At 39.0% G+C, this 144,179-nt stretch overlaps 2 protein-coding genes and 1 pseudogene across 3 annotated transcripts; 2 read left to right on the top strand and 1 right to left on the bottom strand.

Annotated features, from left to right (window-relative positions):
• The first annotated feature begins 14,875 nt into the window (after positions 1-14,875).
• On the top strand, positions 14,876-18,917 carry YAE1 (YAE1 maturation factor of ABCE1). 2 transcript variants are annotated; one of them, XM_063115138.1, is made up of 4 exons: positions 14,876-15,029; positions 15,703-15,824; positions 17,592-17,637; positions 18,345-18,475. In XM_063115138.1, exons 1-4 carry the CDS (start codon positions 14,901-14,903, stop codon positions 18,372-18,374), a joined length of 327 nt encoding a protein of 108 aa, XP_062971208.1. In that variant the 5' UTR covers positions 14,876-14,900; the 3' UTR covers positions 18,375-18,475. The 2 variants fall into 2 exon arrangements, with proteins under 2 accessions (XP_062971208.1, XP_062971206.1); XM_063115136.1 differs by lacking the exon at positions 17,592-17,637 and having other exon boundaries at positions 18,345-18,917.
• A 38,865-nt stretch (positions 18,918-57,782) lies between these two features.
• On the top strand, positions 57,783-137,100 carry RALA (RAS like proto-oncogene A). Its single transcript, XM_063114338.1, has 5 exons — positions 57,783-58,016; positions 120,406-120,557; positions 122,760-122,968; positions 130,669-130,843; positions 136,921-137,100. Exons 2-5 carry the CDS (start codon positions 120,444-120,446, stop codon positions 137,041-137,043), a joined length of 621 nt encoding a protein of 206 aa, XP_062970408.1. The 5' UTR covers positions 57,783-58,016; positions 120,406-120,443; the 3' UTR covers positions 137,044-137,100.
• On the bottom strand, positions 73,866-74,771 carry LOC134391222 (large ribosomal subunit protein uL18-like; annotated as a pseudogene).
• Positions 137,101-144,179: the final 7,079 nt, after the last annotated feature.

Raw genomic sequence — 144,179 nt, 5'->3', positions numbered from 1 at the left:
AAAAATTGAAACAGAAGCCATTCTCACAAACTCATTCCATGAGGCCACATCACCCTGATACTAAAACCAGAGAAAGATACAACAAATAAAAGTCAAGTACAGGCCAATATCTTTGATGAATATAGATGCAAAAATACTCAATAAAATATTTGCAAATAGAATACAGTAACACATCAGAAAGATTATACACCATGATCAAGTGAGATTCATCCAAGGAATGCATGGATGGCTCAATATATGCAAGTCAATATATGTGATACACCACATCAACAAAATCAAGGATAAAAACCATATAATTATCTCAATAGATGCAGAAAAAACATTTAACAAAATTCAACATCCCTTCATGATAAAGACTCTCAGCAAATTAGGTACAGAAGGAAAGTATCTCAATACAATAAAAGCCATATATGAGAAACCCACCACCAATATGGCCCTGAAAGTTTTTCCTTAGGAACAGGAACAAGACAAGGATGCCCACTCTTACCTCTCCTATTTAACATAGAATTGGAAGTAGCAGCCAGAGCAATTAGACAAAGAAATAAAGAGCAAGCGGGCTGGGAAAGATGAAGTCAAACTGTCCCTGTTTGCAGATGACATAATAATATACACAGAAAAGCCTAAAGATGCTACTAAAAAACTCAAAGAGCTGATAAATGATTTTAGTAAAGTTGCATGATACAAAAACAACACACAAAAATTGGTAGCATTTTTATACCCCAATAATGAATTGGCAGAAAGAGAAATCAAAGAAGAAAACCGAGGTCCGAGCCTGTGGCGCACTCAGGAGAGTGCGGCGCTGGGAGCACAGTGACGCTCCCGCCGCGGGTTCGGATCCTATATAGGAATGGCTGGTGCACTCACTGGCTGAGTACTGGTCACAAAAAAGACAAAAAAAAAAAAAAAAAAGAAGCAAACCCATGTACAATAGTCACCAAAACAATAAAATACCTAGGAATAAACTTAACCAAGGAGGTGAAAGATCTCTATAATGAGAACTACTAATCACTACTGAAAGAAATTAAAGAGGATACAAAAAGAAAGATATTCCATACTCTGGGATTGGAAGAATAAACATTGTAAAAATGTCCATCCTACCCAAAGCAATCTACAGATTCAGTGCAATGCCCATCAAAATGTCAATGATATTCTTTACAGAAATAGAAAAAGCAATCCTAACATTCATATGGAACAACAAAAGACTCTGAACAGTCAAAGAAATCCTGAGCAAAAATTATACCACAAAGCTATAGCAACCAAAACAGCATGGTACTGAGGTAAAAATAGACATTCAGACCAATGTAACAGAATAGAGAACCCAGAAATCAACCCACGTACTTATAGTAGCCAACTGATCTTTGACAGAGGCAACAAGAACATACATTGGGAAAAAACTGCTTCTTCAATAAATGGTGCTGGGAAAACAGGACATCCATAGGTAGAAGAATGAAACTAGATCCTCACCTCTCACCATATACCAAGATCAACTCAAAATTAAAGACTTACATATAAGACCTTAAACTATAAATCTCTTAAAACAAAATATAGGAGAAACACTTCAGGAAGCAGGACTAGGCAAACATTTATGAATAAGACCCCAAAAGCACAGGCAACAAAAGAAAAAATAAACTAATAGTATTATATCAAACTAAAAAGCTTCTGCACAGCAGAAGAAAGTTAACAGAGTGAAAGGACAACCTACAGAATGGGAGAAAGTGTTTGCAAATTTTGCATCCAATAAGGGATTAATATCCAGAATATACAAAGAACACAAACAACTTAACAGTAAGAAAACATGTAACCCATTTTAAAAATGGGCAAAGGAGCTGAATAGGCATTTCTTGAAGGAAGATACACAAATGGCCAACAGACACACGAATAAATGCTCAATGTCACTCAGCATCAGGGAAATGCAAATCAAAACCACAAGTGAGATATCATCTCACCCCAGTTAGACTGGCTATTATCAAAAAGACAGAGAATAACAAATGCTGGCAAGGATGCAGAGAAAGGAGAATGCTCCCACATTGTTGATGGGACTGTAAGTTAGTGCAGCCTTTATGGAAAATGGTATGGTGTTGAAAGATACCTGCATTCTCATGTTTATCCAGCTCTACTTACAATAGCCAGGAGTTGGAACCAACCTGAATGGTCATCATCAGATGACTGGATAAGAAAAAATGTATATATACATGATGTAATACTACTCTGTCATTAAAAAAAAAAAAAGCATGAAATACTGCCATTCACAGCAACATGGAAGAACTTAGAGACAATTATGATAAGTTAAATTAGCCAGGCACTGAAAGAGAAATACCGCGTGTCCTCACTCGTAAGTGAGAGCTAAAAAAGTAAACCAAAAAAAAAGAAAGAAAGAAAAAGATACAACGATCACAATAATTTGTTGAACTTTCAAAAAGAGAGAACAGAACTGATACCAACAAAGGTGAGAAAGGGGGATGCCGAGGGGAGTTACTGAGAAACTGGCAAAGGGTCACAAAAAATGATTACAATGTGTAAGGTTGAATATGTTAATTATTCTGATTTGAGCATCATGAATTGTGCACACAGGTATTGATATTCAACACTGTACCCCACAGATATGTACAGTCAATTATGTTTCAATCCAAAAAAAAATATGTTCACAAAAATAAGTAAATAAATAAAATGAAAAGAGAATAAGTGTGAAGGTTGTCTCTTGCTTCACACATTCTCACCATGTGGTACCCTGCATTGCCACAGGACTCTGCACCAAGACGGCGGCCCTCACCAGATGTTTTCCCTGAACCTTGAACTACCCAGCCTCCAAACTGTAAGAAACAAATTTCATTAAATTACCCAGTTTCAGAAATTAAGTGATACAGAGAAATTTGAGAATCATCAGCAAGAATACCTTGGAAATTGCCTCCAACTCTTCACCCCCATATTAAATGGAATAGTGGGGTTGGAAGTCAGATTATAGTGAGTTGAAAAGTGAGAAGTGCAGAAGTGACTCGGAAGGGTAGTTGTAAATATGAGGCATATAGCAAAATAGCTAGAAGAGAGCCTGGAGCTGAGAAAGGATTTAGACATAATTGTCCATCAAGAGGCCATTAGAAAGATGAGTCGGGCTTCCTACCTAACATTTCTACTTCATACTTTCTAATATTCAACAAACATACTATACTGGACTAATAGATTTCCTCTTAGCTTCGATGGCTATCTTATAACTGGGGTCTTCTACGGGCACAATACTTTAAAATAAAGGAAGCAACTCTCCCCGGAATCTACCTACGATCCTTATTCTAAGGCCCTCTCTTTAAAAGATATATTTCAAATACTCTCCCATCTATTTTCACCACTAGCAATAATTTTATTTTTCTCATATATATTGCATAGCCTTAGAGCAAACATGCTATAGGCAATTAAAAGACAGCACCCAAGGACTTAGTCATTGAATACTGCTAAGGACATATGAAAGTTTAGAAGGGACAAGGAAAAGTGGGAAAACTACTTCACCTGGCATATGGAAATCAGTTCTGTTGGACTGAATGATTAAAGCCAGCACACTAGAAACCTTGAAGAGGATTCTAGAAAATGTCTTTGCCCTCTTTAGAGTTTATTATATCACCTACAAAAGAGCAGTTTGCAAAAGGCACAAATATACTGCGGAAGACTGCGATAAAGAATGCAACTTAGCAGGAGATGGGAAATAGAAGGACATAAAAAAGAACTGTTGAAGCCTTTGAAAGAAAAGACAGGGATGAATGATAAGCAGAAGAATAGGAAGAAAATACAGCAAATCTTAAGGGTTGACTTCATCATAAAATATTTATATAAGAGATACTGAGCTGCAAGATAAGTTGACTAAATACTCTGGAGAAAATTCACATTGCCACACCAAAATTTATGCAGGGGATGTCATTGTTATCTGCAGTTCATTTTTTTTTTTTAAAGGAGGGAGAATGCTGTTTTGGAAACAATAGAATCACACACTTGAAAGGACCTTGAAAGATCATCTGCTTCTTAAAGACATAGTTAGAGTCAGCCTCCAACTGTTCGTGCCTACAGGATCTGCCTCAGATTTCTAGCTGAGGCCACACTCTCCCAGGGCATCCCCCAGCCAACAATTGAACAAGGCAAGGATGGCAAGACCTGGCCACGTGTGCCTAATACAGGACTCCTCTTTCTCTTCGCTCCAGAGCTCCATTTTATGTTGGCCCAGATGTTGTCAGAGCTACACAGCAATGTGAGGCTCTCTCTGCCCCATCCTGCTTCCTCCTCCCTTTCCAATCACAGGAATCAGATCAGCATCACTTTCTGGAGGCATTATGCTCCTCACCACTCAATAAACCTCACGCACTCCTAACTGTTGTCTCCACATCTGTCTCCTGATGGATGTGGCTAATGCAAAGAACATATCTGCAATACATTTATCTGACAAAGGACTTACATCCAGAATGTATAAAGAACCTTTAAAACACAGTAAGAAGACAACCCAATTTTTTTTCCAATGGGCAAAGATTTCATTTAAAAAGATATACAAATGGCAAATACATGAAAATTGTTCAATATCATGTGTCATCTGAAAAGTGTAAATTATAACCATAGTAAGATACCACTACACCCATCAGAATAGCTACTATTAAAAAGACTGACAATTTTAAGTGAGGTCGGTGATGCAGAGCAACTGACACTCATACATTGCTAGTGGGAATGTAAAATGGTACAATCACTTTGGAAAACGGTTTGATAGTTTTTTATAAGGTTAAATTTATACTTACCATATGACCCAGCAATTCTACTTCTAGATATTACCCAAGAGAAATGAAAATGTGTACACAAAATGACAAGTACCAGAATGTCAATAGCAGCTTATTCAAAATAACCAAAAACTAGATACTATCCAAATGTCCAACAATAAGTGAATTTGTCCAAATTATCCATACAATGAAAATAGTACTTAGCAATTGTATTAGTCAGGGTTCTCCAGAGAAACTGAATCAATAGGATATGTTATAATTATATGAGAGGGATTTATTAGGGGAATTAGCTCACGTGGCCATGAAAGGCCCACAAAAGGCTGTCTATAAACTGGATGCCAGTAGCATGGCTCAGTCCAAGTCCAAAGGCCTCAAAACCAGGGAAGCTGGTGGTGGTCTTGGTGTAAGTTCTAGAACCCAAAAGCTGAAGAGTCTCGAGCTCTGATGTCCACAGACAGGAGAGAAGAGCGTATCCCAGCTCCAGCAGAAAGAGAGAGCTTCACCTCTTTCCTCTGGCTTTTGTTCTCTCTGGACCCCCAGCGGATTGGATGGTTCCTGCCCACATTGAGGATGGGTATTTCCCACCCAGGCCACTCAGACTATCATACTAATCTCTGTTGGAAACACCCTCACAGACAAACCTAAAAAGATTGCTTTACCAGGTTTCTCAGCATTCCTTCATCTAACCAAGTTGACACCTAGAATTAACCTTCACCGCAATTTAAAAAAAAAAAAAATCTACTGGTACATGCAACCACATGAATGAATCTCAGAAATATCATGTTGAGTTGAAGAAGCCAAATACATAAAAGAACATATGATTCCTTCTATGAAGTTCTAAAACTGGCAAAAATAATCTATAGTGATAGAAGTCGGATCAGGGGTTGCCAGGGTGAGAGACTGACTGCAAAGGAGTATGAGGGAGTTTTCTGGGTGATGGAAATTTTCTATACCTTGACTAGGTGGTGGTTACACAGGTGTAAATATTTATCAAAACTCATCATACTATATACACAAAATGTATGCGTGTTACTGCATGATTTTAAAAATGTGTTCCTGACGCATACTATAGTAAATAAGTACTAAACAAATATATTAAAAAATACTATATTTAATAGTATTTGTTGGTATTGCAAGTGGAATATTTATCTCATTTATATTTCTAGATAGTTATTACTTGAAAAGAAAAAGGCCTTTGGTCCGTTTACTTTTCTTATATTTAGAGATCTTTTCAAATTCCCTTATTCTGTTGGTTTTAACCAAAGTCTTTTGGGTTTTCTAGGCATACAGTCATATAATCAGCAAAAAGAAATAACTTCATCTCTTGCTATCCAGCATTATACAGGTTACTTTGTTTCCATCTCTTATTGCATTCACTAGTCTCCAAAAGAATATTAAATAATAATGGTGATCACCAGATGCCCTCTCTTTTCTGTACTTTAAAGGAAGTATCTTAACATCTGAGTGTTTAAAATACTACTTGCTGTTGGGTTTTTGGTAAAGTAAGAATTTGTAGTTTCTATTTCATTTTATTTACAGAAAGATTTTAAAATTTTTCAAATGACTTTTTAACACTTGTTAATATCTTTTTCCCTTTAAATTGATGTAATGAAACATGCTCACAGATGTCCTAATATTTCAAAAGTTTGCTTTCCTGGAATAAAACCTCTTGAATTATTCTTCTGATGAGGCACTGGACTCTCTTTTGAATATATATTTATAAGCTAACTTAAACTTCGGTTTATTTTTGATATTATCTTCATCAGCTTACAGTAAGGCTAACCTCACAAAATGATTTAGGGAATTTCCAACTTTCTCTCTGCCCTAAAATAATGAAAATAATATTTAATTTCCCATCATTATTTAAAGATTAAAAAGGACTTCAGGGCTTAACTGTGAAACTCTCCAGTCTCCATACTATTTTTTATAGCAGATATTTTGTAAGAACCCAAATGCCCCAAGAGATCACACTGAGGAATGTAAGAACCCAAATGCCCCAAAGGATCACACCCTGATCCAATCAGCCTTCCCTAAAAGCCCTATATATATGTGTGTGTGCTGCCTAATAAACGAGCTCTCTCCAGTGGATCGTCAACTGGTGTCGACTCGTCCTTTCATTTGGTGCCGAAACCCAGGATGGAGTTTCTCTCGAGCTGCGACACTTTTCGGATCGCAGCGGCAACACTTTCCGAGCCGCCCCTAGGGGCTCCCTCGAGATGTAACACTTTTCAAATCTCAGCGGCAGCACTTTTTGAGTCGCCCCTCGGGAACTCCATCCCGCCAGGACCGGCCTCCCTTCCACCACTCACCACTGACGGTCCACCCTCGTCCATTCTTTTCGGCGCTGGCTCCTTCCACTCACCACCGGCTCATCATTAGGTAAGCCCCCTTTCCTAAAGGGCACCAGCCCTTTTTCAGGCTACCATACAGAGTCTAGATTGTCTGGTAGCCCCTAACACCCATACCCCACCCCACCACGGTCTTCACGACCACCATAAATTCCCAAACTATAACAGGTTCCAAAGCCCCGGTAAACTTTTACTTTCATTTTTGGAGGTTAAAAGCCCCATTCTGTTCTCTCCTTCACCCTCCTGTCCACCACTCTCTTCTCTCCACTTCCCAGGTCTGGGACCCAACCAGAAAATCCTGGCGCTAGGTTCCTTCAGGCACCGGGCTTTTGCCCTAGAGAAGTGGAGGTCTGAGTGACGACCCACACCTCCCTTCTCTCCTCCTGGTTCGTACCTGAACCTGCTGGGACTGACGTGACCTACTGGGGACACCCTCTAGGATCCCGCCTTTCCCAACCGGCCGAAGGATCTGTCTTATCATTAATCTCTGTCCGATTTCTGTCTAAATTCCCATTAAGAGACCAGAATGGGCACTTCCTCCTCCTCCCTAGGGGACTCTCCACTTCAATGCCTTCTGAAAAACCTCACCAACCTTTCCCTCAGGCCAGATATTAAGCCCAAACTCCTCACCAAATTCTGCACACAAGATTGGCCTTATTATCCTTTAGATAATCAAAACACATGGCCCCCTGAGGGCACATTAGATCCTAACATTCTACGAGACCTCTTTAACTACTGCCAGCGCCTAAAAAAGTGGAAGGAGATCCCCTACATCAAGGCTTTTCGCCTCTTGGCTCAGAACCCTGCCCTCTGCTCCTCCTATGCTCCCTCTCAAGTCCTTTTAGCCTGTAAACCATCTTCACAGTCACCCCTCAATTCTTCCACCTTTGAGCCTGCTGATGAACCCCCACCCTACTGACCTCCTCCTCCCCCAGTGCCTCCGGCGTCTGCTCCTCCTCCCCCGTAATCTGCGTCACCTTCTGCACCTCCTGTGCCATCCACTCCCCCGTCTTTACCCTCAGGTACTCCTGACCCACTAAGCCCCCCTTTCACCCATTCCTGAGGACCTCCCCCCGCCCCTTCAACAATCGCCCCACTACGTGAGGTAGCTGGGGCTGAAGGAGTAGTTAGGGTCCATGTTCCCTTTTCCCTAGCTGACCTTACAGAATTAGAAAAAAGACTAGGCTCTTTCTCTACCGACCCTACCACCTACATTAAAGAATTCCAATGGATCCTGCAGGCCTACAGCCTCACACATCATGACATCTTCATGCTCCTAGCCAATACCCTCCTCCCCAAGGAATACCGCAGTGTCTGGGATACAGCCCAAACCCATGCCACTGACACCCATCGTACCAATCCGAATCACCCGCCAGGCCCCCAAGCAGTCCCAGAACAGGAACCTAATTGGGATTATAACACAGCCCAGGGAATCCAGGCTCGAGACCGTTTTGCCTCTTGCTTAATAATTGGCCTCAAAAAATCAGCTCGCAAGGTCGTCAATTTCCAAAAATTCAAGAAATCGTCCAAAAAAAGGAGGAAACTCCCTCCGAGTTCCTCAATAGATTCAGAAGACGGCTGGCATGTCCTTATGACCTATTTCCTGGCCCAATCCTACCCCGACATTAAAACTAAACTTAAAAAATTAGAGCAGGGTCCTGCAACCCCTCAGACCGAAATCCTGTCAGTGGCCTTCAAGGTTTTTCATAATCGGGAGGAGGAAAAAGAACGTCAAAAACAAAAGGCCGACCACGCCAACTTCCAGATGTTGGCCCGGCTTATCAAACCCCCTGGGCGCCCTCCCACAGCCTCCACCTCTAAGCCTCCACCTGGAGCCTGCTTTAAATGTGGGAGGGAAGGACATTGGGCCAAGGCTTGCCCCACCCCCAGGCCACCCACCACTCCTTGTCCAAAATGCAAAAAGAAGGGACATTGGGGATCTGATTGCCCCCTCGCCCGAAGGGGTGAGGGACCAACTGCCCCACAGTCCCCCAAACCGTGGACACCACTTATGGTGGGCCTCTCTGAGGAGGACTGATGGAGCCTTGGGCCCTTCCCGACCATCTCTATAACAAAGCAGGAGCTCAGGGTATCCATGGTTGTGGATGGCCACCCAATATCTTTCCTCCTGGACAATGGAGCCATCTTTTTGGTCTTAAGGGAATATAAAGGCCCCACCACCTCCAGCAGCTCTCCTATAGTCAGGGTAGGAGGCAAACAAATCTTTCCCCCAAAAACCCCTGTTTTAACCTGCTGCCTTCAAGGCACTCAATCCGTTTTCTCCCATTCCTTTCTAGTCATGCCACAATGCCCCGTCCCCTTGTTGGGTTGGGACATTCTATCACGGCTTCAAGTCTCCATTACTTTGCCCCTGTCCTCTTCCTCTTCCCCCGTTTCCTTCCTCCTAGCGCTAGTTCAAGCCCAAGATCCTACTAATTCCACCTCTCCAAAGAAGTCCTTACCCATGCTAATGCACCCTGTTAATCCCACAGTTTGGGACACTGCCAGCCCCGCTCTGGCCCAGTGTTCCCCTGTACACATAAAACTAAAAGACCCCTCCAAATATATTTGTCAGACTCAGTATCCATTAACCACAACAGCCCTCCTCGGGTTAAGCCCCATCATTCAGGACCTATTAAAAAAGGGGTATCTCTGTCCCACTCGCTCCCCTTTCAATACTCCCATACTCGCTGTAAAAAAACCTAATGGCGCCTTTCATCTCTATAACATGAGTAAGGGTCCTCCTGAAGAACCTTTGCTCTCCTCACCTCAGTGCCCTTTTCTCAAGCTTCGATAGGCCCTTCTAACAGCCCCTGCACTTCATCTCCCTGATCTAACTAAACCTTTTTTCCTCTATGTTCATGAAAATACGGGACAAGCTCTGGGCGTTCTAGGACAGAATTACAGCCCCTCCTTTGCCCCCGTAGCATACCTATCAAAACAATTGGACCCCACTGTACAAGGCTGGGCACCCTGTTTAAGAGCCCTGGCAGCAGGGCAGTTACTGCATAAGGAGGCATCCAAATTAACATTTGGGGCACCTCTCATCATTCTCTCACCACATCACCTTCTCCAATCCCTCCCACCTTCCAGAATCCTAACCCTCCTATCCTCGTTTCTGGAAAATCCTGCCCTATCCTTCAATACCCGCCCACCCCTAAACCTGGCTACCCTACTGCCTATACCAGATTCCCCCAACACCCCTTTGCACAGCTGTGTAGAAAGCCTTCAGAATTTCATACCTTACCGCTCTTCCATCACTGAGGGGCCCCTGTCTCACGCTGATCTCGCATGGTTCACAGATGGGTCCTCATTCAAGGAAGGAAACACTCATTACACAGGTTATGCCATAGTCTCCCTTGATTCGGTTATAGAAGCCCAACCTTTACCCAAAGGTACTACCAACCAGTAGGCCGAACTTATCGCTGCCATGCGAGCCTGCATTCTAGCTGAAGGAAAAACTCTTATACACTGACTCCAAATATGTCTTTCATATACTTCTCTCTCATGCCGCCATATGGAAAGAACGCGGTCTGCTTAACACCAAGGGTAACACAATCACCAACTCAGCTTTAATCTCCACATTAATTGAGGCATCCCATTTACCTTGTAAATTAGGAGTCATTCATTGCAGATCCCACCAGAGGGACGATTCCCCAATCACTTGCGGGAATTGTAAGGCTGACCTCACCGCACACAGCACGGCACCCACAGACACAAAACCAACTTCCCATTCTTCCATACGGCTCCCAAGGTTCACAGACACCCTCTCAGCCTCAACCGCCTAATGATGATAAGTCCTCTCTCTTTCGCTTGTTCCATGACCTGTTTCACTCTAGCCCCCAAGCTTTATCCCAGTTTTTACAAGCCTTCTTCTCAGTCACCCCATCTGACAAAGTCCTCTTACAAAAAATTTCCTCCTCATGCACAATCTGCCAGCGTACCAATCCTAACACCCCTCTCAAACCTGGGCCATACCCCTTCCACCAGGCCAGAGGTCTCACACCTGTGGCCAACTGGCAAGTCGATTTTACACACATGCCTTCCGTCCGGCACCTCAAATACCTCTTGGTGTTTGTTGATACCTTTTCAGGATGGGTAGAGGCATTCCCATGATCCAATAAAAAGGCCTCCTCCATAGCCCAGACTCTTCTTTCCCAAATCATCCCACGATTTGGGATGCCCACTTCCATTCAATCTGACAATGGACTTGAATTTACCGCCCAGGTAATACAGAAACTCTCCCAGTCACTCTCTCTCCCCTGGCACTTACATTGCCCTTACCAACCTCAGGCATCCAGAAAGGTAGAGAGAACCAACAGAACCTTAAAGAACATACTAACTAAATTGTCTCTGGAATTGCACCTTGATTGGGTCCGTCTTCTACCTCTCGCTCTACTCAAGACCAGAGCTCTCCCAAAAAGGCCCTCCAATCTTTCCCCTTTTGAAGTCATGTATGGTAGGCCCTTCCTACCCCCGGGGATCACAGCAACTGAAGGACCCATACCACCCACCATGGCCTTACCCTTGCTCTCCCACCTTTGCACCGAGCTATGGAAGTACCAGGACTGGCTACTTCCAGATCTGTCACTTTCCAAAAATAACCTTTCACTCAGCGCAGGCCAATTAGTATTCTACACTTCCCTGGAACCTAAAATCCCCCTAACCCCTAAGTGGGAAGGCACATGTCCTGTCATCCTTTGCACTCCAACTGCTGCTAAACTTGCCCTGCCAGGTAATCATGTTACTCCATGGATTCATATTTCCAGGCTGAAGCCTTACACTCAGGATCCACCCTCGGCCACCGAGAACTCCAATAACAAGCTGCAAAAGAACTTAACACACCATTCTTTTAAGTGTATCCCTCATCCTACCGACCCCTTTCAAACTCCGCCTATCCCGGACCTCAGCCTTACCCCCAACTCCAGAGACATGAACCTTCTCCTTGGCCTTCTCCTGTTCTTTTCATTTCACCCAGGGAGCTTTCAGGCCCCTCTGCTAGCTCCCCAGGGTCACCCATTTACACCTGGCAACAGATCATTTCTGAAACACTCATCTTTCTCTCTCTCTCCCGGAAATTGTTTTCTCTCATGCGACTGCTCCTGGCGGCCGTCCCCTTAAACGCTTCCCTTCCTCAACCATTTATAACCACACCTTCGCCCCACCAGCCTCTTTCTTCTGGTGCAATGGAACCTTCTCTACCTCCATCCTGCCTAATCTTACTGCCCCATGCCTTCTTGTCACCATCGTCCCTCAACTCACTCTGTACACCAGTTCAGAACTGTTCCATCTTCTTCATCCCCCCTCAAGGCAAAAAAGGGCCGCCTTCCTCCCGATCATGGTTGGTATTTCCCTAACAACATCAGCGGTCGGAGCCGGCCTGTCAGGAGGAGCCTTAGGACACAGTTTATGGGCGGTCGAAGACATAAGTGCTAGACTTGAAGGGGCTCTGACCTCCACTGCCGAATCTCTTTCCTCTCTACAGAGACAAATTACCTCTTTAGCTCAGGTCACCCTCCAAAACCGTAGAGCAGTAGACCTCCTCACCGCAGAAAAAGGAGGTACTTGCATCTTCCTTGGGGAAGAATGCTGTTATTATATCAACGAATCCGGTCTAGTAGAAACAAACATCATCAAACTCACCGACTTAGCTTCCAGCCTACGAACCACATCCAGTTCTGACCCCTTTTCTTCTTTTATCTTAAACCCTATCCTAACTTGGATTTGGCCCATTTTGGGACTTCTAATCATTATCCTCATAACCTGCCTTTTCTTGCCCTGCATCATTAGGTTTCTTCAAACCCAAGTGGGAAAAATCTCTAATCAGGACTTTAACCAGCTTTTGCTTAGAAACTACCAGCTTCTAGGTACCAATGAACCCCCCGCCTCATCTCGTGAGCACCTCAGCCGATGCTGAAGAGACACCACCTTACAGAGGAAACGCATTCCTACACGCCCTCGCCACTGACGCCTGGCTGCTCCCTCCAGTCTCCAACTACGAACAGTGGAACCAGTGCATATTCGACTTGTGGCTTCAAGGAACGTTTATGGACTTTTCCCCTTTTGAAATTACTTGTTTCTCCACCCTCCTTTGGGGTTTCATAATGGGTATTTATGTACCTTCCTCCCTTTGCCCCCCCACAATGCCCCAGTTCAGCAGGAAGTAGCTCGATGACTTCAACGTCCCCTTTCCTAAAACAAGAAAAAGGGAGGAATGTAAGAACCCAAATGCCCCAAGGGATCACACCCTGATCCAATCAGCCTTCCCTAAAAGCCCTATATATATGTGTGTGCACCGCCTAATAAACGAGCTCTCTCCAGTGGATCGTCAACTGGTGTCGACTCGTCCTTTCATATTTAATCTCCAATTTCTATATGGTTATTAGTCTCTTCATGTTTTATATTTCTTTGGTCAATTTTGCTAAAAAGTCATTTATATCTCCTCAGTCTTCAATGTGTTGCTCTTGAGTTTTAGTTATAATTTATAATATTTTAATTTTCTGCTGCATCAGTGGTTACCTCCTCTCTCGTCTGTATCTTGTTTAATTGTTGGGTTTTTTTTTTTTTTTCTGTTTTCTGTTTTCTAACATATCCAATTTGTCTGGAAGTTCTCCTTTTTTAAAATCAGGGTCATGGCTGGATTATCTATCTTACTGGTGTTGAAACAAAGGAATTGGATTTATTTATGGAAGTTGGAGGGGTTTCTATTTTATTCATTTCAATTGTTATCTTTGTTGCTTCCCTTACCACCATTGTGTTTCTAATTCATCTTAATACATTTTATACTTACCTGTGACATGCAAAACTCTCTCAGATTTAAACCTGTAACTTGTACCACCCATCCACTCCCATTCACAGACACACTCATATTCTTCTTTCTTTGCTTGTTTTTACCTTTGGTTCATGGCATTTAACATCTATAACCTTCTAACAAACTACATGGTTACTTATATATTGCTTATTGTTTATCCCCTTTCGATTCTACATCAATATGAGGTCCAAAGGAGCTGGGAACTTGTGTCTGTATTGTTCACTGATGTTCCCTAATAGCCTAAAACACAAGGTAGGTGTTGAAGAAAATAGGTTATAGTGGTCATTATCACATGACTTATTTTACCTACGCGAAGAGCAAAGCAGGAATACGCCTGGTGTCCGGTCATTCAAGAACGTCAACTCAACATGCACTGTGGTCAGAACGGTGCTGGTGCAGAGTGTGTATGAACAACACAAGTCCCCACCCTCACCAACCCCACAGTCTACTTTCAGGGCCTATGAGCAGGAAGGGAGGCAGTGAAGGATACCGTGAATCAATGACAAATGTATTGGTTTGACACATACACTCTATTTCCTATTGATCTCAAATATGTCGCAGTATCTAACTTCCACTGTATGGTCCCTGGCATCACGCTCCTAACAGTTCAAAAAGTCGGTTGTCAAGTCCCTGAACTGCACTGAGGAGGACTCTAAGAGACGGCGTCTCCGGGCAGGAATCGCCCATCAACGCAGCCACCGAGGCTGCGGCAGGGAGCGAAGGCCTGGCGCTGAGGGCCCGGCTGCCTTCCTAGAGGTCAAGGTCGTGCGGGCCGCGACGGAGGCAGTCGCCTCGCTCACAGCTAACGGCGCACGCGGACCTTCGTGTGCACTGAGGACGAAACTGCCACCACCAGCCACGGTCCCGGGGACACCCGGACACAGCGCCGCGCACGCGCAGCGTCCCCCAAGCCGCGAAGCCCCACCTTCGCCCCGCCCCTCGAGCCGGAAGGAGTTCCCGACGCTTCCGGTGGCTTGCGTCTCCCGGGTTGCCTCGGTGATGTCGTGGGTTCGAGCTGCTGCCTCAGTCCGGGGCCCTGGGAACGAGGGGGACGTGTTCGACGAGGAAGCGGACGAGTCGCTCCTGGTGCAGCGGGAATGGAGGAGTCAAATGCAGAGAAGAGTCAAAGTAGGTCCAGGGTGGTCCCAGCTGGCCCGGCGCGGCCCTCGTCACCCCTTGCCACCCGGTGCGGCCCGCGTCTTGCTGGCATTTCCCAGTGGGTCACTGGAAAGCGTGGGGAACGACAGGGCGCGTTCTTTGAGCGCCTGCGGGGCGCGTTAGAAGCTGGGGACTGACTAAATGAACTTCGTCCAGACTTTGAAGAGATTGCAGTTGGACGAGGATCACAGGGAGGGGTTGGGGAGGAACATACTTGAACTATCCTAATTAAGTCTGTTAAGGGACATGTACTCAGTTTACATGGGCTGCTTGAGTGGTGTGTGGGGAGCCTAAAGTCTGGAGTGGTGTTAATCAAGACGTATGGAAAAGGTGAATCTAAGAATGTGGTTAAGGGGCACTAGGAGAAAGAAATTATGGAATATGCTCGTATTAGGCTAGGTAAGGGAATATTAAAGTTGGCTTCTTTTTTAATTGTTAGGTAAATCAATAATAAACTTTTATGAGAAGCATCGTCTGCTTTGGTTCTGTGGCTGTGCTATACGATGTTCAAAAATACAGTAAAGGCCTTTTTCATCAGTTTTTTTTCTAAATTAGTTCTGTGCCTTCTAGAAAAGCCAACAACATATGGTTCACTTGGTGTTAGTCACAGCTGCAATTCTTCATTTATTTCACTTATTTTTAGGAAGGTTATAGAGATGGAATAGATGCTGGCAAAGCAGTTGCTCTTCAACAGGGCTTCAATCAAGGTTATAAGGAAGGTGCAGAAGTAATTATAAACTATGGACAACTCCGAGGAACACTGAGGTAATTTTAGAAACATAAAAGCAAGTCATTTTAACCTCAGTACTACTAGAGGATTTTTAGGGAAGTTCTGTGTAAAAATAAGATGTTTAAAATGGAGCGCTTTTCATGGTGTTAAATACACAATGCTGCAGAGCAGAGAATAATATTGCCTTCAAAAAGTCAAAAGTATTACCAGTTCATCCACTTTTATTGTGAGCCAGATGTTATCCTTTTTTGCAAAGAAATGGTAGGAAGATGTATGTTTTTTGCTACCTAAACTACCACCCATCTGTAGTTAAAAGATCTTCAGGTTTTGAATAAAGGTTTTAAAACATGGCAGAACACAATATGAGAGACCTTTAGACTAGAAGTACATGGTGAATATAGTTGGTAATACAAAGATGATTTCATTTACTTTAGTCCTGAACAATGAATACCTGTCAGGATGCCATAGCAGTAATGGCATGTATCATAGCCAAGTGGTCAAATGACACACTGGGCTAGGAGCATGACAGGCTTGTCCTCTTTCATGCTTTATACTTAAATTATCTTCTGTAGAGTAAAACATAAAATGCTTCAAAGAATCACTACTTTTTCAAAAGGGTAGAAGATAAAAGTTATCAAAACAAAAAAATTCGGTGGGTCCGAGTGCAGTGGTGCTTACAACTAATTGATCAAAACAAAAAAATTCATTGTGTTTGGGGTTTTACAAAATTCAACTGTCAGGAAGCAGAATTTATAGTGTTATCGTCAATAACAAACAGAGGCTCTCTAAAAGAAAACTGAGTATAATTGGGAATATAACATTGCAATGGGAATATGCATGGCATAGTAAACTAAGTCTGTATTCAGGAAAGTAAAGGAAGACAGTTTTAAAGGAAAAGTGGTGGAGGATTACATAATTGGGGATAGTTTTCCTTGGCTACAAGGATCAATAACAAGGGTGACACCAGTCCAAGTTTGGACAGACAGTTTCTGGCCACATGTCCTCACAAAAGCATTCTTTGTATAAGGTTGTGATGGCCTTTTTGATAATTTTTTTTATCAGGCATTCATGCATGAGAACGCTCCCTTCATGGCCTTCCCTGGCTGTTTGTCAGGTTTTTTGTGTTTTTCTTTTTACACAAACAATTCCCTTTGATTCTGGCAACTTTCACACTTCCCCCTTTTGATCAAAATCTTTCTCCGAAAGTGTCTCTGATCAGTCATCTTGTAGTTAGGTTTTAATGTGCCAAGGTGGATCTCCAGAGTTGCTGGCCTGGCCCCACATTGGACGCCATAGCAAACTATGTGTGTATTACCATTGCAGTGTTATATTTCCAGTTAAACTCATTTTTCTTTTAGAGAGCCGCTCTCTGTTCGTTATTTAGGTTAGCAATAGTCTACTGTGGTAGGAAAATGATCAAGTGTTCATCTTCACATCGTCAAGTCAAATTAACCTTTTATAAGCTTAGAAAGCTTATAATATATACTGCCGAATCTTTTATATCAGTTGATCCCATTTTTAAACATTACTTTTCATAATAACCATTGTTTTATGACATGATTATCTGAACAATCTGAAATTTCAAGAAAAAAAATTGTACATAGTAGAAAAGTAAAGAAAAATATTAAATCTATTAGGACTAGAAGAATTCTTATCTTTTTGAAGAAAATTGTTAGTAGCTCAGCAAACAATTTCTACGCTATAACAAACCTGGGAAAGAGAAATTTCTTCAAAACCTTTTTTCCCTCACCCTCAGTCTTGGTGGCAAGCAACCATTCATTGAGACTAACCTTAATTTCCAGGAGGGAGGACTCAGAGCTTAATTATGGATACGAACTAAATGGCGAGGTATGCGTCCGCTTAATTTATTTGCCAACCGTTAAATTTCCCTTAAAGCTGCAGTTGGGAATCTGCTCTAGTTTAGTGTTTCAGTAAAATATTTGCTTAGCCCAACAACCATGTTGTCAGTTACAAAAATGCTATATGTGAGGCTGGGGCTAGGCTAGTAAGTACTGAGCATCTTTTGAGTGCCGTGGCACTGTGGGAGATGCAGGATAAAATCCCTACCCACAGAGAATTTGTAGTTTAATTGAATTTAGGTAGCAAGCAGAATTTCTAAAACCAGACTTCTCAGGTAATTCTAATGTGCATCCAAGATTGGGAATGACTAGTGCAGAAGTTATTTGATGTCCTTAAAGAAAAATTACTCTTCTTTATCTTTGAAGTGTTTCCCTTTTTAACAGAAGTTACCTAGTCATAAGAAAAAACCTGAAGTCTGGAAAAGTAGATGTAAAACTATGAAGGAGGGGTTATAAATTATGAACAGTTTATATGATTAAGTCCAGTTGTTTAACTTGTATTGAAAGACAATATTCTTATTTGTTAAATCCTATTTTACCATCATTACTTTCCTGATTTTGACTTGCATTATTAACTTTGATCCATTTTTGTGTGATGTTATCTGGAAGAGAAACATGTTTAGCATCAAACATTCTAAAAAGCCTGTGATTGTTTAATTTGTTCTCTATTTAACTCTTGTTTATATTTTCGTTCAGTGCTTTGCTTTCCTGGTGTCACCTTCATGATAATCAAAGTTCAACTTTGATCAGTAAAATAAATAATCTTCTGGATGCAGTTGGCCAGTGTGAAGAGTATGTGCTCAAACATCTGAAATCAATCACTCCACAGCCCCATGCTGTAGATTTATTGGACTCCATTGAGGATATGGACCTTTGTCATGTAGTTCCAGCTGAGAAAAAGATTGAAACTAAAGATGAAAGACTCTGTGAAAATAATGCTGAGTTTAACAAAAACCACAGTAAGAGTCATAGTGGGGTAGATTCTTCATATTTAAAATGTTGTAGAACGCAGGAGCATGCACATTCTGAAAACCCAAGCCTCACTTGGATTTTAGAGCAGACAACCAGTTTAGTTAAACAGCTGGGAGTATCTGTAGATGTGTTACAGCACCTCAAACAACTATAAAAATTATCATCCTGATTCTAATGAAAATAATGTTCAGAACCTTTTTTGGAGCATTTTGTTGCCTAACAAGGTAACCAGGATTATCCTTCATGGAAGTTTAAAATGTCTTCAAAATTAACACTATTAAATATAATATAAGCCTTTTTTTCTTTGTCACTGGTAATTTTTGTGTAGTTTAAGATATCCTCAGAAATTCCAATTGTCATTGTCATTTTCAAATTCCTGATCGAAATCAAACGTCTTCACATTCATCAAAAGTGAACAAGGATTGAACGTATTTTGTAAGGAAGTAACCCTGCTTTCTGCTTTTATCACCATCAAGTGGTCAGAACCTAATTAGACCAGAGTTACCAAAAATAACCTAATGGCTAACATAAATATAGATAGACATGCAGATGTAGATATATATACAGAGATATGTAGATATATAGATATACTTTGAAATTAAGAGACTAGAAGTGTGAGAAACTGAAGCAATGTTTATACTGTTTAAATTATTAAAAGCAAAATACTAAGATTTGTTTTAGTTTTCTGTTAAAAGTAAGGACATCCAATTCCGTGAAAATACTCAAATATAAAGAAAAGTACCTACTTAGTTTTTCCAAGTAGTAAGGAGTTAGTAGTGTTGCCTAACAATGTGCCAGATTATTTCTGAACTGCAGTTTTGCTTTATATTCACATAGGAATAAAACACTGAAACCACTGACTCTATATTACCTTGAAGCGATATTCTTAGTCTAGCATAGACAAAAGTAGATTCACATTTTTGCTCTAGGACCTAAGCATGTCAAGATCAGGTTTTCATCACTGGTTTTTTTTTTTTTTTTTTGGCCTGAAACACAAATTTATATGAAGTGCCTGAATTCAGAGACACCAAAATAATTGTCCTTCATTGATAGCCTTAATTGCTATTTCACCAGTATTTGTATCTACCATCTACACTAGAAGATAGAGATACTGAAATAGTGAAGAGAATGTGACAAAATAGATCTTTCCAAGGTATTAAGAAAATGTACTACTGTCATCTTACAACCCTCATTAGAGTTCACAGAACATTAAGAAATTGAAACAATAGATTTGGAATCAGAAGGCCATAATTGTTTCAGGATTTACTAAAGCATGCTGAAGATACCAAAGTGACATTTGACAGCTGGTTAAAAAAAAAGTGCTATATCTCTCCAAATGTAAACACTGTTTCAGAGATTTGCTAATTTATCTTATATTTTTTTTTCCATATTTACTGATGTAGCCAAAATCTCAAATCCACATGAATATTATAAACAGTCTCTAAAGTCTTGTTGCTCTGCCCTGCATATTAGATATGAAATAGCCATCTCTAATGATGCATCTCAAGGTCACCCTGAGTAAGAATTTCATAAGTTTAGTAAATCTTGAGATTTTGTCTGGGCTTGCCCTGATAAGATTTCCTGAAGATAACATTCCTTGCTACCAGTGCATATAGTGTGTTTGTACAGAAGTTCATAGAAAATGAAGTCAAGAGAAATTAGCTCAGATGATAACTATTGGGTTGAAAACATCTCTTAAACTTTATTTGCTTTTTGAAAAGTACAGAATTTGCTGGACTGCAGAGGAATATTAATGGTATGCTCATTATACCTGTGTTCCATGTACTTGAGTCTCTGTACTAGAACCGACAATGGTGAAAGAGAAATCTTGCTTGCCTGTGTCTTTTGCCGTGCTTTGTATGTTGTAGGCCTTCCAGGTTGTCCCACGAAAAGACCCTAGATGAACATAAATAGGCAAGATTGCCCCCAGAGCTGGCATAGCCAGTTTCAAGGCCCAGGACCCAGACATTAGGCCAAGTGATGTGGCTTCCTTAGAAACAGAAATTTCATCTAAAATAGGTTAGTTATTCTTAGGTGCTGACATATTTGGAATTTTTAAATAAAGAGACAGGGCTGGCCAGTTAGTTAGCCCAGTTGGTTAGAGTGCAGCGTTGTAACACCAAGGTCAAGATTTTAGATACTCGTACTGAACTGCTCACAAAACGGGGAGGGGGCGGAAAGCCCACAATACTATGCTTTTCTGACTTTTCAGTTGCTAGAATTGCTGGCACCACAAAAATTTTTGTGATATAGGAACAGAGGAAGTGGGTAGCTGAATTCACTACCTGCATCCATATTTCATTCATGTCCTGTGCACTGCTTATTAACTGCTTTCATGGTAAGCCAAAATAAAAGCCTTGAGCCATGCCCAAGTTGTGCTTCTCACTGTCTTCAAACTAAGGTTAAAGCTTTGTGTTTCAGTCTAAGATATAGGGGGGAAAATATATATATATATATATATACACACACACATATGTATGTATATGTATGTATGGGGGAGAGGGAATGTGTATAGGCATAAATAGGAATAGATTCTTTAACTTTTAATGACTTTTTTAAAATATTCTTAATTTCAGACCAGTGGATGATAATATTATATGCTATGTCAGTAAACTACCAATCAGGCTTCTTGCCCTACTGAAATTCTCAAATCTCCATCATAAAGATAGCTCACCACCACAGTTGCTTTTCTTACTTCTGAACAAACATACTAGAAGAGGAGTCTGCTGTCACTGTCTCAAATTGCTTCCTCCCCACTCACTCTTCAGCTTGAAACAACTTTTGGCTAAGGTCACAGATAGCTAGTCAAACAACTGCCCACCACTGACTTGTTTTCTGTCCTACCATTTGTCTCCTATTTATCACTGAACATGGTGAACCATCCCCTACTTTTGCAGTCCCTTCTTCTTGCATTCTGCAGAGCACTTTTTCTTCTCGTCCTGCTTATTACTGTTCCCTGTCATTTTGCTTACTCTCCCTCCTCCGTCTACCCCTTAAGTGTAGGGATTCGCCAAAGGTTCATTCTTGGGTCTCTTTGTTTTTATATTCTAACAAGATGATCTCACCTACTCCCATGGTTTCAATTATACTCACTCTCCCAAAGCTAACATTTCAATCCCGATCCCTCTCCCAAGTTCCAGGCCTGTGTTTCCAATTGCCAATTTCTCATGCCTATCTCAGTGGCTTAGCATACACAGCGTGTCTAAACCTGACCTTATATTCTCTTCTCCCCCCCTTCCTGTCCCAATTTACTTTGCTTTTTGAATCTTCAGTCTGTTAATGTCATTTCTCTTCACCTAAAGCTAGAACTCGTCATCTCCTCTGCTTTTCCTTTGCCGTCATACCCTACTTCCAATTCTGTTTTTTTGTTTCTTCAAAACATTTTGAATCTGGCCTCCTTTTATTCTGATTCGAATAAAATAATAGCATTTACCAGTCATTAAAGATTATACTAATGAATAAATAATATTACAATATAATGTTAAAATTTTTAAAGCTGCAAAATTATATTTTTAGTACAGTGTCAGCTATTGAGAAAGAAAAGATATCAGTTGGTTAGAGCATAGTGCTGATAACACCAAGTTCCAGGGTTTGATCCCTGTTCCAGCCAGCCAGAAAATTTAAGAAAGATTTTTTAAAATTTTTTTAAAAAGGATAGAAACTACACAAAAGAAAAAAATGGATGGAAACTCACAAAAATGCTAGTTTCTAGCAAGAAGCCTGTTGCATAGTTTCTAATAGTAAAACAGTTGGAGGAAGAGGAGGAAAGTAATAATAGTAACATGTGTAGTGTTTACTATTCTAAAAACTTTACTAATTTCTTTAGTCCTCATCCCAATGTGGCAGAACTGTTATTGTCCCCATCTTATAGATGAGGAAACCAAGGCACCGAGAAGGCTGAGTCACTTGTCCAACTCAGAGCTACTAAATGGCCTAATTAAAATTTAAACCAAGGCACTTCTGGCTCCAAAGTTTGTGCTCAGGGTAGATGCTTACTAAGTAATAACACAGTGTGATTGTGTTTAGTAGTGGGGACTATGAATTATATTTTCCCCTTGCTGTTAATTTCAACTTTTCTGCATTTTTCAAGTTTTCCTCAGTCAGCAAATATTATTTTTACAATAAAGTGTATGTAATAACCAGGAGTTACAGGGAATTAAAAATTTACCAGAAATTTGTGTGCTAGACATCTAGAAAAATATCATTTTCGACTGGGAGGAGAGAATCTTTGTCATGAAGAAAGCATTTTAGAAACATGTGTTTAGCATGTACAAACACTAAATTTTCTTTGGACTCAGACTTTCTACTCTCCTCATGGGAGGATAATTTGTATCACTCATTTTGTGATAATGTGTCATTAGCTTTCATATATTCCTATTCAACTCAAAAAAAAGGGTGTTAAGCTCAACACTTAACAAATAAATGTTCTGCTACAGATCTGCCAAAAAGAGCCAAGAGTCCTCAGAATATGACAGACTCCATTTTCTTGCTATATAAATAGTCCAATCTTTCAAAAAAAAGGTCAATGAGAGACTATTCAGAAATACTTACAGATTCAATTCTGCAGAAGTTGAATCCTGGTGCTTTCATGTCTGTGTTCACAATTTACCATTAAGAGAGAAAGGCTCTGGACCTTTGGATCCTGTTTCTTTCCAAGGAGCTGTTGAATTAGTTCAAGGCCACTGGGTGGTGCTGGTGCACCCTGATATGTTAGTACTTATTTCTTTGTACAAAGAAATGTGCAAGTACATTTCCTTGGTATTGTGCTCTTAGACTTCAGAGTCCCAAGGACAAGAAGCTAATAATTATCCCTAAAGCAATGCCAAACAGATTGAGTTTGTAAGGCAGGAGGGTGGGGAAGGTTTTCTGGGTATGTCAGCAAACAAGAAATTAGACTGCTACTCGGTTTTTTTTAATTCTAGCCTGAGAATTTTTCTGAATCAAAATAACCAATAATAAGGAAACCTGTTTATAAGACAAAAGCAGCTTTTATTCTCTAATACTCTGAGGCCTAACAGTAAACACCTAGAACCCAAAGCATACAGTCTTCGATCAGAAGCCATGTAAAATTATAATTTCACTTGCATGCAGCATCTCTACTTGTCAGGCAGTACCGTACCTAAACTGTTTCAAACAACAATTTCAGTCTCTTGCTCTCTCGCTCTATCTCACAAATGCATACAAACACAACTTTTCAGGATTTAAAGGTAGGGAGAGACACCTTACTTTGTTAATCTACTCAGATGTATCAACCCTTCTTTAGTCAACAGATCTACAACCAGATAGGTTTTCTCACATCCGATGTAACTCATGCCAGCTAATAGGTAAGCCTGTTTCCTTTTGAATTACATAATCACCATTATCTATGTAATATGGCTTTGTTATTTATAAAAGAAGTATATGATTCTATATGGAATTTTTAAACATAAAACATAAATGATTTGTCAAATACCTTGTAATAATGAAATAATAGTGATTTGACAACATAGTACTGACAGCCCTTGCCAGTAAACCAAAACTGGACTGAAATAAGGGTATAATGTAAATAACCTAAAAATAAAATATCTTTCTTTTCCTTTTTTGAAGACATTGCAAAACACCTTTCTTCCAAAATCAGATCCTGAAACAACCAGGAACTCTCTAACTTGTAATCATAAATTAATTATACAGTGAAACATCAAATCATTTGCTTACTAAAAACTAACCATATATGTATACTTGTGGGGGGTTGGGGGCTGCTGGCTTTTAAGGGGACTTAACCATGAATTTTTAATCTATCAGCTGTACTAGAAATTACTGCTTTGGAGTTGATTATAGAGAAAAAACTCATTTTCTGCATTTAGATATTTAAATCCCAAGTGGAAACGAATTAAACATTTTTCATTTCCAGCCTCTTTGTTTTGCTATTCAGGATGCTGAATGATATATTATTAGTCTGTGATTTTAATGTTCTTATAGGCCTCTATGAAGTTCATGTGATGTCTGGAACCTGGCACAGTTTTCACTATGACCCACCACATTTGTCAGCTTAGAGAGCATTTTTATTTCCATCAGTGTGATGGAACAAAGGACAGCCTTCATGAAAGGTGGCAGTAGCACTGAGTCAGAGATGTGATCCATTTTCACTCAGCTGCTCAGAGGTCTTTGCCTCCGTCGTGTGAACATGATACTTCTGACCTCAACACAGATTGCTTTTGTCTTCAAGAAGGTAAACAAGGGACAACTTGAGAGAATCAGGCAAAGTAAGTTGACATTGGTGTTCTGTTGATGGGAAGAGTGAGTAGAGAAGCTCACAAAGAAATATGCTGAAGATTGGTATAGATTCTGATTTGGTATAGCAGAATATGTAACAAATCGAAGATATTTCTCTCCATTTACCTAGAAATCCCATTTCTAGGAATCTGATTGAAGGAAATAAACAGGTGATTAAAACATTTAGCAGAAAGATATCCATTGCCACATTCCATCTAGAGAAAAATTAGAAACAACCTAAATGACCAACAATAAAAAAAGTGGTTAATTATGATAACATCCACTCAAAGAAATGTTACGTTCCCACTACAAATTATCATTATGAGAACTATAGATGCAAGAAAAATGTTTAGGGTATATTTTTAAGTGAAAGTCACTATAAAATGTTAGGTACACATGTGGATACATTTTGTAAAAATGTATTTTGCACATAAAAACTGGATTATTTTAAAGATGACTGGTAAGGGGATCTTAACCATTGACTTGGTGTTGTCAGCACCATGCTCTCCCAAGTGAGCCAACCAGCCATCCCTATATAGGGATCTGAACCTGTGGCCTTGGTGTTATCAGCACCACACTCTCCCCAAGTCAGCCACAGGCCGGCCCTTGCATCTGTTTTAAAAGAGAAAGATCAGTTCATAACATTGGGACTATTATTAGCCCAGTTGAGTTATTTTTCATTAACTCCAGGGGAAAACCAATATTGTACATGTAAGTCATTTCTCCACAATACAGTTTATCCAATAAAGATACTCAGAGAGCACCTCAGAAAATTCAATGAGAAATGACTGATTTCTAACTTAAATGGATTTGAAAGAGAATATGATACTCTGTAATTTCTCCAGTTCTCCACATTGATTTGATTGTGGCAAGAATTTCAGTCATGTCTGCCATTATTTTGTATGAGGGGACTACAAAAAGTTTGTGGAAAAATAGAATTAAGTGATAAAAATAAGAACATAAAGTTTATTTTTCAATGTAGCTCTATCAAGTTCAAGACGCTTTTGTAGACAATGATACAGCCATTTAGTCCATCCCTAAAGAACTGAGAGTCCTGGGAATTCAACCATGTCAATGCAGTTTTTTTACATTATTAACTGAAGAAAAATGGGTGCCCTTTAAAGATTTTTAAGAGTAAGAAACATAAAGAAGTCAGAAGGAGCCAAATCAGGAAAATTGCCCTTGTTTGATGAGAGGAATGAGCAGGAGCATTGTCATGATGGAGAATGACTCTGATGAAGCTTTTCTGGGCATTATTCTGCCAAATCCTTGGCTAACTTTCTCAAAACACTCTCATAATAAGCAGATGTTACCATTCTTTGACCCTCCAGAAGATCAACAAGCAAAATGCTGTGAGCATCCCAAAAAACTGTTGCCATGACCTTTGCTCTTGACTGGTCCACTTATGCTTTGCCGGACCACTTCTACCTCTTGGCATCCACGGTTTTGATTGTGTTTTGTCTTCGGGATTGTACTGGTAAAGCCATCCTTCATTTCCTGTTACAGTTCTTTGAAGAAATGCTTCAGGATCTCAATCCCACTTTAAAATTTCCATTGAAAGCTCTGCTCTTATCTGCAACTGATCTGGGCAAAACATTTTAGGCATCTATCAAGTGGAAAGTTTGCTCAACTTTAATATTTTAGTCAGAATTGTGTAAGCTGGGTCAATTGAGATGTCTATGGTGTCAGCTCTTGTTTCTGTGGTTAATCACCAGTCCTCTTCAATTAGGGCATGAACAAGATTAAGTTTTTCCTTGCAAATTGGTGTGGATGGTCTGCTGCTGTGGGCTTCCTTGCAAGTTGGTATGAATGGTCTGCTGCTATGAGCTTCCTCTTCAGCGTCATCTCATCCCTTCTTAAAAGGAGTTATCCATTTATAAACTGCTGATTTCTTTTGGAGGCATTGTCCCCATAAACTTTTTTTTTTTCTTGGCAGCTGGTCTGTGCAGGGATCTGAACCCTTGATCTTCATGTTACGAGGCCATGGTCTAACCAACTGAGCTAACTGTCCAGCCCCCAATCTTTTTGTAAAGCATCAATGATTTCACCATTCTTCCATCCGAGCTTCACTATAAATTTGATGTTTGTTTTTTCTTCAATTTTAGCAGAATTCATGTTGCTCTGATAGGGGCTCTTTTTAAAGTGATGTCTTATCCTTCTTAGTGCCTCAAACTAGATCCTGTTCAGACATGTTATAACAAGTTAGTATGAGTTTGTTTTGGTACAAAAAATTTTTGAAATCCATAGGTAGTTTTTTCATAATACACATTTTTCATGACTTTTTGAAGACCTCCCATGCATGTTAATAAACGCTGTGCATAAGCCATCTATTTCCCAGGAGGTTTGAGCTTCTTAGTTTCCAAATCTGTAAAACAGAGGCAATGGTGGTGATGTCACTGTTTCTGTGAGGATTACATGTAATAACGTATGTAAAGTGCTTGCTTGGGCACCAAGTAAGCGCTCAGTAAGAGACAGCTGGTATCCTGTAGAGGCTAAGCATGGCAGCCCTAAAGCCAAATTGCCTGCTTTGAAGAGCCCCTCTATCACTTCCTGAGTCTGTTTTCTTCATCTTTCTAGGAACAGTGATTATCTCACAGCAACCCATTTGTAAATAGTAAATGAATCTATAAGTGTAGAATGCTTAGGACAGTGCTGGTACATAATCAGTGCTCACTAAACATTAGCTATTTTATCATATTTTCTCCTGAGCATCAGGCCTGCAATTTGGATAAACTACTGCAAGAGGTTTAACTGTCTTTAGACAACTTAAGCTATCATGAAACTCTGCCATGAGTCAGGCACGGGCAAGTTTCCCACAGGCATGTCTAAAGGTAATTAGCATTATTTCTTCCTCCATTATTATTTTAAAAGAAAAGGAGGAAGGGAGAGAAAAGAAGAAAATGTTTTAAACATTTGCAAATGTTAGCATAAAATTATACTTTAACGTGTGGTGATCAATGGGGTAGTTTTTAGAAACTGTGGGGACATTTTTGGTTGCCAGAATGCTGGAGGAGGTATACTACTAGCAGTAGTTGTGAGAAGATTCTGTAGGTCCTGCAATGCCTGGGTCAGTTGTGTACAACAAAGAATTGTCCTGCATCCCTCCCAGATGTCAAATGTCCCAGGAAACATTCATGTCAGTGAAAAATCTGTTTATAATTATCTAAGCCGAGGATCTAGAATCTGTTTATATTTTAAATATAAACACAGTATTTTTTGTTTTATCCTAATTTATTGCTTTTCCAGATTATAAAATAGTCTCCTTGTAAAATATTTAAATATTACAGAAACATTGTAGAAAATATATAGGAAAAAATAAATCTTCCATATTCCCACCTTTTATGGACTGATTTGTGTCTCCCCTCAAATTCATGCTGAAAAGCCCTAACCCCCAGTACCTCAGAATGTGATTGTATTTGGAGACAGGGCCTTTGAAGAGGTGATTAAAGTAATATGAGGCTGTTAGTGAGGAAATTTGGACACACAGATACTAGGGATGCTTGTGCACAGAGGAGAGACCATGTAAGGACACAGAGAAAGTGGTCATCCACAAGCTAAGGAGAGGCTCTCAGAAGAAACCACCCATGCTGAGAGCTTGATCTTGGACTTCCAGCCTCCAGAACTGTGAGAAAATAAATGCCTGTTGTTTAAGCTGCCCAGTCTGGGTATCTTGTAAAGGCAGCCCTAGCGAACTTATATACCACTCCTCCAGATTCTTCCAGATTCTTTTTCTGTGTATACTAGCAAAAGGCACAATTTCTTTTATAAAAATTCATTCTTTCAGCAGATACTTATTAAATACCCACATATTCAGGGTGATATATTGGTGAACAAAAAAGTTCCTACTGAAATGAGATCATGCTAAATATACAAAAAGCAACTTGCTCTTTTCACTTAAAAATATGTCCTAGGCACAGAAAGAGAAATACCACATGTTTTCAATTATTGGTGGGAGCTAAAAATTAATATATAAATTCACACACACACACACACAAAAACCGGGGGGGGGGGGGAGAAGATATAACAACCACAATTATTTGAAGTTGATACGACAAGCAAACAGAAAGGACATTGTTGGGGGGAAGGGGGGGAGGGAGAAGGGAAGGAGGTTTTGGTGATGGGGAGCAATAATCAGCCACAATGTATATCGACAAAATAAAATTTAAAAAAAAATATATATATGTCCTAGTTATCAGTCTATGCTAGTAATGATAACTGTCATTTACCAAAGATTTTGTATGTTCCAGGCACTGGGATAAATGCTTTGTTTACATTGTCTTAGGGTACCCCCTCCACCTCCAAGCCAGATGATATAACAGACTTGAAAGTCCTTTGGAAACTCTAAAGCTCAAGATAAATACAAAGGGGTTACCCCCAACAGTGGCACTTCATAGATTCACTACCAGCCTTCATGCCTGAAAGTAGCCTTAATAAGCAATGAATTCTATTCATTATGCGCATGAGGACACTGAGACCCAGCGAAAACCTGTCAGGGTTTGGGGCTGCAGTTGGCAAATTGATTCTGGTCAATGAAAGCCAAAAAATAATTTATTGCAGGATTTTGGGAAACCAAGGAAGAACCAAGCTCAGAGTTAGGACGGTGTAGCAGCAGCTCACCCAGCCACTGTCAGCTGCTGGAGCAACCTGAGTTCTCATGTCTGCTGTTTGGCTCTCAGCAACACCACTGCCACTGCAAATAATCTGTAGCTACTTCATTGTCTTTGTCCACTCCCTTCAGATTGTAAGTCCCAGCCAGAGTGTCCAATTAATTGTTCTGCCAGAGGCAGGGAGAGAGAATATTGGAAGGAAGAGCCCGGTCTCTCACCAATCCTCACACTACAGGGGAGGCGGGATCCACAAATCAAGGTAGGGGATTCGGATGCTTGGTATCCAAAAGGTCCACTACAAAGGGGAAAACATGGGACTCGGAATTCCTGACTTTCAGTTCAACATTTTTGGGGTTTATTTTTTGGCAGCTGACCTATACAGCGTTCCAAACCCATGACCCTAGTGTCATAAGGCTGTGCTGTAACCAACTGAGCGAACTGGTCAGCCCTAGTTCAATCTTTTTTCTACAGCTCCTTTCTTTACCATCTTTGTACCATTATATGTATGTGTGTATTTTACATATGTGTGTGTGTGTGTGTGTGTGTGTGTATATATACATATATATTTTTTGGGGGGGGGTACAGTTGAATATACACTGAAATTTCCAGGGATACGGCTACTATCTAAACCACGTCAGAGGTAGGGTCCAGGGGGCCTGATGGTCGGCCTCAACCCACCCAGTCCTCTTACCAGGTTCTTGACTCCACCACAAGAAAGAATTCAAGAGCAGAGTCACAATGAGAACAAGTTTAATATAATAGATAAGAAATACAGGTTCCACTGAGAGAGTGCAGCATAGCTTCTGAGACTGAGCAGGGCCCACACCAAGTTTAACACAAAAGCAAGTTCAGTACAGACATCAAGTCTAAGACAAAAGCAAGAATAACGTACTCAAAGTTCAGTACAAAGTGCAGGCTGGCTCAAGAGAATGAGCGGCTGCTGCTAAAAGTAAGTCTGATATGAAGTAAAATATACACACCTCAGCCAGCTAAGTGCCGGTTGCCTCCAGGAAAGTGAGCAACAACCCTGCCTTCCTCTGGGATTTGGCTTTTATAGTTTCTCTATCAAATGAATATTCGGCTAAGGCAGTGGTTCCCATTTGTAACATTTATTCTTGCACATGCTCAGTCGGTCTCCTCCTGGAGCATGTTCATTGGTGAGACCCTATCACATGCACCAGGCATATTCAAGAATATTCTGTGCTCTCTACTGAGCATGCCCAGCCACTGGATTTGCATAAGCCAGCCCCCCCGTGGTGTCATCGTCCCCATGTTGGTGCTGAAAATAGGTCTAACTGGCAGCAGTAGGTTCCCTCCAGGGGAGAGCCCAGAGGAGGGGGCCCTAGACCTCAGGGAGCGGCTAGAAACCCAGAAGCATGTCCTGAAACCTGAACCCAGGGAAAGTGAGCACCTCCTATATCATAAATAGAAAGGCTGTTGTTGTCTTGTACTATGTTGTATTTGGAATTTTACCAAGCACTGCACCTGGGATTGAGTCACCAGTACAAGGCACCTGCCATAGTCTGCCCAGCCCGTGTCAGACTCCTATATTGTGCCCTAGTGGAGTTGTGCACAAGCATTTACTTATCAAAATATATACTATTTTACTGTTGATTATTTTCCTTTTATTTCTTCTCTATATTACAACTAAGACCTTATAATATTTTAGAAATTATGTGTAAACTTCATTTAAAGGTAGGACAGGGAGCATTACAATATATTAGTTATGAAAAGGGTGTTGTGTGTAAAAACCATTGTTTTAAAGACAACAATAAAATTCAGAAAACAAAAACTTTTGTATGTATGTATCATTCTTACTGCTATTTATTTTTTTTAAATCACTATTTTGTGTTCTGGTTTTGTTCTCTTGGCTAATTGGCTCCAATTCATTCTTAGTCTCTGCTGGTTTCTAGGACTTAAGACCTCCAGACCCCTATAGTTATCGCTTAGAGGTGTTAAAATTCCATCAATCTTTCTTTTGTTCTAGCCTAAATTTAATTAACATGTTGCTGTGGACTTTTTAGTTCTGAAAAGCTAGTGTTACTTAGTCCTTCTCTGTGCATGTAGGGGGCTTGAAAGCTTGGTGGAGCTTGGAAGGAGGCAGAATGACAGTGACCCACACACTGCACAGCAGTGGCAGGGATCTCCACAGTATTTTCTCTCTAATAATGACTGTCCCCTCTCAAAGGGGAAGGCTTCCCCACTTATCAAGTGTATGGATATCTGATCAGCAATTGTTTACTGATTATATCCACTTACTTGGCTGACATTCTTTGACTATTCTGTTCACTTACTGCCTCAGTCATTTTCATGGTAGTTTTCTTAGTTATGTGTAACTTGTGTTTGTTTCTATTTTTATTTTTGTTTTGCTTTTGTTAAATCATTTTCCAAATTGAAAGTAATTTGACTATCACTGACTCATCATCTGAGGTTTAATTGGCTGTTTCTTTGATAGTTGCTGAATTTAAAAAGTTGTTTTTGCTCATCATTCTTTCATAATTTTTCCAGGTATTTTGTTTATTAAAACTTTTTTTTTTCCAAATGTGATAGTGGTACTATTTTTTTATTTTTTGCCTGTTTTATTCACAGCTATGACTATAGCACCTAGACTAGTGTCTGGTAATAATTTGGTGGTTAGTAAATGTCTGTTCAATGAATGGGTGAAGATTTTAAATCAAATCTTTTTTTTGAAATCTCCCAGCTCTTCATACTGGTTACAGTAAACACACAAACTGATTTTTTTCTTTTACTGAATGCTTATTATGCTTTTAATAAAAATAAAATAAATATTTCTTATTTAAAATAAGATGCTTATTATGCTTTTAATAATTTAATAATTAATTTAATAATTTATTATGCTTAAATAAATATTTCTTATTTAAAATAAAATACTCATTATGCTTTTAATAGAAATAAAACTACTACAAATATATTTTTAACATTTTCTTAAAGAATAAATTTTTTAAAAAATTAAATTGGTTCTTTCAGACTCAGACGGTCTGAGAATTGCTTTTTAAAATGTGAAGGACATTAGAAGGGGAATGAGATGGGGAGGGGGAGGGGGAATAATTGGATAAGGGGCATAAAGGATAAGTATGATTTGTAACAATTAATATGTTTATAAAAAATAAAAACTAAAAAAAAAATAGGCTGGCCAGCTGGCTCAGTTGGTTAGGGCAGCCTTGAAACACCAAGATCAAGGGTTCAGATCCCTGTACCAGCCAGCTGCCAATAAAAAAATGAAAAATAAAAAAATATTTTAGAAAAATGTGAAGGACTTCTATATTTAAATTTGTATTCTTCTTAACTGTTGCTAAGAAAAAGATAATCCATTTTCATCACTAACTCTGTTCGGAGCCTTTGTGTTTTCCACAATTAAAGGTAATTTACTTCAGGACCTAACATCCATTACAAAATACTCTCCAGTTTCCCAGGAGCCTATCAAGGGCAATTCCAGGAATAAGGCTACAGCAGTATCAAAGCAGCCGCAACCAGTCGGCATTTAGGGAACTGCAGCCTTATTTCAGGAAGCAATTCTTGGAGGCAGCAGACAGATGATAAGGTCACACATCACCACAAGAGACCAAGACTATGAGTCACAAAAAGTCCCTTTCCAAACCTTGGGACTTAGAAGAAGAAAACACGTGGCATGTGTCACAATAAGTTACGTACGTGTTATACTTTACAGTATGTGATTGCAGAAGAAGGAAAACTCAGAACACGAAATATAATTTCAGTACAGCCCGGCTCCATCAACATGAAAATCATGTGTGTATATAAATGAATTATTAGTGAATATATACTATATATTTAAATATTTAGTATACTAAGTATTTTTTAAGTCACTGCACTAAACATAATAAAACAAAATAATTCAGTTAATATTCCCAAAATAACCTTAATTTTAATCATTTTAATTACTGGAGATATTTTTATTTTATTTTATTTATTTTTTTAAATAATTTATTTTATTTATTGAATCAAAATCGATTATACATATTTTTGGGGTTGAACATTGAGATATGTTGATTAAATCACTATTACTAGCATATATATTTTACAAATCATAATTATTCTTTATGTCCCTTGTCCAACCTCTGCCCTTCCCTCACTCCCTCCCCCTCCCCCCCCAATTGCCTAGATTTCTTCTCTCCTTCTGAAAGAATAATGGTTACTCTGTTAACTTGTTACCTAGATGATCTGTCCAATACTGAGAGATGTGATCAGGTCCCCCAATATTATCATAGAGCAGATGCTTCTTCTGTCACTCTGAAATGGGCTTTGTGGAAAGAGACATCTTCTTCTTTGTCTCTGCTGGTGACTCTTCTTGTGTGAATGCACTCCAGTGGTTGGTGGACCATCTGCATGGTGGCTGTGCCGTCTAGCCGCTTTTGCAGCAGCCATGGTTATTGTGGTGACTGTGGCGGGCCACCCACGTGGGGGTGCTGTTTTTGGCATGCTCCTTGGCACTGGCGGTATGCCTGGTTGTGGGGTGTGTTTGGTCCCCTTCTCCTTGCCTTGGGTCCCCTGGCAAGCCCCAAGGTGCTGGCATGTTGTGCCTGGTTGTGGGAGAGAGGTCCAGTCCCCTTATCCATGTCCTAGGTCCCCAGGTGGGCTCCGAGGTGCTGGCATGTTGTGCCTGGCTGTGGGAGGGTGGTCCGGTCCCCGACTCCATACCCTGAGTCCCTGGGTGGGCCCCAAAGCACAGGCTCAGTGTGCCTGGTTGTGGGAGGGTGGTCTGGTCCCCTTCTCCATGCCCTGGGTCCCTGGGCAGGGCCCAAGGTGCTGGTGTGCTGTGCCTGGTTGTGGGAGAGAGGCCCAGTCCCCTTTTCCATGCCCCAGGTCCCCAGGTGGGCCCTGAAGCGCTGGCTCAGTGTGCCTGGTTGTGGGAGAGAGGTCCAGTCCCCAACTCCATACCCCGAGTCCCTGGGTGGGCCCCAAGGCACTGGCTCAGTGTGCCTGGTTGTGGGAGAGAGGTCCAGTCCCCTTCTCCATGCCACGACTCCCTGGGTGGGGCCCAAGGTGCTGGCATGTTGTGCCTGGTTGTGGGAGAGAGGTCCAGTCCCCTTCTCCATGCCCCAGCTCCCCAGGTGGGCTCTGAGGTGCTGGCATGTTGTGCCTAGTTGTGGGAGGGCAGTCCGGTCCCCGACTACTGGAGATATTTTTAAACCAATAATCATCATTTACACTAATCTCACAGAGTTATCATGAAATTAAATGATTTAAAAAATAATGATACTTATTGAGCGCTTAAAATATGTCGAGTACTGGCTAAAGGTTTTACATGGAATATGTTATTTTATTCTCATAAAGTGATGATATTATCCCTATTTTACAGATAAAGAGCTAGTAAGCATGAACCCATATCTGCCTGACTCCAAAGCTTACCTCTTAATTATTATGATCTTTAGCAATGAAGGCTTTTACACAAGAGTGCCCACACTGACTGGTTCCAATAGACTTAATAACAATACCTTATATGGGCTGCCCTTTTTTCCCCTTTTACTTTCCCACTCCTCTACCGTGTTTCCTGGGCTCACCTACTGTATAAGTTTGCTAGAACTGCCGTAACAAAATACCGCAGACTAGATGGCTTAAACAACAGGCATTTATTTTCTCACACTTCTAGAGGCTAGAAGTCCAAGATCAGGGTATTGGTTAGATTTGGTTGCTTCTGGGGCCTCTCTCCTTGTCCTGCAAATGGCCACATTCTCCCTGTGTCATCTCTTTGCATATGTGTCTGGTGTCTCTTTGTAAAGCCAAATGTCTGCTTACAAGGACACCAGTCAGATTGCATTAGGGTCCACCTTAAAGACCTCATTTTAACTTAATCACCTTTCTAAAGACCTAATCCCCAAATAGTTACATTTTGAGGTACTGGGGGTTAGTGTTTCAACATATAAATTTTGTTGGGGGGAACACAATTCAGCCTATAACACCTACCACTCACTTGAAACTTTGTTTCAGGGTTGGCTTTGGGAAGCACAAATGAAGACATAAAACGTGGAGGATACTGTTTGACACGTAGTACTAAATATTTCTTTACCACTTTTTATAGTGCTGGTCCCCTGATGATGAATACTCTTAGTTTTCGTTTATCTTAAAATGCCTTTATTTCCCTTTCATTCTTGAAGGATTTTTTAAAATAGATTTATTTTTCAGAGTTTAAGTTCACTGCAAAATTGAGCAGAAAGTACAGAGTTCCCATATACGTCCTGCCCCGACACATACACAGACTCCCCCATTATCAGCATCCCCCACCAGAGTGGTTAATTACAATTGCTGGGTTTACATTGACACATCATTGTCACCCAAGTCTGCAGTTTACATTAGGATTCACTCTTGGTGTTGTACATTCTATGGGTTTGTACAAATGTATGATGACAAGTACCCACCATCATAGCATCAGACAGAGTAGTTTCACTGCCCTAAAAATTCGCTGTGCTCTGCCTATTCATCCCTCCCTCCCCACTAACTCCTTGGAACCAGCGATCTTTTTACTGTCTCCATAGTTTTGCCTTTTCTAGAATGCCATATAGTTGGAATCATACAGTACTTAGCCTTTTCATATTGGCTTATTTCATTTAGTAATATGCATTTAAGTTTCCTTCATATCTTTTCATGGCTTGATAGTTCATTTCTTTTTAGCACTGAGTACTATGCCATTGTTTATGTACCACAGTTGTTTTATCCATTCACCTACTAAAGAACATCTTGCTTTCCTCCAATTTTTGGCAATTATGAACAAAACTGCTATAAACATCTGTTGCATGTTTCTATGCAGATGTGAGTTTTCAACTCCTTTGGGTAAATACCAAGGAGCACAATTGCTGGATCATATGGTGAGAGTATATTTAGTTTTGTAAGAAACTGCCGAACTGTCTTCCAAAATCTCTCGACCATTTTGCATTCTTTCCATCAATGAATGAAAGTTCCTGTGCACCACATTGTTGCCAGCATTTGGCATTGTGAGTGTTCTGGATTTTGGCTATTCTAATAGGTATGTAGTGGTATCTCATTGTTTTAATTTGCATGTCCCTAGGGATACTTTTGCTAGATGTAAAATTTTAGACACTTTTACTAGATATGAAATAGACATAAAATTCTAGGGTTTTTTCTTTCAGCATTTTAAATATGTCATTCATTGCCTTCTGGCTTCTGATAAGATGTCAGCTGTCATATGTGTCATTTTTGCTCTGTGTACAGGGTGCTGTTTTTCTCTGATTTAAAGATTTTATTGTTACTATTTTGGTTTTCAGTAGCTCGATTACAATTTGCCTGGGTATAGTTCTCTTTGTACTTATCCTGCTTAGAGACTGCCAAAATCTTGTATATTTCAACAATTTTGGAAACATTTTGGCCATTATTTCTTAAAAATTTTGGTCATTCCCTGTCCATTCTCCTTCTGGAACTCCAGTTACACATATTTAGGCCTCTTGATATTAACAAGTCGCTGGGGCTCTGCTCATTTTCTCCCAGGTTTTCTTTCACAGATTGGATAATTTCTATTGATTTATCTTCAAGGGTACTAATTTCTTCTGTTATCTTCAATCTACAGTTAAGCCTACCAAATGAATTTTTTATATAAAATATTTTAATATCTAGTTCTAGAATTTCCTTTTTTTTTTTTTTTTCTATTTCTCTGCCAAGGTTTCCTATGTGTTCATTCGTTAAAATTATATTTTCTTTTACATCCTTAAGTGTTGTTATAACGCTTGCCTTAAAACCTTCTCCACTAATTATAACATATGAAGCATACTGGGGTTCATACTGATTATCTTTTCCTTTGAGTATTGGTCACATTTTTCTGTGTCTTCTTATGTCTAGTAATTTTGGATTGTATCCTGGACATGGTGAACAAATGATACATTGTAGAAACAATGAACTCTATGTTCTTCTCAAGAACATTAACTTTTGTCTTAGTAGACAGTTAACTTGGCAGAAGTCAAACCTCAAACTCTGTCTCCTCTATGTTGGGCAGCAGCTAAAGTCTCTGTGCAGTTCTTATATGCACTGCTTGGATTCTGCCCTGTATGTGCATAGTGGAAGAGCTAGCCAGATTTTCAAGCAGAGTTTATTCTTATAAACTGGGGCTCCCTCTCTGTGCCTCTCTTCTTTCTGGAATATTCTGCTTCACATTCCAGCTGTGGTTGCTCCAAACTCTGACTCTGAATACTTAACCTGTAAGATTACGAGTTTCTGATCATTAGCCACTTTGTATGATCCTGACTGGAACCTACCCTCAGGTAAAGAGTCATAAAAAAAGGAAAACTCACACAATGTCTTTCCTTTCTCCCAAATGTTGATTCCCCTCCATTCTCTGCCTGCTGTGATCACTTTTCAATGCCTTTATACAGCTGTTTTTTGACATTTTGTCCAGAGTTTATAAGTGTGACTGTGGAATGGTTGATTAGATACATGCTACTTCACCATTAATGGAAGCAGAACCTCATCTTTTCTTTAACCAAAAAAAATTTGCCTCCTATCTGGACATTCAAATTATACTTATTTATCTATATCAACTCTTTTTCTCCCTATCAAAACATGTATAGGTTTTTTCTTTTCTTTTTTAACCTTTTAGAGATGAATGAACCTTTTGAAAAGAGGACTGCATCCCCTCATGTTTTGGTGATCTTAAGTTCTCTGCTGACAAGTAGCAGCGAGGTGAGCTTTTCTCCAGAACTCCGTACTAATAGGACTTTCACTTGTCCGGACTTACCCTTCAGTTCCATTCTTGTGGATGAGTTAATAGAAACATGACAGACTAGGAATTTTTTTTTTCCCCAAGGTTAAGGACATTCCTGGGAACATTTCCAAGCATTCCGTTCAATTATTCTCTTTTTATTGATGAGGACTTTATACAGAGTTTTTTCTGGTGGTTTGCACAGTAAGATTCTGAATAAAGGGAATTTGAGTTCACATCCAGTCACATAACCTGAAAGGAGAAAAGATCATCACCCTGGAACTTGTGCCAGAGCAGGTGGAGAACACTGCAGAGGGACCTGACCAGGCTACACAGTCAACTCTATTTAATGAACCTCTATGTGCCAGGGCTGGCAGGTTAGATCAATTGGTTGGAGTGAGATATTGTAACACCAAGGTCAAGGGTTTGGATCCCCAGACCAGCCAGAGGCAAAAACAAAAAACAAAAACCAGAAACCTTTATGTGCCAAACTATGCTGGCCCAGGGGAAAAGACATTGGAGTTCACTACAAATGACTGTTGAAAAACAGCTTTAGTAAGATATAATTTACATACCAAACTATAGTTTCTTTAAGAATGAATAACATCTGAAAGAATGAGTGAAGAGTTTCTAAACAGCTTCCTCAATAACTATGCTCTTGCAGATTTAGAGGAAAATGGTTCCCTCCCCTCCACTCCCAAATACAATTATTAGAGATCCTCTTGTACCTATTTAAAGCTGTCAGTGACATGGATGAGTTTCAAGCCTAGAATGATTGAGTTTACAGATGAAAAGAGTAGAGATTTAGTACTCAAGAAGCTTATTTGGAAACTGCCTTTCACCAAGCCCTCCTGAGATGAGAAGAGCCACACCTGTTTTTTTCTCATCACATCTGTATACAGCATGTTTCTTTCTCTAACTCAGGCAGCTAAGTTCCTGCTCCAATCAGTACATTTCTCCATTGGCTACACCTTTTTCTTGATGTCTGGCCTTAACAATTGAGCTAGAAAAGACAAAGGTAGTCACACATGGCTGAATTCTCCATCATCAAAATAAGGTTTCTTTCAGAGTTTTCAAAAAAAGAGTCATTTATCACTTGGAACATTTGGGAACTGACAAAATACAATTTTACCAGATCTAGCAATCTGTAAGTCACTTCCAACAATAGTTATTCCCCATGATGTAATATTTCCTTCTCCTGCACAACTTTCCGAACCTGCTTACCTCACAACCTGGCTCAGGCGCTGTCTTGTGAGCTCCCAGTGCGTGTTTGCATCATATTATTTACCACGTTGCATTGAAACTGCTTGCTTACTTACCTGCCATCCCCATTAGACAATCTGCTCCTTGAGTATATGCTCTATCTCAACTTTGTATCCTGGCCCTTCGGTCAGTACCTGGAATAACACAGATACTCAATACATGCTTGTCAAATAAACGAACGACTGTGCCCAAGACGTAACTATTCTAGGAACAGTGACTAACATGTTAAGTAAACAGGCCATGTGTATAAAAATTGTAATGAAAAGATTTTAGAAGCAAATATGATTCTACGCCTGTGAAATTGACTTTCTTTCTCTTTTAATTTGTGCTTCCAATGACAATTTGTACCTAGACTTTTTGCGGGGAGGAAGTGGGAAGCTGTCCAGTATGGGGCACTGAACCCTTGACCTTGGTGTTACAAGGCTGTGCTCTAACCAGCTGAGTAACCGGCCAGCACTGTACCTAGACTTTTTAAAGACATTTCTGTAATCATAACTGTGGCGTTTAACAAGTCAGAAATGCAAGTCTTGTCCCTAAAATGGAATCACTTTTGAACTGTGGCTTCTTCACGGTAAAAAGGATTCCTTCCAAAGTCTTCAGAAATGTAAACAAAAAATAAGATCTAGATACCCTTTCTGTAACTACTCATGATGTAGTAGTACGTGACCAAATATATTAGTTTCTCTCTCAAAATCTTGTCACTTATGAGAAAAGAGAGAGCTTGGAATGTATGACTGGGAACCGGTTCCATTTCCCCTGAGGTTAATTTTGGAGCGCTACCTTCTCTAAGCACTAGCGGGCCTCAGTCTATTGCATCTCACTTTTCCTCACAAAGGTGCCATTACTGGGTTATGTTTTGCTTTAGGCCATAAGCAAAAACATTGATGAGTTATGGTTTTGCTGGGGAAGAAATATACCTCTAAACACCCAGAAACCCCTTATCTGCTGTCATCGTGTCAGTGGGAAACCACTGTCAGCAGCAGCACCAAGATGCTGGGTTTGTGCTAGTGGTGGAAGTTGTGGGGTCAGTAGATATGGCCTGAACATGGAATTCTTTTCCTTCCTGGAAAGAACTTAACCTCCTCCCTCCACTTTCCAAAAGGTTGGCCTCTAAAAGGTGAGATGTTTCCTGTGATTCTTTGTCCTAGAGTAGTAGGCCCACCACTTGCCACTCAGTATCCCACAGAAAACCCTGAATTATCAGCATGTTCAGAGGAGAAAATCCAGTTTCCGGGTAGAAAGGGAAGCCCTCTAAAAAAGGGGGGCATGAAGTGAGACCAATAACATTTTTCTTTAGGAAGAAATGTTGATAGAAGAAACAAGTGGACTCGTGAATGTTGGCGAGTAAGAAATAAAGCAGCAAAGAGAAAGAGCAGAAATTAGACCACAGGCATTACTCTACATCACTGTCTACAGACAGGAAAGACATTTTTTTCGATTCTTCCCACCACCAGAAGATGTATAATGTAGGCATTATGTAGCAGCGTCTTCTGGCTTAGGTGCCAGAGCATCTTAGGTTTAAATCCTCACTCCACCAATTGCTAGGCTTCTCAGAGCCTCGGCTTCCTCATCAGTAGATAAGGGTGATAGTAAGAGTTCCTACCTTGTACTGTTATTTTAAGGATTAAATGAGATAATTTATTTACATGACGTTTGCATAGTATTCAACAAAAATTGGCCATTATTACTGTTTTTAACTATCCTGCCATATGGTTTTTAATCATTTATAGTCCCCTTTTTATTTCATTTCCTCGGAATTGAAAAGGCTATAAATAAAGAGACACAGATTCGTGAACTGAAGTTTCTTGAGAGTAAGGACTATATCTTATTTATTATTGTATTCCCTGTTGTTAGCATAGTGCTTGGCACACAAACAGTAAATATTTGTTGAAGAAATGGAAGAACCATTACTATAAAACATAATTTGAATTATGTGTTATGAGTTGAGTCCCCCAAAATTCGTATGTTAAAGTCATAACCTCAGTACTTCAGAATGTGATCTTATTTGGAAATAGGGTTAGCAATATAATTAAGATAGGGTCATACTAAAGTAGAGTGGGCCTCTAATCCAATAAGACGGGCATCCTTATTAAAAGGGGAAGTTTGGGGACAGACATGCACACCAGGGAAAATGCCATGTGAACATTGGGGTGATGCATCTGCAAGCCATGGAATGCCAAAGATTGCCAGCAAAGTACCAGGAGCTGGGGGAGAGGCATGGAGCAGATTCTTTCTCACAACCCTCCAAAGAAACAAACCCTGCTGACACCTTGGTCTTGGACATCTAGCTTCTAGAATTGTGAAACAATAAATTTCCTGTTGTTTAAGCCACTCAGTTTTTAGTACATTGTTAAGGCAGCCCTAGCAAACTAATACAACAAGTTAGTAGTATCATTATCTTCATGTACTATAATTTTTGGTAGTTTGAATCTATTCTGAAAGAGAAGCTTTAGTTAGTATTATTTTATGTAAGCAGCCATTATTGAAACCAAACAAAACCAAGTGCAAAATGAAATCACTTTTTGGTTGTGGACAATTCTAAAAAGTTGTCTAAGTAAGTTTTTTGAGAACCAGCATCATATTACTAAGTTCTGTGCCAGGAGCATGCTTAATTGCTGACATTGCTACAAAGTTGGTAGCTACAGCAAGCAGAACAGCAGCAGAATAGTTCTCATTTAATTTTACTTGAGTTAACCTAAGGATACAAAGTGAAGTGGGGAGGGAAGTCAGGGTAGGGGACACGGGGTATAATCACAATTTGTGGGAATGCTGCCAGTATAGATCTGGCCATCGCATCTTGGGTACAAGTGGTGACAATCAGCTTTGTACCCCATGAATATTCATAACCAATAATAAAAAAAAAATGTTCACTCTAGTTGCAATTCTGTAACCACCTTTAATACTATTACAAAAACATTGTAAAAGGTTTACAGGCCCAATTAACACTAGTAAACAAAGCCTCTGATTATGGCAGTATTTATTTTTAATTCTCAATAATAAGTAACTATAAATGTAACAATAAACTATAAAGAACAGTCCATTTTCCTTGACTTAACTGATACTTTTTTGAATAGAATCCCATTTGAATTAAGCACACACTTGGGTGGAGCATTATATAGATTTGACATTGATATGAAATTAGAAAAGTTTAAAGTATTTTCATGAATATTCTGACTTCAAGGTACAAAATGATGAAAAGGACCCAGCAAGAGGTTGCATATAGAAGACAGTCAATAAGTAGTGAATGAATGAATGAATGAAAAAAAAATGAGTGGATTAAGAGAGCAGCTTAGTTTTGAAAACTGGACCACATGGGAGTAATTAACAGAAATTTTTGTGGAGTAGTAATTATCCTGGGATCATGTATGCCATTTCCATCCTTTTTAGGAGCAAATGAGGGACTCAAAGAGATAGCTAGTCAGAAAAGATAAGAGATCATCTGGTTAGAGATGCATAATTAAATTTAGCATTGGGGGAAAGTGGAATCAGGTGGGCTACAAGGTATTTTTGTCCTACCTCCAGAGGTCATGGTAAAACAATTTTTGAGAAATTCTCTGTTCTAGACCACTTCAAAAGTCTCCTGCAACATTAAAATCTCAATGTTACATTAATTTATTGCTTCCATTTTCTTTTCCCCTTTGGAAATTCTGGTTTTATTTATTTAGTTCTCAAAAAAGAGAAAATTTAAGCACAAAGAGTCAGAAATAGTATAGAGGGAAGAGAACTATAGAATGTATTTTTAAATGACCATTTCAAAAATATAGAGACATTTGGGATTCAAACTTTACATTTTATTAAATAAATTTTTAGCAAATAAAAGAATGCTACTGTATTAAACACCTACATGTAGTTAACTTTTTAACAATGGGAAACCTCATGCAAATTCAAAAGTAACAGAGAATTCTAATCTCATTCCCTTTGACAATGGTATGTGACTCATAGCAAGAACAAAAGGAAAATATGAAACTATTATTCTGTGCTGCATACATCTACTCCACCCTGGTGACTTTTGCTGGGCATGGAAGTGGAACCGGATGGGATACAGATAACATCCCAGTTGCTATATTTGAGCATACACATGAGGGTGTGCCCAGTATTTTCTATCTAGGTTTAAGGACAAATTAGAAGATCCCAGACATAATACCAAAATAGGACTAAAATTAACTGTTAAGCAATTTACAATCCAAAACTCAACAAATAGTATGACTGCAGAATATAATCCTTTTGTGATTTGTATTGAACTTAAGAAAAATACACTTTCTTGTTTCATGGTGATTTTCGTATAGTTGCCTACTGTCATCATTTTGAGTCTTTTGAGAAATAAGGGGTAAAATTCTTATTCTTTTCTGAAATTTTGATATTTCTACCAATACAAATTGACCTTGGTGTTTTGCTTTCTGTCAACAATTACATGACATATCCAAGTTCTTCTCAGCCTCATTATTCTATGAAAATGGTAAGTATTTTCAACATCATGGACTATCCTGTCTTCAGTGCTGCCCCCCACACCACCCCCCACCCCCCACTAAACATGTTCACATCCTAATCCCTGGAAATTGCAAATATGTTAGGTTAGCAAAAGAGAATTAGCAAAGTGGAATTAAGGTTGCATATAGAATTAAGGTTGATAATCAGTTGAATTTAAAATAGAGAAGTTTTCCTGGATTATCCAAATGGTTCCAGTGTAATCAAAAGAATCTTTAAAAGTGAAAGAGTAAATTGGAAATGAGAACCAGAGAAATGGCAGCATGAGAAGGACTTGGCCTGGCCGTGCTGGTTTTGAAGATGAAGGGGGCCGTGAGCCGAGGAAGTCAGGCAGCCTCTGGGACATGCCCTTTGGACACTGTGTTCTTAGCACAGTAAGATACATGTTGCATTTATGATCTAAAGCCCTGTAAGATAATAAATTTTTGTTGTTTTCAGCCGTTAAGTTTGTGGTTACTTGTCACAGCAGTAATAAAAAACTAATACATTTGTTTTGTTTTGTTTTTGGACTTTCCACTGCATGATTCTACTTCTATTGAAATCCTTAATAACCTTCAGGCCAAATCCAAAGATCGGTATATATTCACCTTCCTTTGGTTCCTTTATTTCTGTCAGCAAAATTAATTTAATTAAGGAAACTGCTGAATAACCATGAAATCAACAAAGGTGCCATTGTCATGAGGGTATAAGGTTTGCAATTTTTGAAAATTAACTTAGAAATAAGGATATAAATGAAATGCCATCTACCTATGTTCTAAAATCTTTCAACAGCCAGCAATTTCGTGAATGCTACAAAATATTCAGCACAGCACCCTAGAGAAGTAAAAAACTGGGGTGATACATATGGCAAAGTCCTTGGGAATACACAGAAGGCACCTGTGTTGAGCAAGTGACTGCTGACAAAAGAACAGGTAGGGACTGAGAGGCAGGAAGTAAAGAGTGGGTGTGGTAGGAGGTAGAGAGAGTTTAATGGATAATTTTCAGAATGGAGATAAAGATACCAAGGTCACAGGTTCAGATCTCTGAACTGGCCAGCCACCAAAAAAAAAAAAAAGAAAAGAAAGAAAGAAAGAAAAAGAGAAGGATAGAAAACAGAGAGGGAGAGAATGTGGCAAAGATAAGAGCTCTCAGGAGACTTAGCATCTTAACCACAATAAGCACCTAACAAATATTTACAGAATGACTGACTTGTGGTATTTCGATTTTTTCTCAGTGGAAAGTCAGGAAAGAGACTAATGCTATGTAACATATACTTTAGACATGAAAATTTACATTTTCTGGAATTCATTCTATATTCCAGAATTGTATTAATTAGGAACTAATTCTCAGTAACTACTGATAAGGGATCAATCTACCAAGTCTCCAGAAAGCATTCAGATTTGGAGTGTAAACAAATGCTTTCAACAATTCTTTCATTCATTACATAAAAGACTTCGGGTTTGTAACTAAAGAAATTATTATGTAATTAATTTAAAACAACGAATATTCATTCTGAGTATTAGTTGGTTGTCAGAAATACTGAATCAGGATTCATTTTATACCAAAGTCAAGCCTGAATTATGAGCTTAATGATTCAGCCAGATTTAAAAATACTTCCCTTTACCATATGACATGTAGACAACAGTCAGTCCAACATGTCAGAAATCTAGCTTTCAGAAAAGTTGTCACCTTTTCTACTCACTGCCCTCACCATTTTGAATGCAAGTTATCCAAGAAAGCAGTGAAGAGAAATCACAGGACAAGAGCTCTGCGTAGACCTAGAGAATGACCAGGAGGAAGGGCTCCAGGAAAAAGGAGACCTGATAGATAATATGACAAAATTTTGAAAAGCATTAAGAATATTTGGATAGAAAATCATATGAGTGAAACAACAAGGCAAATATGCAGACAAAAAAGTCTTTAGAAAAGGAAATGCAATCATTCTTCTGTGTTTGGCTATGCAGCAAATAATACATCATCATAATGATATAAACACTGACTATTGGTTTATCAAAAATAATGATGTTACTAAATTGGGAGAATGAGGAAAGTTGGGGGTTGATAACAGAGCCAAATCTTTGTCTATCTAATTGTCTATCAAAACAGGAAGTCAACAAATAATGTCTAAAATTTATAAAACAAGAAATGACAGTGTAAGCCCATTATTGAGAAAGACGAAGATAAATACTAGAAGAAACAGATATAAAAGCTACAAATACATGCCTTTGAGAAGAGGAACTTTCAACATTATTTGATTTGTCACTTACGTGTATAAGTTTGGTAATTATTTATGGTAGTAGTCTGAATAATGCCCCCATCTGAAGATGTTCATGTCCTAATCCATGAAACCTGTGAATATGTTACTTCACAAGGCAAAAGGATTTGGCAGATATGATTAAGGTAAGAATTTTGAGATGGAGAAATTTTCCTGGATCATCTGGTAAACCCAATATAATCACAAAAGTCCTCATAAGAGGGAGGCAGGAAGGTCAGATTCAGAGAAAAGATGTGCTGATAGGAGCAGAAGTCAGAGTAATGAGATTACTGGCTTTGAAGATGGGAGAGGACCACAACTCAGGAAATGTGAGCAGCCTCGAGAAACTGGGAGAGGCAAAAAATAGGATTCTCTCATGGAGGCTCCGGAAGGAACACAGTCCTGCCAATCCATTTTAGACCTCTGACCTGCAGAGCTGTAAAACAAAACATTTGTTTTTGTTTTAGCCACTAAATTTGTGTTGATTTGTTGCAGCAACAATAAGAAACTAATATACTTATTTAGAAAATAAAACTACAAGTTGTAAGAATGTTAAATAAGAAAAAGTAAAACATGAAATTGTAGAAAATTTATCATCTGCTGACAAAGTAATTCAAAATGAAGAAATAAATTAATCTTAATTAGAAAGGGATGATGACAACATTAATATACTGATATGGTTATGTGATTATTTATTATGCATTAGGACAAGGATAGGTAACTTAAGGCTAGTCACATGTGAGTCAATGCTTAACCACATTCTAATATTATTTACCCCATGTACTTTTCATTATTTCCACCTCCTTTTTTTTCTTTTCCATTCCTCTGTGTATCTTTTCTCTTCCTATCATTGATATTCTGTTGGGGTAGCTACCTGGCTCTCAGTGCAGTGATTCTATCATATCCTGGAATGGCTCCTGTATCAGTCAGGGTTCTCCAGAGAAACAGGAGAGAGAGAGAGAGAGAGAGAGAGAGAGGAGAGAGAGATATCCATATGGAGGCTGGAAACTCAGCAGGAGTTGTGTATCAGTCCATTTTGGGGCCGCTATAACAGAATACCTGAAACTGGGTAACTTATATAGAAAAGAGGTTTATTTGGCTCACGGTTCTGGAACAGCTGCATCTGGTGCAGGCCTCAGGCTACTTCTATTCAGGGCAGAAAATGGCAGGTAGCGGGCAGGTACAAGTAGGTCACATGGCGAAAGGAAGCAAGAGAGAGGGAGGGGAGGTGCCAGGGTCTTTTTAAACAACCAGTTCTGGCGGGAACTAATAGAGCGAGAACTCACTCACTAGCCCCATCCCCCAGGGAGAACATTAATCCATTCATGAGGGATCCGCCCCCATGACTCAAACAGCTCCCAACTCTGCCACACTAGGGATCAGATTTCCACGAGTTTTGGGGGAACGACACATCCAAACTCTATCGTGTTGATGCTGCAGTCTTGAGACAGAATTTCTTCTCCAGGAAACAGATTTTGCTTATAAGGCTTTCAACCAATTGGAAAAGGCACATCCACACTATTATGGGTAATCTTCTTAAAGCAACTGATTGTAGAGCTACATCTACAAAATGTCTTCATAGCAACACCTAGATTAGAGTTTAATTAAATAACTGGTTACTATAGCCTAACCAAGTTGACACATAAAATTGATCATCACAGTCCCCAGTTCTTGAGGGGTGGGTGGGTGACAGGCATCATGTTTGTGCTCTGTGACTCTGTCTTCTGGCTCCCAGATGGCTAGTCTAGGAGTAGACATATGACTCCTACCAAACCACTCAGAGCCCCAACCCAGGATTTACTAAGAAAAGTGGAGAAACAAAACCAAAAAGCATTTAGCCCTCTCTGGCACGGTGGGAGCCATGACGTGTGAGGATTGTAAGATATCAGTGGCCATATGAACAGCAAATCATTCTGTAGTGGAGGAGACTGAAGCAAACCTACAGAAAGAAATAGACGAGATTTCAGAAAAGAGTCCTGGTTCAAGTTATCAATGAGGCCCATTTTCAGATTTTCAGTGATCTAATTTTTTTCCATTTTATGATCCACTCTCATCATTTCCTTTTTAAATGAAGGGATATTTCTCTTATCATTGCTAAAGCTAGATTGAGCTGGATTTATGTCATATGCAACCAAGAGTCTTCACAAAGACAGAGCGTATGATATCATTGGGCTATATACAAATGTTCCAGCCCTGTGGTTGGATTACTCGCTTTGAAGAGGCAAGACATGGGATTTGCTTCATCAATGAGTTGTGAGTAGAAGTATGTCATTCTAAGAGCCAGTGCAAGATTTGCCAGGTTCTCTGCACCTGCAGTGATTATGGAAACACATCACTTGGTGCCTCCAATAACTGGGCTCCTGAGTAATACTGAGGAGCAGAGAATCACAGCAAATATATGTGGCATGAGCAAGCACTAAGCATTTGTGATGTTAAGCCACTGGGACTATGAAATTTGCTGTTACTGCAGTGCAATCTAGCTTACCTTGATTAACACAGACAGCACTTACCTTCATAATATTTTCCCATGATTCATTCATCTAAAAAAAGTCAATGCCGAGCCAATATAGGAGTAATAACAGTATACAAAACAGATACTCGTATAATTCTTGCCCTCCCTAATGAGTAAGAAAGACAAGCAATTCCAGGCTATCTTGAGATTAATGGATGTATTAAAGGAGTTTATGCAGAGGAGTTATAAAATCATATTTACTTTCCAGATCATGAGAGTCACACTGTGAAGATTAGATTTAGGGCAAGAAAAGACTGATCCCATGGAGTCTACATAGTAGTAATAGTAAGGAAGTAATAATGGCTTGGATTAGGGAAGTGGCAATAGAAATGGAGTGGAATAGGTAATTTTTTTCCCTTTGGCGGCTGGCCAGCATGGGGATCCAAACCCTAAAACAGATAATTTTGAGACATACTAAAGAGGAAAACCATATCACGCCTGGTATTTGAGTGGATGTTGAAGAAGTAGAGGGAAAATTCAAAGCAAACATTTAGATTTCAGACTTTGGGCATTTAGGTGTCATTGGTTCAGTTTGGACAGCCAAGTTTAAGCTGGATGCCTATAAAAACAGCCAAGAGATATCAGGTAGGGAATTGAATATATGGGTTTCAAGCTCAGGAGTGAGCTCAAGGCTAGAAGTCATCAACATACAGAAAGTAAAGCCATGGGTTTAAAAAATCATGGGCATAGATGAGATCATCCAAGAAGAATGTTATATCGGTTTGTTTTCTGTTGCTTATAATAGAATACCTGAAATTGGGTAATTTATAAAGAAATGAAATTTATTTCTTGCAGTTTCAGAGGCAGAGAAGTCCATGGTACAGGGGGCACATGTGGTGAAGGCCTTCTGTGTAGGAACTCTCCACTGTGTCCCATGGCGACGCAGGCAATTACATGGCAAGCACGGCAAGAGCTCTTTCATGTGCTCTCCTTATAAAGTCACCAAGTCCACACACATGATAACCCATTATTCCATGAATGGATCATGAAAGCATAGACCTCAGGATCCAATCACCTCTTAAAGGCCTCACCTTTCATATACCAATATCAGATTTCCCACCCTCTTAACACTGTTACAATAGGGATCAAGTTTCCAAAACATGAACTTTTAGGGGACTCATTTGACTCACAGCAAATGTGTAGACTAGACTACAGTGATTAAGAGCTTTAGAATTCCTTGGAACAGCAATATCCAAGCACAGAATCATCCAAAGGACAGAGAAAGGAAAGAAACAATGATGGTATCATAGAAGCCTAGAGAAGAGATTGTTTCAAAAAAGAAGGAATGGTCAACAGCTTCAAATGCTGTCGAAACATCAAGAACTAAGAGATATCATATAATAGGGATGATGTTGGTGCATTTACATCAAGAAAAGTTTCATAGCAGTGTTGGGGACTGAAGGCCTTATTATAAATAGTTGAGGAGTAACTTGGAGGTGAGGAAGTGGAGAGAGCAAGTACAGAAATTCTCTCAAAATTTTTCTGTAGTGAAAGGAAGGAGAATTCAAGCAGAAGCTAGAGGGAAAATACTTGTATGTATGAGGAAGACATTTATTTATTTATTATTTTTTTTTTTTAATTTTATTTTGTCGATATACATTGTAGCTGATTAATGCTCCCCATCACCAAAACCTCCCTCCCTTCTCCCTCCCCCCCTCCCCCCCAACAATGTCCTTTCTGTTTGTTTGTTGTATCAACTTCAAATAATTGTGGTTGTTATATCTTCTTCCCCCCCCCCCCCCCCCCCCGTTTATGAGGAAGACATTTAAACAAATGAGAATGCTAATGACAAGGAAGCAGTAAAGAGTGAGAGATTGAAGACATACAAGAAGTGAATAATTGATGGAGCAAGGTCCCTAAGTAGACAGGAAGAGCTGAGGTCCAGAATACAGATGAACAATGGTCTTCTATTATAAAAAGAATGAAGGAGGAAGGAATAGGCAGGATTCATAAATTGTAAATTTGATTATAAGTAATAATTAACATGCACTACCTCACCTAATTTTTCATTGAATTTTTATAAGAAACTATATAAGTATAAAAAGAAAAAAAAACAGGAGTAATAGAATTTGTTCAGGTGTCCTGCTTATTAGTACTATTTTCTAGAGCTGGCTAGTTAGCTCAGTTTGTTATGGCACAGCCTTGTAACACCCAGGTTCATGGGTTCAGATCCCCTTGCTGGCCAACCACCAAAAAAAACTATTTTCTCTGACTCTCAAGACTCAAACCACATAGATTTATGGGACCTAGCCAGCCATTCCTTCTTCTGTCAGGTGCCTGGTACAATGTCTAAAATATAGTAAATCTTTAATAAATGGTAATTTTAATTCCCTTTCCTTGGCTAACTCTGGACTCAAATAGTCAGCTGTTTCATCTCTGATGGCATCTGATTCTCATTCTGGCTTCTCTGATCTGTATGTGCTGCTCTAATCCACTCTACCTGCCAGATCCCTCCTGAATTTATAAATAACTTTGGTTCTGGTCTATTGCTACTTCTACCCTTTTCCAGGACAAACCAATCCATTTTATAGAATAATTCATTTTAACAAAGTATACTTAAAGTCTAAATTAGTATTCTGCATAAAGATATGAAGATATTCTGTGTGTGTACACACACATACACAAATATATACACATATTAAAAGAATACAGGAGCCACTAGTAACTTATATTAGGTATGATATTCCCCCTGAAAAATAATACAACTTATAAAATTGAACAAAAACTAAAATGGATATCGATTTTCATAGTGACAGATGTTGATAAAAGATATATTTTCACAGACTTGGTCAAAATGTATCAAAGAGCACTCTAAAATATTAAATTAGGTTCTTCATTTACTAGTAATGAAAACGCATAATTTTATTTATAACTAACAAGTATAAAACTTGTTCAAGATTGAAAGACTTTGAAAAAACTTGCAGAGAAGGGGAATTAAACAGAACCAAGCATATCTATTACCTTGGTCAAGGGAAATATTTCATTTGGAAGATCAATCCAAGCAGACAATGGCTTCTAAAAAACAAATATTAATTACATAACAATAAGAATCCATTTCGGAGGTAGTTTAGTCATAGGACAATGGAAAACATCTCATCTATCTTAACTATACCTTAAATAAGAGAACATAAAAATACTACACAACTATATATCCAAAATTCCGTTTAGTAAGTATATCATTAACATTTCTCATAATATATCACAAATATTAAAAGAAACAATATATTTTCAGCTATACAAACTCAGGGCTTCCATGACAAATGCTGAGGATTTACATACATTTTAAATTTACATACATTTTATTTACATGTTTTGTTTACATATTTTTTAATTTACATATGTTTTATTTTTATTTACATACATTTTATTTACATACTTTTTTTCCTACTTGGAAAATGTTGATGTTGGAAAAAATAGGAAAATGGTCAGGACCCCTCAGATCTTCAGATCTTGCTGAGCAGTTTCTGTAAATATCCTCAGGTGTTCCTTGTTACTACTTAATCTAAATTACATATGGACACCCAGGTGTCCCGGTTGTGGACTTTGGTGTCCGGAGTTGTGGACTTAAGTATAAAAGACTAACAGCTCTGATCCACAGTGCTTCTCAGAACTCTCAGAGAAGCCACTAGGATAGTTGCTCCCAGATCTGAGTAAAACCCATTCATTTTTCTATACCCACGGCTCCCAGAACCTTTTTTCTTCCTATTACCTAGCTCACAGACCTGCATGTGGAGCGTTTGTGACCCAATCAGTGCAACAGACTCGAGGGGTCTGTAGCCCTAGCTTTACAGTTGATATCCAATACAACTGACCTAATTTAACCCTGGGCAAAGTGAACGCTGTAATCAGACAATAGAGACTTAATCATTTAACATTTACATGTACTTACCAGGCAGTTTATAGATAGCTCATTTAATCTTAAAACTATGTAACAGAAGATGGTAGAAAAAACAATACAAAGATAAAAATTACTATTTTTCTCCCCACCTCTTCATCATGTCCCACCATATATAGTCAGTAAAAGGACAACAGAAGTCCAATGAAAAGATTTTTAACTCAGACTCATATCATTTGAGTTTGTTTCTGGCTCTATTTAGGGGTGACAATGGACAAGTTATCGAAACTAGAATTTTCTAAACCTGACTAATCACCAGAATTTCAGGGACAGTGTTATTACAGATGCCTTGGGCTTCACTTTCGAATCTACTATTCTAGAGTGGGACTTGAGAATCTTAATTTCTTTAAAGCTATACAGCTGATTCTGATAAGCAGCAGCATTTGGTAACCATTGATCTAATATTATTAGCCTCTAATCCTCTGACAGAAAAAGTATGGAAATATGTGGTCCACAAGGATGGACATGAAGGGCAGGATTATAAAGACCTAAACTGTTATAACCACACTCTGTACACATTCTCACTAGAGTGGCTACAACAAAAGGTCACCTAGAATAACGAAGCCCAAACAGGCACATTCAGAATGGTATCTATACAAGTGACAGTCATCTACAGCACCTAATTAAGCCTATCTCTCCAAGACATGATGTCAATAAAAGTGAAGCAGGAAACTAAGGCAATGGTCCTACTAACTTAAAGAATAAAACAAAACACTCTTTACCTGAATGTGCAGAAAATGTGCACATACCCACATGCACTCCCCTAAAAGTTTCCAAGGTGATTATGAGGCATTTTTTAAATTCAACTACACATCACAATATACTTCTTATTCATCTCTAAAATGTTTTCTGAGTACTTATGCCTGACACCATAAAGAATTCAAACACGAACAAATACGTCTTCAAGCTGGTAAAGACATGGTCATAAACATAAGACTTGTAGTTCAAAGTTTTAAAAATGTTAAGTTTGGCTGGATTTTAGAGATTCTACAGGCAATCAGTGAACCAGAAATGCCCATATTATAAATATGTTCTGGCATAACTGTCTTAACAAGCTGGTGACTATGGTATAAAGTAACTAGAAGGAACAGTGCATTTGAGAGTCTCAAAACAAGAGTTTGAGTTTGGCTCTAGTACTGTTGCAGGGAACCCTAAGCATTTTCTAATTGTTAAGCCTTTCCCTTTTCCACTTGAGAAACTGTTTTAGAAACTCTATGCTCCACTGCAGACTCTGGCCCCTGCGATTTAGCCTGCTTGCTTCCTGGGCCCACCCTCTATGAGATAACAGCAGTCTCACACCCCTCAGGGGCCCGAGGCAAATTAGGCTCCTAAAGTGACCAACGGACTGTGTCCCACAATCAGCCAATCCAAATTACAGGACGGCATCCCTCATTTACATAGGAGAACCTGAATGGGAATCTGTGAGGGAGTAGGGTGGGAATTTAGGCTATGTAAGGGGGTCTTTTCCTTTGTTCTGGGGGACACTGGTTTAGGAGTTCTTGCTCCCCAGTGCTCTCCTTGCTTGCAAGCAAAAAGAGGCACTGTAACACTGAACAGAGAGCTGCAACACTAAAATAAAGAGCTATAAAACTGCAACACTGATTCCGGTCTTGGATTCCTCTGTGCGTTTGCCCCACAACATTACTTGACAACTGCAGCAAGTCTTTAAGCCCTCTTTCTTTGAAATTCATACATCACAAAGTTGTGAAAACAAAATGAAATAGTACAAATGTCAAGGTGTCATGAGTCTTATAGTGTTCATAATTCTAATAATAATAATAAAACATATACTTTGAGTTGCTTTTTCACCAATGGTGATAAATTGCTATTAACCACTTTCTTATCTGGCCCCAAATACACCTAGAAGGCTTTTTGTTGTTGTTATTACTAGAAGTAATGCACATTCTTCTAGTATCTTTATAAACTGGTATGTAATAAGCATGTGTATAAAAATAAATATGCACATTATATATCCTTGAATATATTTAGATGGTCATATGTGTACATACCTTTCAAAAGAGAATTACTGAAGCCACTAATCTAATGGAAAAAATGTCACCGACTTTAGGCATAGACACTGGACAAAATCTCACAGGACAATATATTTCACTATGTATTTCTAATTAAACACTGAAGAGAATGACAGAAAGGTCAAAGGAATGCTCACCTCAATGTTTCAGACAAACATGGAACTGCACGTAAATTGTTACTATTCTACAGGGTCATAAGTAATATTTTTAATTCAAAAATCACAGTTAAATGACTGTAGTGGACTAATCATTAATTCTAAAACATGATTCTGACAAAACTAAACCTACCTTGTATTTTCCCCCAAAGCATGTATTAGCAACGAGTAGCAGTGAACACAATTATGGTTACTGCAACTTCCCTTCTTTTACTTTTTACTAACATACTATGTTTGCTGATACATAAGGTTTGATCATAAGTAATAACAAGTCAATTCACAAGTCAAGAAGAAATCTAAGCGTATTTTAAAACAGGATCCTTCAGGTTCTTTGAATTGCCCAGGCAGCAAATTTAAGAATGCTCATGAGTTCTACTGGATATTAGTGCTAATTATTAATAATACATACTTACAATTATGCCCTTTCATCCAAGTACCTCAGAGAGCTTTTATAGCATTAATTTGTTATTTCTTATAATATCTCTGAGAGGCAGGATGGTAGGAAGTTAATATCTCTATTTTATAGTCAGAGAAACTAGGGTACAGAGAGGTTAAGAGACTTTGCTAGGGTCACAGTGAACAACTAATAAAAAAGGGACTTAAGTTATTCTCATTTCCAGTTCAGTATATTATCCATTATATGGCTGTCTAATACATCTAAATGTATTTCTATTCTCAGGAAATTGAGAATAATGTATTTAAATAATCTAAAAACTAAAGGTAAGTGAATGGGTTTCTCATTTTTTGTGTGTTAAAAAATGCTGCTATACAGGAATAAAGAGTAAAAACTAATTATTAGTCTTTGGACTGCAGCTGCAGCTATTATTTATAGGGCTTTTGCTATTTGTGGCTTTCTGCAGCCTCTGCTCAAAGTGAACTGTTCTGACTGCTAGGTTAGCATAGCTGTAAACAACCAAGAAGCAGCTGAGACCAGCGGACTAAGGAACATAAGGTTGTCTTTCATTGTGTTCCTATTGCTCACTCTTCTTGAATACATGACCGCCTCCTAGTTCTCCATTCAGCCGATATTTGTGCAACCCACCATCCTCAATCATTGGTCTGTGGCCATTTTAAGTAAGCTAATGTTAATGATTAAATGACAATTTTTTAATTAAAATATCAACAAAGTTATTATTTCATTTTATGAGTTTATACTATACTAGTTACCACTGTCCTATTCAGTTTCTGGTAAGCCTGACCTTTATGGTCCTTAGAAGACCAGTAAGCATTAGAGTATTGGTATATGAATGGGCACATATCACTAGACGGGGATTTTAAAAATTTAATATTTCAGTAATTTTCCTACATAAAGGCAGGGAGAAAGGCGAAGTGGTTTTAAGATTGTGGTCAATGAAGTGCAACTGTAGTTTTGCTTGGATGTGGTGATCCTAACTTCAGCCCAACTCCTCCCCAGAGCTCCAGGGCCATGTAACAACCGCCATTAGACAGCACTACTCTTACTTCAAACGCACCAGGTCTAAAACTGAACTCGTCGTCTGCACGCCCACCCCAACACAAGCCTTCTTTACCTCATTTGGTAAAACACACCTTTATCCTCCTCCTCCCCCAAAGCAAAACAAGGCATCATCACTGCCACTTCCACTCTCTTACCCACCAGCTGCACACAGCAATCAATTATCAGTTGATCTGGGCCCCTGAATATTTTAGAAATCCATCTCTTTTGGATGCTGTCACTCACTCCAGGGTCTTTATCCTTCCTAACTAATCTGTTCTCCAGAACAGAAGAATAACAAATTGTAAACCTGTCCAGGGTCATTCCTCTACTCATTACCTCATCAGGGCGGGGAAGGCGATTCATGATTTGGCTCCTGTCTGCTTCTCCAGCCTCATCTTTTTTAGTAAACTAGACTTGAGCTTTAAGATCTGTAATTACTACTCAGTCTTCTCAACACCTTATTTGTCCCTGTGCCGCACTTCCTTTCTGTTTGGATCCTGACTTGCCATCCCCCCCCCTCCCCGCGGCTGGCCTGCAGGGGGATCCCAACCCGTGACCTTTGTGTTATAAGGCTGCACTCCAACCAACCCAGCTAACCGGCCAGTCCCCACCCCTATTTTTGTACCGGGAAATGGGCATGTGTCCTTAAAGCTCTAACCAACGGTTAGTAAAGTCATCCACTCTACACTCTGTATACCTTGATACATCACACTTCCGATCACAATTATTTACTCTCATGTCTGCCCACTGGACTGGGCATTCCTTGAATGGATCACGCCAAGAACTTAGTTTATACTCAAATTTGGGGAGGAGGGAGATAAGAGAAGAAATAAATACCAAGAGATAAGAATCTGTAGCTGTTAAAAGACTGACGATCTATTTCAAACCTGTGCAGGGATTTAAATAAAGCAGCCGATTTAGTGAAACTACTTCTAATTTAAGCTACCAGACGACAGTGCCGTGGGGCTGCAGGATGATGGCAGTGCCACCCCGACACCAGACCTGCAGTGTTGCAGGGTCCTTACCCCTCAGAAAGCCTCGCAGACCGTCTGCAGAGGCGAGTTCTCAGGGGGGTCAGCAGTTACATACAGGCCCAGGGCAGCGACCGAGCCCTCCAGCCAGGGGCAGGCGACTGGTCCACCTCCTGGGACTTGGCCGGCGACAAGCCACGTCGCAGCTCCACTCAGGAAAACTCCGGCCACGGATGGGAGCGGCCTCCACCCTAACATTCCCGGGGAGAAGGGGCTTGCCCCCCGGAAGCAAGATGGCGGCTTCCGCTGTCCCCTCCTTCCTCCAAGACCCCCCTTCTGCTCCCCAGAAGACAGACAATGACGACGCGGCGCCGATGCGGAGATCCGGGAACTCCGCGAGGCCCGCAGCCACTCCCCGGCCCCCGGGAGGTGACTTCACCTCGCGGGACGCAGAGAGCCGGGGGTGGGGCCGACCTCAGCACGGTCGGGGCGGAGGCCGGCCAGCCCGCGCCCTCCGAGCCATTGTTCTCCCGCCGGGCCTGCCGTCGCCCTCCGCTCCGCCTGCGGGCAGGAAGTCGCTCCCCGCCGGCCCGCCCCGCCTTGCAGCGCCCCGGAAGTGATCTGCGGCGGCTGCTGCAGAGCGGCCAGGAGGAGGGTGGGTCTCCTCAGAGCGGAGCGCCGGAGTCTTCCTCCTCCTCTAGCCGCCAGGCTCCGCCGCCGCCCGTCCGACTCCTCCCGCGGCCGCTCGCGGCGCGGGGCCTCGCAGACCACGATCGCTGAGCACCCTCCGGCCGGAGCCAGCGCGGCCGCGGCGTCCAGAGCCCGTGGGGGCTGCGGACCGGCTCGCGGTGCAGGTGAGCGATGCCCGCCCGGGCCGCCGGGCGGGCCGGGGGTGTGTCCGGGCGGCTGCGGGCCGAGGACCAGGCGCACGGTCCAGCTGCCGTCATCGTAGAGCCCGCGTTCTGTCCGGCGACGAGCTGCGGGACGAGCCCGGCTGGAATCCGGGGCGCCGCGTTCGTCGCCGTGCGGGCGAGTGCGAGCCCGAGAGCGGGCAGCTGCGGCGAGGTCCCCCGCGCCACGCAGCGCCTCCGAGGTGGCCTCGTCGGAAGGTCACCTCGCATCTACGTCCGCTGTATCCAAGTCCCCGCCCGGGCGGTGCCCGCGACCTGGGCAGACCTACTGTCGCCGCCGTCCCCGCGCCCCACTCCGCCCTCGCCCCTCCGTCCCTTTCTTTCCACTCCTTGCCTGTACCAGGGCAGTTGCTCTATAAGCATCTCCGCCAGGTTCTTTTGCCAAAGCAATGGCTTTTCAGACTAAAGTCACTGGACGCTCCTCCCTGAATAGAGTAGCTGGCCTTGGGCTCTTGCACAGGTTTAGGCCGTGTTCAGATAATCCAGGCTCTAAAACGAGGGAGAGAACGTAGATCTTTGGGGTGAGGAGGTGTTTCCTTCGTGGTTCCTTCCTGAAAGGTTTTCAGGAGTGGAAGCTGTGTTTTGTGTGCCTTAGTCCGGGTGTATGTGTGTAAGTAGGCGGGGGCCACGGCGCCCAGGATTGGCAGCGTTGTTTCAAGGTTTAGGGAGAATGAGGGAGTTACCTGGCCTTTACTGGGAAACCCGAATGTCCAGACTTGTGAGAGCTCATCCAAGTGTCATTGAGGTAGTGTGGGAACTCCAGTGCCACGCCCTACGTGTGAAAAGCACCTTATTTACAAATTGTGCTTGGTGTACGTGGAGGGGAAACCTTTATAAAACATGTGTCATAAGTTAATTCTTTTTCTGGAAGTGAATTACAACTTGACTGATGTTTCAAAGATTGGATAACAAACTTCATTAGTAAGCTGTCACAGTACAAGGCATTCCTTTTAGCATATGTTTATTAATGTATTTAAGTGTATCTTGTTAGCTTATTTTTTGGTCTCAATACAATGTTATTATAAAGTGACTCTTGTGACTCAAAACATTCTTTTTAGACCTTGGATTTCTTCAGGGCAGGAGCCATGTCTTACTCATCACCCTGTTTCCATGCAGTGAACGATTCAAGAATTCTTTGCTTTCCAAAACTCTGTCCTCTCCTGAAAGGTTAAAATTGTGTTTGGGGGATTGTGATTAGGCGTTATAATAACTTGTATTCCAGTGTTAAATGTTTGCTACTTGAGGCCGGCCCGTGGCTCACTCGGGAGAGTGCGGTGCTGATAACACCAAGGCCACGGGTTCGGATCCTTATTTAAAAAAAAAAAAAAAAAAATGTTTGCTACTTGAGCATATCCAGGTTTAGCAGGAAGAGATTTCCTGTTGATAGGCAGTAAGTTTATGTTTGGGGTTGATGAACATACTCTATTTTAATTGAAAAGAGGAAATTAGGAGTTACTGCTGTTTGGAAAATGTGGTGCATCACAGAACTACTTATAGTGACTCATTCTTCCCATGGATACATGAAATCCTCTGACATCCTGACATGACCTTGGCATGGTTTATCAATAGCCACATTCACATTTCTTTTCCGAGATCCAGATGCTGTTCACTAGTTTGTCTGCTGAGAGTGCAGTCATCTGTATCATTTATTTTGAAGCAGTACTTCATTACAACACTTTTCCACAGGGCTTTCAGAAAAATAAAGGGCTGATTATAGGAAAGAGTCTTGTCTACTATTGTGAGGGAAGATTTTTGTGTATAGATGGTAGGATTATTTTCACTTTAGGGAGGTCCAGATGAGAAAAATTGCTGATGTCTTCTTTCTTCCTCAAGTATCTATTGGTGATCCTGCACTGGTTTTCCAAGCTCGATTTCTACAGAACATAAATAAGTGTACCAATATCAGTTCTTGTATATGTGTGTATCGGTGTAATATGCACTTGTATTCTTTAGTAGATGAGTGGTAAGGACAATCACTTTTAAAATACTGGAATAAGAGGCTGTGAATGTTAATAAGGGGAAAAATTATGATTTTGAAGAAGTGGGGAGACAGTTTATGATTTTCATTGTTTTATAAAATGTTTTAATTCTTAGACATTAAGGACAAGGAAGCCTGCACTTTCTCATCTCAGTGACAGAGTGATGTTACCAGTGTACAGAGTTCAGATTTTCCTTTTTACTTCAGCAACCCTCTCGGTAATAACAATTCTCATATATCAGTTGTCTGCCCAGCATTGTGATAAGAGCTTTAATTATATTATTTCTAATCTCCACAATACCTCTTCAAGATAGATAGTTTTCCCATACTTCATTAAGGCTAAGTGAAGTTATTTTCCAAAGGCTAGGTTCTTAGCGCATGTGTAGTAGAGCCTGGGTTTGAAAGTCATGATTTCTGAGAGCATTGAGTATTGCAGTTAATCCTAAAAGGCTGAGGAAAGAAGATTCACATTGAGCTGGAGCTTCAGGAAAATGAAGATAGTGATCTCTTCAGCGCTCTTGGCCATTCAAATGTGGTCTGGGGTTGCCAGTGACCCTTGCCAGGTAGGCTCAAGCAGCAGCCACTCTTTATCTCCAGTGTGCCTCCAAATACAGTGTTACTATGTGTTACCAAATGGTTGGGCATTGTTACAGTGTGTCTACAAATACAGTTACCGTGTAACCAGATGGTTGGGCATTGTTCTAATAGGTGGCCTGGTAGAGTATTAGGAACTCAGCTCTGGTGTTTGATTACTGCTTGTTACCTCTAATGTACCCAAATAGTCCCTATCAGAGAGGAGTATCATAAACCTATTCGTAGTGACCTTCTATTGAAATCACATTATTGGTTTTTTGTTAGTTTGTTGGCAGTGGGCCATTCTTTCGTTCAGGGATCCGAACCCATGACTTTGGTGTTATAAGTCTGTGCTCTAATCAACTGAGCCAACTAGCCAGTCCATCACGATGTTTTTTGGTTCTTTCTTTCACTAATGGAGATGAAGGAAAGGTTATGGGATAGAAGAAAGAATGGTAAAAGAAATAGAGGTGTACTGGGTCTGTTTTTACCATTTAAAACCATAAACCATTTTCTCTTAGGGTTTAGTATGGAGGCTTAAAGGTGGCCGAACTCTTGTAAGGATCTAATTTCTATTCAGTGCTAGTAGAATTCTCTTCGCTCTTTCTAAGCCTGTGCACTTTTTAAAAATGAGCTCAATTTGAAGGATGTGTTCATCTCTTGGTTAAAAAAAAAAAAAGATATAGCTTTAAGTAAAAAAAGGGCATTCTGTAGCCCCCATATATAAGTTTAGCCCTAGGACACCTTTCTTACTACCTTATTGCGCTCATAAGGATTTGGTTACCTTATAGAAAAAATGAAATTAAAGCTCTGAGTTTTTAAAAGACATGTGAGTAAATTTTAGAAGAGAATTTGCATCTTTGATTTGATTGTATGTGAAGGTGAAGACTTATTTCCTTGAAGTCAGGAGAGTAGTCTGCACAAGCCAGAAAAGACAAGCTTTTATAAAATACTACCATACTATTCTTAAAGGTCTTCATAGCTGGAGTTCTGTATTGGATGTAGTAGACACAACGCTTGATATGCATAATCTCTTCAAAGTATAGGTTCCAATTTCATTGCTGAATTCATTTTTGAATTTAAATATCAGGGTTTGACAATGTAATTTTGGACAGTAAAACAGTGAGATTATGAAATAATTTCTACTCCCAGGTGCATTGTGAAGATGGGGCAAAGATCCCCAGTTTCCAGGATCTCTGTTTTCTTATGCAGTTGAATAAGTAGCATAGAAAGTAATTCATTGAAAATGGAGGTTGCTATACTCAGTGATTACAAATGCTCAGCTGCCCTGCCTAGATATATTCCGAATTACTGTAGCAGCCTTCCAGCCTCTGGTTGGCCACCCTGCAGATCTTTTCCCCATACCTGGTTAGAACGATTGGGATACCCCTTTGCTTAAAATGCTTTTGTGGCTCCTTTTTGCTGATTAATAAAATTTAAATTCCTTTTATCTTTAATCTCATATTCAAAACCATCAAGTTGTACTTCTAACCTAACTCTAGCCTCGTCTCTCTTCTTCCATGATATTCAGTTCTAGCAATACCAGGCTTCTGGAATGCTGGTGTTTACTCCCTTCCCCATTTCCTCTTCCAGAATTCTAGCCACTCCTCCTTCCCTCAGTCTAGTATGCTCCTACTCCTTTGGTTTAGCTAATGCCTCTCCAAAAACTGTATCACAGTTATTTCTCTGAACCTCATCCCTCAAAGAGAGGGGGGGAAAAATCTTCAAGACTGGGCTAGTTGCTTTTCTTATGTGTTATTGTAGCATCTGTTCCAGCACTTACTATGTATGCTACATTACGGAGATTGCCTTCATTAGCCTACTGTAAATTTTGTAGACCACAATCCATAGTAATAACTATAAACATAATCTCTCTTTCTCTCTCTCTCTCTCTCTCTCTCACACACACACACACACACACACACACACACACACACACACACACACACACTCTCTCTCTCTCTCTCTCTCTCACTCTCACTCACTCGCTCACTTACTTTCTCACTCTCTCAATCCTTCATGGCCCTTTATTGGAAATTCCTAAACTTTCTCAGTTCACAGCACCCTTATTATATCAGTAATTTTTTCACAGCATCTCTAGATTGAAAGAAACACCTAACCATTTAATTTATTAAGTCGTTAGATTCAGACAACTTAATCAGTATTCATTTCCTAGCAACTTGATAGCTAGTTGAAATAATAATACATATAAACTAAAATAAGTGACTTTCATTCTTAATGGTATAGTACTCCATTATATGTATGATGGGTTTTTCAACCAATATCCTAATTTCCAATACTTTGCAATTACAAATGATGTTAAAATGAGAAACTTGGTGTACATGTATCTTTGCGTTGGAGGTGTATCTTCAGGATATATACATATATAGATTTGTTAGATATTGCCAAACTCCTCTCTCTATAAGGTTGTACTATTTTTTTCTCTTTTTTTGGGGGGGGGTGTACTGTTTTGTATTCCCACCAGCAATGTGAGAGTGCCTCTTTCCCTATAACTTCACCAGCAGAGTGCTTTGTCAGCTTTTGAATATCTGCCAATCTAATGGGTAAGAAATGGTATCTCAGTGTGGTTTTCATTTGTATTTTTTTTGGGGGGGGGGTTTGTTTGTTTGTTTGTTTGTCTTTTTCGTGACCGGCACTCAGCCAGTGAGTGCACCGGCCGTTCCTATATAGGATCTGAACCCGTGGCGGGAGCGTCGCTGCGCTCCCAGCGCCACACTCTCCCGAGTGCGCCACGGGCTCGGCCCTCATTTGTATTTTTTTTTACAAGTGAGTTGAACATTTTTTCATATGTTTAAGGGCCATTTTAATGTTTCTTTTTGTTAATTATTCATGTTATTTGCCCACGTTCTACATGATTTTTGGTCTTTTTTCCTCCTCAGCTTTTAAGAGTTCTTTATATTTAAGAATCTTAGTCATTTAACTTTGACATATGTTGCAAATTTTTTCACCCAGCCATGTTTTGGTATTAGTTAGGGTGTTTTTTGCCACACAAAAATTTGTTTTTGTGTAGTCAGACATATTAATCTTAAATTTATTGTATCTGACGTTTTAGTCATTGTTAGAAAGCCTTTCCCTACCCTCAGGTTATAGAGGAATTAACACATGCCTTCTTCTAGTACTCATATAGTTTCATTTTTCACATCTAGTTCCATTTGGGGTATATTTCCATATCTGGTGTGAGGAATGGATCTAATTTTATCATTTTCCAGATGGATATCCAATTGTCCCAATGCCACTTATTTAAAAAAGAGATCTTTGTCCCTGGGTCATGTGCTAGATTTCTGTATGTATTTAGGTGTATTTTATTCTGTTGGGTTGTCTGACCGTTCATGCACCAGTACCACACTGGTTTAATCATAGATGCTTTGTAGTATGCTTTAAGATCTGGTAGTTCTGTTCCCCCATTATAGCTCCTCCTCCTCTCTGGTGTTTTTCTTGCTCTTTTTTTTTTTTTTCCCCCCAGCTGGCCAGTACAGGGATCCAAACCCTTGACCTTGGTGTTATAACAATCCATTCTAACCCACTGAGCTAGCTGGCCAGCCCCTTCCTTGCTCTTCTTGAGTATTTTATTTTTCCATATGAACTTTAGTATCAGTTTGTCTAAGTCCATTAAAAAACTTACTGCTATTTTTATTGGGATTGCATTAAACTTATGATTTAATTTAGGGAGAACTGACATCTTGATAGTATTGAGACATCTTAACCTAGAACAAGAATGTCTTTTCATTTTCTTAAGTCTACTTTTGTGTCTTTCAGGGATGGTTTATAGTTTTTCTCATATAATTTTTGAAAATTTCTTGTTTATTCCTAAGTGTTTATGGTTATTATAGAGTTATCTTATCAATTATATCTTCTAACTGGTTATTGTTCATGTACATGAATATTGTTGATTTCTTAAGTTAGTTTTATCATGGCTTCCCTTAGGCTTTCCAGATATACTATCATATCATCTGTAAATAGTGGGTTTTTTCCCATCTTTTCCAGTGTTTGTGCTTCTGTTTATCTTATCTACTTGCATTGACCAATGTCTTCAGAACAGTATTAAATAGCAGTGTAACAATGTCTTTAATAGAGGTGCCGACAGCTTCTTTGTATTATCTTCACCACAGTTATACAGATGCATACTTTTGTACCTAAATATTAATAGGTCTTTCAAAGGTTGCATTGCAGTCCTTCACTGTCTCTTTAGGAGGTATTTAACGGAGATGGATGTGGTGAGAGGCAGGAAAGGTTGACTTTCCTATTGGGCTGTAGCAAAATACAATGATAAGTAAGGAAAGGACTTCTCTATGGTTTCCCAGTTCATAACAGCCAGTCCTGAGTTTTTTTCCTGCTTCTCTGCACAGTTCTTCTGGAATTCATTGTGGTCTTCACCCAGCCAGTCATGGGTGCCACAGGGTGACCTCCTTTTCCCTTCCAGGCTAAATCTGCCATATGTCTATGAAAGTCTAGGGGGCTCCCTTCTAGACTTTCACAGTCTAAGTGGTTTCTGTGCTTTGCAGATGCATAAGGCTTGCTTTGTATTGATATAGTGCTGTCTTGGGTCCCTGGGTGTCTAGGTCATATGGCAAGACACGTTTGTAATTAGATGAGTTTATCCATAGGGGTGGCCTAGAGTACACAGCTATGGAGAGGCTTCTAGACGAGTTTGTGGGCCCTGGAACAGCTGGCTTTGAGGCAGTTCTTTCTTCAGAATTTGTTTATACAGACCAGCCCTCTGGCTGGAATGATGTGTTGGTGTGAAATCAGATGTTGGCCTGGCATCCTGCATACATTCCATCCACATGGCAAGGATGGACACACACCAGTGCTCAGTCTCCCAAATTCTGGAGAGTGTTTTTATTTCACTGCCATCTAATTCAGCAAGAAAGTTCCAATAGCATGTTTTCTGTAGATACTTATAATTTTTTTTTTAAAAGATGACCGGTAAGGGGATCTTAACCCTTGGCTTGGTGTTGTCAGCACCACGCTCAACCAGTGAGCGAAGTGGCCATCCCTATATAGGATCTGAACCCACAGCCTTGGTGTTATCAGCACTGCACTCGCCCAAGTGAGCCACGGGCCGGCCCCATGATTCTTATAATTTCAAGATTATCTAAGTCCATGTGTGAACAAATTCTCAGTCCACATCTTGTCTATCTCTGTCATTCTAAATATTTCCTCGCCCAAGAGTGCTGGGTGATAGGGTATCTATTAAGTTCTTGTCCCTTATACTAAGGAGCTTTAACCTGGAACTCCTACAGCTCTTGGTCTGTGGCCTGTTGTCTATCTTTGGTGTCCCAGGAGTGCTGGTAGGTGGGGTTTTTAATATCTCTTCTTGTCCCTGGGTTGAGGAGCTCTCACTCACCAGGTGAGTGCTCTTGGTCCATGGCCAGCTGTCCATCCCCACTTTTCCTGCAACCCATGTAGCCTTTTTATCTCTGGATCTTGCTGCCTTACTGGCATGAAATTCAGACTGGGGGCCAGGGAGGACTCCCTGCCTTAGTCTTATCTGGTACATGCTACTACTCTGATGGCAGGGCTTAGGCAGGAGGGCGATCTTTTCTGTTTCCCTTTTTTTGGTCTTACTCCCTCTCCCCCACCTTTTTAGTCTGAGGTAAATCTGTCTCCCCTTGTCTTTCTGCCTAAACTATTTAGTCTGTATCAAAATCCTTAGCCCCTGAGGTCTAGGTTTCTGGGACACCAGCCTTAGTCACTTAATACTTGGATAATTGGTAACTTTTTAAAAATATTTTATTTTATTTTACTTCTCAAAATACATTGTACTTGATTTTCATGCCCCTTTACCCATTCCTCTCCACCCCCTCCATTCCTCCCCACTCCGCTCCCATCGTATCTGTGCACTTGGCTGAAATAGTTCAAGGAATTTCTGTGGTTATTCTGTCTTCTTCCCCCCCACCCTTTGTTTGTTTGTGTGTTTAGTTATTTATTAATTTTTAGCTCCCACAAATAAGTGAGAACATGTGGTGTTTCTCTTTCTCTGCCTGACTTGTTTCACTTCACATAATTTTCTCTAAGTCCATCCATGTTGTTGCAAATGGTAGTATTTCACTCTTTTTTATAGCACAGTAGTATTCCACTGTGTAGATATACCACAGTTTCCTTATCCACTCATCAGATGATGGACATTTCAGCTGGTTCCAGCTCTTGACTATTGTATATAGGGCTGCAGAAAACATTGGAGTACAGGTATCCCTTCAGCATGATGATTTCCATTCTTCTCGGTATATTCCCAGCAGTAGGATCGCTGGGTCATATAGTAGATCTATCTGTAATGTTTGAGGAACCTCCATATCATTTTCCATAAAGGCTGCACCATTTTGCAGCCCCACCAACAGTGGATAAGAGTTCCTTTTCTCCACAACCTCTCCAGCACTTATCGTTCTCAGTCTTTTGGATGTTAGCTATCCTAACAGGAGTGAGATGGTATCTCAGTGTGGTTTTGATTTGCATTTCCTGGATGCTGAGTGATATTGAGCACTTTTTCATGTGTCTGTTGGCCATTTGTATATCTTCCTTTGAGAAATGTCTGTTCAGCTCCTTTGCCCATTTTTTAATTGGGTTATTTGTGTTTTTTGTTGTAAAGTTGTTTAAGTTCCTTGTATATTCTGGATATTAATCCTTTGTCAGATGTATATTTAGCAAATATTTTCTCCCACTCTGTTAGTTGATTTTTATTCTGTCAGTTGTTTCTGTTGCTGTGCAGAAGCTTTTTAGTTTGATATAATCACATTCATTTATTTTACCTTTAGTTGCCTGTGCTTTTTGGGTTCTGTTCATGACTTCTGTACCCACTTCTATTTCCTGGAGTGTCTCCCCTATGTTTTCTCTAAGGAGTTTTATTGTTTCAGGGTGTATATTTAATTTTTTAATCCATTTTGAGTTGATTTTGGTATCTGGTGAAAGATATGGGTCTAGTTTCATTCTCCTACATATGATTATCCAGTTTTCCCAGCACCATTTGTTGAAAAGGCAGTCTCTTCCCCAGTATGTAGACTTGCTGCCTTTATCAAAGATCAGATGGCTATAGGCATATGGGTTAATATCTGGGTTCTCTGTTCTGTTCCATTGATCCGTGTGTCTGTTTTTACACCAGTACCGTGCTGTTTTGGTTATTATAGCTTTGTAATATAGTTTAAGGTCAGGTAGTGTTATGCCACCAGCTTTATATTTTGTGCTCAGGATTGCTATGGCTATGTGTGGTCTTTTGTTGTTCCATATAAATGTCTGGATAGCTTTTTCCATTTCAGAGAAAAATGTCATTGGAATTTTATGGGGATTGCATTAAATCTGTAGATCACTTTGGGTAATATGGACATTTTCACAATGTTAATTCTTCCAATCCAAGAACTTGGGATATCTTTCCATCTTCTTGTGTCCTCTTTAAGTTTTCTCAACAGTGGTTTGTAGTTCTCTTCATAGAGGTTTTTCACATCCTTGGTCAGCTTTATTCCTAAATATTTTAATTTTTTGGTGGCTATTGTAAATGGGCTAGCTTTCTTGATTTCTTTTTCTGCATGTTCACTGGTGGAGTATAGAAATGCTCCTGATTTTTGTGTGTTGATTTTGTACCCTGCAACTTTGCTGAAATCGTTTATCAACTCTAGGAGTTTTTTTATAGAAGTTTAGGCTGTTCAGTATACAGGATCATATGATCTGCAAAAAGGGTCAGCTTGACTTCATCCTTTCCAATCTGGATGCCTTTATTTCCTTCTCTTCTCTGATTGCTCTGGCTAGTACTTCCAACACCATGTTGAATAGGAGTGGTGAGAGTGGACATCCTTGTCTAGTTCCTGTTTTTAAGGAAAAACAGGATGTTCAGGATGATATTGGCAGTGGGCTTATCATATATGGCTTTAATTATGTTGAGATACTTTCTGTCTATGCCTAACTTGTAGAGAGTCTTTATCATGAAAGGATGTTGAGTTTTGTCAAATGCCTTTTCAGCATCAATAGAGTTGATCATATGGTTTTTGTCTTTGCTTTTATTGATGTGGTGTATCACATTTATTGATTTGTGTATGTTGAATCAATCTTGCATCCCTCTGATGAATCCCACTTGATCATGGTGTATAATTTTCTGTATGTGTTGCTGTATTCTGTTAGCTAGTATTTTACTGAGAATTTTTTCATCTATATTCACAAGGATATTGGCCTGTAGTTTTCTATTTTTGATGCATCTTTGTCTGGTTTTGGTATCAGGGTGATATTCGCCTCATAGAATGAGTATGGGAGAATGGCCTCTGTTTCAGTCTTTTGGAACAGTTTGTAGAGAATTGGTATCAGTTCCTCTTTAAAGATTCAGTAGAACTCTGCAGTGAACCCATCCAGTCCTCAGCTTTTCTTTGTGGGAGTCTTCTGATAACAGCTTCAATCTCTTTTATTGTTATTGGTCTGTTCAGATTTTCTATATCTTCTTGGCTCAGTTTTGCTAATTTGTATGCATCCAGAGATTTATCCATTTCCTCCAGATTTTCAAATTTGTTGGCATATAGATGTTTATAGTAGTCTCTAGTGATTCCTTGTATTTCTGAAGTGTCAGTTGTGATATCACCTTTTTCATTTCTAATTTTTGTTGTTTGGGTCTTCTCTTCTTAGTCTTTGCTAAAGGTTTGTTGATTTGATTAATCTTTTCAAAGAACCAACTTTTTGTTTCATTGATCTTTTGTATTATTTTTTGTGTTTTTATTTCATTTAGTTCTGCTCTGATCTTAATTATTTCTTTCTGTCCACTCACTTTAGGTTTGGATTGTTCTTGTTTTTCTAGATCTTTAAGGTGAAGTGTTAGGTTATTTATTTGCCATCTTTCCCTTCTTCCGAAGTAAGCATTTAATGCAATAAATTTCCCCCTTAGAACTGCTTTTGCAGTATCTCACAGGTTTTGGTATGATGTGTCATTATTTTCATTAGTTTCAACTAAGTTTTTATTTCCTGTTTCATTTCTTCTTGGACTCACATGTCATTAAGTAGAATGTTGTTTAATTTCCATGGGTTTTTATAGTTTTCAGAGCTTCATTTATTATTGATTTCTAATTTTAAGCCATTGTGATCAGAAAAAACAAATGGAATAATTCCAATTTTTTTGAATTTGTTAAGACTTGCTTTGTGACCTAACATGTGTTCTATCCTGGAAAATGTTCCATGTGCAGATGAGAAGAATGAATATTCTGAGGTTGTTGGGTGGAATGTTCCGTAGATATCTGCCAAATCCAGTTGGTCTAAAGTATTGTTTAGGTCTTGTGTTTCTCTGTTGATTTTTTGCCTAGATGATCTGTCCAATGATGAGAGTGGGGTGTTCAGGTCCCCCACTATTTTGGTGTTAGTGTCTATTTCTTTTTTTAGATCTAATAGTGTTTGCTTTGTAAATCTGGGTGCTCTGACATTAGATGCGTATACATTCATGATTGTTATGTCTTTTTGATGGATAGATCCTTTTATCATTATATATTGGCCATCTTTATCTCTTTTAATGGTTTTTGCTTTAGAGTCTATTTTATCTGATATAAGAATAGCTACTCCAGCTCGTTTTTCATTTCTACTTGCATGATATATCTTTTTCCATCCTTTCACTTTTAGTCTGTGTGTGTCTTTACTGGTCAAGTGAGTCTCTTGGAGACAGTATATTGTTGGGTCCATCTTTGTAATCCAGTCAGTCAGTCTGTGTCTTTTGAATGGAGAATTAAGTCCCTTTACATTCAGAGTTATTATTGAAAGGTGTTGATTTACTCTTAGCACTATACTGATTTTCATTTAGATGTCTTTAGTATCTTTTGTTCCTTTCTTTCAAATTTTCTATTTGTCCTCTGTATTTGTTGGTTTCTCAGGGTGATAGATAAACTATTTTCACTCTCTTTTGTTCGCATTTTTGTTTTGCTGGTAGGTATTGTTCTTTCTTGTGTACTCATGGTAGTGATGGTTGTTTTTGTGGTGTCAAACCCAGTACTTCCTTGAGAATTTCTTGTAGGGCTGGTCATGTGGTAGTGAACTCCCGCAGTTTTTGTTTGTCTGAGAAATATACTATTTGTCCTTCATTTTGGAAAGATAGGCTTGCTGGGTAAAGTATTCTTGGCTGGCAATTTTGTCCTTTAGTGTTTTGAATATATCATCCCATTCTTTTCTGGCTTTTAGAGTTTCTGATGAAAAGTTTGATGTTATTCTGATGGGGCTCCCTTATAAGTGACTTGCTGCTTCTCTCTTGCAGCTTTTAAGATTCTCTCTTTGTCTTTGATTTTTGTCAGTTTGATTATCACATGTCTTGGAGAGGACCTTTTTGGGTTGAATGTGTTTGGTGATCTTTGGGCTTCCTGAATCTGTGAATCTGTGACTTTCCCTATACCTGGGAAGTTTTCTGCTATTATGTCATTGAGTATGTTTTCAATGCCATTTCCTTTTTCCTCCCCTTCTGGAATACCCATGATTCGGAAATTTGAGCGCTTAAGGTTGTCGGTTGTCTCTCTTAAATTTTCTTTAATTTTTTGATTCTTTTTTGTTTTTCTGGTCTGCCTGTGATAATTCAAACAGCCTGTCTTCTAGGTCAGAAATTCTCTCTTCTGCTTGTTCAAGTCTACTGGTTAAACTCTCTGTTGTATTTTTTATTTTGCTGAATGGATCCTCCAGCTCCACAAGCTCAGCTACATTTTTTCAAGGCATTGATTTCTTTGTACATTTCTTCTTTAAGATCCTGTATGTTTTTTCTCATTTCATTGTGTTGTTTCACTGAGTTTTCTTGAATCTCATTTAGTTTCCTTAGAATAGTTACTCTAAATTCCTTGTCTGTCATTTCAAAGACTTCCTGTTCCATAGGATCTAGCACTTGTAAGTTATTAATTTCCTTTGGTGGTGATGTGCTTTCTTGATTTTTCATATTTCTGGTTTCTTTCCTTTGGTGTTTTGTCATTGTGGCTGGGGGGTATCACTGTTCACTCATTTCACCCTAATGTCTGGCTTGAATCTTGAAGGGTCTGCTGCTTCTGGACAGCAGAAACTAGCCTGGACTGGAAGTCCCACCCACCTGCCTTCGCTGGTTGGTCAGGTGGCCTGGGAGTCCAGAGCCTCTCAAGTCATTCACGGAGACAGATGGCCTGGGCCAGAAGTCCCACCCCACCTGCCTTCACCAGCTTGTCAGGCTCAGGGCTTGTAAGCCCGTGCCTCTCCAGTCACTCATGGAGATGGGACGGCCTGGGCCAAAATTCCCGCCCTGTCAGCCTTCACTAGCCCATCTGGTTCGGGGCTTGGGAACCCATGCCTCTCAGGTCACTCATGTAGATGGACAGCCTGCACCAGAAGTCCCACCCCGCCTGTGTTCACCAGCTACCCTGATTCGGGGCTTAGGATCCTAGAGCCTCTCAGGCTGATCATGGAGACGGAACAGCCTGGGCCGAAATTCCCAACCCGTCAGCCTTCACCAGCTCGTCTGGCTCAGGGCTTGGGAACCTGTGCCTCGCAGATCGCTCACAGAGACGGACACCCTGTGCCAGAAGTCCTGCCCCGGCCCTGCCTGCCTTCTCTGACTGGCAGTCTTAGGGCGTGTGGGCCCAAAAGTTCTAAAGTCTCTCAACGAAATGGGGAGCAACCTGAGCTGGGGTCCTGTGGCAGGCGGCTCCTGTCCGTTCCAGCACAGGTTTTGGGTCCTCTGTTGCTGCTCCTCAAAAGCTGCAAATTGGTCGTTCTGTGGGAGAGAGCAACACCAGGAACCCACTATTCTGCCATCTTGACCCCTTGCCTCCGATAATTGGTAACTTTTCTATTACCCTGTTAGTTTCCAACATCTTCCCATTTCTTTTGTCTATGAACTATCACTAAGATAATTCTCTATGCCTATTACTCATTTATTCTTATTTGCTGTGTGTGGTTTTCAGTAGTTTTCTTGGTCCCTAAGAATAAAATAAAACTTGATCATTTGCTCTGCTTATCTCTTCTTACCCTTTGCTTTGGTCCAGTTCATAAAACCCATTCCTGTCTTTGTTTTGTTAAAGTTTTTATTTATCTGGTTATAGCTATTTGAACTTTTTGTACATTCGTTGGTCATTTATATTTCTTATTCTGTGTATTGTCTTTTTATGTCCTCTGCCTTTTTTTTTTTTTTAATAGTAGGGGGCTGAACCTTCTTTTTAATAACAGATTTATGGAGATATAATTCACACACCATAAAATTCACCCTTTTAAAAGTGTATAATTCAGTGGTTTTTACTATAGTGATAGACTAGTGCAACCATTACCACTTTCTAATTCCAGAACATTTTCATTACCCCAAAAAGAAAGCCATACTTATTAGCCATGACTCCTGATTTTTTTTTCCACCCCTGTACCCATGGCAATTACTAATCCTGTCTCTACAGATTTGCCTATTCTGTACATTTTTAGATTCCATAAATGGAATCATACAATATGTGGTCTTTTGTGTCTGGCTACTTTCATTTTACAATGTTTTCAAGGTTCATTCGTGTTCTAGCATGTTATCAATACTTCATTCATTTTTATGACTGAATAATATTCCATTGTCTGGATATATCATGTTTTATTTATCCATTCATGTACATTTGGTGTTTCCACTTTTTGGCTTATATTGAATACTGCTCCTATGATCATTGACATACATGTTTTTGCATGGACATTGTTTTCATTTCTCTTGAGTATATACCTAGGAGTAGAATTGCTGGGTCATTTGATAACTGTTTAACATTTTGAGGAACTGCCAAACTATTTTTTAAAACGGCCATTTTGCATTCCCACTAGCAGTGTATGAGGGTTCCCAGTTTTTCCACATCTTCACCAATACTTGTTATTGTCCATCTTTTTTAATATAGCCATTCTAATGAGTATAATTTCTGTCTTCTTTCATCTGCTAGGTACTTTGTCTTAGTTCCCCTGCGTGTATGAAGTAATCTACATTTTAGCACATTGTATCTTTTTCTTCTTAGATATCTTAGTTGGTGGTCCAATGCCAAGAATGCTTTCTTTATTGTGAAACTATCTTTGAACTTCTAGGTGAACTTTCCTTTTGATTCATTAACAAGATTTCTGTTTTACATTAGTGTGTTTGGTGATTATCAGGCTATTAAAACTTTAAATTGTTAAAAGCATGCTGTTAACAAGTAGTAAGGCAAAATGTCTAAGTAATGAAGGGGAATTATTCATAATAAGCACTAACAATGTCTTTTTTTTTTTTTTTTAGCTGCTTAGTCAGTAAGTTTATTGTCTTTATTTGAAAATTGTTTGGTTTAGCTCTCAGCAGCCCGCTCCTGAGCTCTGAGGAAACTTGCCTTCTTTTTAGCTGTCTGATCTTTCTTCTGGGCAAGGGACATTTTGGGATGGTTCCATCTCTTCTTCTTAACTTCTTCCCTGGGCTTCTTCTCATAGACTGGATTCTCTCATACAGCAGCATGAGCTTTCTTATACATCTCCTCCATCACGTCTGGAAACATGGTGCTCTTTGTGTATCGAGAGAATTGTTTCTTATAAGCATCTTCATCTTCTTCCATTAAGTAATGCATGTAACCTGCAACATTCTGACCCATGAGGGGTTTCTGATGTACTTCTCCATTAAATTCCTTGCTCTCAGAATCATACCCAGGGAATCGTTTGGTACTGTGAGGGATAGACAAGCGTCCATCCACTGCACCCTTCGGGGCCCCCAAAACTTTATTGCCATTGGTAGTTCTGGCAAGGCCTGCATCCAAATAGCAGGTGATGGTACTGGGTTGAACATCAGTGCTTTCCATATTGTATTCATCTCCAGTCAACTCCACTTGGCCTTCACAGATCTTGTCCATGCTGAATCTATTGAGAAGCCTGCGGACCAGCAGCAGGCAAGTACAATATGCTGCAGTGTAATTTGTCAGGCCAACTTTCACACCATATTATGGTAGTTCGTGTGTATAAGCTGCGCACACTATCATATCCCCTTCTATATGGGCATAAGCAATCTGACAAATGATATCTCTGTTAGTCACAAAAACTATCATCCTGTATTTGGGCGTGTTGTATTTATTTTTATCCTGGATCACTAAACGTTTGCTCGCATAGTAATCGGTTTTACCTTCTCATCTTCTAAATTTCACTTGGTATCTCTTAAAGTAGGACTTATTTTTGACAACTTTGACAAACTCCATTCTGTGGAACACAGACCTGCGTCTGTGGCTGGACACAGAGCTGCAGGCCCAGCAATGCTAGGTAACAATGTCTTTAAGTGAATTATTAGTGCAGTGTTGACTAAAATTAGAAGAGCCACAATTGAAGCCAAAGTAAGAAAAATGATACTGAATTTAATTCTGTGTTTCTATCTGTATGTGACTAAAATTTTTTAAATGGAAACAGCATTTTTAATGCACAATCTCATTTGATCTTTGACCAAGCCAAGAGATATAGGCAGAATGGGTGTTCTTCCAGATGGGGAAATTTATTGACTTTCATTCAGTAATGCTTTTTTGAACACATCCATAACTTAGAGATTTCAGCACCTAATAATAACTATGTTGCTTTGATTTAAATATTTCAAAAATTATTGTTAACAATTGTGTTTTCATAAAACTTTAATTTGTTCTGTCTCTGCATAATTAGTTTATTCTTTTAGTTCCCATTTGTTCCCTCTGTTAGTTTCTGTATGTTAACACAGTCATAGACCAAAGAGATGACAATATTTGTACATTAACTTTCTGCCTCTTTCTAAAATGCACAGCAAACTGCATTGGTGATTCTGTTCACACTTGGTTACAGTTTAAAATGAGTGTGCTATTTCCCCCCAACTTTTTATTTTGAAAGATTTCAAACCTACAGAAAAGTTAAAAGAGTAGTAGTACGTTGAATGCATGCATACCCTGTACCTATGTTCACTAACCAATTATCATTTTGCCACATTTGCTTTTTCTAAGTATAGATGCTTTATTTTTCTGAGCTACTTGACAGTGAGTTGGAGAAACTTCACCTCTGTGTACTTCAGCTTGCATTTTCTGAGAGTAAGGGCATTCCCCAGTACAACCATAATGCTTTTGTAACACCTAAGAAAATTAGTAATAATTGCATAACATTGTCTAATACCTGGTCCAAATTCAGGTTTCCCAGTTGTCTCTTAATGTCTTTAATAGCTATTTCTGCTCCTGATCCAGGATCCAATCAAAGTTCATGTCTTCAATTTGCTTATTATGTCTCCTTTATTATTTTTTTCTAATAAACTTTTTTGAGATATAATTTAGATATAAAATTCACCCATTTTAGGTTTACAGTAATTTTTAGTAACTTTACTGAATTATGTAACCATCACCATAATCTGGTTTTAAAAACATTTTAAACCATAGTTTTAAAACCTAGATAAGATTCCTTATGCCCTTTTATAGTTAATTCTCATTCCCACTCCCCACCCCCAAACACCAGGCAACCATGACCTTACATTCTGTATCCATAGATTTGCCCTTTCTGGGCAGTACATATAAATGGAATCATACAGTATGTGGCCTTTTGTGTCTGGCTTCTTTTATTTAGCATAATGTTTTTCTGGTTCTTTCCTTTTTATTCCTGAGTGGTATTCCATTCTATGGATATACCACATTTTGCTTATCCATTCACTAAATGATGGACATTTGGGTTGTGTCCACTTTTTGATTATTATGAACAATCCTGCTATGAACTTTCATGTACAAGTCTTTGTGTGATCATATGTCTTCATTTCTCATGGGTGTAAACCTAGGGGTATAATTCCTGGGTTGTAGGGCACATTTATGTTTAACCTTTTAAGAAACTGCCATACTGTTTCCTGAAGTGGCTGCACAGTATTGCATTCGATGTGTGGCAGTCCTGTTTCTCTGCATCTTTACCAACGATTGTTATAGACTGTTTTGTTGTTTTATATTGTAGCCATTCTAGTGGGTATGAAATGGTATTTCACTGTGGTTTTAATTTGCATTTCCCTGATGACTCATGGTATTCAGCATCTTTTCATGTGCTTGTTAGCCGTTCACATATCTTCTTTGGTGAAGTGTCGAGTCAAATATTTTTCTCATTTTTTTTATATTTAGTTATTTTTTTGTTATTGAGTTGTAAGAGTTCTTTGAGTATTCCAAATACAAATCCTTCATTAGATCTATGTGACTAGCAAATATTTTCTCCCAGAAAGTGCTGGTTTTTTGTTATGACGTTAGCCATGAGCCCTGCTTAATTAATGTTTTCTAATTTGCCATGGGTCCTTTTTGGAGGGTTAGAGTAAAAGCTAAATTTTCTCTTCATAATTTTTCCACATCTAGTATTGAGGCAGAGAGGATGGAAGACGAAGATAATCACCTTCGCCATGAGAAGCAAATAGAGGTACTGTGGGTGTTATGGGTCTTTCAGCTGCAAGAGCCCGAAATCCAGTTCAGCAAAACAGAATTTTGCTGTTTTTCTCTCCCTTTCTTTGCTTTCCTCTTTATTTTACTGGCAGACTCTTTTCATGTGTTTGAAAATATGGTAACCATCATCTCCATATTCAGTTCTTCCCAGCTCAGCAGAATGAGCAGTCTTCCTCAGGAGTCCTACCAGGAAAGCCCAAGGAACGGAGCCCTCTGGCCATCCTGGGTCTCTTGCCTTGCTTTTGAGGGAGGTGGAGCATCGGGATTTAGTCCTGTTGTAACAGAGTAAGGAGAGGGTGGCTCACTCTAGGGGAATGGGTTCTGGACAGACAAATCATATGTCTGCTTCTTTAGGAGTGTTGTATCATTTTTGTCCACTTTTCTGAAATGAAAAGAAATGAATAGAAAGTTAGCATCTGGAATATTTGACAAAAATCTGATTAATTTCAACTCTAAATCAGGCTTTACTAGAAGGACTCTTTTTTTCCTAAACAACCATGTGATACCTGGCTCAAGCTAAAAGGTTCCAGTACTTCTTCCCACCTCCCAAGGTATCACTTACAGTGATAACAACAACTTGATAATTATGGCTGACTCCGCCCCCCATAGACATTCTTTTATGTAGTTTTCTTTAGCTGTCTGAGTGGGGGTTATATCTCACTGTCTTGGAGTTCCTACATTCCTACAGATTGCTGAAATCAATTTTTTGTAATTTGTTTGCTTCCTCTACACATTCATATATTTGGATTTTCAAGCTCTGTCAGTGTCCATATGTTCTATGGTTCATCTTTGAAGGGATTTTTTTTTTTTTAAATTAAGGATAGTTCCCAGTTCCTTTTCATCATATTGGATGTATGACGTAGATGGTGATGGTGCTGTTGATGTAGTTGTTGTGACTTTCCTGCTCAAAAAAGAAAATAATTTTTATCACTTGAAGAGCATCTCATCTAAACGCTTGATAGATGGATACAAGGTGTTTGAGTGGGGAAAACATGCACTGTTTTTCCTCTGCTATCACGGCACACAGTCATAACAGAAGACAGACTTCTGTGACCAAATGTGTGGGGATCTTTTCCCACTAGCAAACAAGCAATTCTCCAGCAGACGCCAGCTGGGTATCCTCTAATTCAATTCAATTCAGACACTATCTACCTGGAGATGGTGTCGGATCCCATAGGGTGAGGGCTCAGTCCCCAAGACTGTGCCCCATTTCAGATGCCAGTCACAAGCCCAGGCATCTGACACAACCCCCTTCTTGGGTTCCATTTGTTTGCTTGAGCAGCTCACAGAACTCAGGGAAAATGTTCTTACATTTACCAGATTCTTATAAAGGATATTACAAAGGATACAGATGAAGATATGCGTAGGGTGAGGAGTGGGGAAGGGACACAGAGCTTCCATGCGCTCCCCAGGTGCGCCCCCCTCCAGGAACCCCCACATGTTCAGCTGTCCTGAAACTCCCTGAACCCTCTGCTCCAGGGTTTTTATGGAAGCTTCATTACGTAGGTATGATTGACTAAATCATTGGCCACTGGTGATCAACTTAACCTCAGTCCCTCTCCCTTCCCTGGAGGTTGGGGGTTTGGGGGTGGGACTGAAAGTCCTGTCTTGGTTTTTACTATGACCAGCCCCCATCCTGAAGCTACCCAGGCAGGGGCTGCCAGCCATCAGCCAACTCATTAGCATATGTAAAAACTCATCACTTTGGAGAGTCTAAGGATTTTAGGAGATGATTGCTGGGATATGGGGATGAAAACACAATATGTATTTTCACATTATCACTGAACAAAGATGCTTCAAAAAGTTCATGGAAAAATTCTTACTATCTTTTAATTGCATTTTTCCATGAACTTTTTGATGTACCCTTGTATAATTGGTATTGGTTCGTGTAGTTGGGTACTGTGTGGATCTTGATTTCTTCCATATAGTACTCTACAGGATTTATTTTCATGTGAAAATTAAATGCAGAAATGAAGACTTCTGGATTTGGATTGTCCATATAAAGCATATCATCTGTCAGAATTAGAATGGACTTTTAAATGTCACCTAGTATATTCTTCCACCTGTAGAGGAGGCTAAAGACCTCCTCTACCCATCTTAGTTCTTAGTTGGGAGGAGCCCTTATAACAAAAGACAGATTAACAAGAGAAGGACAGACAAGTTTATTAATGCATGCAGCATACATCACACAGGAGAAGCCTCAATGAAGTGACTCAAAGCAGTGGCTTAGAACTCTGGTTTATAGAGCATCTTCAACAAAGAACAATAAATTTAAGAAATGGCAGGACAAAGGAAAGGGTTATAGGCTTCCAAGGTTGGGAACCTGGGAAGGTAAATATATGGGAGGAAGCAAATAGAGTAAGATTCATTTGCAGATGCCTCTGGTGCTGTGTCTGGGCTGATAAGAGTCCAGAGTTGTTGCCACTAAAGGAGAATTTATATCCTGTCTTTAGGCCGAAGAGGGGGAGAATAGAGAGCTTTTCTTTGGTTTGTTACCTCTCAATTTTCGTCAGCTCAAAAATAATTTTTACATTTAAGAGGCATATTTTGGGGTTACATGTTCTGATTTCCTCTTTACCCTTTACAAAAATACCCTCAAAATTATCCAGTCATTACATTCTTAAATATTTGTAGTGATATTGTGGAAATCTGCTTTATTTTGGATGTTTAAATTTAAAAATCTGTTTTTGTTTTGAACTGAAGTCTGTTGTCTTATGACTTCTTTTTGTTCCTTGTTTTGCTGTCTGGAGCAGCACTTAGTACACAGACATATTTTTGAGCACTTGTTGAACAGTGCATCTGTTGATAGAATTGAGAGTAGTCATTTCACATATACCTTTCTTCAAATAATTGAAGCTGTCAGTCATAAAATTCCCTTGCTGGCTTTCTAAGTGGTCTGCCTCTTCACGTCACACATCTTTCATTTCTTCCATTAAGCTTCTAAAAATAATACAGTACCATTCACTGATTTGGAGCTCAACTTTTACAGCTTAAATATGAAACACACTTGAAGAGGGAAGAGGATGTTACTAGAATCTGTAGATTTCCTTCTGTGGCAAGGCCCTGACCTAAACAATTTCAGATTCATTATTTCCATTTAGTCATCTAGGCACACAGCCTGGTGAGGTAGAAAATGAGGGAAACTTAAGACTGCACCATAAAGAATTAGGAAGTAAAGTTTAAAGAGGCAAACAAGAAACAAACAAAAGCCTTTTTGAACATCCAAAGTAGAAATGCCAAAGTCTCCTAGCACTAAACACTATTATTATTATGCTCAAGGGAATAATTAGACTGTCACCCACAACCTACTTACTCTTACTTTATACCTAGTAACAATAAGCCTGGTAGTTTGCTTCCACACAATTCTTGGGGGTACAAAGGTGCTGCTGACTGCAGCAGGCACATAGTGGTAATGGTCAGAGGGATGACTGGGAAAGGTAGGGAAGAGGTAGGAATAATATGAAGTGCTCATAAGAGACCTCAGAGTTCCACATTCCAGGGCAATCAAATCCAATGAAAACTGCCCTGAATTCATAATAGCTTCTGAGGACAGGATAGTAGTTGATTATAATGATTCTAGGTCATCAAGAAATTTTTTTAAAAATTATCCATTTGAGTAATTTATGAGACATAAATTTCTGAACTCAAAATCTTTGTTGAATACTGCTCAAAAATTAAAACACTATTCTACCCGAGTACTGCCTCTTGTGGCTAAATTGTTGCTCATTGATTATGGTCTTGTTGGGAAATTCCCCTCATTATTTTTCTAAGTTGTGTACGTTAAGTATAATAAAGTACTGTGTAAATAGTAGGTAATCACTCATTGATGTTTATTTTGGGAGGTAATCTATACAGTTAGAACTTATCATTTCTTACAACCTTGGTTTAGTTAAGGTTTATCCCAGATTGACTTCCCAGTAGAGCACGTCCTGGTCTACTTCCCCCGCTATCAGTTGTTAAATATTTGAAGAAAGCTATTATTAGCCTAAGCAAAACATAGTTTAATTTTGCATATAAAAATGTATGCAAATACTTTTTAAGTTAACTAGGTAACAGTTAGTTTCTTTAGATTCAGAAATAAAAGAATAAGATTGTATTTCTCCAGAAATACTTTAGGTTTCATCCTTCATCTTATTTTCCTCCAAATGAAATACCTGTTCATTTGGTTGCTGTTTGGCCATAGGTAGTCAAATAGAGTACTGCCCTTTATTCTTATGGATTTAAACTGTATCTAACTTTATTGCATCTTTTAATCTTTGATACAAATATTGAAAATTTGTTCTTCAGCCAAAAAAGATTAGTTAAAATGTACAGTCCAGAATATTCATGGTGTGTCTTTCTTTTTCTTTCTTTCTTTTTTTTTTTTTTTGATTGCTTAAAACCTAGAAGTAATCCTTGTCAGAGCATCAGTACCATGGAGACTGTAAAATAGTAACCTTAACTATGCTTCTACTGAAGTTTTAGCAACTTCATATTAAAAATCGTTTCATTATGCAGTATGGAATACATATCATCATATAACAGATTTGTGCAAAATGTAGGAAACCCAACTTCTGCTTATAAATTACATTTTGCTATTTCTTTACATTGATGGATTAACGGGTATATGCAACCAGACTTTTCAATGACTTTCCTAGACCTTAAAAGTGTGAAGTGCCTTTTGGTTTAAATTACTGAGTTTATACTTGTAATATCATTTGGGTTCAGAACTGAGTACTCATTTTTTTTTCAATTTAATTTCAGTATAAAATATTATCACTTACATTAAAATGCTTGGGCCAAGGGTAATCAACATGTTTCCTTTTTTGCCATATTAGTCAATAAACTTATTTTGTATTCTGTGTCACAATGTCAGAGGTGGGGGCAGAAGGGTTCAGAAAGAACATTCCCTTTTAAGGCAGTGATAGGAAAGTAATTTTGAGATGAAAGGTACTACAGAGGTTTGTTTTCTTCATTCCTAAACTGGAAGGTGTTGCAAGTTGTGGCCTCATAAATGAAATGAGAAAGGGAAGAATGATAGTAATTGAGAGTTTTTTCTTTTTTAGAAATTGTAATTTGTTTTTTCTTTAATATTTGAAGCTGATAGATGTCCATTTATTGACCGTAGAGTGTAAAGTTTTAAATAGAAGCATTAGAACCTTTTGGGGGAGACATTTTGGTGTGGTGACATGAGCATAGGGTTTGTTAAATAAAATGTTTGTTATACAAATAAACACCTACTATGTGCCAGGCACTGTACTAGACACATAAGAGGGACAGGCACTTAACCTAGGCTTAAGGAACAGGGAGAAGTTTCTAGAAGTGACCACAAGGTGCATGCATAAGAGTTTGATAAAGAGATGGATCAGGTTGAATTGGAAGTTAAATGTTCAGGACTGGGGAACAAAATTTATGCCATGAATTTACAGTGAGTGTGGTGTATTCCTAAGAGGTGAAGCCTGATAAGAGAGGGTTGGGAGGGTGTGGACCGATCCTAAAGCACCTTGTCTCTGGCCATTTGGGGAACCATCGAAAAATGTAAGAAGCACTATGATGAGATTTGTGTCTGGACAGACTTTGACTGTTCTACAACAGTGATTCTGAAGTTATCTCTGGTGAAGGAGTGTCCTTTAAATTTTCAATACATGGCTGATTTATACTTTTATAAAATAAAATAAAAATGAATTACCAGAAGAATGAAATATTAAAAAGATAGAAAACAGGCACACTTTTTAATTAGATTGAACAGACATAAAATTACTCTGTCAAGTTCCTCTATAAAAGTTTCTAAGCATGTACTGACAACTTTGTTTTCTCCTAATCACGAACTAGTTCACTCTGAGTGCCTCTACACTTTGAGTGTCTCTCTTTGGTCATGGACATCGTCATTACAGAGCTCTGTAGAACCTGCCATGTATGTATTTACTTTTCATTCATACTAATGTACTGCTGTGCAGTTATATGATGCCATTATAAACCATAAAATATAAATTAGAAAATAATGGTAGACTAGATAAGCTATTGTAAAATTTTAAATTTTATTTTTAATAGTACAAAAATATTGTGTGGGTACTAAAACATTGTTTAGTGAGAGCAATGTAGCTGAATGTGTTTTACTATGACTTTTTTTTTCCAAGAAAGGTAATTTTTAATGGAAGCGATCCATAAATGATTTAAAATTTTAAACAACACTAAAAATACAGTTTTCCAGGCATACATTTTAAAATTAATGAATCAAATACTTCCTTTGAGAAGTGAATAACAAGGACTCATGCAACACATTTTTACGATTCTTTTAATGATAACTGTATGACAGCTGTTTTACCTTCATCCTGGAAACCTTTGCTTCTCTTCAGCATCAAGATCTTGATTAGAGTATATTATCTGAATTAATTCAGAAATCTCTTCACTAGCACAGATTGGTGAAACAAGTTCTGACTTCTTGAGTTCAATCCCCATTCTGCCACTCATTAGCTTTGTGTTCACAAGTTATCATTCTGAGACTTGGTTCTCATGAGTAACACAGATCAGTTTAACCCAATACAGGAGATTGTTTGAAGGTTAAATACAAAGAATTTTCTTGTTTCTTCATTCTTTGAGAAGTATTTCATCTCATACCACCCTGTGGGTGCACAAGATTTTCTGCTAGAAACTTCCCCCCTGTGCTCTAGAGCTCCTGGTCATTTGAACATAAGCATGAGTATTCCATATTAATTTCTCAGTTTTCTCTGTATATTTATAGCTGTGGTTTATAAGCAAGCAAATTTATCACCTTCTCATTTCAGTTCTATGCAAATATTTCCTGTCTACTATGCGCCCTACGTTCCATTTTGACCTCATCCTACCAGCTTCCTGCCGTTCCCATTCTGTCTTTCATACCTGCTCAAGTTTTTGTTCTAGAACATAACTTAGGCCCTTCCTTGATTGAAGATCTTTAATAGTTTCTCCTTGCCTTCAGGATATAATCAAGATAGCATACAAGTCCTTTTGATCCCTGACCCTTGCCTACTGCTTTGCTCTTGTTTTCCTTTTCTTTCCATGATTATACATTGTTTCCACCATCCTGAATTTTATATTGATATATGGGAGAAGTGCAGTGGGAAATAATAAAGCAAGTGAGGGTGGTGATAAGTGTTAAAGAGTTGAAATTTATATAGGTGGCCATGAAACTCTTCACTGAAAAAGAGATGTTTTACTATATAGGTGAAGAAAGTGAGGGAGTATTATTGGAAAACTGGAAGAACATTAGGAGCAGAGAGAGACAAATGCAAAGGCCCCTTTTTGAGTAAAGCCAGAAAGCCAGGTGTCTCGGAGGGTTGAATAAGAGGCGGAGTAGTAGGAAAGGAAGGTAGTGGGGTAGTTCTGGCATGTAGGTCAGAGTAAGGAAGTAATTAGTGCATTTTGAGTAGAGGAGTAACATGATTTGTTCATATAGAATAAGAATAACTGCCTGCTGAATTATAGGCTGAATAAAGATTAAAGGGACTGTGAAGATAGAAGCAGAGATTTAAGAGGCTTTTGCAATAATCAGGTAAAGTGCAGAGTATACTGGACCACAGGGGTAGTAGAACAGTTGTTATAAATAGTAAAACTCTGGATATATTTTTATTTTAACGGCAGCAGGATTTGCTGATTACATATGGGGTGGAGGGAGAGGAGTCAAGGATCACTGTCAGGTTACTGGCCTGAGCAACCAGAAATACTGCATGGTAATTAATTGAGATAAGGAAGATTGCAGAAGGGGGAAGTTTGGGGGGAATGTAAGAACCCAGTTGTGCACATGTGAAGTTGGAGGTATCTATTAAATGCCCCAGTGAGAAGGTAGAGTAGGAAGTTAGATAAATAGTTCTGGACTTCAGGGAAGAGGTCCAGGTTGGAGATATATATTTGACAGTAGTCACCATATGGATGGTATCTAAAGCTATGAGAATACGTGAGTATGGGGGATGTAGTGGATTGAGTTATGTCCCCCCACCCAAACTCACTGACCCTTGAATTGTCTCCTAAGTTTTATGTATTAGAAACTTAGCCTCCACTGTGACTGTTAAGAGGGTGGGAAATCCAATTATGGTAGTTGAAAGGTGGAGCCTTAAAGAGGTGATTAGATTGTAGGACCATGCAGTAATGAATGGATTAATAATGGTGGTCAGGGGTGTAGTTCTGAGGGCTTTAAAAGAAGAGGAGAGTCAGTCTTCCTCTCTCTGCTTCCACCATCTTGCAATGTGAGACCCCTGGGTCACTGTCGCCACCACCAGATGGACTTTGGACTTCCCAGCCTCAGAAAGTGTGGGCAATAAATTTCATTTTCTTTCTAAATCACCCAGTTTCAAGTATTTTGTTATAAGCAACAAAAATGGACTAATACAGGGGATGAGCACATGGAAATGAAAATGGTTCAAGAACTTAGAACTCCCAAATTTGGAAGAATGAAGAGGAACTAACAAAGGAGCATGTGAAGGAGCAAATAGAGTAAGGTGGAAAACTAAGAGAGCATGATGTCCTGGAAGCCAAGTGAAGAAAACATTTCAAGGAAGAGAAATACTCACTGTGCCATATGCCGGGACTGATCAAATATGATGATGACTGAGAGTTGGACATTGAATTTTGCAACATGGAGATTACTGGAGACTTGATAACAAAACTTTTTGTGGATTGGTAGAGAACAAAAACCTAACTGACATGGGTTCAAGAGACAATAGGAGGTGAGAAATTGGAGACAGCAACTGTTGGGAATTCTATCAAGGAATTTTGCTGTGAAGGGAGAGTGAGAAATGGGTATATAGTAAGGTGGTGAAATGGGCTCAAAACAAGATTTTTGTTTATTTGTTTTAAGGTGAGAAAAATAATATCTTTGTATATTCATGAGAATGATTCAGTATAGTAGGAAGTAGTAAAGCTATCAAAAAGAGGGGGAGAATAAGAATAGAAAAGTGGGGAAGAGATCTAATGGACAAGTGGAGGAATTGACTTTTAGCTAGATAATTCCTCCATAGGAACAGGGGAGAAATGAGATAATGTGGGCACAAATAAAAGTAGAAGGATAAAGTCACGTATGGTGATAAGACCTCTTCTTGTCTATTTTGTTTATCTTCTCAAAAAACCCAACTTTTTGTTTCATTGAACTTTTGTATCTTTTTTGGGTCTCTATTTATTTAGTTCTGCTCTGCTCTTAATTATCTTTCTACTTACTATTTTGAGATTGTTCTTGATTTTTTAGTTCTTTGAGTTGTAGTGTTAGATTATTTATTTGAAATCTTTATGTTCTTGTGATATAATTGTTTATTGCAATAAAATTCCCTGTTAGTACTGCTTTTGCAGTATCCCACAGGTTTTGGTATGATGTATCTTCATTTTCATTAGTTTCAAGAAATTTTTTGGTTTCCCATTTAATTTCTAATTGGACCCATAGGTCCTTCAGGGGCATGTTGTTGAATTTCCATGTGTTTCTGTAGTTTCCTGATTTCCACTTGTTATTAATTTTTAATTTCAATCTGTTGTAGTCTGAAAAGATACTTGAAATGATTTCAGTTTATTTGATTTTGTTGAGACTTGATTTGTGACCTAACATGTGGTTTATCCTGAGGAATGTTCCATGTGCTGATGAGAGAAATGTATATTCTGTAGTTGTTGGGTGAAATGTTCTATAGATCTGCCAGGTCCAATTGATCTAAAATGTGGTTTAAATCCTGTGCTTCTCTGTTGATTTGTTGCCTAGATTATCAGTCCAATGCTGACAGAGGGGTGTTCAGGTCCCCTCCTGTTATTGTATTGGGACCTAATAGTGTTTGCTTTATATATCTGGGTGCTCCATTGTTGGTTGCATCTATTTTTATGATTGTTATGTATTCTTGTTGGATAGATCCCCTTATCATCATACAGTGGCCTTCTTTTTCTCTTTTTATGGTTTTTGTTTAAAGTCAATTATATCCAATATACTCCTGTTAATTTTTGGTTTCCATTTACATGGTGCATCTTTCTATCCCTCCAGTATTAGTCTGTGTGTCTTTACAAGTAAGGTGAATCTTTCAAAGACAGCATATTTGTTGGGTCTAGCTCTTTAATCCATTCAGTCAGTATGTGTGTTTTGAGTAGGGAGTTTAATCCATTTACATTTAGGGTTGTTATTGAAAGGTATTGTCTTACTCCTGGCATTTTATTGATATTTGTTTGGATGTTTTAAATATCTTCTGTTCCTTTCTTCCCCTTTTATTGTTTGTCTTTGATGTTTATTGTTTTTTTGCAGTGGTAAGATTTAGTTTCTTTCTCTCTCATTTGCATTTTTGTTCTTCCAGCGGGTTTTGTTCTTTCTTGTGTATTTGTTCTAGTGATTATCATTTTTCAGATTCCAGATGCAGGACTCCTTTGAGGATTTCTTTTAGGGCTGGTTTTGTGGTGGTAAACTCCTGCAGTTTTTGTTTGTCTAGGAAATACACTATTTCTCCCTCATTTCTGAAGGATAGACTTGTTGGGTATAGTATTCTTGGCTGGAAGTTTTTTTCTTTTAGTATTTTGAATATGTTGTCCCATTTTCTTCTGGCCTGTAGAGTTTCTGTTGAGAAGTCTGCTGTTAGTCTGATAGGGGCTCCCTTATGGTTGATTTGACACTTTTCTCTTACTTCTTTTAAGATTCTCTCTTTGTCTTTGAGCATTGCCAGTTTGACTGTAATGTGTCTCAGGATCTTTTTGGGTTGAATCTGTTTGGGGATCTTTGAGCCTCCTGGATCTGAAGTTTCGTGTCTCTCCCTATACCTGGGAAGTTTTCTGTTATCATTTTGTTGAATAGGTTTTCCATGCCTTTTCCTTTCTCCTCCCCTTCTGGAACACCCATGATTCGAATATTTGTGCATTTAAGGTTGTTGATTCGAATATTTGTGCATTTTAAAAACTCAGAGTTTCTTTGTTTTTAAAAAAATCTTTTTTCCTTTTTTTGTCCACCTGGGTTTTTTTTAAAAGACTACCTTCAAGGTCAGAAATTCTTTCTTCTGCTTGTTCTAGCCTGCTGCTTAAGCTGTCAATTGTATTTTTTATTTTGTTGAATGAATCTTTCAGTTCTGCAAATTCTGCTACATTCTCTTCTAAGGTATTAATCTCTTTGTATATTTCCTCCTTCATATCCTGGTTACTTTTTCTCATTTCATTGTGTTGTCTAACTGAGTCTTCTCATATCTCAGTCAGTTTCCTTAAGATTGTTGCTTGGAATTCCTTTTCAGTCATTTCCAGGGTTTCCTACTCGATAGGGTCTGGCATTTGAAAATTAGTGTTTTCTTTTTGTGGTGTCATCCTTTCTTGGGTTTTTGTATTTCTAGTATTTCTATGTTGATGTTTGGTCATCTGGTAGAGAAATTGCTTCTTCTTTTACTCTGGAGTGGGTTTGAGGAGAGACCTCTTCTTTTTTGGTCTCCGCTTGTGACTCCCCTTTTGTCAGTGCAGTCGAGTGTCTGGTGGGCCACCTGCACAGTGGCTGTGACTACTACTGTGGTGGTAAGCCACTTTTGTGGCAGCTGTGGCTGTGGCGGTGGCTTTGGTGGGCCACCTGTGTAGAAGTGCTGTTTTTGGCCTGCCCCTTGCCTGCTGCTGGGTGGAAGGTGCTGCCCTTGACTCCTGTCTGGGACCCTAGTTGTGCTCCTTGCCTGTTGTGCCAGGTTACTATAACTTTTTAAAGTCTTAGTACATCCATACAAGAAGTAATTGTCTAGGCCCTCTTCCAGATGCTGGAAATACAGTAGAGCATAAAATATACAAAAATCCCTGCTTACATGGTGTCATCGTTCTAGTGGAGGTTAACACTTTGATACGGTGATTTAAAGACCTCGTCTTAGGTTCAGCCTATTTTGTATTTGTTTTAGTGGCTGTCATAGTAGAGATAATGAAGATATATGGATCAGTATGGGAGAATTATGTTTTTGGCAGGGTTTCATCAATAATAATTATCCTCAGTTTTCAATTTCATTGAGCAACGAAGAATAGATTTTTAATGAAATCTAAAAATTGATTTGTTAATTTCCATTTTCTCTGAGGTCATTCAATTCTTGAAAACTCAACAAAATGTGCTCCTTTTTGTTTGTTTCATATTTTTAATAAATGAGTTCCAAATCCAGTGAAACTGTAAAAGATTTTAAGCAGGTTAAAGATCAGTTTTGAAGTTGGTATTCAGGTAAGATTATCTTTTAAAGGGGGCACATTTTCCACATTTACATTTACAACAGAAAAAGCTTGCCAGCTGCTGGTCTGTACCACACTGTCTTAATTACTGTAGCTTTTAATAAGTCTTGACAGTAGAGCAGGAGTCAGCACCCATTTTCTTAAGGGGCCAAATAATAAATGTTTTAGGCTTTTCAGGCCATATGACCTTTGTTGCAACTACTCAGTTCATTTATTGTATCTACAAAGCAGCCACAGATAATACAAAACCAAATTGGGGTGGCTGTGTCCCAATAAGACTTTACTTATGAAGTCATTCAGACTATTTTGCCAACCACTGCATGCTTTGATGCCGTTCTTCAAGATTGTCTTGGAGTTCTTGGTTTTAGTGTTTTCATACAAGTTTTAAAATCAACTTAGTTTTTATAGGGATTGCATTGTATCTATAGATATATTTGGGGAGGATTGACATTTTTATAGTAGTGAGTATTCCAATCCATAAATATGACCTAAAGCTTTATTTAGGTCATCTTTAAATTTTCTGCACAATGTTTTATAGTTTTCTATGTAATGTTCTTTGTGGTAACCATCCAAAATGCCCACCAACAATCTTTGCCTCTTGGTGTTCACACTCTTGTATATTCCCTTTCACAGTGAATAAGGCTGACGTGTGGAGCCAAAGGGATATTAGGAAAATGACATTATGTGACTTCCAAGGTGAGGTCATAAAATACATTGCAGATTCTCCCTTGCTGTCTTGGATCACTCAGTTGGGAGGAAGTCAGCTGTTACGTTATGAGGACAATTCAAGCAGCCTAATGGAGAGGCCCACACAATGAGAAACTGAGGTATCCTACCAACAGCCACATGAATAAGACATCTTGGATCAGATTCTCCTGGCCTAATATGACTCTTAGAATAACCCAGGCTGATATGATGATGTCCTGAATTGAGATAAGCAACTGGACTTGAAAGGAGATAGAATATGTAGGACTTGGGACTAATTGCATATGAAGAGTTAGGGAGTGGGCATCAAGAATAACTGAAGTTTCTGGTGTGGGTACCTGAGCCAGAGTGAATGGTGACACCATTCATTGAAATGGGGAATGTAGGAGAGAATAGGTTGTTTTAATCATTTTGAGGTTGAGTTGTCTTTCAATGTCCAGGTAGAGATGAGCAGTAGCAGTTGGAAACAGATGGACTCTATTCACGTCCCCACTCAGCTAATTGTTAATATTGAATTCTTGGGCAAGATGCATAATTGCTTGTGTAGTCTTGTGAATCTTGCTTTTTTCATCTCTTTCTTACAGGTCATTTTGATAAATAAGTACTATAAAATATTAGAAGACAGTAGGCATTCATCTACAAATTTTTGCTTCCTTTTCTTTAAAAATAAGCAGGAATACCTTAGTTTCTATTGAGAAATGTAACAGTATTCCTATTAGCTTATGAGCAGATTCTTTCTAGTAAGAAATATATATAGCTTCTGCCCTTATGGGGCTTACTCTGTGAATTCTATGACTATCCTTTGTAATGAGCTATGACTTGGCTATTAAGATGATTTTTATAAATATATTAGAAGTAGAGTCTAGCTGGTTGTCTTTGATCAAAAGTTTCTTTAGTTATCTGTAGCTATCCTAGGTATATCCTGTGTTCTGTAACTAAAACTTGAAATATGGTACATTAGAAATAGTAGATGTTCTGAGATTCATAGCCAGGTATTTGAATTTCAGCTTAGACATTTATTAACTGTGTGACCTTAGAGGTGTTTGCAATGGACTGAATGTTGATGTCCTCCCACAATTATATGTTGAAATCCTAACCCACAGGTGGTGGTATTAGGAGGGAGACCTTTGAGAGGTAGTTATGACATGAGGGCAGAACCCTCATGAGTGGGATTGGTGCACTTACAAAAGAGGCCCCAGACAGATCCTTCACCCCTTCCATCATACGGGGTTATAGTGAGAACACAGCCGTATATGAGGAAGGAGCCCTCAACAGACACCGAATCTACTGGCACCTTGATCTTGGACTTCCCAGCCTCCAGAACTGTGAGAAATTAATTTCTGTTGTTTATAACTTATAGCCACTCAGTCTATGTTATTTGTTATACCAGCCCAAATAGACTAAAGCAATGTTACATAACTTTGGGGGGCTCATTTACATAGTCTATTACAGAAATATAAAGAAAGAGTGAAAATTCCTACCTACTGTGCAGTATTATTGTTGAAGACTGAGAGAGACTTTTTCAAATATCTAGCATAAAGCCTTGGGCATTTTAAGCCCTGAAATAGGTGTTTATTTCACTTTTATTTTACCAGCTTACCAGCTGGTATGACAGTTCTTTTGTATAGCATGACAATTTTTCCAGGAAGACAGACTGATACTGTCTTATCAACACACCTTTATAGAAGCTGTCATTGTGTATGTAGGCCCTTCAAGTCATATGCAGAATTTTGGAATTTTGTGGATTTTAAAGGGTTCTGAAGCTCTGGGTTCAATCCTATCATTTTAAAGATCTGAAAACCATAGTCTTTAAGGTGGCAGAAGACCTGTATTTTCTCAGACCATAATGGATTAAAACTAGAAATCAATAACAAACGAAATTCTGGAAACTATACAAACACATGGAAATTAAACAGAATTCTACTTAATGACATATGGGTCCAAGAAGAAATCAAGCAGGAAATCAAAAAATTTATTGAAACTAATGAAGATAATGATACATCATACCAAAACCTGTGGGATACTGCAAAAGCAGTATTAAGAGGGAAATTTATTGCATTAAATGCTCACCTCAGAAGAATGGAAAGATGGCAAGTGAACAACCTAACACTCCACCTTAAAGAACTAGAAAAACAAGAACAATCCAAACCTAAAGTTAGCAGACGGAAAGAAATCATTAAGGTCAGAGCAGAACTTAATGAAATTGAAACCCAAAAAACAATACAAAAGATCATTGAATCAAAAAGTTGGTTTTTTGAAAAGATAAATAAAATTGACAAACTGTTAGCATGGCTAACAAAAAAAAGGAGAGAGAAGATTCAAATAACAAAAATTAGAAATGAAAAAGGCGATATTACAACTGATTCATCTGAAATACAAGGAATCATTCGAGACTACTATAAACAACTATACAGCAACAAATTTGAATATCTGGAGGAAATGGATAAATTTCTGGACACACATAAGCTCCCAAAACTGAGCCATGAAGATGTAGAAAATCTGAACAGACCAATAACAATAAAGGAGATTGAAGCTGTTATCAGAAAGCTCCCAACAAAGAAAAGCCCAGGACCAGATGGATTCACAGCAGAATTTTACCAAACATTCAAAGAGGAATTGACACCGATTCTTTACAAACTAATCCAAAAGATTGAAACAGACGCAAATCTCCCAAACTCATTCTATGAAGCAAACATCATCCTGATACCAAAACCAGGTAAAGATATAACCCAAAAAGAAAACTACAGGCTGATATACTTGATGAATATAGATGCAAAAATCCTCACTAAAATACTAGCAAACAGAATACAGCAACACATATGTAAAATTATTCACCACGATCAAGTGGGATGATGCAAGGTTGGTTCAACATACACAAATCAATAAATGTGATACACCATATTAATAAAATCAAACACAAGGACCATATGATCATCTCTATAGATGCTGAAAAAGCATTTGATAAAATTCAACACTCATTCATGACAAAGACCCTCTATAAGTTAGGTATAGACAAAGTATCTCAACATAATTAAAGCCATATATGATAAACCCACTGCCAATATCATCCTGAATGGGGAAAAGCTGAAACCTTTTCCTTTAAGAACAGGAACTAGACAAGGATGCCCACTCTCACCACTCCTATTCAACATAGTGTTGGAAGTACTAGCCAAAGCAATCAGGGAAGGGAAGGAAATAAAGGGCATCTAGATTGGAAAAGATGAAGTCAAACTGTCCCTGTTTGCAGATGACATGATCCTATATATTGAACAGCCTAAAGCCTCTACAAAAAAAACTCTTGGAGTTGATAAATGATTTCAGCACAGTAGCAGGATACAAAATCAACACACAAAAATCAGTAGCATTTCTATTCTCCAATAGTGAACATGCAGAAAGAGAAATCAAGAAAGCCTGTCCATTTACAATAGCCACCAAGAAAATAAAATACTTAGGAATTGAGTTAACCAAGGAGGTGAAAAATCTCTATAATGAGAACTACAAACCACTGCTGAGAGAAATTAGAGAGGATACAAGAAGATGGAAAGATATCCCATGCTCTTGGATTGGAAGAATCAACATAGTGAAAATGTCCATACTACCCAAAGTGATATACAAATTTAATGCAATCCTCATCAAAATTCCAATGACATTTTTCTCAGAAATGGAAAGAACTATCCAGACATTTATATGGAGTAACAAAAGACCATGCATAGCCAAAGCAACGCTGAGCAAAAAAAATAAAGCTGGAGGCATAACACTACCTGACTTTAAATTATACTACAAAGCTATAATAACCAAAACAGTATGGTACTGGCATAAAAACAGACACACTGACCAATGGAACAGAATAGAGAATCCAGAAATCAACCCACACACCAACAGCCATCTGATCTTTGACAAAGGCACCAAGCCTATACACTGGGGAAGAGACTGCCTCTTCAGCAAATGGTGCTGGGAGAACTGGATATCAATATGCAGGAGAATGAAACTAGGCCCATACCATTCACCATACACTAAAGTCAACTCAAAATGGATTAAAGAATTAAACATACATCCTGAAACAATAAAACTTCTTAAAGAAAACGTAGGAGAGACACTTCAGGAAATAGGACTGGACACAGACTTCATGAATATGACCCCAAAAGCACGAGCAACCAAAGGAAAAATAAACAAATGGGATTATATCAAACTAAAAAGCTTCTGCACAGCAAAAGAAACAACAGAGTTAAAAGACAACCAACAGAGTGGGAGAAAATATTTGCAAAATATATATCTGACAAAGGATTAATATCCAGAATATACAAGGAACTCAAACAACTTGACAAGAAAAAAACAAGCAACCCAATTAAAAAATGGGCAAAAGAGCTAAGTAGGCATTTCTCTAAGGAAGATATACAAATGGCCAACAGACATATGAAAACATGCTCAACATCACTCAGCATCCGGGAAATGTAAATCAAAACTACACTGAGATACCATCTCACCCCAGTTAGGATGTCTAAAATCCAAAAGACTGAATGATATATGCTGGCGAGGTTGCGGAGAAAAAGGAACTCTCATCCATTGTTGGTGGGACTGCAAAATGGTGCAGCCTCTATGGAAGATGGTATGGAGGTTCCTCAAACAATTGCAGATAGATCTGCCATATGATCCAGCTATCCCACTGCTGGGAATATACCCAGAGGAATGGAAATCATCAAGTCGAAGGTATACCTGTTCCCCAGTGTTCATCGCAGCACTCTTTACAATAGCCAAGAGTTGGAACCAGCCCAAATGTCCATCATCGGATGAGTGGATACGGAAAATGTGATATATCTACACAATGGAATACTACTCAGCTATAAAAACGAATGAAATACTGCCATTTGCAACAACATGGATGGACCTTGAGAGAATTATATTAAGTGAAACGAGTCAGGCACAGAAAGAGAAATACCACATGTTCTCACTTATTGGTGGGAGCTAAAAATAAATAAATAAATTCACACACACACACACACACAAACCGGGGGTGGGGGGTGGGGGAAGAAGACATAACAACTACAATTCCTTGAAGTTGATACGACAAGCAAACAGAAAGGACATTGGTGGGTGGGAGGGGGGAGAGGGAGGAGGGAGGGAGGTTTCGGTAATGGGCCACAATAATCAACCACATTGTATATCGACAAAATAAAATTAAGAAAAAATAAAAATAAAAATAAAAAAATAAGGTGGCAGAAGACCAAAATCTTTAGAGGCAAGTGAGCCGTATAACCTAGGTCCATTGACTCATATTCTAGTCCTCTTCCTGCTATAGTATGCAATCAGGGGCTTTGATTGTGTTTAAAAACACTACGAAAATAAAAAATGAGTTAATATATGTAATTTGCTAGTAAGTTTTCCATCAAGGTATTATTATTTTTTTTTTTTCTTTTTGTCTTTTAACAGTTACAAAATATTTTTTGAATAAATTTGTTAAGGGACTACTGTGTGTCAGGCGGTATCAAAGGTAATGGAGATATAACAGTAAACAAACTAGACAAAATCCTTGCCCTCATGGATCTTATGTTCTGCAGAAGGGAGCCCTAAAGGACAAGAGGGAGTGAGCTCATGTGTTTATCTTCCAGTAGAAGGAATTGTAAGATAATTTAGAACGGTAAAGAGACTTTTATTCCAAGTGATATGGGAAGTCTTCTTAGGGGTGGCTGTATTTTGAGGGTAGAGGTGACAAATTTGCCAGCAGATAAGATGTGGGCTGTGAAAGAGGAGTTAAGAATGATGCCAAGGGTTTTGGCCTGAGCAACTTGAAGAATGGGGTTGCCATGTACTGATGAGGGAAAGCTAAGCGAGAGGCAGGTTGGGGTAGGTGAAATTAAGAGTCAAAGTTTTGGAAGTTTGGAATTTGGACAGTTGAGTTAAAGGTGCTTATTACATAACCAGTTTTAGTGTTAAGTAGGCAGTTGAATATGAATTTGGTGTTCAAGGGAGAGATGAGATCTGGAGGTATAAATTTGGGGTCATCCCCATATAGATGGTATACTGAAAGCTATGGTTTGAATGTTTGTGTCTCCTCTAAAATTCATGTTGAAAATCAATCCCCCATGCAACATTATTAACAGATGGTGCCTTTAGGAGGTGATTAGGCCATGGGAGTGGAGCCTTCATGAATGGGATTAGTGACTTTATTAAAGGGCTGGAGGGAAATAGCTAGGACTTTTTTTTGCTCTTCTGCTTTTCCACTATGTGAGGACACAGTGTTCGTCGCTTCCAGAGGACACAGCAACAGGTGCTGTCTTGAAGCAGAGAGTAACTCTTACCAGATACCCAACAAATCTGTGCCTTGATTTGGACTTCCAGCCTCTAGAACTGTGAGAAATAAACTTCTGTTCTTTATAAATTACTCAGTCTTAGGTATTTTGTTATAGCAACACAAATGACCTAAGACACTGAGTGAGAGCATAAGGGGAATGAGTATAAATAGAAAAAAGAGGTCCAAGCAAAACCATGAGATCCACCAACATTTAGAGTGGAGTAGATGGAAAAGGAGAAGCCCTAGAGATTTGTGAAAAACAAGATGATTGTGGTATACTGGAAGTCAAACAAAGAAAATGTTTTAAGAAAGAGGGAGTGATCATCTGGGTCATCTGCTTACAGAAAAGTGAAGTATATGAAGGTTGAAAATTGGCCATTGGATATAGCAGTGTGGAGGTCATTGGCGACCTTAACAAAAGACTCATAAGAGTAGGCTTGGGAGAGGATGAGAGAAGAATTGAGTTTGAGACACATAAATAGGATTGAGAATTTTTGTTTTGCTTTTTAAGACAAGAGAAAAAACATACTTGGATATAGTAGAGAGGGACAAATTGATGTGTAAAAGGGGGAGAATTTCTGGAGCAGTGTCTGTTGAGTTGGGTAAAGGGAATGGGATCTAGCGCATGAGTGGAAGCATTGGGCTTACTAGGATCTTGATCAGTTCCATTTATAGCAGGGGTTGGCTGTCCCCACCTGTGGAGCCAAATCCAGCCTATCACCTATATTTAAAATAGTTTTATTGGAGCACAACCACACTCATTCATTTAGGCATTCTCTATGGCTACTTTCAAGTTACAGCAGCAGCATAGAGTATGTGCTAAAAAGAAGCCAGAAATATTTACTAGAAAGAATTTGCCAACCCTAGATTTTCAGTAACTAAGGAGAAGATAGGATGAAATATGAATGAGAGAAGGAAAGTAGTAGAAGACAATTCTAGGAAACTGAACATTCTGAAGAAAGTATTCAAATATCTTGTCTGGTTTTAGTCAAACCACGTAGGAAATCACAATCTTGAATTTAGAGCAAAACAACTTGCAGCCTGTGCTTTTTCCTAAGTTGGGTTCTCAAAGGGGCCCTAGTCTCCAAAACTGTAAGTTAAAACTATATAGTTGTCTATTGCTGTGTTACAAATTACCCCAGTCTTAGCTGCTTAAAACAGCAAACATTTATTATCTCATAGTTTCTGAGGGTCAGGAATCTGGAAGCAGCTTAGCAGTATGGTTCTGAGTCAGTCTCTCATGAGGATGCAGTCAAGGTGTCAGCCAGGGCTGTGGTCATCTAGGCTTCGCTGTTCTAGATCCATTGGCTCTTATTGGACTCTCAAGGGGGACTGGGATATTCACATTCTTGGTTAATTTGCAAAAATAGTTCAATTATTATAAATGTTACATAAACCTGTTGGGTTAGATATAATAATATAGCAATTCTAGTGTCCCTCAAATTCCTAAACATCCTAATACCTGTATAAGGTAAGAGGCAGGAAAAGTTTTATAGAGGTATACTATTTTCTATAGTGATTTTAATAAATGCCTGTCCTATCAGAAGATTGAATCTCATTGTAGTCAAGTCTTATGTAACATTGATATAGTTCTATTAATTTATTAAGAAAATTTCATGAAGTATCAGCTCAACTCAGCAAAATTGTCTCTGACAATTCCATTTTATTTTTTTCAGGGGTTTTTTCGAACAGAAGTCTCATAAAAGCTAACTAGTTTCTGGGACCAGTGTTTAGTTTGTGTATAATGCATAGCACATTGTAATTCCAGGGAACACAATATGGCATTATTAGATGTGGGAGCAGTCTTGACTCGTCTGCTTTGCTGGCTCTCCCTTTCTTGCCTGTCCCTTCAATCAGGAATTCTTAAGTAGGGTGCCCGTTCCTCCTGGGGTGAGAGGGAGTCTCAGAATTTTACCAGTACTGTCCAAGTTCACTTTCTAGAAGTTGAATTTCTTTTTCAGAAGTATATTATGTGATAGTTATTAGCAGATACTGTGCTAGATGCTGGTATTACAGAACCAAAAAAGATACAGCACTCTGCTGTAGAAAAGCTCCCGGTAATTAATGCAGTGAGAAGCACTGATGGAAGTTATGTTCACAATGCTGTGGAACCTCCAAGGAATTAGCCACTCAGACCTGGAGAGCAGTGGGAAGGCAGGGAATGCTACACAAGAGAGGTTCTGTTTTAAAAACTTTCTTTACCTTTATGTACACATCCACGTAATTCTATGAGGCAAAAATGTTTTAACTGAAAACATCTCAATTGAGTTATATGGACCAAGAACATACAACTTTTTTTCACCATTGAATAATATGGTACCAAGTATGCATTAAATTGGTCATCTTAGAAATAGCTGAAATGTGTATTTATAGAATAAGAAGGAATTTAAATTTAATCAGCTCAGTCCCCAAGTGCTTTTCTTTCTCTGCTTGAATTCTTTGATGGGAGCTTATGGACAGTTTATTCCATTTTTGGCAGCAATAAGTAATCAGAAAGATCCTGCTAGTGAGCCAAACTCTTTTTGTCTTTTTCTCATTAATTTTAGTTTTAAATTCTAAAAACTGTCAATTTGATCTTTTATGGATTTTGCTTTTGGTGTTTTATCTAAGAAATCATTGCCTAACAAGGTCACATGCCTAACCCTATGCTTTCTTCTAGAAGTTTTGTGGTTTTAGGTTTTACATTTAGGAAGGCCCATTTCGAGTTAATTTTTGTATATGGCATAAGATATGGGTCTAAGTCCATTTTTGTGTGTATGAGTATCTAGGTTGTTCCAGCATCATTGTTGAAAAGACTGTTCTTTCTTCACTGCATTGCCTCTTGCACCTTGGTCAAGATGAAAACTGTGAACAACCCAAATGTCCATCAGGTGAATGGATAAACAAATTGTACATCCAGACCATGGAATGCTACTCAGCAATAAAAGGAGTTACTGATACAACTAACAGGCATAAATCTAAAATTATGCTCAGCAAAAGAAGCAAGATAAAACAGTACATATTGCATAATTCCATTTATATGAAACTCTAGAAAATGCTAAATAACCAGAAAGCTGATCAATGTATGGGGGGGGAGGTAGGAGAAGGGAGGGATTACAATGGGACAGACTTTTTAGTATGTACGGTTTGTTATATGTTGTGCCTCAGTAAGGCTGTTCCAAATAAAATTCTAGAATTTATATAGGATAACATAGTAGTTAGATAAATTTTTACTGATATACCAAGGTTTTTCTTTTCCCATTCCTTAATCTTTTCTTCATACTGCAACTCCGATTTATTGTTTTTATTTAAAATGGTGTATAGATCAAAACATAGCAGTTGGAAAATACTGTGATTATTGCAAACTTACTTCAAGTATAACTCTGTTTCTTTATTCAAGTCATGTCATACCAGTCCCTTCAAGGTCTGATAACCTTCCTTAGTGCTGTTGTTTCTACAAATCCACTTTCCTTGTTATCATTTAACCCAGACTTCCGCAAATTGTCCACAAGTATTTCATTACTAGAAATTGCAAAATATATCAGAATCAAAGCATAAGAGGCCACTTCAATGAGTTCATGGAAAGATTCATGTTATCTTTTAATTCTGTTTTTCCATGAAAGTTTTGAAGTACCCTGTAAAGATTTAAGGGGAGAGGAATGAAAAAGGAAATGAGTGGGGACATTAAGGAATTTAGATTTTAACCTATGGGCAATACAGTCTTTGAAGAATTTTAAGCAGGCTGTGTCAAACCAATTTCACTTTTTATTGTGATAAGTTGAGCTTACATAAAAAGGCAGTCAGTATTAATATAAGTATCAGTCGCTTTGGTGTTTTAGATAGGAGGAAGGGTTTTTTGTTTGTTTTGTTTGTTTTTAAAATCAGTCTCTTTTGCATTTTAGTTAAAATAGAGGGGTTTTTTTGTTTGTTTGTTTTGTTTTTTGGAGTGGCAGGGTCAAAATCCCAATTCTGTTATCTTAAATTTATCCCCATGCTTTGTACATTATAGTTGCATCCTGTCGACTGCAATGTAACTAGCGATTCAAAATTCAGAATTACTTGCTTCTGAGTGTTTCTTGGGTTTATGAGAGTGGCAGCTCTATTTAGGCCTAAGAATTTAGTCTAGTGTAATTAAATACCGGCCTTGTCTATTCATGCTTGCTATTTCTCAATTTGGAATTTTAGAAAATAGCATGTAAGAGATTAATATTTTACTTTTTCTTTTTAAACCTTTAGAGTCAAGGCTCACTAATTTGGGATTAAATATGTTTCTCTTTGAATCCACTACAGGTTCATGACAGCAGCAGAAACCCAGAAAGAAAAGTCATTTATGAGCTACAGCCAATTATCTGGCAACCAGAATGCTTTGTTGTTGAAGAGAGTCCTATGCAACCAAGACCATATTTTTGAACACTGAGCATAACATGAAACTACTAGATCACATTGTGGCCAGTCCTGCAGGAAGTTAGTTAAACTCATGCTCAATTAAACTTAGTCCTCTAGTATGACAGATTGGTGAATGTAGAAGCATATAAGTGGGTACCAGTTACTGAGTAAAACGAACATGCTCAGCCCATCCCTTGAGCTGAACTCTGGATTTTGGGATAGAGTGAAAGACTAAGGGCAAGGAATGTACTTGCAAATGTCAGTCATTTGCAAGTACACAGTGATATCACATCTGTCTGACTAAAGTGGCATAGATACACGGAATCTCCTAGATCATACCATCCTGGGTCACTTCCAGTTTTAACTCCACCACAATCCTCTGAGGAACTTTTGCAAGTGACAACACATCTCAAACCTTTATTTCCTCATATGAGAAATTAAGGGGTTGGATTATTTGAAGGCTTCCTTCTGTGGTTCTTCAGTGTCATTATATTTTTACTTCACTTTAAAAAAAATCTTGCAGTGAAATTTCTAGGTAAAAATGAAAGCAACTTGTTAAAACCATATTACATTGTAAAATTGGAAGAAAGAGATTAGTATACTGAAGGATATTGTGTTAGGGTATGTTCCCAGGAAAATCCTGCTTTCTTTGGGGACTTCCAAATATTATCTCTCTGATCATGAAATTGTCCTCTGTATTAGTTGAAGCCTGTAAGCCTTAAATGATAATGAAATGTACAGCCTTGCTTCTGCCACTAGTTTGAATTTAGGTGCACACGTTTAATATTTGAATTTTAAATGTCTGAATGGCTTTTAGTGATAAAATTTTAGAAGAGTGGAGGTTTACTTGTGCATGGACCTGCTGCCCAGCCTATGTGATACTGGGCCATTCCTGATGAGTCATGACTATATCCAATAAGCCCCTTAAAGAGAAGGCAGTCCTCCCCCGCCGCAACTTAGAGTAATAGGACGTGAATTCTCGTCCATATTCCTGCTGTTAGATGTGTTAGAAACATCAAGGAAAGGAAGAGGGTAGTCCCTTCCTTGACCACACAGACAAACACTAAATGTGTAGCTTCTCTTAAATTAATGTTGTCTGATCTCTTCTACTACCACCTGGGTCCATCTGCATCCCAAACATACCGAAGACTTAGACTATGGCATCCGTGACTCTGCTCCTCTTCTTTCTCACCTACCTCTCTGTCCATCTTACCTCCCCACACAAAGTCTAGGTATATTTTTGCCTACTCCTTGCCTAATGTCAACTTTCAACAATAAATATAAAAAACTTAGGAAAGCACATAGTACAAAGTAGTGTGTTCAGTAACTATAAGCTGTTTTTATTCCCTGGCCACTTTCTGTTAGATGAACCATATGAAATTGCTGTTTTTGTATGTAAAAAAAAAAGTCATGTTGGCAGTTTCATATGGTTTTAACTTTATAGATGTACACAGTGATGTTTCTTAACCAGAGATGTGAATTAGAATTATCTAGGCAGGTTTTTACAAACTATTTATATACTGTCCCCATCCTAGACCAGTGAATCAGGATCTTCATGGATGGATACTGGGTAAATGCATTTTTAAAAAAGGTCCCCAGATGATTCTGATTTATACTCTTAGTTAAAAACACCCATGAGAGAATCTTCCCTTCAGGCTATTTTTCTTTTAATGTAGCGATTCTTTTGTGCAGACCTGTATACTTTTGGTGTAGTCAGTTGTCTGGTGGTGAACTGAAACTTTAGTGTAATGACTCCATCATAAATTACTGTCATTTTAAACTTTATGTTCAAATCTCAAATTTAGATTTATCAGTACTCAATCTTAGGGGAAAAAATCTAGGTTCTACAAGATGCTTTTATGATTTTCAGGGAATGTTTGAGGTTTTTTTTCCTAGTTTGTAACTTTACATTATCTTTCATATAACTTTAAAGTTAGGATTTTGCATTTTTCATATACACTTTTGCCTTTTCATGAAAAAGGGAATTAACAGTAGTGAGCAGGCTATAGTTCATTATTTACTGCCCTCAATGTCTCACAATGCAGCTACATGATTCATAATCTTAATGTAGCCAAGAGAAAGTGGAGGGAGTTTCTTTGAATAGCAGGTGTCTCCCTTCACCAATGGTAATTTGTGTGTTATGCTCTTATTATTAATCAGTGTTTTGGAATCTCTGGGTAAGTGGGCTCTAGATAAGCCCAAACTTATGAACAAAATTTTCCTCTTAGTTCATTGGTAACTGCAGAAAAGAGTTTAAAACCCCGAAAAGAGCATTATGAGCTTTTTTTTTTTACCTCTCACTATCACGTTTTCTCTAATTTGCATTCCTTAAAAATGAGGTGTGCTTGCTTTGGTGGCATATATACTTTTTTAAAATACAGAGTGGTTTCTGTATAAAAGTGACTCTGAAATTTCTGAAGTATTTCATTAGAAATACGTACATGTGTGCATGCACTTACAAGGAAGGGGCAGCCTCTGGTGTTTAACTCAGAAGAATTATTATCAGGAAGGATATTGAATTTTATCTAATGCCTTTTTCTTTTTTCTTGCATTGATTATATGGGTTTTCTCATTGGTCCTATTCATGTGATTATATTTTTTATAGCATTCTTAATATTAAGCTATTATTGCATTTCTGGAGTAAGACTCACTGAATTGTAATGGATTATTCTTTTACTGAGAGATAAAATCCAGGTGTTGACATTTAATGAAATGTCTACTTTCCTTTTTATTATTATTATTATTTTACATTCTATGAAGTTGTTGTGGAGCAGTTGGGAGGGAGGGGGAGAGGGGAAAAGGGAAGGAAATGTGCTGGAAGAAGGAGGAAGGAGGAGGGGTGGGAGTAAGGCCTGTGGCACCCCCTCATTCCCACAGGGGAGACCGGGGATGTCTATGTTCATTATAAGTGAGATTGTAATATAATTTTTTTGGTACCACTGACTTTATAAAATGATTTGGGTAGTTTTTTTTTTGTGCTATCCATGAGAATTACCTTTTTATGTTTAAAAGAAATTGCCTCTAAAACTGTCTAGGCTCCAAACCTTGTGTGAGGTCATTCCTGCCAGTTTTTCCACAGTGGTAGTAAAGTTTAGACGGTAAACACTTAGGATCGAGATTTTTTAAGTTATCAGGAAAAAATTTACATCACATCAATAGTGTGTCCTTGGGCACGTTTTTTAAGCTCTCTCTGTCTCAATTTTCTCACCTAAAAAATGTGGATAATCAATAAGAAGTTATTTTGAGGGTTTTATGAGATAATTAAGTAGTTGAAAAGTGTGTGATAAGCACACAGTATAGTTAGACATGATGAGCATGTATCACTTTTATAATGTTGAGGGCAGGAGGAGCCCAAGTCCCACCTGGGCCTGTGCATATAAGGGGTGATCAACACTCCTGGTGGGATTAGGTAGGCATATTCAGCAGCATTTAAGATGGCCCGAGGCAGTGGGCCTGGGGTAAAGGGATTTGTGATGGAGAATTTAATTGACAATACTCAGTTGTTATTAAACATAATTTCAGGTCATATATTTGTTATATTTATTGTCAGAGAATTTTTTTAATTTAAAAAGCAACATTTGCAATGCTTTACTTATACAGTAAGCATTTTATAGTACAGACTAAGAGGTTAACCTGACTGGGTGAGTGTGTGGTGCCATGTGTAAGAAGTCAGAATTTCAAAGGTTACTAGTTTGTATCACCTTCCTGCCTGCCTGCTCTCCTTTTTAAACTGCTCATTGTTATTCCTTTAAAAGCATGGGCTGTTTGACCACAGTTCCACAAAATGGGAATTCACAGGTGGTCTGTAAAAGAGCTGTAAATATTAGTTGGCACAAAGGGAATCTTTGTCCCTGTAGACTTAGAGTTTAGCTTTAAATTTCTCATTTGTAAAGATAATTTCAGAACTTAATTTTCAAGGCTTTAACTGATCAATATGTCCTCTTGTAAATTCTGAGTTTTAGCCAACCTGTCCCAATGCTGTAAAGAAAACATTTTTAGAGGAAAAAAAATTATTTCAAACCTTCACTGTAGCAATGAAGACTGCCAACTCTCCTTTTTCTCTTCTCTCCCGTTTGTGCCTCATTCCCATACCTTTTTTTGCCAGATTTTGACCAATCTGAAACTTTTGTCATTATTTATGATTCTTTGGCCATCCATGTCAGGAAACTTACTTATCTTCAGGTTGGTATGAATAATAATATTCCTAAAAATCCAGGCTAACTTTAATTCATGTCTTTGAGATTTTTCATAGTTTCTAAATTTGAAATATTTGGTGATTCCAAATCAGAATTTTAGCTCAAATTTATAGTGGAATCCAACAGACTAAATTCATATCTATGTCCTCTTATCCCCGACTCCCTGTAAATTGACAGGAAAAAGAACTTATTGGCAGAAATTTGTAAATCCAGAACAACATTGAGAATGGGAACAGATGGAGTGACCATCAGCAAAGCAGAGACTTTCTGGGTTCTAGAAGACAGAAAACAGATGGCATTGATGGATGAAGCAGGGTGCAGGAAGCCTAGCCCAGCTTACCCATGAGAGAAAGAGGACTGCAGTGGAATTTGTTCTTCCCCATAGCGTCCTGAAGAGACTTTAGGCACATGTAGAAGAGATGAGCGGACATGGTATTAACTAAAGAAGTGTACGTGAAACGCTAACTGGATATCCTACCCACACACCCAGCTCACACAAAGTTCACAGCAACATTGGTTCCTATGCTAAGTTTGGAAACCACCTTCCAAAAAATTCCTTTTTGAACTCTCAGCCTGGGAGGACTAGGAGTTCTAATGAAAGCAATCCAGGTTAAACTCTCCTTGTTTTGATATTTGTAGAAAGATTCAACCTGTTAACCTGTTCCCTTGTCCGTGAACCCTAAAGTGAAACATGTCCATTAAAATGCCACATGAACCTAGAGTCTTCCTGATCTGTTGTGGGAAGCAGATCTACCCAACAACAGAGGAAACCTGCTACAGTGGACTGGGAGAGCAAGAGAAAAGAAAGCCTAGCCAGTGGTGACATGAAGTTATACAAAATGTGATAAGAGATATTATTGCCAGATGAGTAAAGGGTCTGAATTAGCAATTCACAAAATATATAAATACATAGAAAAAAATGTTTACCCTCTTTAAATAATCAAAGATGTAGTTTGAAATAGCAATGAGATCTTTTTCACAGTATATAATTAGCAGATTTTTTTTAAAAAGTACCCATTGCTAGTAGGAATATTGTGAACAATTGTACATGCTAGGGTACAGCACTTTTCAAAAGCAGTTGGACAATATGTGTTATAAACCTTAAATAATCCATTCATTCATTTTCCATTTCTTAGAATCTACCTCATGGAAAGCATTTTAAATGTAGAAATAAATGATCATCCCTTATAATATTGAAGAATTTGAAACAGCTTTAATGCCTTCCTTATATTACGGGGTTTGGTAAGTAAACTTCTCTACATCTACAGGATGATATATTACATAACTATTAAAAGTTATGAAGTCAACAAGACAACATAGAAAAGCAAGTGTGACTTAAGTGGGGAGGGATATAGAAGGGAAAATTGTGTACTAAAATTTAATACACCTTCCCCCCTTCCCTCCATCTCTGTACTTGATTCTAAGATCCTTGGAGTCCAGGATTCTTAATTATATTTCTACGTATCTACCCCCCCCCATCCCTCCTAGTGCCTAGCACAACAAATATATGTTGGTGCAGAATAATGGGCATTGGAAATAGAAACAAAAAGGAAATCCCAAAGCAAAACAGAAGATCAGAGAAGCCACTATGCAAAGGGAGAGCTAACTTACTAATGAAACATGGATTAAAAAGTGAGTTTTTACAGATATCTTCATGTAAACCAGAGACTATACTTAGATTCTTCTTCTAAAATATTTCATTTGTTAACGACTGTTTACTAGAAAGCTCTTTGTCAATATTTCTTCTAATATGTGGTTTGATGTAAGTCTTATTCAGTTAATCAAGTGCCCTGCTCATTTTCAAGTTGGATCATTCAGGCATGGTTGATTCAGTTATTTTTCCTGATTGCATTTTTTAAATTAGCAGAGCTTTCATAGACAATATCAAGTTCATAAATATATCAATAAGAGAAACTCAAACTAACAGTTAAATATATATATGCTTAATTTATAATTCATACACAGAACCTAAAGCAGGTATAAATCACATAAGTTATATTTTAAAAATTGAATATATTAAGCATTCAGGCTTTGAATATTAATTATTTCTTTACTCAGTTTTGTAGCTGTTACATTCAGTGAGGTAAAATGTTTTATGTATTTGTTTTTTAAATATGTAATACATTCACATAGTTCAAAGTTTAAAAGGTTAGGTGTCCTTTTAGAGTTATCGTCAGAATGTGGAAGCACAACATCGATTCTTTACAATAATTATTAATGCTTTCCTCAACTACATAATTTTATCTTGAAAGCATAGTTAGAGGTTTAAAAGCAAAAGTTAAAAGAGCTGTAAATAGCAGTTTATTAGTCTTTTACTCTCACACCATTCAGATTCCATCCTGTTACCTATTTCTCAGCATTGCTGAAAACATTCAGAGTCATAGTATGGTGGCAAGACCACCAGGGCTGGGCTGGGCTGGGATAAAAAAAACTGCTTATACTAAGTCTTTAAAAAGATCAATATTTTTTTCCACACTTTCCTTCCACCAACTCTTTTCTCCACTCCCACCCCTACCCTGCCACCAAAAGCTGTCTATTTCTTTACTCTTCCGTACCCATGTCCACTCAAGTCAGAAAGTTGGTTACATATTTTGAATTGAATTTTCACATCACTTCACCCCTCACATCTAATCTATCCCATAATTGACTCTTTTTTCTTTAATATCTCTTGAATCCATCCATCCCTGCTCCCTATTCCAAACTCCAGTCATCTTCACCCCGTAGACATCCACCTGTTCTCCCTGCCTTCTAGTCATAGTCTCTCATTTAAAAACCAGTGGTTCTCCATTGCTCTAAGGATTAAATCTAAAAGTCTGGCTTATAAAGTTCTGTTTCTGGCTCTTTTACTTTTTATAGTTTCACCTCTCACTGTCTCCCCCAGGTTTATTTGGTTTGCTAATGCTTTGTCTTTAAAGTCTCAGCTTAGCCATCACTTCTTCACACGTTCTAGAAATTTTTTGTTTTAATTGTGGTGAGGGCTTTATCTTTGTTCGACTGGTAACAGTTTTGCACAGACTGGGGGCTGAATATATGCTGCATATAAAAAGAGGTCTTCTAAAAATATGCCTGAATGTTTGTTACTCTTAAATGAATACTTAGGTGTATTCAACATCATTTTTAACTCTTCTAAAATTGTTCATTTGTACTATATGCTGTATTTTTTTATTTTTATTTATCTTAATTGACACATTGTAATTGTACATATTTATGACGTACAATTTGTTGTTTTGATACATATATGTTATATACTAATCCAGTTAGGGTAGTAGCGTATCCATCACCTCATGCATGTATCATTTCTTTGTGGCAAGAACATTTAAAAGCCTCTCCTCTAGCTATTAAACGTACTGTGTAAAACTAGAGAGGGTAGAGCAAGATAGCCAACTAGATGTGCCTGGTGCTTGCGTCCCCGCTCCCCAGAAAGAAACCAAAATAACAAATAAACAGCTATATTTTGACTGAAACAATTAAAGTAAAACACTGAAGAGCACCCGGGGAGTGACAGAATCCTTGTGGAGCACAGAAGACGGGGATAGCACCATAGAAAACAGAGCAAGGCATCCTGCCTCTGCCTAGATGTCTCCCCGCAGGGACCAGCTTGGAATCAGGCAGAGAGAAGTTAAGCTGGAAAAAACCTGAGCTGTTTCCACTGCCACCACAAATACCAGCAATCTCTGCCACAGCAGAGGCCCCCTGTCCTCTCAGGCCCCATACCCAGCTCCATGACCTCATAGTAGAAGCCCAGAGAGCAACCCCCAGCTTCCCAACCTAAGCAACTATGGCACAGCGCGTTCATGACAATGAACCCACTGCTGGAGTGCGTCCTGCCTTGGGGGCCAGTGGAAACTGACTCCCTCCATCCTGAGACCCTACCTTCATTCTACCACATTCACATGGATGCTGGCAGGACCATGACCCCAGCTACCTAAAGCCTAGGCCAGACAGAAAGAAAAGACCCCAGCATCTGAACCCATATGCCATCCCCATCCTCCCCCCTCCACAAAGAACAGGCTAACCTGCTGAGTGGCAGTCTACCACCCTGTGTGCAACTGCCCTGCATGGCCCTCTGAGCCCATGGGTACCTGTCCTGGCTTGAAAGCCAGTTCAGTGGTAGCTCTGCCTCCCCACATGGCCTTCCATAGAGCTGCTGGAACCTATTCTACTGGTGTACACCTGCTCCCTGACCAATGACAATTGGGCAGCAGCTTTGCCTGTCCATGGCAGTCCTCTATAGGCTTCTGGGCCTGACTGCATCCTTGCAGGCTTGCTCTAGGCACAACAATTGATCTGGTGGTCTTGGAGATGGAGAAAGGCACAGAAATCTATTTAATGAAATAATTCCCAAGTATTGGAGCTGCTGGAACCTGCTGCACTAGTGTACACCTGCTCCGTGACTGTGATCGGGCAGCAGCTTTGCTCCTCCACAGCAGGCCTCTGCAGAGCTGCCTGGCCTGGCTGCACCCTAGCTGGCTTGCTCTAGGCTCAGCAGCTGATCCAGTGGCCCTCCATAGAGCTGCTGCACCAGTGCATGCCTGTCCCTTGCCTGAGAGTGGACTGGGCAGTGGCATTGCCTCCACCTGGTGGCCCTCCACAGAGCTGCTGGGCCCTGCTGAAACCTTGCAGGCCTGCTCTAGGCTCAACAGCTGATCTGGCAGCCCTCCACAGAGCTGCCAGACCCTATTGCACCTGTGCATGCCTGCTCCTTGCTTGACAGCAGATTGGGTGGTAGCTTCACCTCTTCTAGCAGGCCTCCATAGAGGCACCTGGCCCTGCTGTGCCTGTGCACACCAGCCTCTGGCCAGGAAGTGGCATCCACTCCTCTGACAGTCCTTTGCGGAGCCACTTGACCCCTCCACCTTGCACCCAGACACACCTGAATCAAGCCCAAATGCTGGTCAGGCAGTGTGCCGCACCCTGAGAGAGACAACCTCAGAGTTGCATGCCCACACCTGGCCTTATGGCCAGTTGGGCAGCAGCTCTGTGCCCCAGAGAGACCACCAAAGAGCTAGTTGGCACTCTGTGCTCACACATATCTGGCCCAACAACCAGCACAGAGTCTCTAACCCAGCAAAACAGAGCCAGTCTAGGCTACTAGACTCCCACAGTCTAGGCCACTGAGGCATTTGCAGACATCACTGAAGAGGATTACATCCAAAGAAACTGCAGAGATTATGCTACTAAGTGCACCCAAAACCAAAGCCAATGCAACATATCACAACAGACACCCTAGGACCCACATACAGGAAAAAGTCATTTCTACATAATCTACTCCATAAAATTGGGAAAAGCAATTACATCGTTAGATGCACAGATACCAATGAGGGAAACAAGAAACATGAAAAAGCAAGGAAACATGACATCCCCAAAGGAACACAATAAGTCTCCAGTAACAGATGCCAAAGAGGACGGTTAAAAAATGCTTGTAAAGGAATTTCAAATAATGATCTTAAGAAAACTTGAGGAGATACAAGAGAACACAGACAATTCAATGAAATGTAGAAAACAATTTATGATCTGAATGGGAAATTTAGCAGATAGATACCATAAAAAAGAACCAAACAGAAATCTTGGAGCTGAGAAATTTAGTGAACAAAATTGAAACTACAGTTGAGAGCTCCAACAACAGACTGCATGAAGCAAAAGAGAGAATTTCTGAATTTGAAGACAGATCATTTGAAATAGCCCAGTCAGAAGGAAAAAAGTGATAAGAATGAAAAAGAATGAAGAAAGCCTATGAGACTTATGGGACACCATTAAGTGAACAAATGTTAAAATAATAGGTGTTCTAGAGGGAGAAGAGATGGAGGAAGGCACACAAACCCTGTTTAATGAAGTAATTCCCAAGTATTGGAAAAGATATGGACATCCAGATTCAGGAAGCTCAAAGGTTCCCATTCAGACTGAACCCAAAAAGAACCTTTCCAAGGCACATCATAATCAAACTGTCAAAGGCAAAGACAAAGAGAGAATTCTAAAATCTGAAAGAGAAAAGCAGAAAGTTACACATAAGGGAATCCCCATTAGACTATCAGCAGATTTCTCAGCAGAAGCCTTGCACCCCAGGAGAGAGTGGGATGATATAGTGAAAGTGCTGAAAGAAAAAAGCTGTCAGCTGAGAATACTTTATTCAGCAGAGCTATCCTTCAGAAATGAGGGAGAATTAAAGACCTTCCCAGATAAACAAAAGCTGAGGGAATTCATCACCACTAAACCAGCCTTACAAGAAATGCTTAAGGGAGTGCTGCAACTGGAAATGAAAAGACAATAATTGCTATCATCGAAACATGAAAAAGTATAAAAATCACCTGCAGAGATAAATTCATAATTAAAACTCAGAAGATCCCTGTCAGGTAATGGCACTATGTAAATCCTTCATTCCTCTAATATTAAACTTTAAAGTCAAAATGGTGAAAAAAACAACAACTACAATTAGTGGCTGAGAAACATACAGTAGGTACAAATGTAAATTAAGGCAACATAAATAAAAGGGAGGGTGGAGATCTAGACTATTTTCGTGCAACTAAAGTTAAGTTGCCATCAACTTAAAAGAGTTGATTATAACTACATTATCCCCAAGGTAACCACTAGAAAGGAATTTGTAGCAGACAAACAAATGAGAAAGAGAAAGGAAACAAAGCTTAGCACCACAGGAAACCACCAATCCAAAGAAGTAAATAATAAGAGAAAAAATAAAGGAACTAAGTATGTACAAAACAACCAGAAAACAATCAAGAAAATGACAGGAGCCTGGCAAGTTAGCTCAGTTGGTTAGAGTACAGCCTTATAACATTAAGGTCATGGGTTTGGATCCCTGTACCCACCAGCCACACACACACACACACACACACACACACACACACACACACACACACACACACACACACACACACACGAACAAGTTCTCACATATCTGTAAAAATGTTGAATGTAAATGAATTTAAATCAAAACTTGTAAGAAGAAACAAAGAAGGTTATTATATAATGATGAAGGGATCAGTCCAACAAAAGGATATAATAATTGTTAATGTATATGCACCCAACACTGGAGCAATCAGATATATAAAGTGAATATCATTAGACCTAAGGGGAGAGTTAGGTTGCAATTCAGTAATAGTAGGGGACTTTACCACCCTGCTTTCAACAATGGACTGATCAAGACAGAAAATAAACAAAGAAACATCTGACTTAAACTGCACCATGGACCAAATGGACCTTTCAGACATTTACAGAACATTCCATCCAGCAGCTTCAGAATACACATTCTTCTCAACTGCACATGGAGCATTCTTCAGGATAGGTCATGTGTAAGGCCACAAAACAAGTCAACACAAATTTTAAAAGATAGAGGCCATATCAAGTATCTTTTCTGCCCACAGTGGTATAAAACTAGAAAACAACAACAAGAAAAACTTTGGAAACTTTACAGATACATAGAAGTTAAACAACATGCTTGTATACAAGTGTGTTAATGGGAAATTTAAAAATTCCTTGAGACAAATCAAGAATGGAAATACATTATACCAAAACCTACAGCATACGGCAAAAGCAATTCTAAGAGGAAAGTTTATAGCAATATATGCCTACATCAAAAAAGAAGAAAGATATCTAATAAACCTAACAATGCACCTGAAGGAACAAGGAGAGAATAGTAAAGCTCAAAGCAGAAATAAATGACTTAAAACTTAAAAAAAGAAAAGACTGGTGAAACGAAGAGTTAGTTTTTTGAAAACATAAGCAAAATTAACAAACCTTTAGCTACACTAAGAAAAAAAGAGAGAAGACTTAAATAAATAAAATCAGTAATGAAAAAGGAGACATTGCAACTGATGCCACAGAAATACAAAGGATTATCAGAGACTATTGTGAACGATTATATGCCAACAAATTCAATAACGTAGAAGAAATTGATAAATTCCTGGACAAGTACAATCTGCCAAAATTAAATTATGAAGAAATAAAAAATCTGAACAGACTAATAACAAGTGAGAAACTTGAATCAGTAAAGTCTTCCATTAAAGAAAAGCCCAGGACCTGACAGTTTCATTGCTAAATTCAACCATACATTTAAAGAAGAAGTAATACTAGTTCTGTTAAGATTATTTCAAAAAATCAAGGAGGAAAGAATACTTCCCAACTTATTTTATGAGGCCAGCATTATTCTGATTCCACAACCAGACAAGGACACAACAAAAAAAGAAAATTACAGGCCAGTCCCATGATGAACATAGATGCAGAAATTCTCGACAAGATGCTAGCAAACTGAAACCAACAGCACATTGAAAAGAATGTTCACTATGATCAAGTGGGATTTATCCAAGGGATGCAAGAATTGTTAAACACATGGAAAGCAATAAATGTGATACACCACATTAACAGAAAGAAAGACAAAAACCATGTAATCGTTTCAATTGATGCAGAAAAAGCATTTGACGGAATTCAACATTCCTTCATGATATACTGAAGGTACGTACCTCTGTGCAATAAAGGCCATATATGAAAATCCACAGCTAACATCATACTGAATGGAAAAAAGCTGAAAACTTTCCCTCTTAGATCAGGAACAAGATGACAATGCCCACTTTCACCACTTCTATTTAACATAGTACTAGAAGTCCTAGCCAGAGCAGTTAGACAAGAGAAAGAAAGAAAAGACATCCAAATTGGAAAGGAGAAAGTCAAACTGTCCCTGTTTGCAGATGTCATGATCTTATGTAAAGAAAACCCTAAAGACTCCACCAAAAAACTGCTAGAAGTGATAAACGAATTTAGTAAAGTTGCAGGATACAAAATCAACATACAAAAGTCAGTAATGTTTCTATATACTAGTAGCAAACTATCTGAAAAAGAAATCAAGAGAACAATTTCTTTTACAATAACTACAAAGAAAAAATAAGATGCCTAGGGATAAACTTAACCAAGGAGGTGAAAGACCTCTACAATAAAAACTATAAAACTTTGAAGAAAGGGGTTAAAGAGGACATAAATAAATGGAAAGATATCCCATGTGCATGGATTGGAAGAATTGATATTATTAAAAATGGCTATTCTACCCAAAGTGACCTACAGATATAATGCAATCCCTATCAATAACAATGACATTCGTCACCGAAATTTTTTTTTAAATCCTAAAATGGAACTAAAAAAAAAGACTCCAAACAGCCAAACCAATCCTGAGGAAAATGAACAAAGCTGGAGGCATCATACTACCTGACTTTAAATGGTACTGCAAAGTTGTAGTAACCAGAACTACATGGTACTGGCATAAAAAGAGATACATAGACCAGTGGAACAGAATAGAGAGCCCAGAAATAAATTCATACACCTACAGCCAATTGATCTTTGACAAAGTTGCCAGGAATACATATTGGGGAAAAGACAGTCTGTCCAGTAAATGATGCTGGGAAAATGATATCATACATGCAGAAGAATGAGACTATACCCCTATCTCTAACTGTATATGAAAATCAACTCAAAATGAATAAAGCCTGAAACTGAAACTGTAAGGAGAAAATATAGGAGAAATGATCCACAACATGGGGCTAGACAAAGATTTTTAAAATAAGACTTCAAAAGCACAAGCTAAAATAGACAAGTAGAATTACATCAAACTGAAAAGCTTTTGCACATCAAAGGAAACTTAACAGAGTGAAGAGACAACCTACAGAATAGGAGAAAATATTTACAAACTATACATCTGACAATATTCTGTTTAATATCAAGAATATATAAGGAACTTAAGCAACTCAACAGCAAAAAAAAAAAAAAAAACACGGTGGAGAAGTGAGCAAAGGATCTTGATAGACACTTCTCAAAAGAAGACATACAAATGGCCAACAGGTGTATGAAAAAATGCTCAACATCACTAATCATCAGGGAAATGCAAAACAAAACAACAAGATACCACCTCTCTCCAGTTAGAATTGCTATTCTCAGAAATGCAAAAGAAGACAGGTGTTGGCAAGGATGTGGAGAAAGAGACACTTGCACATTGTTGGTGGGAGTGTAAACTAGTGCAGCCATTATGGAAAACAGTGTGGAGGTTTCTCATAAAATTAAAAATATGATCCAGCAATCCCACTACTGGATATGTACCCAAAGGAAATGAAGTCAGTATATCAAAAAGATATCTGCACTCCCGTGTTTATTGCAGCACAATTTACAGTAGCCAAGATATGGCATCAACCTAAGTGTCCAACAACAGATGAATGGATAAGAAAATGTGGTTTATATGCACAATGGAATACTATTCAGCCGTAGAAAAGAATGAAATGCTATTGTTTGTGGCAACATGGATGGATTTGGAGGTCATTGTGTTAAGTGAAGTAAACCAGACTTGTAAGCCACAAACATTATCTGTTGCATATTCTTCTTGGTTTTGTTTTGTTTTGTTTACAACCCTTTAAAACATAAAAACCATTCTTAACTTGTAGGCTGTACAAAAGCAGGCTTAGGGAGCTATAGTTTGCTGACCCTTGCAAACATATTGTTATCAATCTGATGGGTAAAACAATGGTGCCCTAATATAGTTTTATTTGTATTTCTCTTATCAGTAAGATGGAACATAGTTAGAGCCATTTCTGTGACTGTTCAGATTTTTTACCCAATTTCCTATAGTAGTTTATCTTATTTATACTTAACTCTTTTTCCATAGGGAAATTAATTATCTCTTATCTGTGAGATAAGTTGCAATTGTTTTCTCCAGTTTTATCTTTATCTTTTTAATTTGCTTATAGAAGATTTTGTCATATATATAGAAATTTTTTTTTTTGAGTTAATAAAATTTACCAAACTTACTTTAGGACTTTGGTTTTATGTAATACTTTAGACCTTCCCCACTCATAAAACAGTTCTTTTGTGTGCTTTTTTCTCCCCTGTGCCTTTGTGGGCGGGTTGTTTGTTTCCCTGTGCTTTGTGATTTCATTTTATCTTTTAAATCTTTGAACCATTTAGACTTTACATTGGCGTGAGAGTAGGTCCAACTTTATTTCTTTCTAGAGGGCTCTCTTGTTCTTTCTCCACCGTTTATTGAATTGTTCTCCATGCTTCTCCCTCCCCATTTGAAATACCACCTTTATTATATACTACCCTACAGTATGTATTTGATGAATCTGTTTCTGTGTATTCTGTTCCACTGATATATCTAGACAAGCTTACTTTTGAATTCCAACTTCCTCACTAAATGACCTGTGTGATCATATTTATTATTTATTTATTTTTATTTATTTATTTTTTTATGAAGATGACTGGGGATCTTACCCTTCACTTAGTGTTGTCAGCACCACGCTCTCCCAAGTGAGCTAACCGGCCATCCCTGTATAGGGATCTGAACCCGTGGCCTTAGTGTTGTCAGCACCACACTCGCCCAGGTGAGCCACGGGCTGGCCCTATGATCATATTTAATTGAAGAAGTATAAATGCAGCTAAATAAGAAATTACCAAATCCACAGGCAGCCTGCACCAGTACCCCTGCTCTTTGCTTTGCCTCCCCTCCCATTGCAAAGGAGACATCCCTGCTCCTATTGTGCTCTGGGTCCCAACCCTTCTGGTCTGCTTGAGAACTTGGCTCGTAGAGTCACCCTCTCTTCTGCATCATTAATTTCTGCCTGTTTTGGATGACCACCATATAAACATCCAGTAATGATATTTAAAAAGCAATCAAAAAAGGTCATCCCTAACACTTTCCAGCTATGATCCCATTTCTCCATTCATATTCAGAGTAAAAACCCATTTCTGTACCTTCTGTTCCTTCTCTGCCTACCCCATTCTTACCTCATTGATGAACTGACTCTTCTCAAGGTCACCAGCATCCTTCATCTTGCCAAATCTAGTAATCGATTCTCTGTGTGTCTCTTATCTCATCCTATCTCATCTCAGTCTCTCAGAAGGATTTGAGTTAACCAACTTTGATAACTGAACAATCACTGGGTTTTCTTCCTACTGACCCAGCCTGTTGAATTGTCTCAGGGCTCTTTCTCCTGCTACCTTCTCATGTCCATCTCCATGTTATCCCTAAGAGAGCTCATTTAGTCTTCTGACTTTAAATACCATCTGTAAACTGACATTCAAATTTTTGTCTCCATCTTTACCCTCACCCCTGAACTCTAGACTAGAACATCCAATTTCCTGTTCTGCAACTCCAATTGGATGTCTGATATGCAAGCAAAGCTTGGGGTTTCTTTCCTAAACCTGTTCTTTCCTAGTTTTTCCCAATCTTAGGTAGTGGTACTACCACACATTCAGATAATCAGGATAAAAACTTAGAAGTTACTCGTTTTCCCCCATCTATTCAACTAGCAAATCCTGTCAACTGTTTCTTCAAAATATATCCCAAATTGCATAGTCATTAGGTGAGCTAGACTGCCTCAGTTTGAATCCTGGCTCAGCCTTGAGCAAGTCAACTACTGTGACCCAGATTCCTCATGTTAAATGAAGTTAAAATAGTACATACCTCATAGGCTTGTTAATATATAAAGTGTAGTTCTTGACCAAGTTGGTATGTACAAAGTGCTTAGAACTTAGGGAGTGGTCAGTAAATGTTTCTTGTTGTCTCTGGTATAGATGGTATTAGTAGATATACCAGAACTTGTGTCGTTATCACTTCTGCTGTTGCCTCTGTAGACCCAAGCCTGTGTCTGCTCCTGTGTGGACTACTGGGATAGCCTCCTGTACTTCCAGCTCTTGCAGTTCTCCCATCTGTTTCCCACACACCAACAGATAACCTTTTTTAAAACAAAAAAGAAATTATATCACCGTCCTACTTAAAACTCTTCAGGGACTTCCCGTTGCAATTACAATAAAATCCAAATACCTTTCCATGGCCTTCGAGGCTTCTTGTGATTTGGCCTCTGCCTCCCTCTCAGCCTCACGTCCCATCACTCACTTAAGCTTCATCCTCTCTGGACTTTTTCTGGTTTCTAGAACATGCCAACCCTCTCCCATCTTAGGGTCTTTGCACTTGTTCCTTGTGTCTGGAATGCTCTCCCCTCAGAGCTGGCTGGTTCCTTCATAACATTCCAGTCTCGGCTCAAATGTCACCTCTTCAGAGGAGTCATCCATGACCATCTGGCAAAGTAGCCCCCACCACCACCACCCTTTATCCCATTGCCCCCTTTTCTTCATTGTGCTTAACACTAACGGAGTTTTCTTATTTATGTATGTATTTGTCTTAAGTTCCAAGTAGGTAGGGACTTGTTAAACCATTCAACACAACACGCAAATAGGTTGGGAGCTAAGTTGTGGTGTGTCAGATTTTTTTAACGTGGGAGAGAGGGGTAGTGTTTCTTTGATGGGAGCTTTTTTTCTTGGAAAATCTGGAATGTACAGATTTCTTTTTTTCTCTTAAAAATCTGGAATGTACAGCTTGTAGTTATTAGGGAATGTTTGCATTTTAGAAAAATGTCTTTGGGAATCTCTGCCTTTTCTATTTGGGAGTCACAGACTATATTTTAAATTGTTCTGGAAGGAAAAGTGTTTTAACCCGGTTGGTGTAACCACTAAATGTTTTGTTTTAAAAAACACACACATAACTATTAGAGTATTAAATGATATGGTATCAACCCTGAGCTCATATGGTACTTACAATTTTAAAAATTTAAAAAGGGCTGGCCAGTTAGCTCAGTTGGTTAGAGTGCAGTGTTATAAGGTCAAGAGTTCAGATTCCCTCACTGGCCAGCCACCAAAAAAAATAAATTAATTAAAAATAAAAATAAAACTTAGTTCGGAAGGTGTGAAATGGGTTCAGCTGTTAGCAAGTAAGGATAATAGTAAGAAAGAAGTCATTTCCTGATTTGTTTAGGAACACCAGCAGCAGCATGCTCCATAAACCAGCTTAGACTTAGTATCTTTTGGACTTTTAGTTACCTGAAGCTCACTGTACTTTTCATTATTTTTGAGCAGTGATAAGCACTCAGAATCTAATGATCATGTTCTCAGAACCCAAATAATAGAGGGGCTCAATCCCTGTTTGTTGAGTTAAATTGAACTCTTAGCCTATCCATGTAAATTTTTTGCCATGCTCTTCACAATCCAAGCTGCTTCTGCTATGATGTTTAATCAAAAATTGCATGTGTAATATGATCTGTATGCTAAATATAGATTGAAAGCAGTCCCGAAGGAAGTATGTGAACTTGTTCATGTTGTTAAATGGATAGTATAATTGTGGGTGTTTTTTTCCTAAATACTTTTCTGTATTGGGCAAATAGACGTAATGGACATGATTTCTTGGTGGGACCTGAAGCAGTGCCCAGCTCTTGGGGACACTGTATAGCCAGTATGTGAGGCACAGACCCATGGCAGACTGTCCCTTCCCTCCTAGTGATTGAATCTCTAGTAGGAGTAGTTACTTTACACCAGAACAGTAAGCATGTCCCAAAATAAGTCAGGTTGCAAACATATATTCATTCACTCAACACATGTGTACTGAACAGCTAATTTTGCCAAGCCGTATTAGTTATCTTCAGCATAAGTAAACCAAACAGACGTGGCCCCTGCACTCGAGTTGCTTTGGTATACTGAGAAGAAGATCCATATTAAACAAGTACACATTCGGACAATTTCAAATTGTGAGAAGTATTATGAAGGAAAAGTATCAGATGCTATATGAGAGCACAGGGCAGGGGAGAACCTAATTTAGGTTGAGAGTTTCAGGTAAGGCTAAGACCCCAAAACAGAGAGGAGTTAGCCAGATAGAACAGAATATGCCAAACAAGGAACTGTATGGTAGTCGCCAGGAGGCAGGGAAGAACATTTGAAGAACAGCAGGGTCTGATGCAGCCAAGCTGGGAGAGGTGGGCACAAGATAGGGCGGTAAGCAGGCTGGAACATGGTTCTGGGAGCTGTACCTTAGGAAGGCTGTGTCTGTGACCAAAACAAGTGGAAGATACTTAGGAGGAAGGGCGCATGCACCCTCTTGATCCCCTCATAACAGAAAGTCTCCTTGCTTGGGCCTCCACATACATTCAGTGTTTGTTAAGACCTCAGAGCATTTTTTTCTAAGGCCTGGTAGCATGGCCAGCAATAGCAGGGTGTCATTAGTGCATGTCATTACTGCAGTTTCTGTAGGAACCTGGCCTTCTTCACACTGAGCACAAAAATGTATTAAACAAATGTGTGTTCTGAGGAAAGTGAAGGTACCTACTAGACCCAAGTATTTAAGTTAGATTGGCCATTCATCCCAAGAAACACAGATGTTCTGGTAATAAAGTGGTTGGAGTATACATTGTCGGATTCTGTTTGTAATTCTGCCACCAAGGTGTTGGGATAAGGTTTCTTCTTTTATAAAAGGTCAGTAAGTAAGCCTTTTAATGAAGTCCTTGATGTAAGGCCTGGTGTAGTAAAGACATTGGCTTTTTTTTTTTTTTGGTCAGTTGTTTCTTAGAAGGAACATCTCTTTAGTGCCAATATGAATTAATATCAAAACAAAGTAATCCTTTAGCCTGTTTTTATAATCTGTGTGAATATATTCCAGTGCAGCTTCTACCCCATTCTTGTCAGCATGTGGTTGCACTGGGAGATTTTCACTTTCAGTCTCAGCTCATTACCAAAAATGAACTGTTCTAAGAGGAATGCCCTTGAGTCGTCTGCTTGTTTTATTCCACTAAGTGAGCAGACTTCATTTGCCATCTGTTTAAGATCACCACAGAACAAAAACTAGTATCTTGAACCTTAAGGGCACCATATCTCTTTCCTACACTGGAATTCTGCAGAAGAATGTACTGAGCGTTACTTATCATTTCATTTATCTTAGATTCCTCTTAATCCTTTGGTGAAACTCTACGACACAAGATGGCTGCGAATAAGCCCAAGGGTCAGAATTCCTTGGCCTTACACAAAGTCATCATGGTGGGCAGTGGCGGTGTTGGCAAGTCTGCCCTGACTCTGCAGTTCATGTATGACGAGGTAAGTGCTAATGGCACAGTGACTGTCAAAATTTGGGCTTTCAGAGAATATTTTTCTAGCTTAGTTTTGGTGCTATTTTGGATGAATTTCTTGAATTCTTGAAAACTGCTTATATATTTTTTTCCATTTTTAATCAGAGCCAACATCTGCACATGACTTGATTTTACAAGTTGAGAACAAAAGGTCCTTAAAAACCTCATGCTTTAAAAACACAACTGCAGGGCTGGCCCATGGCTCAATCGGGAGAGCGTGGTGCTGATAACACCAAGGCCACAGGTTCGGATCCCTATATAGGGATAGCTGGTTAGCTCACTTGGGTGAGCTTGGTGCTGACAAGTCAAGGGTTAAGGTCCCCTTACCGGTCATCTTTTTTATAAAAAATTAAAAAATAAAATAAAAACACAACTGAAAACAATACCTATTTTTTGAGTAATCTGACTTTCACTTTTTTATTTTTAGTGTTTAAATGGAGATTCCCACCTTGAATTAATAGATCTGGTGGATATAGTACCTAATTGAGAGTTGAGGTTAACATACATAAACTGTCCTTTAATAACCTCAATGAAAAAGTCAGTTATTGATAGTGTATTTGGCACGGCACGACACTCACTGTTAAATAGGTAAAGGCTGTGTCACTGAAATCTACAATTAACAGACATGTTGCAGATGTGTGTGCACATATTTGTATGAGACTTTGTCATCCCTGAATTAAGGTCTCAGCCTACATACAGTAATATATGCTTTCCCTGAAGGACTGTTATCAAGTATTAATGATCTAAGAGTTGGTAATCCAATTTAAGCATTTACCCTCAATTCTTCTTCCTCCCAATAGAAGCCAGGTTTTATGGTTACAGTACTCCTTCTTCTTTAATCTTCATAACAATCCTGCATAGTAGGTGATGGTATCCCCATTTTACAGATGAGAAACAGACCCCTCGGCAAGGTTATACAACTTGCCCAAGAAGTGATCTCTAATGAGTAACCAAGCGTTAAACCTGGTCTTCTGACTAAAAAAAAAAAAAAAATCCTGCAGATTTTTACCACCCCATGTCTTTTTCTATTACCTGAGCATCAGCATTTCTTTCACACACACACAAAACCCTTGAGTCCATCAGTTGTCCTGCTTGTTGGTGACTATAACAAAGAGTTTAGGGAGAGAAGCGATGGAAATGGTACTTTAAATGAAATTACTAATTTATTTGTTCGATTCTGTTTTCCATATTATTCATTTAATAGCTAGTCTTTTCTCAAGCTAATTCTTAAATCATTCCCCTTCTTGACAGTAAGCAAGCCAAAAGTAAGAATATTCACAATATGATAGAATGTTGTGTAACTTTTACAGTTACAAATACACTGTGTCTTTTTAGAAAATAATTATTTATTGAGTGTCTGTCATGGACCAGGCACTACTGTAGGCTTTGGAGATACAGTGATGAGCAGCGCACTCAAGGTCCCTGCTCTGAGGGGTTAAATTCTAGTAATGGGATATAGACAATAAGCAAATAAATACGAAGATACCAGATAATGAAAATATTTATAGGAACTAATAAAAAACCCACAAAGTGTGTGTGTATACATACACATACTAACAACCATATCAAAAAGTTTATCCAGGTATGTCAAAGTGAGATTTATAAGGTTGATGATAGGAGTAGGAATGTAAAGTTGTTTAATTATATTATTTAAAAAAACAGAAGTTTGGGGAGAAATCTCAAAGTTCAAGATTTGACCTACAGAGTAATATAAATCACTTTATTGACTTGTTTCATTTTGGAGAAAGAAAAGATTTAACAATTTAAAGATTTTAGTGCTTACCCAAATACTGACTTTTAAGTTATTTCCACAATCTACCATGAAAATTTATATTTTAAGTCAAATAGAAAGAGGTTCTTGTAAATTTGATAAAATATATTTGTAATCATTTTTGCAGGTTTAGTGTCTTAAGGAAGAAAAGCACAATTTCCAAGCTGTAAACAGCCTAGAGGTTCAATCACTCTCTGTGCAAATGAGGACACTGACGAATTGTCTAAAATGAAAATTAAAATTAATGTAGTTTTTACCACTGGATAAACTGAGTAAAGAATACATGGAAGCTCTTTGTACTATTTTGGCAGCTTCGTGTGAATCTATAATCATTTCAAAATAAGCTTTGGAAAGTAAAAATAATAATTAAAAAATGGGTGTGTTTTTCATCTTTTCTAGTTTGTGGAGGACTATGAGCCTACGAAAGCAGACAGCTATCGGAAGAAGGTAGTGCTGGATGGGGAGGAAGTGCAGATCGATATCTTAGATACAGCTGGACAGGAGGACTACGCTGCAATTAGAGACAACTACTTCCGAAGTGGGGAGGGGTTCCTCTGTGTCTTCTCTATTACAGAAATGGAATCCTTTGCAGCGACAGCTGACTTCAGGTATGTCCGAGGGTAATGTTGCTCGTGACAAAATGCACAAGTTTCTTCCCCAGAAGCAAGGGGGCAGCTAGAGGTTCTCACTTGTTAGTCCTTTACACTGTCTCTAATTGTGTTTATTCCCTTTTTGATATCAGTTTGACTCCCTCCACTGTGCGTGTACACACAGATGTTGAGTATTGCGTGATCTAATAGCTAAACCAGTGCCAGCTGTACTAGAGTTCGTGTTTGTGACAGCCTCAAGTACCTAAAGTCTCTTTATACATTACAGAAGTATTTCTTTTTACAGTAAGATGCTACCACTGCCATAATAATTAATACTTGGGTCACATAATGGAGCTCTCCCAGATTTTAAATAGATTAGTGTTAGTCACTGGTTTCTCAGCACCTGTGTAATGTTCAGCAGGCACATTGCCATATATATCACAAAATATAGATTCCCTTTTTTTATGTATCTTATTTAATATTTGCTTAATCAAAATCTGGTATCCATTTGGTTTGTTGGGGGTTGTTTTTGTGAAAGGGAAGAGGCCTTCCTCCATATACATAAGAGAAATTTGGCATAAATAAAGCTCTTGAGTAGTCTCTAAAATACTACATGCATCATCAAATATTCTTTAGTTCTGTAGTTTTATTTCTGTGTTAAGTGTCTGCTTTGGTTATGGGAAACACAAAAGAATTATCCTCTGTTTCCAAGATTCACACAGCCTAGTTGAATTGATAAAGCATGTAACCAGGAGCAAGTTAGTGATGAAGTAGTAAACATGGTCAGAGATTATTACAGAGGATCCAGGAGGGGAATGAAGCTGGGAAGCCTTCATGAAATAGGTGGGCCTGAAGAAAAGAAAGATTTCCACAGATGAGGAAAAAAGACATTTCAGGTGGTTCAGCAAAAAAGTGAACCAGAGCTTATATAGAACATTTCTTTTTATGTATGCTTGAGAGTCTCAAGAACTTAAAGAGTTCTAAGAGAACAGTCTTTGCAAAAAGCATGTCATTGAGAAACTTTAAAATATAGATTTATTTGTGAAATTAAGTTTGTTGGTTTCTACAAGGAAGGAATTTCGTATGTGATAAAGTGGCAGACTCTGGTACCTTATAATCCTGGGAAATATATTGAAAGTTATATAGGTGTCAATACTTGTTCACTCATTAGACAGATATTTGTACGCTTATTGTGTAGCTGGTCCTCTTCTAGGTAATCGATTAAATTTTGCCACCATAGTCACCAAAGCCTAAGTGGTATCTCAAGAGAATAAGGTATTTTCATGCCAAGAGAAAGAATATTGGGCTCTCACTGTTGCAGAAAATAAGGATGATTCGTTTCCTCCTCCAATGTGTTGCTTTTTCCTATGAGTAAAAATTACCCTAGTGACTCGCTTGCAACAGAAAACACATTTTTTGGAAGGTCTGAATGATTACAGTAAGGCATTCCACATTGTCCAACCTGCAAGTATAGCATAAATCCAGCTCCTCCCTTTAGCTTTTCTGGTCATCTCTGTCACCAAGGCAGAATCCATCGTTGCTTCTTCATCTGTATATGCAACATGCTTACTACGGCTCCAATGTCACACTTATCATACTCTTATACTGAATTTGATGTGTACGTGTTTTTTCCGATAAGGTAAAAGCTCTTGAGAGCAGGACCCATTTTTTACCCATCTCAGTATCCCGGTGCCATATTTGACACAGTTTCTAGTATATAACATGTTGTAGTACATGTTCAGTTAATGTTTGCTTTAATTTGAAAACTCTTATCTTTTTTGTTCTCAATTTCTGTATGTCAAAAATGAAGAAGTTGTACCAGATTTTAAAGGTACTTTCCTATTATAAAAATTCCATAGTATCCTCTAAACTGTATTTAAAGGGAGCATAACGTTAGGCAAAATGTGTATGAAGGTTCTAGAGATAGCATTACCTTTTTCTGACATCTAGTAAAGTATCTAATAAAACCAACCTATTAACTCTAAAGAATATTGTCTTCTCGCCTCTGAACCCAGTCGGTCCGGTTTTCCACAGCACTGTTTATGGTAGGATCAATCACAGTGCAATTTCAGTATTGGTCTACCTGCAGTGCTTGACTCAGAGTAGCTTAGTACATATTTATTAAGAAGTAAATTAATGACTGTATATATATATACATATGTGACCAGAGTCACAAGTGCTAGAGCCACACATACCTGAGTCAGTCTCACCTTCTTGGTGGTTAGTGAGAGTAAGTGGTAAATTAGTTGTTATTTATGTCTTAGTTCCGGTTGTTGATCAAAAAATAAATTTGTTGTTACCAGCCCTAGAGAAAGATTATGTTTGGCCAAAGTTCTCTTCACAAGTACATCATAAATTTAATAGCAGTAATGGTGAGTGCTTTTTGCAAGAAATCATGTGAGTGTTAGAAAACATCATAGCACTGTGTAGTGCTGTATACCACTTAGCATGTACCACCTAGATATTGTGCTTGTTTAACATTTTTATTTTCTAAAAAGATGTTCAAGGTAAGTAAAAATCAGTGAAGGATGGAGGTGACTTCGTGTGGCCCATAATCTGTTTAAGTTAGAAGAGCTGAGAATTCAGGTTGAAAGAATTTCCTGCAAGCATTGAATCTGTAAGAGAGTTTGCTGCATCGTTAGAATCAGATGAATGAAGTAATAATAATTATAATAATAACAGTACCTAATGCTCATACAGCACTTATCATGTGTCAGACACGGTTCTAAGCATTATCGTATATAAACTCATTTAACTTCTCTCAAAAGTATGGCATCTTACAGTTATAATTAGCAGCAATTTTTCTTGGTTGTATGTAAAATAATGCTTAGAATTAGTGAGTTCTTAAATTTGATTTTTTAAAGAAGGTACTATCCAAATTTATAAATGAAGAAACTTAAACTCAGGGAGGTTAAGTGATTGCCCAGATCATGCATTTAGGAATGGCATAGTTAAAATCCAGGAGGTCTGCCTCCGTATTCTGACATTTAATCATGATGCTATGTAGGCTCTCATTAAACTAATGATAATTCTTTTATAAAACTACATGGCCACCATATTTTATATTTTTTAAATGGAATATGTTCCCTCTTTGACAGATAGCCCTTTTCCTACTATTTATTTAAGTATATTAAGCATTTTTATATAGGGCATTGTTTTTAAATCATATAATTAAAGTAATTCTATGACACAGTATTACAAAATCATTCATATTTTGTTAGTATTCTAGCCTTCAACTGAAACAACTAATTTATTTTTTATTATTGTTACGGATCATACTTACTCTTTGTTCCCCTTATCCAATTTCTTCCCTCCCCTTCCCCCCATCTAATAACCATAGATTTGTCCTCTTCATCTGATAGATTAACTTTTCCTCTGTTGGTTTGTTGTCTAGATGATCTGTCCAGTGCTGAGACAGGTGTGATCAAGTCCTCCCTATTATAGTAAACCAGATGCTGCTTCTGTTACTCTGGAGTGTGCTTTGTGGACAGAGAGGACCTCTTCTTTTTTTTGGTCTCCACTGGTGCCTCTCCTTGTGTCAGTAAAGTTGAGAGTCTGTCGTACCATCTACATGGTGACTGTGACTGCTGCCATGGAGACTAGCCAATTTTGCAGCAGCCATGGCAATTGCGGTGGCTGTGGTGGGCTACCTGCATGAAAATTGTATTTTTGGTGTGCTCTTTAGCTGGTTGCAGCTGGGTTTGGCTTCCCTCAGCTCCAGCCTCAGGACCCTGGTGGAACCCCAGGAAAGCAGCAGCAGCTTGCCTAGTTGTAGCTGGGTTTGGCTTCCCCTGGCTCCATGCCTCATTCTAAGATGTTCTCGCAGAGCAATTGCAGGGGAGAGGGAGAGGGGAACAAGGCGGGATATAGGATGGGAGGAGAAGAAGGGGGTGGGCATGATCGAGGCCAGTGGCACCCCCCACATTCCCACAGGGGAGACCTGGGGGCTTCCAGCAGTGGCTTGGTTATTGCCAGGCTGGGTGCAGATGTCAGGGGGTGGAGCAAAAGCCCTCATCTCCCACCAGCCCAGCTTGGGAACCTGGGGCCCTTCTTGCTGTTGCTTGGTGGTCGTCGTTGGGCTGGTTGCGTGTGTCAGGAGGGTGTGACCAAGGCCCTCAGCACCCCACTACCCCTGGCTTGGAAGAGCCTGGGGCACTTCCTGTGGCAGCTCGGTGGTTGTCGCTGGGCTGGTTGCTCATGTTGGGGGGCCGGGCATGACTGAAGCCTGAGGTCCCCCACTGCCCCAGCTCAGGATATCCCGGGGCACTTCCTGCAGTGGCTCAGTGGTCATCACTGGGGTGATTATCGCTGGGGTGGTTGCACATGTGTGGGGGGGGTGTGGACGAGACCCTGAGCCCCCACCCTTGGGACTGGTTGCAGGTGTTGGGGGCCATGGCTGAGGCCCCCAGCCCTCCCCCCTTTCTGGCTTGGTAGCCCAGGGGACTTCCAGTCCTTCTAGGTGTTATAGATGTTCTTTGTTGACATGAGACCTTTACTAGTTACTATCAAATTTTGTCTCTGGTTGCGGGTACTTTGTTTTTTCTTTCAGTTCTGTGTTGGATTATTTGCTGTTCCCACCAATTAAGTTCTGTACTGCAACTAATTTGTTGTCCTTTGCTTACTTCTAGAATGGGGGAATTTCCTATGGGGACCAGTACTTGAGCTCTGTGGTTGAGCTAAATTGCTGCTTTGCTGCTGATTCCCTGGGGAAGTCTTTTTGTGGTGCTCAGGTTTTAATGATTGACTTTATAGGTACTTCTGGATCTGGTGAGATCTGGTGCACCTGGGTTGTATAGTAACTCTGTCTGGGCCTGACTGCATGCCCTACACTCCATGCCATTCTATGTTCCTGACCAGTCTCCTCTGAGTGGTCCTGTGCTGATTGGCCTGCAGATCAGCTGTCCTTGCTGTGCCCCAGTGTTCTCCCTGTGGGCCCGTCTCCCCCATTGCCTGTGCTCTGAACACTTCCCAGGGGACTGGCCATGCTCCTTTAACTGGAAGCCTTAAAACACCTAATTTAAAACATTTTTTTGGAAAGGTAAAATTGTTTTTATATGATCAGCACTTTCCTTCTACCTTTCTGTAATCTCATGTTGTCCCACTGGTTTGATCTGATCACTATATGTAATGAACAAGTTTCCCCTCTACCAGTTTGTAGCTTTGCAATGCAGGGGAAATATCGTATAACTTGGAGAACTTCTCCATAATGCCGGACACCTTGGTGGTCATTCCATATCAGAGGTAGGGATCTCTTGTGGTGAATGAAGAGTTGTTGGGAACTAAACTTTCTTGAGCAGGGTTCATTCCCTTAGATATCCCATTATGGGGAGCCCCTGAGGTACCTAGCGTAGAAGCTGCGTGTGTACTCTGGAGTTCCTCAGATCCAAGTGCTGGTTCTACTTCATTGTGACTCTGAGCAAGCTGACATAGTTTCTCTGTGCCTTAGTTTCCTTGTCAGTAGGATAAGAATAGTAATAGTACTAACTTCTTAGGCTTGGGGTGAGGATTAGATGCGATAATGTATGTAAACCCTTAAAACAGCTCACGTTGTGAGCGCTCAGTAAACTGGTAGTGGTAGTGGAGAGAGTGGTGTGTTCAGGACACACCATCTGAGAAGCACAGAACAAGCTCATGTGAAAAGAAGCCTCAAGGAAGCTCTTTACTGTGTCTCAAGTGTCCACTACAGGATGCCTGCAGAATCAAGTGTACTTTTTTCATCTGCCATTCTAATAATGCCTTTAATTTTCTCATTTTCTCTTAGTCTAAAATACTTATGTTCCTGTAGTTTCAACATTTCTTAATAATTTCAAAGGAGAGTCATCTATAAGATAGCAAGATAGTAAACCTAAGTCTCACAGATTTCCTTTTGTCTGTTGATTTTATAAGAAAACATAGTAATCATAAGAACAGCTAACAATTACTAAATGTTGACTATCCATGCAGTTATAAACACTGTACCTTTAATCCTCATGGCACATAAGGAAGGTATTGTTGTTAGCCCCGTTTTATTTAGATGAGGAAACTAAGGCAGAGAAGTACTTTGCTCAGTCACATAACTAGGAAGCTCAGAGCCATGGCATATTAAACCTTGGTGACACTTTCACAGTGTGTAACTTATCTCTGAGTGCAAACTCTGTGCTCAAGTGCTGGCATCCAGTAATTTCTGGCATGTGCAGGACTTTGAAAACGTTTCATGAGATGCTGAATCCAATGTGATAAGAATAGATCTACCTCTGTGATAGGTAAAAACCCATAACCCCACTTTAATCATGAGAAAAACTGCCTGACCAGCACTCCTGAAAACTATCAAGGTTATCGAAAACAAGGAAGTCTGAGAATCATCACAGCCAAGTGGAATCCAAGGAGGCATGATGAGACTAAATGTCATGCAGTGTCCTGGACAAGATCCCAGAACAGAAAAAGGATGTTGCATAAAAACTAAGAATAGATGAATAAAGATTGGTCATTAATTAATATTATTGTGTCAATATTGGTTTATTAATTGTGAAACATGTACCACACTGATATAAGATGTTAATAATACGGGAAACTGGGTATGGGATTTTGATATTGTGAAAATATATATTTGGTCTTTATTCCCATCTTCTAGCATACAACTCCTAAAATCCTTAATATCTCCAAAGAGTCTCTTCATATGCTAATAATACCTGGCTTGCCCCTTGGTAGCTTCAGGAAAAACCAAGTTCTACCAACCAACTTCCAGGGAGGGGAGAGGGACTGAAGGTTGAGTTGATCACCAGTGGCCAATGATTTAGTCAATCATGCCTATGCAATGAAGCTTCCGTAAAAACCCCCGAGCAGAGGGTTCAGGGAGCTTCGGGACAGCTGAACACACAGAGATTCCCGGAGGGTGGTGCCCGGGGAGGGCATGGAAGCTCTGTGTCCCTTCCCCATACCTTACCCTACGCATCTCTTCATCTGCATCCTCTGTAATATCCTTTATAAGAATCTGGTAAATGTAAGAACATGTTTCCCTGAGTTCTGTGAGCTGCTCAAACAAACAAATTGAACCCAAGGAGGGTGTTATGGGAATCCTAATTTATAGCTCGTTGGTCAGAATGTTCCAGAGACCTGGACTTGCAACTGTATCTAAGTGGGGGCAGTCTTGGGGACTGAGCTCTAAACCTGTGCAACCTGACCCTATTTTCAGGTAGACAGTGTCCAAATTGAATTGGAGGGTGCCCAGCTGGCATCAGCTGAGATACTGTTGGCTTGCTGGCCAGTGGGGAGAAATCCCACACACTTGGTCACAGAAGTCAGAGCACGTCTTCTGTGTTGATGTGTGTTGATTGTTGCCAAGTAAAAGACCATAGGAAAAACAGTTTGTGTTTTGTTTTACCCATACTGGGGTATATGGGACCTCTGTACTATTTTCACGGCTTTTCTGAAAATTTAGAACTATTCTAAAACAAGTTTATTTTTCAGAGTTGAACTTGACTCTCATTTTGTATCTCTGCTGTCTTGCTTGTGCTCTTTGCTCTGGTGTCTTTTTCCTTCATTAGTGAAGTGAATGTGTAACTCCAGCAGTTGATGGTAGAATAAGGAAGAATACTGTTATGTTCTGCCATGTAGTGAGTGAGCTGATCACTGTACAGAAACATATATAATTATAAATGAAGGCTGATTGTAGATGTCAATTTGTTATTTAAACATGGAGAAGTAATATTAATATTTCTTTCTCGTTTTCTCTTATCTAGGGAGCAGATTTTAAGAGTAAAAGAAGATGAGAATGTTCCATTTCTACTGGTTGGTAACAAATCAGATTTAGAAGATAAAAGGCAGGTTTCAGTAGAAGAGGCAAAAAACAGAGCCGACCAGTGGAATGTTAACTATGTGGAAACATCTGCTAAAACACGAGCTAATGTTGACAAGGTAAAATGTGACTTTCCTTACCACCACATCATGTTAAAATTAGGTCAGTTTGCTTTAACTTGGCTCCATTTTGTCTAGAGAGTCTGTGAGACTTTCAAATAAAGATTTAATATGTGTTGATTTTTATCATCCCTGAATGCTCAATTACATGTTAGGAATTTCTTACTTTACCTTGTTCTTATTAGCTTCTTAAGAGACACTAAAACATGAGATACTGCAGCCAAATGTTCTTTTTTTTTTTTAAGCAATGACGGTATTCCTGACCTGAATTCCCTGCCTTTTTTTCTCATCCTGATGGGGCTGGATAATTTAGAAGGGATTGTATAAAGTCCCAAGATGCCACCACTAAACATTCTCACCTCTGACATGACGCCTGCCCAGCCCCATTTACATTCTCAAAAGTGAAGGTGCCTCCTGAGATGAGGGGGCCACTGGAAAAGAGGATCTTAAAATCTCTATTACTGCTACTGCCCTCCCACCCTCCACCTGTGTTCTCCCCTCGTGGAAAGGGAAGCCCTGTGCCCTCCTCTCTTGTCTTCTCTCTGTTCAGAAAGGCCCTTCCTGGACACCACGTATGGAACACCCTATCTGGCTTCTGGGACCCTCCCCAAGTACTTTCCATCCTGCTGCCAGAGATCGTCTCCAGCAAGCAGGAAGACTGCCCGCCGGGCTGAGGCAGTACAGGTTCTTAAAGGCCTCCATGTGGGGCCTTTCTTCAGCCCCCAAGTATCTAGGCTCTATAGGGGTTCCTCTCAAACTCTAATAGACAAAAGAATTGACTATAAAGCTTGATGAACACACATTCTTGGTTCTTACCCCTAGAGATTTTGATTCATTTGGTCTGGTATGGAGCCTGAGAATTTGCATTTCTAGCAAGTTCCCAGGTGATGCAAACTGTGGACTCGTGGACCTCACTTTCAGTCACACTGCACTAGGTGGACTCAGGTTTTAGTGGAGTTGTCTGCTTGTGTCTGTAGATTCATAACTCTGGTCAGAAAGCACTGGGTTTTTTTTTAAAAAATTAGAAATTCTTTTTGTTCATTTGCTGTAAGTCTTAAGTCAGTGTCACTACTGTCTTAAGCTGATTAAGTTTTTAGTCACATGGTCACATCCCTGTAGGTTCAAGATATCTGTACAAAATGAATGCTGTAAGCTGTCTACTCAGTATACTAATTTTCTCTAAAATTAGGACAAATAGTTTTAAAGTACTAATGAAAATGTATTTTAAGGGCCGGCCCGTGGCTCACTCGGGAGAGTGCGGTGCTGATAACACCAAGGCCACGGGTTCGGATCCCATACAGGGATGGCCGGTTCGCTCACTGGCTGAGCGTGGTGCTGACAACACCAAGTCAAGGGTTAAGATCCCCTTACCGGTCATCTTTTAAAAAAAAAAAAAAAAAAAGAAAATGTATTTTAAGATTCAATGTGTTTGGGGTTTTGAAAGGTAACACTGAGCATTATCAAAGAGCACATATATATATGTAAAATATATATATAAAAATATATATATAATATATATAAAATATATATATAAAAATATATATTTATATATATTTTTAGTTTTATTATAATTATAAAATATATTTATAATATAAAATATATTTTATTATAAAAATATATATATAAAAGCTTTGTTTCTTCCAAATTGACGTCTTGGACAGGATGCAGAACACACTATAAAAACTACTTGAGCTAAGGTGAGTGGGGAAGAGAGACAAGTAATGACAGCCCGCCCGCCGTTCTGCAGCCGTCCTCGTGCCGGTCACCTGCTAGCATCAGGGAGGTGTGGCGGTCTGCGTTATCAGACCTCTTACAGGACAGTAAGAAAAATATCAACAACCCAGTGGAAAAATAGTCAAAAAAAACAGGAACAGGCATGTCATGGAAAGGAAATGCAAATGGCTTTTAAACTTGAAAACTGGCTCAGTCTCACTTATAAAAAAGGAAGTACAATTTTAAAATATAATGACATGTCCTTTTTTTTTTTTTTTAACCTGTCACATTGGAAAAAAGCATGAAGTTGATAATATATTGTTGGCAAAAGTATAGAAAAACAGGAAGGAACCTCTCATATGTTGGTAGAAGGGCAATTTGGTGATTATGTATCAAAATTATGATCCAACAATTCAAGTTCTAAAAATGTATCATACAGAAAAAATCGTACAGACGCGTAAACATATGTATAGTGGTAGTCATTGAAGCATCATTTGTAGAAGCAAAAGATTGGAAATATACAAGCGTCCAGTAACAGACCAGTATAAATTATGTTGTGTCCGTATAATCTAACCATTTAAGAGGAATGAGGATTGAACTAAATGTGCTGATAAGGAATGATCTCCAACATAAAGTAAGTGGAAAAGGCAAGGTGCAGCACAGTGTCTACAGTTCACTGCCATCTGTGTTTTAGATACACACTTATACACTTACAGAAGTATATATGAGGAGGATATGTAAGAACTAAGTCATAGGTATATGCTCTTTTCACTGTAAGTACCCCTTTGGACTTCTGTATTTTAAATTTTTGTCATATGCATATATTACTTTTTCAAAAGAAAAAAAGTAAACGTATAGAGGCTGTTTTAGTTGTTGTGGCTGTTGTCTTAGTCTGTTTTCTGTTGCTATAATAGAATACCACAGACTGGGTAATTTATGAAGAGAAGTAATTTATTTCTTACAGTTCTGGAGGCTGGGAAGTCCAGCATCATGGGGCCTCATCTGGGGAGGGCTTCTTACAGCATTATAGCATGACAGAGGACACCACATGGCGAGAGGGCACAAGCGTATCAGCTCAGGTCTCTGCTCTTCTTATAAAGCCATCTGTCCCATTATGGGGCCTCACCCTGACGGCCTTACCTAATCCTAATTACATCCCAAAGGCCCCACGTCCAAATGCCATCAACATAGGAATTTGGGGATTAAGTTTCCAACACATGAAATTCGGAGGACACATTCAAACCATAGCACCTGTATAACAAATTACACCCTAGAAACTTTCTGAGTAAAACCACCATTTATTCTGCTTACAGATTCTGTAGCCAAGAATTTGATCAGGGCCCAGGAGATGGCTCCGCAATACCTCAACTGAAAAGCTTCAAGCACTGGAAGTATTATCTAAACTTAGGTTTTAAAGCCTTGTTCACACTGTCTGGCTCAGCCAGTTGATTCTGGTGATTATCTAGGGATGGCTCCCCATGTGACCTTTCCATGTATGCTGGTTTAGCCCTTCTCACAGCATGGTGGGCAGAGTTCCAAGGGCAGGTGTCACAAGAGAATAAGAACCAGGCCGAAACCGTACCACCTTTTATGACCTTGCCTCTGAAGCTGTGCAGCATTATTTCAACTTCATTTTATTGGTTGAGATAGTCACAAAATCCCATGTAGGTTCAGGAGGAAGGAGAAATAACTCTACCTCTTGATGGAGATTGTGAAGATTCTGGAAGAGCACATAGGAAATATTACTGTGACCAGTTTCAGAAAATAAAATCCACAGTGAGTGGTCAACTCTCCAAAACAGGATTACATTAAAGGAGACTGCTTGTAAACTGAGGTACAAATTCATACTGAAAACTATAATTTTGTGTGCTGCCCTAAAATGGGAAAAGAGAAAGAGGCAGGGAAAGAGGCAGACAAGAGGAGAAGAGGTTGGAAGGAAAGGAGAGAGAGAAGTAATTTGAAAGTGTCTGTATTAAAAAAAAAAAAAGTTGGAAGAAGCCCTGTGCTTAGGGGATTATCATTAGTCTGAGTTTATCAAAACCGGTTTTTTATTCCTATCCCTAGTTACTCATTCCCTTCCATTTGGCAGTCGAAGCAAGACTTTCTTTAGCTTTAATTCATTAAATCAGCTGATGCAGACCTTAAAAGTTTCCCACCATATTTGTTAGTTAAAAAGACCTTGGAGGTTTCTAACAGAGATGCATTGGAAGTTTATTGCAGGGACTCATCTAAAATGAAAAATTAACTCTTCTTATAACATCCTTGTCATAGCGATGTATCTGCATTAGAAAGCGGTACTGGGTGTGCTGTGATAATTACATTTCGTTAGAATGGAGGCTTCCTACCCTAGCTAGTCAGCGGTGGACTTGAAGCAGAGATTTTCCAAAAACCCTGGTCTCTAGGGAAGTAAAATTGCAACAAGTGAATTGGTTTTATGTCATCATTGTGTTCAGTCTACAGTTGTCCTTTGGTATTTGTGCGGATACCAAAATCCGTGAGTGATCAAATTCCGTGTATAAAATGGCACAGTACATCAACCCTTCTTATCCGCAGATGCCGACGGAACTTGCAGGTATGGAACCTGCAGTTTTGGAACCTGTGGATATGGAAGGTGACTGTACTGTATTCTTTGTGGGGTTTTAATGCTCAATTTTTCCCTTCTCCAAGTGGGTCCTGTGTCCATTTGACTAAGCTCGTTAGTCTTTGATGGCTCCCTGGCTTTCTGACTTAAATTTTATACTTCTTGCTCCTGATCAGGAATGAGCCATTTATCTAAGGAACCCTAGTTCTGTTTGGTAGGAATGGTATTTAGCAGCCACAACCTAGGTGCTGATTTGCTCACTTCTATTGGGTTGTCATTGCTTTGTGACCTTTCAATCAATAGTGCTAGGAAATAGGTATTATTAAAAGAAAAAAAGTAATAAGATCATTTACTATTTCCAATTGAAATTCAACATTACAGACATTTTACCTCTTCGATTTTGTACTTATATCTTTTCTCTTATACTGAAAATTTTGGTTTCTTAAGTACATTAACATAATTGTTTACTTTCATTGTCCTGCAATATGGAAAGCAATATCACTGTCACTAACCAATTACAAAGTGAAATTTAAGATTTGCTGGGGTTTTTTCCCCCCCATTTGTTGGGGTTTTGTTTTTATTTTTATCCTTAGCATCTATTCTAAGATGAATATTTCATATGTGTGTTTTTAGACATCCTTGAAATAATTTTTTCCTCTGTATGATTTTGTCACCAACTTGGAATGTAGTCGGTCTTATGTTTTAATCTTTTTTCAACTTTTAGGGTTTGCTTTTTTGTTTTCAGTTTCATTTTTGAATATGTAAAATGTTTATTTCCAAAGTAGAAATTGCATAACAAAGTATATTCAGAGATACCTCACTATTCCCTCTGCACACTTCCCTTCCTCTTGGAAATAAAATTGATTATTAGTGTTTGGTTTATCATTTCATTATTTCTTTTTGCAAATGCAAGCAAATGCATGTGTACTGCTGTCATACACACACACACACACACACACACACGTAACTCACTCTCTCTACTATTCTGCACTTTGCTTTTTTATATAAAGTTTCCACTAGAGAGCTAAAGGCACATCAGGAAAGGCACGTTGGTATTACATCCATTTGTGTGTTTACGCATAACATCCATTCTTATATTTCCTGTTTTTTTGGTCTTATTGAGTTTTTAAAATTTTGTAAGTAATAACTGAATTTTTTTTAAAAAATTCAGAATGCCAAAGTGTGGACTGTAGAAGTTATTCACCCGTTTAACCACACACACATTCATAACTATTTATGTACAGTAAAACTCAGTATCCTCAGGCCCTTCTCTGTCAGAGAAGAGAGGACATTTCTTATTAAAATGTAACTTTTGAATTGTTATATTAATAATTTTTTAGTTATTGTGCAAATACATCATTATTTATCAATTCCTAGACATCAGACAAAAGTTCATAAATTCTCAAATATAGTGTAGCAAAGTTATTTTCTAGTATCTGGTATGAAGATGATAAAGCACTCATTAAGTATAAATAATAGTTACTAAATAGGAATTTTATTAAGCATAAATTAATTACTCTTAAAGAGGAATTAATAACGTACACATATTGATTATAAAGTACTCCAATGTAATTCCTTGAGTTTTATCTTTGGAACTATCACTTTGTAGCACCTTTTTCATTTTTATCTTGAAAATCGGAATAGAAAGATCAGGTTTTTCTCACCCTATCCTCCCCAAACAAGAGCTCTTAAATATTTATTCTTCTGTTATTCCCTGTGATTCGAGAAAATACTAAGTGCATAATGCCTATTTGCTTTATTTACCCTATTTTCTTCTTTCTAGGTATTTTTTGATTTAATGAGGGAAATTCGAGCCAGAAAGATGGAAGACAGCAAAGAAAAGAATGGAAAAAAGAAGAGGAAAAGTTTAGCCAAGAGAATCAGAGAAAGATGCTGCATTTTATAATCAAAGCCCAAACTCCTTTCTTATCTTGACCATACTAATAAATATAATTTATAAGCATTGCCATTGAAGGCTCAATTGACTGAAATTACTTTAACATTTTGGAAATTGTTATGTATCACTAAAAGCATGAATTGGAACTGCACTGAAAGTCAAATTCACTTAAAAAAAGAAATTAATGTGGCTTCACCAAGAAGCGAAGTTCAGCTTATTTCATAATTGCCTACATTTATTACAGTCCTGAATGTAGCGTGTGAGCTTGTGTGTCTCGGGCTGTCTTTCTTGAACTGTTAAATAAAGAAGCGAGATGGGGGTGGGGAATGGGAGGAAAGGCTACTTCCTCTGGTGTTTATTATAAAGCTTAAATTTTATATCATTTTAAAATGTCTTGGTCTTCTACTGCCTTGAAAAATGACAATTGTGAACATGATAGTTAAACTGTACCACTTTTTTAAACCATTGTTATGCAAAATATAGAAAAAAGTTATTGGCATGGTTGTCACATATAGTTAAATTGAGAGTAATTCATCTGTAAATCTGCATTAATTACCTGGTGATTGACTTAGAAAAGTGGTGTAAACTTGTCCATGGAATTTTTGAATATGCCTTAATTTAGAAACTGAAAAATACCTGGTTACATCATTCTCGGTGTGTTCTCAGTGGCATTGTGGGCCCACTGCCCCATGTGTCCTGGTGAGAGAATATATGCCTAGTTTGGAGTACAGCTTTTGTAGAGAAGATTCTTGAGAAATAGCTGTCTGCTAGGAGTCTGTCCAAATTTAAAATGTGTGCCATACTCTGGTTCTTGAAAATAAGGTTCCAGAGCTGCTTGATTGCTTTTAATAAACTATAGTTTAAAACGAAGGGCCAGCATGTACTTGTAAGATAATGTTAGACTACAAGGATTCAGCACCTGTTGTGTTTGAACCCTCTTTTCCTCTAAGATGCTGGTCCCCGGAAATTACATTCTTCAAGTGGTGAGCATGTAAGTGTTAAGTTCTTAATCTTCTGGATGGAAGCAGGACATGGAGGAAAAAATGTCAGTAGTGCTAATGCATTTTGTACTAGAACACTTCGGGAAGATATTCATGCTTGCCACCTGTTCGTTTCTAAATTTGTACTCGAGGTTACAGTTTGGCTTTACAGGAGTTGTTAGTATTTGTAGTCTGTTTATGTTTGTAATGAAGAACACCGAAGCTACATTTTGCTAATGTTAACATCAAGCAGTCAAACTCGGGTATAGTGCAGACAATATGTTTGGCACACACAGACCAAATATTGGGCCATGTCACCAGTGTGTGTTGTTCCCACCGGGAGAATTCTAGCACACCGTTCGGGAACATAACTTCAATGGGAAATATACCACTGTCCAATTTTTCTTTTCCTCTTTGGAGTGAGGCTAGGACAGTTGATTCAACAAAGTTTTTTCTTTCTTTTTGCTTAGTCCTAATTGCAACATATCAAAGATGTGCTCAGGCATTCCAGGTAACAGGTGTGTACATAAAGTTAACAACAAAAACAGGCTTTAGGAACTCAGCTCTTCATATACTACGTCCAGCTTGTCATATTAAATATTTGTCCTTAAAGGGTTTGAGATGTACATCTTTCATTTCATATTTTTCATAGGCTCTGCCATGTGTGGAATTCAAGTTACTATTGTAATACTGGCCAGCGGGCCCAGCCATCTCCATGTATACTCACTGCAGTCTTATTGAACCAGGGGTCATAACCACTAACATTGTGACTTTGCTTCCAGACCTTTCCTCTCCTGGGTACTGAGGTGCTATGAAGCCACCTGACAAAGACGCATCACGTGTCTTAGGCTGACGCCACTACCCGATTTGTTTATTTTCAATTTGAGCCATTTAAAGACCAATAAACTTCCTTTTTTTTTAATGTTTGTGGTGTCATTTGATGTTTACAATACAACATGTAAAATTCAGATTTATCGACCAGGGTATCTTTATCGGAGATTTAAAAACACGTAAGTCTTTTAAGCTATCAGTTTGGGGACTTCCTTTGTGTAATGCCAGATTTACTAAATAACAGTATTATCATTGCTCATGTTTAATCAAGGCTCAGAAGTGGAAGGACTGCCATGTGCACAATTACACAGAAGACACTTTATGCTGTCAGGAAAATCACAAATATGTGCATTACTTTTAGAATGCCACTGAACTCTAGAGTGAATAGATGACATTTCTAATCATAATGAAATGATTATAGGACTATATTTCCTATAATTATCAAGGACTACATTTCCAACTTGTGGCAAGAGTGACCACCCTGATGCCATTCAGCAAGCTTCAGGTCATTGTCCTTCACGTTTGATGTTTGCTGGGAAATCATGGCCTATTAACTGTTAACAGTATGAGTGAGAAACAGTCTGGCCCAATATTGAGCACAACCTTTCCAAATCCAGTTAATTTTTTATTTCTTAATTCATATACAGTGCTAGATTGAGCACATGTAAGTTATAATTGGCATGATAAGGATCTCACTATGTGGATCCATTCTTAACACCAGTATGGTATATGATATTAAATACTTTGCACCAAACAGTTTAGATTAAGTTCTAATCTCAGACTGAATCAGAACCTTGTCTCTCAAAACTTTGTGACAGGGATGTGAAACAAAATTCGGCAGCCTTGTATTACTACCTGACGGTAAACTATCAAAGCATTTGCTAAAATTCCTGTAAATGTTTCAAAGTAATCCTTTTTTATTTAATTCAGTGTTAGAAGTCTCCCTAAGTAAATTACTTTGGAAATCAAGAGTGGCAGGTCAATAGAGGTGTTCGTTCATGCGTTCAGCTTTCAGTAGATGTTTATGGACCGCCTACTCAGTACTGCTGGGAGTTAGGGGCAATTGCAGAGGTTCACACTGGACAGGGTACTTACATACCCCATGCAGAAGGGGATGAAGTTAAGAAAGATTAGAGATTGTCTCCTTACTCTGTCCAGGCCCCCTATTTTTTATGATCGTAAACCCATATAATAGCAAACGCATAGCGCATCCTGTGTGAAGGATGCTGTATTTATATATTTAAATATAAACTTAGCCCAGTGAGATAGGTGCTCTCATTAATCCCTATTTTGCAGGTGGAGAAACTGAGGCATAGGGAAGTTGAATAACTGGCCTAAGGCCACAAACCTGGTAATCATTAACTGGAATTGGAAGCAAAGTGTTCTGGCTTCCACGTCCGTGCTTTTAACCACTGCACAGTGGAAGAGAAGCAGAGTGGAACTCAGACTATAGCTGATAATTCACTCACCTGTGTTAAGGTGGGAAGCACCCAAGATTTCCCCAGAGCTGCAACCAGTTATTCAGGACTGTCTTTGGAAAGCTTATGGATTTTGCTATATGCATAGAAAAGAGGTCTCTTGTGCTTGCAGCCTGGTTGCTGAGCGATCAAGAGCCAAGAGGGAAACACCTTGTGCAGAGCTCAGCTATGGAGTCAGGTCTCGCTGTGCTTTTTCCATTGCATCAGTAAAGAAGCAGTATTTCATTGGCAGTCCAGAGCTTTCATCCCATAATTTTTTTAAATGCAAAATAATTTCCCAGCTGCCTAATTGTAGACAACTGCTTGTAGATGCATGGAAAATGGGCACGGAGAGAGGTTTGGTCATCAGTATTCTCAATCAGTACCTAGACATCATTTCTAAAAATGAGGTGGGGACAGAGAAGCATTTAACATCTTTTTAAGAGAGGCTATGAGACTTGTGAAAACTTGCATGGCTAATCTGATAGAAGGACAAGATTGCTTTTATCAGCAGCTACAAGGAAAACAAACAGCTAAAGCATTTAGGTGCTTGCATGCATCTAACAGAAAATACTCCTAAGGATAGAGTGTTTGCAACAGCTGAAAAAGAGTCAGGGCTCGTTGAATTGGAAGGGAAAGAAGCAGGGATGAGAGCTGACTTCTCCGGGCCTCTGCTGACAGGTAACTGGTCTGTGGGGGTTGTGCACTGGCATCTCAGTCTGTAGTTCTGAGACTCGCATCTTTACACGCCTCCTCTTGTTTGGTTATGGACTGATCTTTGTAAGAGATGCCAGACTTGGTGGGAATATTTAGATGATTTTCCTAGAATCCTAAAAGTTGGCCTACAAGGGACCCTAGAAACCATTTCCTCAGTTTACAGGTCAGAAGAAAGAAATAACTGGCACAGGATCTGACAAGTAATGCAAGAACCAGAATTAGAATGCAGGTCTTCTGTCTTCTAATTCCAGCTCTTCTCACGTAGCTTTCCAAGTGCCAGTGGGTGCTGAGGGCGCTTTAAATGGAGACAGGACAATAGAATCTGAGAGTTCCTGGAGCAGGATGAACTGAAGTTCAACTTCGGCCTCCATCCCTTCTCATTGGCCTTGAGGAACTTCAGTGACTCTCAGGTTCCTGATTGTAAAACAGGCATTCATTGCCTAACTCCTAGAGTTATTGTGAAGATTGTACACAGAGTAAGCCGTTTTTATTACAGTGCATATATTTGTTAAATGCAGAGGAAAGTTTTAACTGTGCCTGGCCCCCTGATCTCAATAAAAACAGTTTCTGTGTGACATTCTGTTTGGCACTGGTAAACCATGAAAATATCTCTTGAGTCCATGTGTTTTATGGTGGCATGTCAAGAAAGACGGAACTAGGAGACTGTGGTGGAAGGAGCTTGAGATTCAGGTGGCCTCACCTTTGTATTCACTGAATCTTTGCACTGAAAGGAACCTCCAATGACAAAACATGAGAACAGGAAGTGAAGTCTGCAGAGATCAGATGGCCTGTGCAAGGTCACAGCTGGAGCAGCAGGATCAGGACTTAATCCTGCCCTGCTAGCTGAGTCCTTTGTGTTCTTTCTACCTGACCCTAGAACCTCTCATGAGAACAGGAATTCCTGCCAGTGAGGTAGAGGGTATGGACATGAGGACCCTGGAAGGAAGGACAGGTCAAAGAAAAGCTACTGGTTCCTGCCTCAGCCTCACTGAAGAGGCAAACTTGAGGGACCATGATATGGGATGAATACTCTCTTGGGCCTCTGGTGTGAAAGCTGTGACCTCGAGGAGGCCATCAGTGCACTTTTACTCATCGACTGAGACACTGGGGTCATCCAGTCATGCAACGTTTTCACTCTTGGTTTGCAGGGAGTATGCTTTCATTCTCCAAGGATTTTTTGAGAGCCACCTGAGGTACCAGCTCCAAGAGCTTGTGGGGTTTGATTAGCAAACCCTGTCACACAGAATGTGAGTGAGGCTGCATTTGGGGAATCACGAGGTGGTTCACTGGCTCAGACCACCAAAGTAGAGCAGCCTGCCTTCACCTTGATTCTCCAGCTCAGGGGTCAGCTTGCATCCCAGAAGGCAACCTTCCTGAGTGGGCCAATAGCCTGAGTGAAACATGGCAGTGGAACAGGCACGTGTGCCCACATGTGCACGTCAGCTCCTGCCTCCCTCTTGTCTGCCCCCAGCACATAACACTCCTGCAATCCCAGAAAGAAAATACTGTAAGTCTCAGGGAAGTGGATAGCAAGTGAAAATGACAATACATGATGAAGTCAGCTAAATAAATTGTGAAACCTAAGTCGAACTTGTACTTATTCCAAAACAGAGTAATGTTCAAGAGGTTGTATCAACACAGGATTTAAAAGAAAGAAGAAATAGAAAGGAAAACAAAACTATGACCACCTCTTCTGGGACGGTCAGCCAGTGTCTATCACAGGCAGGTTGTCCCGCTGCCCCACTGTGTATCTGCCAAGTAGACATGGAAACATTCCATTCAAGACGCACAAGTTTGTCTTCTGTGTTGATGATTGTGCTGTGAGAGAAGAGAAAAAACAGTTGTCTTTTTTCCACTACTACCTACGTAATTCTAAAAAATTTTAAGTATGTGGTTACCACACATCTGACAATGACCTTATATCTAGAATATAAGAAGAACTCTCAACACTTAACAGTAAAAAAAAAAAAAAATCCAACTAGAAAATGGACAAAACATAAATAGATATTTCACTGGATGGCAAACAAGCACATGAAAAGATACTTAACATCATTAGCTACTGGGGAAATGCAAATGAAAACCACAAGCTATCACTATACACCTGTTACAATAGCTAAAATAAGAAACAATGATAATACCAAATGCTGGCAAGGATGCAGAGAAACTGGATCTCTCAGACACTGCTGGTGGGAATGTAATATGGTACAGCCACTCTGGAAAATAGTTGGTCAGTTTCTTACAAATCCAAATATGCATGACTCAAAATTGCACTCATACGTTTATTTCAGAGAAATAAAAGACTGCACACAAATGTTAAAAGCAGCTTTATTCATAACAATAGAAACAACCCACTGCTGGATTGCGTTCAAAGGGTGAATGGTTCAACAAACTCGGTGACATCCATAAAATCTTTTTATTTGGCAATAAAAAGAAACAACCCAGAGGGCCCTGTGTTTGTTTTCTGTGGCTGTAGTAAAAAATTGCCACAGACTAAATGGCCTAAAACAGCACAAATTCATCCTCTTACGGGTCTGGAAATCGGAAGGCTGAAATGGGTCTCACTGAGTAAAATCGAGCTGTCAGCATTCCCTCTGGAGGCTCCAGGAGAACGTGTTTCCTTTCCTTTTCCAGTTTCCCAGGCTGCCTGCATAACTTCAGTCTCAGTCAGCTTCATCGTCGAAGCCAGCAATATTGGGTCAAGTCCTTCTCACCCTGCCATCTCTGTGGCTCTGTCTTCCCATTATCTCTTCTGCTTTTTAAAGACCCTTGTAGTTACACTGGGCTCACTAGGATAATTCAGGACAATCTCCCTACTTTACAGTCAGTTGGTTAGCACCTTAATTCCCTTTGTCCTTTAACCTAACATTTTCAGAGACTTCAAGTATTAGGACATAAACATCTTTGGGGAGCCATTATTGTCTACTAAAGACCTCAAGGCACTCTCAAAAGATTCCATACTCACGATAAAACAATGTCGCTCTTCCACTTCTATCTAGAGTAGTATTGGAGGTTCGAGCCAGAGTAATTAGGCAGGAAAATAAAACAGAAGGCATCCAGATTGGAAAGGGAGAAATAAAACTATTTGCAGATGACATGATCTTGTCTGTAAAAAAAACTTAAGGAATCTACTGAAAACTATTAGAACCAATAAATGAGTTCA

The sequence above is a fragment of the Cynocephalus volans genome, chromosome 11 (assembly GCF_027409185.1).
Source record: "Cynocephalus volans isolate mCynVol1 chromosome 11, mCynVol1.pri, whole genome shotgun sequence".
Taxonomy (NCBI): domain Eukaryota; kingdom Metazoa; phylum Chordata; class Mammalia; order Dermoptera; family Cynocephalidae; genus Cynocephalus; species Cynocephalus volans.
Note: the sequence above shows the minus strand (reverse complement) of the source record. Positions and strands in the feature narration are given on the sequence as shown.

Bases quoted from the DNA above. Each gene is read 5' to 3' on its own strand.
- YAE1 (XM_063115136.1), top strand. From the start codon at position 14,901: ATGTCGTGGGTTCGAGCTGCTGCCTCAGTCCGGGGCCCTGGGAACGAG. The intron at 15,030-15,702 runs GTAGGTCCAGGG...ACTTATTTTTAG, and splicing joins AAATGCAGAGAAGAGTCAAA to GAAGGTTATAGAGATGGAAT. The intron at 15,825-18,344 runs GTAATTTTAGAA...ATTTTCGTTCAG, and splicing joins CAACTCCGAGGAACACTGAG to TGCTTTGCTTTCCTGGTGTC.
- RALA (XM_063114338.1), top strand. From the start codon at position 120,444: ATGGCTGCGAATAAGCCCAAGGGTCAGAATTCCTTGGCCTTACACAAA. The intron at 120,558-122,759 runs GTAAGTGCTAAT...CATCTTTTCTAG, and splicing joins TGCAGTTCATGTATGACGAG to TTTGTGGAGGACTATGAGCC. The intron at 122,969-130,668 runs GTATGTCCGAGG...TCTCTTATCTAG, and splicing joins GCAGCGACAGCTGACTTCAG to GGAGCAGATTTTAAGAGTAA.